The sequence below is a fragment of the Nothobranchius furzeri genome, chromosome 14, assembly GCF_043380555.1.
Source record: "Nothobranchius furzeri strain GRZ-AD chromosome 14, NfurGRZ-RIMD1, whole genome shotgun sequence".
Taxonomy (NCBI): Eukaryota; Metazoa; Chordata; class Actinopteri; order Cyprinodontiformes; family Nothobranchiidae; genus Nothobranchius; species Nothobranchius furzeri.
Genome location: NC_091754.1, coordinates 40223595 through 40366427, shown reverse-complemented (window position 1 = coordinate 40366427; position 142833 = coordinate 40223595). Strand labels below are relative to the sequence as shown.

The window sequence follows — 142833 nt, the reverse complement described above, 5'->3', positions numbered from 1 at the left end:
AGAAGCCAAAAAGGCCCTTAATGCTAAGCTGAGCATAAAGGAACTCAGAGAAGCACTGGGTCTTATGAACAGCGGCAAAGCCCCAGGTCCGGACAGACTCCCAATTGAAATATATTAAAAACAAATCTGACAAATTATTGCCACACCTGCTTGAAATGTTTAACGAGTCCTCTGAAAGAGGCATTTTGCCACCATCTCTGAGAGAGGCATCTATTTCAGTCATTTTAAAACCTGGTAAGGCCCCAACAGACATGAGCGCATACCGCCCCATATCACTAATGTCCTGTGATACTAAAATATTGTGTAAGGCCCTAGCTTGTAGGATTAATTCATATATTCCAAAATTAATTTCTGATGATCAAAATGGATTTGTTATGGGCCGCCAGGCCTTTTATAATACTCGTCGGCTTCTGAATATACTGTGGGATAAGCAATTTGCTACTGACCATACCTTTTTATCATTAGACGCTGAAAAGGCGTTTGATAGAATAGAGTGGAGATACCTTTTTGAAACCCTTAAGAGATTCGATTTGGGAGGAGAATTTCTGAAATGGGTCCAATTGTTATATACGGAACCGATAGCCAAAATCGTTACAAACAATCAGATATCAAGGCCTATACAACTTGGTAGGTCTACTCGACAGGGCTGCCCACTCAGTCCGTTATTGTTTCTTTTGGCCATTGAACCACTTGCTATGGCGATACGCAATTCCTCTGAATTAACTGGAATAAGAATAGGTCAGGCCGAACATCGGGTATCATTATTTGCAGATGACATCATTCTGTTTTTAACTAACTTAGAGAAGTCGGTTCCGGCAGTGGGCGATATTCTTCAGAATTTTGGGTACTTCTCTGGGTACAAGATTAATCAGAAGAAAAGCTCCCTGTTATTTCTAAATAAAAACAATCCTCATATCCAGACACAATTCACCAGTACCTGTGAAGGCTTTACCTACTTGGGAATACAGATTGTCCCTGACATAAAGAAAATTGTTCCCATTAATTATGACCCCTTGATACAAAAAGTTTCAGAGCTATTGGTGAGGTGGGATGGGATGTGGATTTCTATGATAGGTCGCATTAATACGTTCAAAATGTCAATTCTACCAAGATTTCTCTACTTATTTCAGTCCATCCCCCTATATACCCCAGACTCTGTGTTTTCATCACTGAATAAACTTTTCTCCAGATTCATTTGGAACAACAAACGACCCAGGCTACGCCTCTCCCTGCTATACTTACCTTATGAGCGTGGAGGGCTTGGAGTGCCCAATATGAAGATGTACTATTGGGCAGCCCAGTTAGGTGCAGCTACTTGCTATTTTCCAACTAGAGAAACTCCTTCCTGGGTTAAAATTGAGAATAACAATATAGGACTGCCATTACAATCTTATGTTTACTCAGATACAGCTAAAAGAATACTGAAAAATACAAAAAACCCTATGGTAAGAAATACGATTTCAATCTGGCACCAAGCACATATAGCTTTTAATGAGGAGTCGCAACTGTAAGCTTTGTCGCTGATTTGGGGTAATGTTAGGTTTAAACCTGCACGTGCTGATAGAGGCTTTAAAATCTGGGAAAACAAGGGCATAGGCCAAATAAAAGATCTGTACGAGGATGGAATTCTAATGTCCTTTGAACAATTAGCAAATAAATATGATCTGCCTAGGAGACATTTTTTTTTCCAAATTAGAAGTTTCGTTACTAATATACTGGGATCGACTGTACAACCCACATTATCTACTATAGAGAATTTAGCAGCCAACTATGACCAACGTAGGGGCCTTCTCTCCAAAATTTACAGTACTCTAATCTCTGCTATGAACGAAAATAGCAACTCATATTTACAGGCCTGGATATCTGATCTGGAAACAGACATTTCAGCAGAAGAGTGGAACGACTGTTGTGAACGTGCGCAAAAACAAACACAAGATTTAGATTACAATACAAGTGGCTGTTTAGAACCTATATCATACCAGTGAAGCTCAACTTTTTCCACCCTAATATCCCTGACTATCGTAATAAATGTGGAAAAGGGACACTTTACCATTGTATGTGGCAATGTGAAGAACTTCAAATCTTTTGGAAGCAAATCTGTACAATTATTTCAGATTTAATTAAATGCAAGACGCCCTTTGACTGTAAACATTGTATACTGCACATCTATCCAGACAGCTTTGTATGTAACAAAAAGAAATTGAATTCTCCTTGTTACAAGCTAAATACGCTATTGCCTTGAAATGGAAGGGCACAGAAAGGCCAGGAGTGAAACAATGGATCAATTCTATGTCCAGTAATCTGGCGCTTGAGAAACCAACGTATATGGCCAGAGGAAAACTCGAGGACTTCAAGGACATCTGGATGCCGTTTTTGCATCTTCTAGATGCCTTTGACTTTGAAGCGGAGTGAAGTGGGAGGTGGGAGGGAGGGGATTTTTGGGGTGGGTAGGTGTTGGGGGGGGGGGGAATGGGGTTGATGTATCTTGTTCTGTTTTAATCTGAAAATCATAACATATTTGGAAAAAAAAATTGACCAGTCATAATGAATGGAGACATAAATGCAGCTGACATGTTTATTCAGGTAATCAGAACAGGAAGCAGAATCAGGCCCACAATAAAGAATCTGCTCTTTAGAACATCCAACACAACATCTTCAGACAGCTGAGAGGGTCAGTGATGTTAGAAATGTGGAGTGGATCAACAGATGGAACATAAAACCTGTCAGTTATTTTCACTTCTACACCTCTTTAGCTCTTGCTCTCCAGGGTGTGCTTGTCAAACAGGTACTCTGCCATTTTGCTGGTGTTGGCATCCATTTTGGTCAGGTTGGTGATGTGATCACCAAGCTTCTTGATGGCCTCCACCTGCTCGTTCAGGTAGTGGCTTTCCAGGAAGTCACACAGCTGGAGAGAAAATGTAATTAACTTTAGAAAGTTGTGTCAAAAAGTCACGTTCTAGGTTTAACACTGGAAGTAAAACTTACATGAGGGTCTTGGCGATCAGAAGCCATCTTGTGCAGATCCAGTAGAGCCTGGTTGACGTTCTTCTCCAGCTGCAAAGCACACTGCATAGCCTCCAGGCCACTTCCCCACTCATTACGCTCTGGTTTCTGCAAGAACCAATGCATTCAGAAATGTTGTTCCCCAAGTCCACATGAAGCAGCAGGAGGTTAACCACCTTCCATCAGTAAGTAGTAAAGAGTAGACTGGATGTGTTTGGGTTCACCTTTACATCCTGGAGGACGATGCGTCCTCCCCTCTTGTTCTGAAAGGACAGCAGCTTCTCAGCATGTTCCCTCTCCTCGTCGCTGTTCTCCTTGAAAAAATGAGCAAAACCTGCAAGGGCCACATCGTCACGGGAGAAGTAGAAGGCCTGTTGGGGGAGGGGAGAGCAGAGAAAAGCTCTTATTAGGACACTTTACCATGGCTATCAGGATCACACTACAAAGTGATCATTGAGCAGTCATTCTGATAGCAAAGTCCTCTGCTGACACCCAGAGGAACATTGCAGCAGCTGCACACATGAAAGCTGATTGCAGATTCAGTCTGCAAGACAAAGATCATTCTGTAACCTTGTTACTTTCACTTGGTCAGCAGGTGTTGAGCATAAAACTATAGTTTACTGAGCTAAAGTGTTGCACTTCTGGACACTGATGTAGATTCTTTATTTCCAATGAGACAAATGTTCCTGGAATGTTTTCAAATGGTCTTGATCAATATTTCTCGAGGCTTTGTGAAGGTCCATCAAAGGTTTTCCTTGGACGTGGGCTGCTTCCTCTCTAAATGTGTAAATGTATGTAAGTTAGTAGCAATAGTGTGAGACGAAACATGTCAGAATCGTAATAAAGGACATTACATTACATCAGTGTCTGATGCAACGGCAGGAGTTTGTTCCTGTTATCTGGAAATGTTCTAGAGCAGGAAGTGGTCCTTATCCAGGAGTTATTTACTACGTGTTAGTCACATGAACAGGTTGTCAACATGATCTAACCAAAGTCTGATTTGTGAGAGAGTACAAGAGCAAAAACAGCTCCAGTAAGCCGTAATGATGAATAGATGTAGTTTCTTACCATGGAGGTGTAGGTGTAAGAGGCAAACAGCTCCAGGTTGACCATCTTGTTGATGGCGGCCTCGCAGTCACGGTGGTAGTTCTGACGCACCTGACACTCCATTTTAGCTGGTGGTTTTTAGGCTCTCTCTTTAGAAACAAGGTACAGAATAAAGCTGAGTGTCTGCTTTAGTAGCAGGTCGGCTGAAAACACGAGACAACAAAGTTCCGTTCAAACACTGTTGAAGCAAGAACTCCTTGAGGCTTTGTTCCCCGTGTGAGATGGTAGCCAAGGGTTCCTGTATTTATACACCACTGCAGGTCCCCCAACAGGTGTGATTCCACTCTGTATGTTTCAGCCAATCAGCAAGAGAGGATCTGATTAGGGAGTAAAAGCTGCAACATAAGCTGATGAAGTTGTTAAATTTACATGACCCTCCTCATCCCAGTTCTTGGAAATTAGTGTAGAAACTTTTCAGGACTGCAATCGGACCTGCTGACAGTCAGGATGACATCATATTTATAGCCTTTACAAAGGGATCAACTCAAATGTATTTCATTCTAATTCATTTCTAGTTGTAAACTGGTCTCAGATGACACGTGCTGGTCCTTCAACACCACAGAAGTCATGCTGAACTAGAGCAGTTTCTGTTCCAGAGAGCCAATCCTACAGCTGAGACACCAAACACCTTCTAAAGGCCTCGTCACTCAACCCCATGGTAAGCTGCTGCAGCTGCAGAATGCTGAGTCATAACAACGACACAGCACAGTTGATGTTTCCATACAACAACTAAACCATGTGACATGACTCAGCACAAACTAAACATCGATGTGCTTTCTAAAGTGATGAGTCATTGTGTGAATCTTGAGTGTGACTGAGCATTTTCAAGGTTTGATGATTATAGCAACATTTTAGCTTTGATGCCACAAACTAACATCAGAAACCCAGAAAGTCATTGGTTGGACCAAGGAAACTTCTTATTTGATACAAAGTGAAGATTCAAAAGGACTCTCTTTATTTTAATGGCATATTCCTTCAATTTCATCAGTTTCATCAATTTCCAAATAAATAACATACACATTCTTTTTCTGTTATCCTTACAAACTCGCTATAAAAATTCACCAGTAAATCAGTTAAATTCAAGTCCTGGTTCAGGTCTGGAGGTTCTGAGGTCTGAAATGTCTGAAGTCAATAATCCTCTCATTGGTTAGGTTTTCTGAACTTGTCTGCTTTTCTCATGGAAAGAGGACTATGACCAATCCCAAAGGCTTGTACTGAAGATGGATTATTATTATGGTGATCTAAGTGTCTGACCAAAGGACAATTACCATCACCTGTACAGATTACAGCATATTTCTATCTTCTGGTTCTGCTGGTATAGAAACATTTAGTAATGGACTTTCTAGCCTGTAGACCCTGGCCCTTCCTGTTTGTAGACAAACAGGAATAATATTGAAAACATACAAGTAACTCAGATCATCCAGATGGTGTCAAATTTGCATCATTCGGGCTTTGATGTGAAATATTTGGCTGTAGAAGAAATTCTCGGGTAGCTGGTGTTTCACTCCAGCAGTCATGGGGCAATAAATGGTGGACATGCTGGACAGGTCCAGTCCTTCACAGGGCCAGACAGAGAAAGAACCAAACTCACACACAGCAGAGAAGAACGTTTCTGATATGTGAGAGGAAACCCCTTCATGCATGTGGAGAACATGCTACTGCAGTTAGTTGAATGGAGTTACGATTTGTTTTGTGGAACATAAACTGGTTTTGTTTAGCATCAGCAACATATTTCACAAAAGGTCAGCTAGAGTAGAAGTGTAGAAGGGGTAAATATGTTGCTTTTAAGCTTAATATATTACCTTTACTTATGACCAATAAGATGTGATATTCTATATAAATATAAGATATCAACCTTATTGGTCTTTGAATGTTTAATCAGAAGATTCTCGGGTTCTTTACTTTTTCAGGGATCAAACACACTTCGTATTAATTCAGACAGAGTCAGGTTTATAAAAAGTAAGAAATTTATTTTCTAAACAATTAAAAACAAGACAAGTTAGAAATAAGATGAATGTGATGGATGAATATAAGTGGATGAAAGGAGATGTATGTTGATTGAATGGTGTGTGTTTATCAGAACCTTGTATCTAGAAGAAACTGAGTTCTGGGTGTGAAAAGAATTTATTCTGCATTAAACTAACAAAGTTGGTTCTTATCAAAACCACATCAGACGTAATAATGCTTTGTCTACCTCACCCTTTTGGAGACCCTCTTCATGGATCCGGATGTCAGGAAGGTCGGATGACCTCTGGGCACCGAGGTTCAGTAGATTAACCGCAGCACCGATGCTCCGTTCCAGAGATGTCACCAGGCACAACAGGCTGGAACTAGTTTGCGTCTAGAAGGACTCCTATGGAGTCGGAACTGTATCAGCTTTGTTCTGCAGGAACCGTTTGCTGTGTCAGCTTCAGCGTGCAACGGGTTTTGACAGCTTGTCAAGAGATGCGGTGGTTAGAGAGTTTCGTCCGGTGGCCAGTGTTGGGTAAAAACAGTATTGGATATAAACGGTATGGAAATTATTTTGTCTGGGTACCATCTGGTTGTCTAAGGAGCTTTGAAAGAAAAGCGTCTGGACTTCTTTGAGTTGCTTGAAGACGTTTCACCTCTCATCCGAGAGGCTTCTTCAGTTCTAAGGTCAAATGGTGGAGAGTCCCAGATTCAAACCCAGTGGGAGTTTCCCCCCTAAGAGGGAACAAAAGACCCCCTGATGATCTTCTACATAAGCACATGAGCCAAGGTGTGGGGGTGGGTGTGGGTCCTATTCAGCCAGAGTTTCGGGTGAGCTCATAGTGAAGCCTGGCCCCACCCTATCATGTGAATTCCTGAGGTCAGATGGCCCAGGCTATGCATGGGCGTTGAGGCATCTGGGAAGGGATCTCAAAACTGGATTATAGATAGCAGACAGCTGGTGTCGCAAACCACCGCCTCTGTTCAAAGATGGTTGCTCACAGTGGACATAAATGGCTTCCTTTACTCCTCTTTCAAACCATCTGTCCTCTCTGTCCAAAATGTGAACGTTAGCATCCTCGAAAGAGTGACCTTTGTCCTTTAGATGCAAATGAACTGCTGAGTCCTGTCCCGTGGAGGTGGCTCTTCTATGTTGTGCCATGCACTTGTGAAGTGGCTGTTTGGTTTCTCCGATGCAGAGGTCTGGGCATTCCTCGCTGCACTGTACAGCATACACCACATTGTTCAGTTTGTGTTTAGAAGTTTTGTCTTTCGGGTGAACCAGTTTCTGTCTGAGTGCGTTGCTGGGTCTGAAGTACACTGGTATGTTGTGTTTGGAGAAAACCCTCCTGAGTTTCTCTGATACACCGGCTACATAGGGGATGACAAGGTTGTTGCGTTTGTCTTTCTTATCCTCCCTCGCTGGTGTCTGGTCTTCTTTTCTGTGCATCTTTGCTGACTTCATAAACGCCCAATTAGGATAGCCACATGTTTTAAGTGATTCCTTTAAATATGTGTGTTCCTTCTTTTTCCCTTCCGGCTTAGAGGGAACATGTTCTGCCCGGTGGTGTAAGGTCGTGATTACTCCAAGTTTGTGTTCCAGAGGGTGATGTGAGTCGAAGAGGAGGTACTGGTGTAAAACAAATAATAGTTTTTTTGGTTCTGAAAAAGGTTGTTCTAAAGGTTGTTGAAAGGCCTGGTTTAATCTCCCAAGAGGTGTTAATTTTAGCAAGTGAGGCAGGAACTGAATTACAAAGGAAGTGACTCTTCTTGTGACTTGCAGGCACACATGAACAGGAGAAGAAAAGCAGCCTTGTTATGAAAGATCCCCAGAAGTCATTAACGGGAGGTTTTTGGTTTGGAAAGCACAGCTTCTCAGGCAAAGTGGAGACAGCAGGACTGTGTACTGCCTGATGACCTCTGACATTACACTGCCTTTCCTACGCTACACATGCATAGGGAGAATATGCTGACTCCAAACAGTGGGTTACATGATGGTGTGGTGGTTTTCACTGTCATCTTGCAGCAACAGTGTTCTGCACCTTTCTGCATTAAGTTGGACTCTCTTTGGTCACGTCTGCTGAAACCCGACTCTCACCCAAACTCCCTCAGACCCTGAGCAGGATCAAGCAGGTATAGACAAACATCATGCTGGTTGTAAACTATGTGTCAGCAAGTTTTAGCAGTGCTGTCCAGAACCACATCAGGTTCTATGGTTCTCAACTGGTCCAGAATCAGGATCTTTTATTTTGTAGAGACACCAGCTCCATAAGAGCTCTAGTTTGGACCTGCAAGAAGAACCCACTCAGGCTGATTAGTAGAAAGACACGTGCCATTATTGTTGCTGCACACACGCACAGTGAGACTGAAACAAAAACACCTTTTCCATCTTAATGACTTCTGTGGTGTTGAAGGACCAGCACGTGTCATCTGAGACCAGTTTACAACTAGAAATGAATTAGAATGAAATACATTTGAGTTGATCCCTTTGTAAAGGCTATAAATATGATGTCATCCTGACTGTCAGCAGGTCCGATTGCAGTCCTGAAAAGTTTCTACACTAATTTCCAAGAACTGGGATGAGGAGGGTCATGTAAATTTAACAACATCATCAGCTTATGTTGCAGCTTTTACTCCCTAATCAGATCCTCGCTTGCTGATTGGCTGAAGCATACAGAGTGACATCACACGTGCTGGGGCACCTGCAGTGGTGTATAAATACAGGAACCCTTGGCTACCATCTCACACGGGGAACAAAGCCTCAAGGAGTTCTTGCTTCAACAGTGTTTGAACGGAACTTTGTTGTCTCGTGTTTTCAGCCGACCTGCTACTAAAGCACTCAGCTTTATTCTGTACCTTGTTTCTAAAGAGAGAGCCTAAAAACCACCAGCTAAAATGGAGTCTCAGCTGCGTCAGAACTACCACCGTGACTGTGAGGCCGCCATCAACAAGATGGTCAACCTGGAGCTGTTTGCCTCTTACACCTACACCTCCATGGTAAGAAACTACATCTATTCATCATTACGGCTTACTGGAGCTGTTTTTGCTCTTGTACTCTCTCACAAATCAGACTTTGGTTAGACCATTTTGACAACCTGTTCATGTGACTTAACACGTAGTAAATAACTCCTGGATAAGGACCACTTCCTGCTCTGGAACATTTCCAGATATCAGGAACAAACTCCTGCCATTGCATCAGACACTGATGTAATGTAATGTCCTTTATTACAATTCTGACATGTTTTGTCTCACACTATTGCTACTAACTTACATACATTTACATATTTAGAGAGGAAGCAGCCCACGTCCAAGGAAAACCTTTGATAGACCTTCACAAATCCTCGAGAAATATTGATCAAGACCATTTGAAAACATTCCAGGAACATTTGTCTCATTGGAAATAAAGAATCTACATCAGTGTCCAGAAGTGCAACACTTTAGCTCAGTAAACTATAGTTTTATGCTCAACACCTGCTGACCAAGTGAAAGTAACAAGGTTACAGAATGATCTTTGTCTTGCAGACTGAATCTGCAGATCAGCTTTCATGTGTGCAGCTGCTGCAATGTTCCTCTGGGTGTCAGCAGAGGACTTTGCTATCAGAATGACTGCTCAATGATCACTTTGTAGTGTGATCCTGATAGTGATGGTAAAGTGTCCTAATAAGAGCTTTTCTCTGCTCTCCCCTCCCACAACAGGCCTTCTACTTCTCCCGTGACGATGTGGCCCTTGCAGGTTTTGCTCATTTCTTCAAGGAGAACAGCGACGAGGAGAGGGAACATGCTGAGAAGCTGCTGTCCTTTCAGAACAAGAGGGGAGGACGCATCATCCTCCAGGATGTAAAGGTGAGCCCAAACACATCCAGTCTAGTCTTTACTACTTACTGATGGAAGGTGGTTAACCTCCTGCTGCTTCATGTGGACTTGGGGAACAACATTTTTTGAATGCATTGGTTCTTGCAGAAACCAGAGCGTAATGAGTGGGGAAGTGGCCTGGAGGCTATGCAGTGTGCTTTGCAGCTGGAGAAGAACGTCAACCAGGCTCTACTGGATCTGCACAAGATGGCGTCTGATCGCCAAGACCCTCATGTAAGTTTTACTTCCAGTGTTAAACCTAGAACATGACTTTTTGACACAACTTTCTAAAGTTAATTACATTTTCTCTCCAGCTGTGTGACTTCCTGGAAAGCCACTACCTGAACGAGCAGGTGGAGGCCATCAAGAAGCTTGGTGATCACATCACCAACCTGACCAAAATGGATGCCAACACCAGCAAAATGGCAGAGTACCTGTTTGACAAGCACACCCTGGAGAGCAAGAGCTAAAGAGGTGTAGAAGTGAAAATAACTGACAGGTTTTATGTTCCATCTGTTGATCCACTTCACATTTCTAACATCACTGACCCTCTTAGCTGTCTGAAGATGTTGTGTTGGATGTTCTAAAGAGCAGATTCTTTATTGTGGGCCTAATTCTGCTTCCTGTTCTGATTACCTGAATAAACATGTCAGCTGCATTTATGTCTCCATTCATTATGACTGGTCAATATGTAATTGTGCCATTCAGTGCGTTTTTGTAGATGGGATGTATGGGTTTTCGGCGGTGTCATATCAGTCATATCAGAAATAATTTATCTGAAAATTCACAGAATATCCAGATTTGAGAACCAAGACCAGACCCGCTTCGGAGGAGAGGACCAAATTGAAGCTGAGATGGGAGGAAAATGCGTGAATGAGGCCAAAAATGGCTTTGGCGTATTTTCTTATGAGGAAACGACAAATTAACATGACAAAAGTTCTAAACGTTAGATTTTTAATTATATGGAACCGTTACAAAAACGGTTCAATTAACCTCTCAATTCAAGTCCTCAATCTTGCATTTTAGATGATAACACCCTCTTTGTTTCCAGAATGCTATTAAGTCTGACAACTGGAAGGAATTGGACTGACTCTGATGGAATGGGCAGGGCTGACTCTGGTGCAGCTCCACCTTTGTGGTTCTGCAGGAGCACCACTTGTTGGGATCTGCAGTCAGAAAAGGGAAAAAACTTTTCGCACATAAGTGATGAAAAGGGGCACTTTTGGAATCAGGGGTCTGACACAGAGGGTGGCTGACCAAGCATTTGTTTTTGACACCCTTAGAGTGAGAATGTGATGCATTTTTTTAAAATCACCAAATTGTTGCACATGCTAAAAAAACACCACTCACCTGGGCTTAGACCCATGTCATGTTCTGGGGGAGGTGTCTAACCCAAGACATGCAGAATCAACCCAATGACACAGAATGATGGGGAAAAAATAAGATTTTATTTTGGAAAACGACAACTAAAATGTGTCCTATGTGCTCTTGGCACCAGGATACCTCAGGCCGCAACTCGATGATCGACTTTGTTGTTGTTTCATCTGATCTGCGGCTGCATGTCTTGGACACTCGGAAGAAGAGATGGGCGGAGCTGTCAACTGACCACTACCTGGTGGTGAGTTGGCTCAGATGGTGGGGGAGGACGTCGGTCAGACCAGGCAGGCCCAAACGTATCGCAAGGGTCTGCTGGGAACGTCTGGCAGAGTCTCCTGTCAGAAGGAGCTTCAATTGCCACCTCCGTCAGAACTTCCAAAATATTGCGGGGGAGGGGGGGTCTGAATGGACCCTGTTCCGTCTTTCCATTGTTGAGGCGGCCGACCGGAGCTGTGGTCGCAGGATCGTCGGTGCCTGTCGTGGTGGCAACCCCTGAACCCAGTGGTGGACACCGGCGGTTAGGGATGCTGTCAAGCTAAAGAAAGAGTCCCATCAGGTATTTTGGGCCTGTGGGAATCCAGAGGCAGCTGACGGGTACCGGCGGTCCAAGCGGAACGTGGCTCGGGTGGTCACCGAGGCAAAAACCCGGGCGTGGGAGGAGTTCGGTGAGACCATGGAGCAAGACTTCCATTCGGCTTCGGGGAGATTCTGGTCCACCATCCGGCGCCTCAGGGGGGAAAGCAGTGCGCTACCAACACTATCTATAGTGGGGACGGTGTGCTGCTAACCTCTACTCAAGACGTTGTGGATCGGTGGGCAGAATACTTCAAAGACCTCCTCAATCCCACCGACACATCTTCCAGTGAGGAAGCAGAGTCTGGGGACTTTGGGTTGGCCTCTCAAATCTCTGGTGCTGAGGTCACTGAGGTGGTTAAAAAGCTCCTCTGTGGCAAGGCTCCAGGGGTGGATGAGATCCGCCCGGAGTTCCTTAAGGCTCTGGATGTTGTGGGGCTGTGTTGGCTGACGCGGCTCTGCAATATCACGTGGACATCGGGGGCAGTCCCACTGGACTGGCAGACCGGGGTGGTGGTCCCCTTATTTAAAAAGGGGGACCGCAGGGTGTGTTCCAACTACAGGGGGATCACACTCCTGAACCTTCCTGGTAAGGTCTATTCAGGGGTTCTGGAGAGGAGGGTCCGTTGGATTGTTGAACCTCAGATTCAGGAGGAGCAATGTGGTTTTCGTCCTGGCCTTAAAGCACTGGACCAGCTCTATACCCTTAGGGGGAGCCTGGAGGGTGCATGGGAGTTTGCCCAACCAGTCTACATGTGTTTTGTGGATTTGGAGAAGGCGTTTGACCGCGTCCCTCGGGGGGGCCCTGTGGGGGGTACTCTGGGAGTATGGGGTACCAGGCCCTCTGATACGGGCTGTTAGGTCCCTGTATGACCGGTGTCAGAGCTTGGTCCGAATTGCCGGCAGTAAGTCGGGCTCGTTCCCAGTGAGAGTTGGACTCTGCCATAGCTGCCCTTTGTCACCGGTTCTGTTCATAACCTTTATGGACAGGATTTCTAGGCGCAGCCAAGGTGTTGAGCGGATCCTTTTTGGTGGCCTGAGGATCAGGTCTCTGCTTTTTGCAGATGATGTGGTCCTGTTGGCTTCATCAGAACGTGATCTTCAGCTTTCGCTGGAGCGGTTCGCAGCTGAGTGTGAAGCAGCTGGGATGAGAATCAGCTCCTCTAAATCTGAGACCATGGTCTTGATTCGGAAAAGGGTAGAATGCCTTCTCCGGGTCAGGGATTCGGTCCTGCCCCAAGTGGAGGAGTTTAAGTATCTCGGGGTCTTGTTCACGAGTGAGGGAAAACTGGAGCGTGAGATCGATAGGCGGATTGGTACTGCATCTGCAGTGATGTGGGCGTTGTACCGGTCTGTCGTGGTGAAGAGAGAGCTGAGTCAGAAGGCGAAGCTCTTGATTTACCGGTCGATCTACGTTCCTACCCTCACCTATGGTCAAGAGCTTTGGGTAGTGACCGAAAGAACGAGATCGCGGATACAAGCGGCCGAAATGAGTTTTCTCTGCAGAGTGGTAGGGCTCTCCCTTAGAGATAGGGTGAGAAGCTCAGTCATCTGGGAGGGGCTCAGAGAAGACCCGCTGCTCCTCCACATCGAGAGGAGCCAGTTGAGGTGGCTCGGGCATCTGGTCAGGATGCCTCCTGGATGCCTCCCTGGAGAGGTTTTCCGGGCACGTCCAACCGGGAGGAGACCTAAAAGTAGACCCAGGACACGTTGGAGGGACTATGTCTCTCCCCTGGCCAGGGAACACCTTGGGATTTCCCCAGAGGAGCTGGCCCAAGTGGCTGGGGAGAGGGAAGTCTGGGCCTCTCGACTTAGGCTACTGCCCCCGCGACCCGACTCCGGATAGGCAGATGAAAATAGATGGATGGAAATGGACAACTAAAAGCGCATTGGGAATTCCAGCAGACAGGAAACGGGAATGCAGCTTCTGGAGTGGGAAAGCAGAATGAGGTGAGTCCTGAGGAGTAAGTCACTACGGTGTAGAGTATGGACGTTCTGGTGTAAGGGGTTAATTTACATCTATTAAAGGAACCGTAAGACAAAAGATTCCATAGTAAATATGAAATCAATCTTACGGATCGTTGGGTACTTTTAACCAGAAAATTGGAACTTTTTATTACAGGGATTATGTAACACTTCGTATTAACTTAGAGACAAGAGAAGAGAGAGTCACCTTTAAAAAGTTTAAGAAGATTTATTTCTAAACAATTTAAACAATTTTAAACAAGACTAACTCTAAACTCTAAGTGATGAATGGATCTGGTGTGAATGAGACATGAGATGAATGATGTATGTGTGAGTGATGTTATCATCAGAACTCTCGTATCCGGAGAAGCAAGTCTGAATGATGTTGTGATGTTTTGTTCTTAAGCTATGATCGGAGTTTCATAAACACATTTGATGCCATTTTGTCGTTTGTCGTCACACATACCCTTAGGATGAGACCTCCGTACAGATCCAGACTGCCAGGTCCTTGAACCCCCCTTTCGGTACCGGAGCCGATGAAACAGCGTCAGCAGTACGACAGACTATTCTTTGGATTGTCTCCAGGTAAAAAGCGACAGTTGGTTCACAGCATCAGATGGACCCGGAGGGTCAGTGAGTTCAGCTTTTATTCTGAAAGGAACCGTTGCTTGGTTGGTATAGTGCAACAGATTTTATCCAGCTTGTTGGTTCTTTGCTTGAAAAGGAAGTCCGGGTGGCTGGTCCGATACTCCTCTTAGCATGTGGTGAACTGCAGTGAACTCCAGTAAACTGTTGAGAACTGACCTAAGATGGCGTGGGACTGGTCTTATTAATGTGGATGTTTTGATTTCTGGTCGAATAAAAGTTGGCAGATTTATACACACCACAGAGACTATGCCACACTTCAGAAAGGAAGGTTCTGATTGGATGAGTAAAAGCAAGTGTCGTGCATTTACCTTACGTGTCATCAGCATGTCTAGTGCAGCTAGATTAAAGTCATATTACTTATTAAAGCATACTAATCATAACATTGTCATTTCACAGATTGGTCAACATTATATTATTGACTAACACTTTGTTTGATTAGCTTTATTAAAAATAGAGTTCTTTGATTTATTAAAAGGAAAGAGTCTTTTGTCTTCATTCTTCTCTTGGGCTGGAAAAGAAGCAGTTTAGAAGCAAATGCATGACCTTGAGGCAGTCTCATGCAGATTAGTTCTGTGTCAGAGGCATCTGTAGAGAGGGTAAATAACCTTCGGTGGAGTAGCACCTCCATCACGTTACACTGGGTGGTGTGGGATTGGGGCAGAGGGGAAGGTAATGAGCCGGGGTGTATCCAGGAAGTGTGTGTGTGTGTGTGGGGGGGGGGGGGGGGGGGGTAGGGAGATAGCGGGTCAGTCAGGATGGATGGATGAACGTGGCAGAGTGATACCGGAGTCCTATGGAGTGGTGGTGTTGAATCCTGATGTGTCGAGACCTGAGGCAGGTGAGCAAATGCACAAAATCACACGAGTCCAAAAACATACGAGTTACCAAAAATCCTGACATCGAGACGAGGGCTGGAAACTACCAAACAGTGGCAATCATCCGGCGTTGAGCTGTGTTCTCCATCCACCTTAAGTAGTAGACCCGCTGATTGCTAACCAGGTGCAGCTGTAGCCCCCTCTCCTGCAAACACACCCTCAAAGATGGCTTAGTGCGAGGAGTACTCACCCCGGCTCATGCCAACCCAATCCTAAGTCTGCCCCTGTTAGATAGCACCTACTATAAGCCACAGTTATGTTTTAAAATCAAACATTATTAACTGTTTAGAACCAAAGTTAGATTTACTAAGTGAACAATTTAATATTAAACAATTTAAATCCAAACATTAGAAAATCTCAGTACATTTTTGGCCTTATGTTTTGTGTGATACTACTAATCCGCCACCAGGTGGTAGATGTCAATTAATCAATCAGATTTTATTTATAAAGCACTTTTCAAGCAAAGTGCTGCTCAAAGTGCTTTACAGAATTAAAATGACCCCAAATTCCCATAACAGTTTAAAAACATTAACAGACATACAGTATGCACACACACACACACACACACACACACACACACACACACACACACACCAGTAAAAATTTATATTCGGCTGAGTCCAGATGAGCCAAGTAAGGTAAGGCAAGGAAATGCCATCAGAGGAGCCATCTGCCCCGGCAGCATCAGGTCTTCCACAGCAACTAAGTCAGGGCGCTCAGAGGAGGGGGAGCATAGACCCCCACCTCCACTTAAACACTACCTATAGAGCGCCCAGGAAGCAACAGTTGCCCACCGCCCCCGGGGCAGAGGGCCCCTACAGAGAAAAGAACTTGATTAAAATGAGTAAAAATATGAAAATAAAGAGCTAATATCAATGACAAAAGTAAGAAAATAAGTAATAAATAAATTCATATGGACAGTAAAATTATATTATTAAACAATGAAACTGTGCTAAAATATAATCATATAAAACATGCTAAGCCAGTAATTTCATATAATCACGTAAAACGAGAAATAAAACTGTAGCAAGGTGGATAAACGAGGGCCCAGGCAGGATTCAATCCCCAGGCTCCCGGGCAAGAGTCATACGCTCTAACCAGTCAGCCAAAGGGACATCCCCTTGGCCAAGTAGCCAGGGCGCATGATCCTCACGTGCTTGTGGATATCATATATTCGATATGAAAACATGACTGTAATAATAAGTAAAGGTTATCAGCTGTAGGTTTAGTGTGCTCATAGGAAACGTGACAAAATAACACAAAACACATTTCTCTTTATGGCCTATATAGTTGTCATCATCAACGTATCATGATTTACAGAATACATGATGTGACCAACTAACATTTTTTTTTCTCCTGGAATACGCTTTGTTGACAAAGCACATAACACAACTACAAAGAAATAGCAAGCACAATGTCAGGGGGTTTCTATGGGAAAACAAAACAGTCTAACAGAGAATCACATGAAATTGAACAGGGAACATAAGTTTATGGTTTTGACAGCTTTCGAATTTTGAGAATGTTGCATGGTTTGAATTTTATTTGATTAATTTATTGATATTATTAGCTAAATTTCATATACATAAGTCGACATTTTCTAATGCAAAACCTTCCTTTCAGTGCTTTTTAAATGAAACCAGACAATATATAAAAACCATGTGACCAACTAACATTTCATGTTCACCACCGGATGTTTGGATCAAAATATGAACCAATCAGATCTTAGATCAGGTGAGAGCCAGGTGTTTCCCGTCATCCTCTAGGTTTTGCAGCCGGTGGAGAGCAACTGCAGCGCCTGGCTCCAAAGTCTGCGGCCGCCTTGATCTCACGAGGTTATCGTTGCCTACGTATGCATGACGTCAGAGCAAGTCGGCGTCAAGTCGGACACAAATCTAACCGGCATGCACTGCGTGCCGATCACCGGTGATTGAATCTGTGCAGAACTGGCTCATCTCGAACACGGCTATTGTCTCAGTGCCGCTCTCACAGTTCTCCAGGCAACACCTTTTTTCCAGGTATTTTTCTAACAGGAGGTCTGGTGGAACTAAGTCTCCACCCATGCCTTGACTCCCACTTTAAGTCCAATCTAAACTATTAGTCTTTTTCTTAGTTTTGTGTTGCTTCTATTTAATTTCCTGGTAAACAGGACCAAAAGGTTTCACTGCCTATGTGAACAGGCAGACAGACCACCACTCATAAGATCTGATTAACTACAGCAAACAATACTGAAAAGGGTTGTGCTTGTTTCTATACTGCTGTAACCTACTACACAGTCACTAGTCAGTAAAAGGAGGTAAAACAGTAGAATTAAATGTAAACTACAAACACAGTCATGGATAAAACAAGATAATGAACAAACACAAAGAGATAGGGGTAAAAACTAATGAGAGGCTAAATTTAACCTGCATTCAAATCCATGCATCTTCAGTAAGGATCTGAAGTGCTCCCAACTAGTGATCCTCACACGTAAGGAACCTCTATCTCAGACCAACCACTGAAAATCCTACATCCTTGCAGTTCCTTTTAACAAGGGATTGTTAAAGTAGTGGATTACTCATTCAATCAATACATTTGCAGTGGTCTCTAGAAGGGATGAATGCCTTCCAGACGGACCTCAGGGCACAAAAAGCCACAAACCTCCGTCTCAGCAGACCAAGTCTGTGATGTCACAGCTGAGCTTCAAACAACATAATCTGGAGTCTTATTTCCTGTTATTTGGACATCTCGCCCTGGATTGGATAACAGCGATGCCTCTCTACTACTGACTTGAAACATGATGGTTGCATCTCCACAAATAACACAAGCCTGCAGCAGTTTCTGTCATGAAGTGAATAATGGTTAGCTTAAACTAAGAGATGTCCGCTGCTTATTCCTGGAAATTAAAACAGCCTTCCCCGTTGTGAGTCCATGAATGCTAAGTGACGTAGATCTGTCAGGCTTTTCTAATCCTAGAGTTTCACCGTCTGTTTTCTATCAGAAGCTAATGCAGGAGATAGGTGTAGGAGACTATCTTCATGTTCAGCCTGCATGAAAACTCAGAGTGGCTGTTTATAATCAGGAATAATCATTAAAAAAGGTTTCAGTCAAACATACCTTGACTCAAATTTGACCAGTAAACTAGAATGCATCAGATCGCAGCTCTCACCTCAACCACTAGGGGCAGGATCCAAACAGAGCAAGTTCCTTTTGACTCCCATGGTAAAAATGCCAACTTCACAGCAGGAATAAGCACGTTTACAGCCTGGTCAGAATAGCATTACAGGTTTAATAGGTCAGGTTTACAATCGTGGGGGTGGGGGATACAGTCATTGGTTGAGACAAACATAGGAGACCCATTTAGAGCCGTTCATTTAAAAAACGTAACTTTAGTCTTTCAGTAAAAATGTTGCATTAAAGTCTATTCAGAGGACATTTTTGCACTGTATGTCATCCCAGCAGGACTTGAACTTTGACCCTGCGCAGGTGTAGGAGCCTAGAAGCTCAAGTGATGCAGAATTTATTCATTAAATGTAATGTTCAGCTTTGAAGTGTCTTCAGTTCTCTGTGCTCTGCAGCCACAGCTGGGGCAACATAAAACCATCATTTTAACCACTTCACTTGTAAACGTTTGATTTAATTTTAAACTGAATCTTTGTTGAGAACTTTTACACCTAAACGTTTCCTTTTAAGACATCCCTGTTCTGGTCTGATTGTTGCAGTTAGTTTTATTTTAAAGCTCTTTGTGGCAAACACAGCTGTGAATGAAAAGTGCTCAACAGATAACATTTGGTTAGATGTTTCCTCTCACGCGGGCCATAACTGAAATGAGACCATCAGTCAGAATGAAACCATGTTTTTATGTTTTATTAGCTGGTGGACCTCTGCATTCAGGAACTCAAGCAGATATGGAGGACCGGAGGAGAGCAAACTCTCCAGATCCAGGCCAGGCTGATGGATTAAACTCCATCCTCCTGGAGCTTCACTTCTACTCCTTCTTGTGCTTGTAGTCCTCCAGGTGGGCCAATATCCAGCCAGAAGGACCCAGGATGGTCACAAACAGGGTAGTCATGGCTATGACCTGCTCCTGGGGAAGAGAGAGGGTCAATAGAAACACAGGATTGTGTTCACCAGTTCACATTCATTCATTCATCAGGCTGAGCTGAACTAAACCAGGCTGAGAGAAGTCAGCACCATAAAAATAAAACCAAACTACTGGTTTCAACGTCTGAAGGTCACCGCTGGTTCCGAAAAGTTCTGGGTGAACGTTTCCGGTGCCATAAAAACAGGTGCAGCTTAACCAGCAGAAGTGTGTACGTGATGCGTTCGCGCGGAAGAATGGCGCAAAACTGACACAAGTGCGACCTATCTAAAGGTCATATTAACTAGGCGCGTGCCAACACACGCGCTTTCACTGCATATGAATTTGTAATAAAATAAGGCGACAATGCAGGAAAGAAAATAAACTGACGAAGTTTAGTAAAGCAGTTTCCTACAGGATGAGTTGGACCTGAGGCGCAGCAGCTTAAACTATTCTGCAGGAATGAGAAAAATCCTCGCGCTGATTAAATCAGACAGGTGCCCGTACGCTTACCCCTGCAGAGAGGACCTCTTTGGCCGGTTTGAACGTCACATTGGCCACCGGAACCAGTCGGGTCTTCAGGGCGCTCTTGAACAGACGTGAGGCGGTGGGCAGCAGAGACATGAGGACAGGGACAGTCGGACAGGCCTACTCTCAGCTTCAGCCGCAGGAGCTCTGAGTGACGCTGTCGACCACTTTCACTTTTCCAGCGCCTGTGAGCGCGCGCGTACAGGCTCGTGCGGTTCTGCCCCCCCGGACTTAATTGGCTCGTTGAGCACGGCACGCGTCCTCGGTTCACCCCTGTCAAAGTGTCACATTTCTGGAGCAGGAGGTCATGACTGTGGCTGCTGGTGACTTTAACGCTCTGATCTGGGTGGGATCTGCCAATCAACAAGATTCCCAGATAGCAAATTGTTGTTGGCACTAGTTTGGCAAGCCAGTCTTGGTACTCTTTTGGATGGAATGATGGGCCAAATATGGCCCAAATTAGGCACGCCAAAATAGAATTATGGATTGTCAAAAGGTTGCCAGAATTTTTCCAAAATAAACTGTGGAATTCCAAAGCACAACCCTAACTATACCAAAATAACCCCAAAACACCCCAAAATGGCCAAAGCATATTAAAGAGTAACCATAAGTTTGCCAAAAGATTACCCAAAATAAAATGTGGCTTTCCAACGCATAGCCATAACCATCCCAAAATCCCATAATAAAGCCAAATATGAGCCATAACTTATCCATAATTAGCCAAACGTTTACCAAAAGATTGTATTTTATTCTGAACCTTATGCTAAATTTAATTTAACATTTTAATAGACTATAAAATGTCCTACAGAAGATTCAGATTTTGTGCCTCAGTTATAGCCTTGTGAAATAGCCTAGGTTACTGTGTGTACGAGGTGCATAAACATAAAACCAAACAAGAGTAAAATTTTAATTAATTTTTTTTAAGTCAGTCCTGGACTGAGTCCTGGGCTGGTTGAGGGGTTGGTTGGGCGGGCAATCTCCTTTTGCGCCCTCCGTCCCTATTCCCGGCCCAGTAGAACCATTTTTTAATTGTATTTATAATTTCTGCCTCCGTAGACGCCACACGGACCGGATTCCTTCTCACTGCAGCTGAAAATAAAGGCATACACATGGAGTAAGACTTAAAAAAGGACGACGCAACAGTCCATGCAAAAGAGACCTGTGGTGGGCTACGTAACTGGCTAGTTAAAAAGTCAGTTTTGCATTAGTTAATGGATGTATCTCGTCATCTGGGGTTGAAAGTGACTGTGGCTGCCGTCAGCCACAGTCATGCAGTTTTGAGATAATTTATGGTTCAAGTTACGATAAATAAGCTAAGAATACTTTATTTTTAATATAATGTATACGTTATGGGGTTTAAAAGCACACATTTAAATGGTTTACAGAATATTTCCAGGGTGGAACCAATGTTTAGTTTGTTGTTTCGGGGTTGACAATATTTTCAGTTGCACGCCACACTTAATAGGCGGCAGCATGCTAACCGCTATCATTCGTTGGTAGAGCTATGCAGACGCATGCAACGATGTTTTCCAGCTGTGGAAAGGAGTGACACTGCAAGATGTGTTTTTTTATTAACCCCTGCCAATGAGGTATGCAATGTGTGTGTTTATGTCGTGATGGGAAAATAAGATGTTTGTTTGTGACAGAACTGTCGAGTCTATGGTGGTCACGGGTAATTTGTAAATGTAAATTGTGAGTGTTTTATCTTGTGTATTAGTGTTTCATTGTTTATTCTCTATGAGAACGATTTATTGTGGAAATTGATTATTCTATGTCATTTGTACAGTTCTCACGGCACCGTTGGTGGCACCTGTGTGCAATAAATGCCAGTCAAAATTCAAGAACGCCTTGTGTCCGTTTTCAACTTGGAGGGAGTTACAGTGACAGCCAAAGTTACAACATTAAATCATCATAGTCACTTAGTACTTACACTGCCACAGTTTACTTTACCAAACACAAACCAGCAGTTCTTTCCTGACACTAAAACCAAACAAGAATTTCACGAGCGAGAGTTGACCCTGAAGAACGCGTCACATTGTGGGCAAAGTGGCAATAGCTGTCTTGAAGCCAGTGATTGCGTGGCGTTACAATTTCGAGGCTTGTGACATTCACAGGCGCACTGCGTGCCATTTTGCAAACAAGTTGTTAAGACTATAAGTATTTTGACTTTGAAAAGAAATGTGATAGTCATGGGTGGCTAATAATTTTATCCTAAACTATGATTTTATCAGCTGTGTGATAGAACAGTCGTGTTACTGTTGTGATTAAGCTTACCAGTTACAATGCCTTTTAGGTGGAGCCTCTCAAAGGCCACCTTCCCATTTTGCCCTCGCCAAGTAATTCCCTTGGTGAGGGCATCAGTCGTGGCTAGGGCTGTCACGGTAACCGCAAAAATGAAATATTGCAATATGAAGAAACCCACCGCACTGCATCATGGGCCACCGCGATTACTGAACGTGATTCAACTCAATGATGCATGTTGAGAAGGATGGCTGCACTGGTATCAAAACGAAACGTTACTTCGCTCCTTTGGGAGCACTTTGGTTTTCAGTACGTCAGCTGCTGCGCAGCCAGAGTCCTTGGCCGAGACAGAGCTGCCACCAGCGGCAAATAAATAAATAAATAAACGCTCGGAGACCTGCTGAAGTCCCGGACAAGCACTGCTTCTGCAACCGTCCCGAAGAGAGTTTGAGCTGAGCTGGAGCTCACTCGCTACCTGCAGGAGGAATGCATCCACCCTAAAGAAACCCCCCTGACATGGTGGAGCAACAACCCGGAGAGATTCCCTTTGCTCGCCAGTCGCACGCAAGTACGTGTGTGTTAGTGCAACGAGCGCACCATCCGAGAGGGGTTTCAGTGTTGCTGGAAATGTTGCCACCCCTCTCAGATCCTCTTTCAAACCGTATATGGTTAACATGCTGGTTTTCCTTGTGGGTAACAAGAACGTGACCGAGCTATAAATCACCGTCATTCGTGTGTGTGAAAGTGAAAGTGAAATGATAGTGCCCCGCGCCCGGGCGGTACATGTAATTTTTTATGCTTGATTTTAAACAACTGAACAAAATGGGGACTTGTTTCTTATTTGTTAGATGCTGCAGCCAAATTTGCATTTAAAAGTTTGACCTTCTCCTGAATTTTGTTGTTTTTAAGTTCAGTCGGACTCTGACTGTCGGAGAAACAAACGTTACTGCGATCTGTGTTGTTACTGCCCTTTGATCTGCATTCAGTAAAGTGTTATAAAAGAAGGCACGGCAATTTTTAACCTTTTTTAAATGTGTAAGCATTATGTTTAGATAGTAATGCAATAAAAAAAATGCTGCAATAATATCGCACACCGCAATATTAAGCCACCCTGAATCACCGCGACAGCCCTAGTCATGGCCCCTTTGAGGACCCGCCACACCGTGTCCTTTACTGTGGACCCCCCCGCAAGGCCAAGTGTTGAAACCTAAAATTAGAAAAATTGATCTTCATTAATTTTTCAAACAAACAAAGATTGATTTTCATTGAATTTTCAAATAAATATTATACAAACTTAAAGAAAAGCCTGGATAGCCATTGTGCTCCACTATTTATTTATTTGGCGTTTCGTGGTTGCCTGATGAAGGACAGAGACCTGAAACGTGGGGGGCGCAAATAATTGGGTGGAGCTCGTTGGCTGCACAAGCAGTCCTTTAACTCCTTTGGCATATCTACCACTTTAAGATATTGAACAACACATAAATTGGATGTGCATGCCAAAATGCATTGTCCAAAACTTTGTTGTAAAGAACAGAAAAAAGCTCACCAATTCATGGGCCAATGTTGGACTGATTCCAAGCTCCCTCTCCAGGGCCATCAGGGCCTGAACATCTGCCAATTGGAAGATGCTGTGCTGCCTGGTCTCCACACTTCCCCCTGTGGTCAGGCCCTGAAGAGCAGCAACAGCAACAAAAAGGTCCTGCACCATTTTGGTGAGGCCGCGCTGCTGCTGAAGGATTATTTCCTGTTTCACCAGGACTTCATGCAGGAGAGCTGAAAAGCATTTCAGACACAAAGAAACAACATAGTTTAAGCATTTTTTTTGCATTTACGTGTGTGTGTGTGTGTGTGCGTGTGAGTGTGTTTGTGTGTGTTTAACTTTATAAACCATCTTATATTAGTATGTATGTGTGGATCATGTGTGTTCGTATACTGTAACTGGCATGTGAGGACTGGGTGAGTGTAAACCATAATAACCTTTCATGTCGTGTCATCCCTCTACTGCCACTGCCCTGGAGAGGAGTTAGGGCAAACTCTAGGCACCTGGAGAGCCGGTTCCTCCTTCATCATCCCACCAGATGAAGAGGGAGTTGGAACTGGAACCCCCTGGGTTCACTGGTGACCCTGCAGGTCAATGGCCTGCCGCAATGATGTCCCCAGGGTCATGACATGCTGGAAGAGTTTGTAGAAGAGGGAGAGGAAGAAGAACAACAGTTTACAAAATGCAATTATTGACCTCAACAGTGATGTAATGGCTCCGGAAGTGTTTTTCTTCATGTAACTGCCTCATTAACCTTTGTAAATTTCCTAACGTCACATTTGAAACACCACACTTACATGATCAGCTACACTCAAACCCAACATGTTACTGTGGTATTTGTTGAGATTTCCATTACCTGGTAATTGGTCAGGTCAGGCAGAGGTACAGGTTATTGGGGAGGATGAACCTTCTCCTCACCGGGGGGATGGCTGGAGGTGGGGGAAGCCCTCTTCTAGAGGTCTGGGCTTCATCCTCTGATGAGGCCTGGTCCTGGACATATCTACTTGGCCTTTGGAAATGAACACACAATACAAAATGTATTCTGAATTAAACATTTATTTTAAGTTAGTGAGTGCAAATTCAACACAGGCCCAAGAGGTGGAGGAATGGAAAGTTCACAAAATTCTTACTTAATTCTTCTTTGAGGCCGTTCAATGACTTCCGCCTCAGACTGGAGGTCTGTCTGCTCCTCAGCAAGAGGGAGCTTCCTCCTCGCCTCATTAAGTCATCTGTGTTCACAACAGAGTACATTTTCATGTTGTGTCACTTTCTTATCTTTATTAAATATCCCGCTCCTGCCCGCTCCCGCTGAATTTCTGACCATTACCGCCCGCAACCGCAAAACTCTGAGAAATTATTACCTCACAATAAAAGAGATGTATTGAGTTTGTGTCCTCTCTGGTCCTGGAGAAAACATGCCATTTTATAGGCTATACCAGGGGTCGGCAACCCGCGGCTCTCTGTGCTTGTAAAATAATGAATGGATATTTAAATAAAATGCTTTATATTTTACTGAATTAATTTTATATATGTATGCCAATTCTAAATGTAAAGATTGTCTGCGTCAACCTGAACAGTTCCAACCCAGTCTTACTGTGAGACTGGGTTGATGGGTCACGCTTGTGCGTAATCATATAGGCGCTTTCTGAGCTGAAGAGGATGTGAGATTCTGGGCTTCTCCTCAGACGGCTCCTGGATGCGTCGCCACATTGGAGACAGGAACAAGCACTATTCAGCCCAAGTTTCATAATCACAGAACATTTTCTAAGAGACAAGTCTCTCTGAGAGACAGGGTTTGGAAAACACTCGCTTCAGTAGGAGGAACCTTCCTGCATGGTTCTCAGTAGCAGTTTTAGGCACGGGCAGACAGGGCACTTGCCCAGGGTGGCATTTTTTCATGACACAAAGGGGTGCACAAGCGCTGAGTAAAAATAAAAAAAGAAATCTGCGCCGCACCGAGGTTTTCTATTATCTGTCATATGACAGTGTCTGGATTGAAAACAGCAAGTTGGCGCCCCCTGCAGCTGCAGGCGCCCTTGCTGACTGAGAGGGTTCAAGTGCTCCATGCATGTATGAAGAAGAGGAAGGGGAGGGGCGCGGCAGGGGAATTCACCTCTGGGTCTTTCCCAAATGAAATGAGAGGGTAGGGGCTGAATCAACTGTATTAACATGGCTAAAGTCAATCACATCTTGATGTTCTTCCATTTAACGCACATTTGAATAAAGCCCACTCCTTTCTAAAAAACTCTATAAAATCTTAGTCTTTAAGCAGTGATGTATTAAACCTCCAGTTTTTGCTTGGTGGGATTGCCTTCTTGTTTACCAGAGTTAAAGAAACTGGAGCATGGTCGCTGACAGCTGGATGAAGAGATCGCCATGCATCACAAAGCCCATAATCACTCATGTATTATTTAACTATGTTAGTGGATTGCCAATTGCACTGAGTCCCAGCTGTACTGAGCCTGTCTGTTAAAGAGTTCATCCAAAAATTAAAATCGCCTCCAAGTATATGGACAGTCCAAGAGTTCAGAGAGTACAGAGAAAAAAATTATGAAAGAATGAAGGGTCGTCAATATTTGGACAGTATATGCTGACAATACATAAGCTTTGGTTCTGTACAGATATTTTTAACATTATAAATCTACCGTCTGGATCAGAGACTGTGTCCAGTACTGTGAAATTGATGTTTTTGTGTATTAAAATAGCTACACCTCTTTGCCTAGAGTTATAGCAGGCAGAGAACATGCTGGGAAACTCAGGTGTTTTAAGTTCATCTGCAGATGTGGCAGATCTATGAGTCTCTTGTAATAATATTACGTCTGCTTGCACTTTAATCTTTTCTCTCTAGAGCCAGCTCCATGTACGTTCCATGAGACAAACCTTAGTGCACCCATAGATGTGTGTGTGAGTAGTGTGTGAGTAGCTAGAATATGACACCTTCATGTGAATAAGATGGAATAAGTAACTAAATGTATAAAATGGTACATTAATAAATAACAGAAAAGTAAGTAATAATAATAAAGATCCAACAGTGTTTGTGGTTGTATTATTTGATGCATAAATTATGATATTGTGCTGTGAATTATATATACATTATATATATATATATATATATATATATATATATATATATATATATATATATATATATATATATATAGTACACCTGCGATGGACTGGCTCTCTGTCCAGGGTGTACCCCGCCTACTTGCGTGTATATAATGAAAAGTAACTCTTCAAAATAACTTCCCAATCTCGGAAAGCGGCGTCTTTGGATGAAAAAGAATTTGGTTTGCTCTAACTAGAAGGTTGTCTTCAGAAGCACATTCTGACGCAATGTCCTGTGTTCTACCTCACCCCTTTGATGACCCTCGTCACGGATCTGGAGATCACAGAGGTCGGATGACCATGGGGCACCCAGGTCCGGTAGATTGACCACAAGCAGCACAGACTTCTCCGGTCCAAAAGATATCACCAGGCAGCACAGGTTGGAATCAGCTTGCGTCTCAGGAGTAACTCTTAAGGAGTTGAACAATATCAGCTTTGTTCTGCTGGAACTGTTTGCTCATCAGCTTTGCAGGTGTCACGAAAAGAACTCAGAAGACCTGTGAAGACACCAAACACAGTAAAAGTAGATAAAAAGTCTTTTATTTTTTTGTGGAGTTACCAGAGGTGGGTGGGGCTGGAGACAAAGTAGAGGACAGGCGAATGTCGTGGTGGCAGGCAGAGTTCAAGGCAGGAGTCAGGAGCGAAAACGAGGTCCGGAGGCTGAGATCAGGCAGGGTGAATGGCTGGAAGATTTACTTGCGTGAGCTTTCAATAATCTGGCACTGGATGACTGGATGGCTGGTTCTTTTGTAGCAGGGGAAGCAGGTGTGAGTGATGAGCTGAGGAGTCAGGAGCAGGTGAAGTGGATGAAGCTGGTTGTGGTTGCCCGGGAAACAGGGCTTGTAAGGAGCTTGGTGAGGGAACAAGGTGTGCTGCATAAAGGCTGAATGAAGAGGCAGAGGAGCTCGGTGAAGGATAGGGAGTCATGACAGAACCCCCCCCCCCCCCCCCCCCCCCCCCCCCAAGGGCGGATACAAGACGCCCACAGGAAACCAGAGCAGGGCGGGAGGAGGGGGACAAGGAAGGAGGGCCAGAAGTGTCTGGGGGGCCAGTGACGGGGAACCAGGAGCTGGGACTGCGGGAGTCTGGGGATAGGAGACGCTGGAGGACGAAGACTAAGAGGGGACTCTGGAAACTCTGGAGACTAAGGGGATGAAGACTCTGCAGGCTGGACCGGAACCTCATGGATGGGCTGGACCGGAGCCTCTTGGACAGGCTGGACCGGATGCGGTGCGATCTCCGGGACCACCGTGGGAGCAGGATGCGCCACGACCTCCGGGACCACCGCGGGAGAAGGATGCGGCGCGTCCTCCGGGACCACCGCGGGAGCAGGATGCGGCACGTCCTCCGGGACCAGGATGCGGTGCAACCTCCAAGGCCACCGCCGGGACAGTATGTGGAGCGTCCTCTGGGACTACCGACGGAACTGGATGATGGGCGAGTGGGTGGTGCTTAGACGGAGGTTGTTGGCGACGGTTCCAGCGTCGTCGTCGGGTGGAGGTTGAGACGACGTCTACAGGAACAGGGGGAGAGGAGAGGAAACCGGATCTGATGGGAGCAGGGGAGTAATGATGACTCAGGACAGACAGAGTAGATATGGATGAGGCGACTTGATGTCCTGGGGATGTGGAGTCGGAGGCATGAACAGGAGATGAGCAACGGCCAAAGGTCTCCTGCAGATGGCTGGCAAACTCCCAGAAGGACACAGATCCGGACTGACGCACAGAGATATAGTCCATAGCCCACACCAGGGCGTTATCACCCAGATTCGATATCATGAAAGAGACTTTTTCATGATCCCAGGAAGCCAGGTACAAGTAACGAGTGCAGGCTTCAATATAAGTCCGGCAAGTCTCTGGGTCTCCACAGTATCTGTAGAGGAGAGTTGTTGTGTAGTCCAGGATTCTGCTGGATCCATAACAGGTTAGATAAAAAGAAAGAGAGGAAAAAAACCTCCCAAGGACTGTGTCGACGTCGGGTCAGACTTTTGGCCAGATTATTCTGTCACGAACAGAACTCAGAAGACCCGTGAAGACGCCAAACACAGTAAAAGTAGATAAAAAGTCTTTTATTTTTTGTGGAGTTACCAGAGGTGGGCGAGGCTGGAGACAAAGTACAGGACAGGCGAAGGTCGTGGTGGCAGGCAGAGTTCAAGGCAGGAGTCAGGAGCGAAAACGAGGTCCGGAGGCTGAGATCAGGCAGGGTGAATAGCTGGAACATTTACTTGCGTGAGCTTTCAATAATCTGGCACTGGATGACTGGATAGCTGGTTCTTTTGTAAGAGGGGACGCAGGTGTGAGTGATGAGCTGATGAGTCAGGAGCAGGTGAAGTGGATGAAGCTGATTGTGGTTGCCCGGGAAACAGAGCTTGTAAGGAGCTTGGTGAGGGAACAAGGTGTGCTGCATAAAGGCTGAATGAAGAGGCAGAGGAGGGTGAAGGACAGGGAGTCATGAGAGCAGGTGCAAAAAGGTTTTGATGGCGTGTCAAAATCTTTGATAGTTAAAGAGATATGCTAAAGATGGCCGGTCTGAAGTTTTCTCTAGAACTCGCAAATTACTCAAAGCGATTTGGTTTTAAAGAATTGATGTTATTATTTTCACAGCCAATCAGAGGCTGACAGGTTTTAGAGATGTTACCAAGACAACTCAGAAACAAACCCTCTTTGATATGGAGGCTCTGATCTGGGTAAAAGGTTAGCAATGTGTACTGTATTTAACTTAGCTGTACTTGTTATTATGTGGAGCAGGTGTGAGGACCTTGTCGTCAAAACATGGTGAACACATTGCAGGTTCTATTAGACAAACATACTGTAACATCCATTCAGTGAGCACAGATTAATGAAGCATTTCATTATACTATAATTATTATAAGTAGTAATCAACAAATATTTATTTAATGATTATCTAGATTATAAGTCATAGAAGAAGTTATTAAATCGTTCTTGAATTTAGCAATTAATTCGAGCTGGATCTTCTTTCTTCTGGAGGCAAACAGATGAGACCTTGGGAAAGAAAGTAATTGTTTATGATTCAGACTTGCAGAGTCTAAATCCCAGCTGTTGTGATGGCTCATTTAAAGGGAACACATATATTGTGTCTCCTCTCTGACCAGATGTTGAATAGATGGTAAAAGGTCAGACTGTACCCAAACTGACCATTGCTGGACGCTACGCAGCCTAGCTTGATAGTCTTTTCTCTGTCAAAGCAGAGTGCAAATAGGTCTTTATGAGCCCGAGGGTTGAAAAACATGGATTTTTCTTGAATTTATAGCTGCCAGCTGGGGTGGCAGCAGGGGTAGCAATGCCAGTAGATCCTTCCCTGACTGTACGTACTGTAGAAAGGGGTCATGCTTGTGAGAAAAACATTTCCTCAAAATGTAACTTGCTTGAAGGTTTTTTCCCCCTAACAAACACTGTTAATAAATGCATTTGGGGGAAAAAGAACCAAAACGAGAATTCCAAAGTATTAACCAGGATTTGGTGACATTTTCAAAATGTTATGACCCAAAATAAAACATTGCAGAGACTCAAATTTTCACCACACACCAAAACAAAAAGCTAGCTATGCTAATGGGGCTAAACCTGGAAGTTTGTCATTAAATGTCTTCATTTTCCTTATTTTGTGGTTTTTGACAGTTGTCATTCAACTTAAATGTACATTTCCACCAGCCATAAGATTGCAGTCTCAAAAAGTAAAAAGTATTTGACTAATAAACTCCACATAACTTAATAACTTCTCTAGTCACTTATTTGAAGTAAATAAAGACTATTTAATGGGTTAAAAATTATTTCTAAGGCCTTGAAATACAGACTAAAGACACATTTCTAAGTCTGACCAAACAGGTTTGACCAATAACTTAATTTAAAAATGTTTTCAGGGGAAGACAAAAGCTTTCTGAAATGATTATTGTGTATAGTTCTATTTATGTTTTCTCTAAGCAGCCCTGAGGACCAAACAATACGTTTTGAACGGTGCCATTTTTATTGTTACATGTAAGGCCTGAGTGGGCCACCAGAGGACGATGCTCTTTAACTTTTCCACTTACTGACCTTTGATAAGCAAAATAAAAATGTAACAATTTTTTCGGCCACCAGAGAGCAATGCTTCATGAAACCCTGTAATAGATCTTACTTCTACATCTTAGAAAGAACATGAATATTTAAAAAGGTAATTAAATAAATACTATTATATAACTGGGGAAGTTATCACGCATTATGTTTGATTTTTTATTAAACTAGAACCGCCCAAAAGCCACAATGTCTAAAAGGTAGCTACATTAATATTTTTTTGTATTGCACTTTTAGTACCCTCTTTTGTTTTTATTGTATTTTATTATTAAACATTGTACTTCGTTTTGTTTATATGCTACATCTTTACGTTATCGTGTCATGTTATTAAAGAAAAAGTGCCTTTGTTAAAATTAAAGTTATCAAAAAAGTAACTACAGACACCTCATAGCACTCACCAAGATGGCGGCACGATGACACTGAACGACACGGAACCAATCAAATCAATCAAATGAAAAAATGATGATGAATCAATCAAAAAAATGTGTCCATAGAACACCAAATTAAATATAAGTATTAAAATAAGCAAAGCCGACAAAAAAGTATAGAATTTGTAAAAACAAATAGAACATATATCAACAAAAACCAGTGTGTTTTTATGTATGGACTTTGATATCAATATAGATGTCTGACGCACAGTCTGACGGACATGGGGACGCATTTTAAGAGTGCACCAGCTGTTTCCGGCTGCTCCAGCAGGAGTTCTCTTTTGGGAGTTCTGGGTGTGTTAGCATGTCGCTGGTAAGTCCACTTGTCATTCCTTATATTATTGACACGAGCAAATAACTCACTATTATTAGTAACAGGGAGCATGTTCGCTGATACCCAGACGTGAAAGTTAGCTCATTCACCGATATTTATTTTATTATTATGGCCGTGGGGCGGATTTTAGCTGTGTTTATGCCTACGCGCCAACAGGAGGTACGCACAAGCTGTTGTTTAGCTAAGTCTAGCCTAGCTTGTTTTCTTGTGTGAGCTGTCGGAACAAAGGTTTGACTGTTTTATGGGTGGACTCTGGCTTGTCGAGGCACAGTTTACTTTGTGGGTGGGTCGCTGACAGATCCACATCAGTCCCTACAGACTGGTTCCTGTTCGTCTGATTCCTCTGGATAAAGAACCACGATGAGCTTTGAAGGCTATCACAAAAACAGTCTGTGTTTTAAAGCTGTTTGCTGCGTGTGAGCCTCGTTTTTCTGTCCCCCTCACAGGCCACCATGGTCCTGTGTTTTTCAGAGCTCCGGCTGAAAGACTCGGGTCTTGCTCACCTCTTCTGCCTCCTGCTGCTCATCGTCAGCATCCCACTTCTTATTTCTACTGGGGAATCGGCACCTGTGAGCACCCGGGTCCATTTCATCACCGCACAAGAGAACTGCACCTCTGGATGTAAGTGTGAGCTACAATATAGTGTAAAAACTCATTGATCGCCCAACAGCATCATTCTGATGATGAAATGACGATAAGCATTATGGGGCTCCCAGGGGCAGATAAGAGTTGGTCTCTCTCTGAGAATAATTATGAATTTAACAATGATTACTGCCTGATGACATTTTCCCACATCTGCAAATCTCACTGGAAGGACACAAACCGAGGACAATATTTTCCTGATATAGGGTTTATTACTCAAGTAAGGGTAAAAAAAGTATCTGATTAGAAGGCTACTTGAGTACTGAGTATCATCTGATCTAATATTTTTAAATGATGACATCAAACAGACAAAAAATACGGGTTATGGGCAAATATTGGTATTTTAAAGACTAAAGGGAAAAAAATGTAAACAAATAAACAACATAATTACAAAATAACACATTTTAGGCAAAATTTAGACACAAACTGAGGACAATATTTCCTGACATACAGGGTTTATTTAATTGTGTGAAAATGTAGCACGTTTAAAAAAAATACCGTGATAATACCGAAAACCGTGGTAATTTTGGTCACAATAACCGTGAGGTTACATTTTCACACCGTGACAACCCAATCACACTGCAGTGTTTTATCATGACTAATCCACTAACAGAAGAAGTTTGTGATTTTGTTGAATATAGTCATCATTAATTACAGGCCTAGTTTATACTGAAGTAGCTGAACAGCTCAGCCAACGTTGGGACTAAATAACTAAAATATAACCAAATGTTGCACGTGCCAGAGCGTAACAATGTATTAAACATTTAGTAAACAAATTAACAAGTTTAATCACCTCTGAAGCATGCAATCCTGGAAAAACCTCATTCAACTGTTGTGCATGTCCAGTTCTCAATGACTGGATCTTATCCCACCCCTCAAACCTCCCCACTAAACCCTCTGTGTACATGAATCGTGCGTTCTCAGCTATGAGCCTTTAGATTGTGTATTTTTAAAAGTAGCCTGAACATATTTTTTCCGTAAAGCTGAGCCAACCTTTAACTGAAAGTATTGTTGCTGCTTTGCAGGTAATAACTCTGCCGGACGGATTTCAACAGCGGAGGAGCCCCCTGAGACCATTTCCAGTGATGTCACAAGCACACAACACCAAAGCTCTTCTCCAGGCTTTAATGCTGCACCTACTAACCATTCCTCAGTCCTTCCAGAAGCTAACAAAAATGAAGGAGAACTTCTAGTAGATTCAAACACCACTTCAGACCTGAACCACACAACAGGGACGACATCTTCCCTCAGCCCAACTGAAGGGATGTTTACAACATCATCAGCTCTTCAGCAGCAGCTACCAACCGGCCACCAGCCTCCGTCAGCTGCTGCTCTGCCTCGTCCTACCACCATGGCTTTGCCCACTGCTTTAACTCATAGTGGACTCAGTATGAGCCCTTCTCAGTCAGCCACTGTACCACCTGTCACCAGCACACACACATTCACCACAGCTGGGATTTCTATGGTCACAAACTCCCCCCAGTCTGCCAACCCAACAGAAACTGCATCCACTCACACCACGACAACAGAAGAGCTCCCACACCCGCCAACAACTTTAAAAGCTACCGCTAACACAAAAACGTCCCCGTCTCTGGGTGTCACGTCAGCGCCGAGTACTCCAGCCATGCAGACCACACCGCTGAACACAGCAACAGTTTTTCTAAGGAACTCTTCCTCTACCAGTCACAAGACGCCTTCGTCTTCAGCAACAAGGGTTTCTATGGTGGAGGCGGCAGGGGGTGCTCTAACCAGGCAGCTAGTGGACACAGCATCTTTAGTGGCCGTCCTGCTGTTTGGACTGCTGTTCTTCTTGGTTACGGTGGCTGTGTTTGTCACACAGGCGTACGAGAGCTACAGGAGAAAGGACTACACCCAGGTCGACTACCTGATCAACGGCATGTACGTTGACTCTGGGGTGTGAGTCGGACGGGGGCGTGGAGCTTGTTGAACCTGGTACCAGAGACTGTAGAGTGGACGAGAGGGACACACGGGAGGGATGCACCTGAGGACTCGGATCACTAATCTGACCTGTCTCAGTGAACCGTAAGCTGGAACAACACCGGCCTGCTCTATCAAACCACGGAACTTTCTCCGTCTTTTTTTTTTTTTGGTAGCAATAACGACATGCTTCCAAAGCACAAGTCATTACCTCAGTATTGTTGTTGTTTGTTTTTACATCAGGATGATGCACATAGGAGCTGACGTGGTTAGGGTTATAAAGCTGATTAGCTGAATTGGACCGATGTCTCAGTATTTAGTAGAGACGACGATCACCTTGACGACCGTGTCCCTGACTGGTGAAGCAGTATGCCCCTCTTCAAGTGTACTTACTAATAAGGAAACTGTCCCCATGGCAACAAGCCCCACCCAGAGCACTGTGAAAAGAGCAACATGGCCACCAACGTCTCTCTGCGTCAGCGGCCATGTCTCCCTCTGCTGTTCCAACCATTAGCCGTGACTTCAGACCGCTAAACATTCCTCCACATCAGTGGTCCGTTATTAAACCCTGTCCTTCTGGGTTTAGTCTGGTGAAATGGTCCATAATCTCAGATTATGAGGAACTAGGTCTGGTTGCTCATGTTATAAAGTTAATCTGGAGCAGGAGGATGCGGTCCAGGCTGAAGCGTACCAAAAAGCTTTGAACATGTGTTATTAAGGTCATCTACTGACCTTTTCTACCTTTGTTATTACGGGTTCAGGCTCCTCCTGATCCGTGGTTCTGCAGGCGGAACGCTGCTGCTCTGCTCGACACCAGAACAACCTTTCATTTCCACCAAAATAATTGGAACCCACCAGTCTTTCAGAAGTCTTCATGACAAAAACTTTTCATTCTGCGTTTCCGAACTGGAAATCTAAACTTCGTTGTTGGAGAATTGGCTGGTGGAGTTTGTGTACAAGTCCGGTTTTGCTAAACGAGAAACCATCCAGATGTTTTCGATCTCAGCTGAAACATGACAACCAGGGTCGGTGTTAGCTTAAACGTCTTCCAGAGTGCAGCGCTAGCTTTTGTTTGGGTGAGACCGACTCCAGTGGGATAAAGTCAGGTTATTCCCAGGATGCGAATGTTTCCGAGTCCAACATTTCACTGGAATTCTGCCGTCTTCCACAAACATTCCATTTTGCTGATGACGTTGCAGCAGTGTTCCTGTTTCCTTTTCCACGAGGAAACAAATTCATTTCCATGTTCATGAACTTAAGTGGAGATTCCCTGTTTTTACGTTAATTTTTAGTTTGTGATGTATTTTATGGCGTTTGTGTAAAACACTACGCATTTCCTGAGTTTTCTCTTATTTTCCATATTTGAATGAGTTTCCACAAAGACCAAGGATTGTTTTTGTTTTTAGAACAGAGTCCAGGAGCGTTGGGCGTCCTGATGCCACAGAGCTCCCAGCGGTGGTGCTCGCCTCATTCACACTTACGTTTGCTTTCTCGTGATGTTCCTCCGTTGAGTTCTCGTTGGTTTGAACTCACCCAGCCTTCTGCTGAAGCACATTCTGTTCTGATGAAGCCAAAAGGAAACATAAAGCCAGTATGAGTGTGGTGGGTGGACTGAATGCTCAGAGGGTACAAAGTCTTAACTTGTTCTGTTTTTGTGTTTCAGATTAATAACGTATGCAAAAATATTGTTTTCATGTGAAACTGGAAGCAATGCCTTTCTTAAGCCTTGATGTCTGTTGTGACTAAATGTAAACGTCTGGGATGATGTGAGCTTGTAGTCACTGGAGCAGTCCACACCTGTTTTCATGATTGTGAAAAAACACCGATGGACTTTATAGAAGATGGATCGGTGTTTACAGGATGTCAAGGGGACACCTGTCATGTGCCAACTCAATATTGTACTAATGCACTTTCAAAGTATTTTTACTTTGCAAAGAAAATAATAAAGACCAAGAATGAACTGAGCTTTGCTCGTTGGCCCTGAAGGTCAGCTGCTCTGCAGAAGGAGAGGAGGAAGGGAACACCTGTAGAAACGGTTCAAACACCTCAGCTGATCACCAATTACATGATAAATGATCCGGCCAGCAAACCAACATACACCAGTTATAAGCTGCCGGGGTTTCTGGGTTTTTATTTCAAGACGTTGCTTTTCTCTCCCATATGCACTTCCCTGTTAACCATCAAAACACACAACACAGCTAACAAAAGCCTGTTGACACAAACTATAATATCCAGTCAGTGTTGGTGTGTACTTAAGCTGTAGGATTCATTAAATGGAGACTAGGCAGTTGTTGCTTGCTTTTAGGCCCCCCCCCCCCCCCCCCCAAAAATTAAAATCTAACTCCTCACTCTGCGTCCTTTTAAATAAGGATGGACAATATATCTGCTTCACTATCGGTATCGGCCGATGTTAGGAATTTTTTTACGTATCGGTACCGTTCGATAAATAAAACCGGGCCGATATTAACAACCAATATTTTTTCCATCTCTACTCCATTTGTTTGCCTGTTTCAGAAGGTGAGGGGGTGATGTGTAATTGTTTAGTCATGTGAACAGTAAATGAAATCATCTCAGAACCATAAATGTGTGTGTACATAACGTAAATTCAGCTTTAACAATTTTTATTCAGTACAAAATCTGCTGATTTTAGAAGTATTAATGTCAGTTTATCGATATTGGAAAATATTATCAGCCATAACAGTGATCTTAGTATCGGATATCAGTATCGGCTCTAATATTTCATATCAGTGCATCACTATTTCTAGCCCCTTAATCTAACAGCCCGAAACGTCTACTCAGACTTGGTTAGTGTCTACAGGAGTGATAATTAAACACATCAGCTGCGTTCATGATCTAAAACATGCAGGAAATGTGCTGGAACCAGCATCAGGTATTAGCTCATTTTTTCCAAGTCCCAACAGAACTCAACTCAGAAGTTGCAAGTGGGATATTCTGGGCACAGGGAGTGATTGGGGCTGGTGGTCTTTCTTCAACCCGCAACAGGTCGTTTTAGTACAAATGATTTAAAAATCACACACATTATATCGTGTGTGTGTGTGTGTGTGTGTGTGTGTGTGTGTGTGTGTGTGTGAGAGAGAGAGAGAGAGAGAGAGAGAGAGAGAGAGAGAGAACGTAAAGTATTTTAGTTCGTAGTGACGTCGTCAACCCACCGCGGCCTGCTTGCTGTCTGTGCGCGCTCCCGAAAGTCCAAAGTATAAAGAAGCGCGCGCGCTGAATCGGGGGAATAAAGAAAACATAGAGTCGGAGTCACAGCGCGGAACCAGCCACGGTACCTGAGCAGTAGAACCTATGTTTGCAGGGAAGAGTGACCTGTTTCCGACCTAAGGAGGAACGGCCGAACATGGACTGGGAGTTATGGGAGCTCTGGATTTAAAACGTAGAGGACTGGGAATGGGTGGTCTGCTGGCGGAGCTGCTGCTGCTGTGGACTGGTCTCCTAGGAGCGGCCGGTGGTATGTGGAGTTTTTATCTCAGCATGAAACCTTAACATCAACTTTCTACTCAGACGGTGAGCGTTTCCCTGCTCCTCGGTCCGGCGGCAGATGAGCTTTTCTTGTCCCAAGGGTACAACTGTAGTTTCAATGACAATCCCCAAACTTCTTCACGCGGCGATTATATCACACGAACACACACATCTGTGTGTTAGTGTGTGTTTATTGTAGGTAACGTGCGCCCAGGCCTGCTGCGGTGCAGCAGTTGGAGCTGATCTGGAGTTTGAACCCACTCTGGATGTTTTCACGGGCCTCCACAGCTCCAGCCATTTTTACACGGTGTCGGGTGTCACGTATAGCTGTTCTGTTTTAAAGATGTTTCAAGTGAAAACCAGGCTGCTGTGTCAGACAGCAGCAGAAAAGTACTTGAAGCTCACGATGTTTCCTGTTGATGAGCGTCTTAATCATGAAGTTTGATCTGATTTGCGCTCTCAGACGTCTGAAACTGCTCAGGAGGAGGCGGAGTTCCATTATTCAGATGGATCCAAGAACAGGTTTGCGCGTTCATGTGCGCGCAGCGCAACAATAAAGCGTTCAAACCATCGTCGGAGTTTATAACCGCAGATGCAGATATGCTGCAGCGCCTCTTTAAAGTCGTCTCAGCTGGACTGCGTGCTGGTGCTCAAGATCACAGGAATGCACATTTCTCCTTCGTGCCGTTTTCAGAGCTGCACCCCTGAGCACCTGGAACGGGTTTAACCCAAAAACAAAGCGCACAAGGACGCGCCTGAAACTGGCTGGGATTTGTTTTCAGTTCAACGCATTTACTTATGAGGTTTGAACAATTCCTCCCAGGTGATGAGAATGTTTGACACAGACAGGAATGTCTGGATGTGCAGGAGTGATGTTGCAGTATTTTCCAGCTGCAGCTTTACCCAAAGGCTGTTTCTGACGTTTGTTGTAAATAAAGTAGTAAAAATATAAAACATACATATTCATTTAACTCACTAAATGTAGTAATATGAGTAACTATAGTAACTAACTAGCTGTTGTGCTGAGAGAAAGGATCCAAGGCCAAACTAACACTCACTTCCTCGCAATGCTGGGTTTCGAATCCTCTTAAAGTTTTCTGAACAAGTTGGCAAAAAAGTTTCCCCTGCAGATGTTGGACCGCACACGGTGCTGCATAAAACACAAGACGTTAACCTCTTGGCGTTTTCTCAGCTGAGTAGAACTGCTCTGTTGGGTAAAGCTTTGTCTTCCTACAGCACAGCTAGGCGTTAAAGGTTATGTATCGGTGGGCTAAGGATCAAGTCTCTGCCTTTTGCAGAAGATGTGGTCCGGTGGGCTTCATCAGACTGATCCTCGGCTTTCACTGGAGCTGTCTGCAGCCCTGATGAAAACCAACTGCTTCAAAGCTGAGACCATGGTCTTGAGTCAGAAAAGGGTACAATGCCTTCTCCAGGTCAAGAATACGGTCCTGCCTCCAGCGGAGGAGTTCAGGTATCTCGGGGTCATGTTCATGAGTGAGGGAAAGATGGAGTGCAAGATCGACAGGCGGGTTGTTGCTGCGTCTGCGGTGAGGCGGCCATTGTACTGGTCTGTCGTGCTGAAGAGAGAGCTGAGCTGGAAGGCTCACTGGCCAATCTACGTTCCAACTCACTTATGGTGACGAGCTTTGGGTCGTGACTGAAATAAGGAGACTGCAGATACAAATGATTGAAATGAGTTTTCTCTGCAGGGTGTCTGGGCTCTCCTTTAGATAGGGTGTGAAGCTTGGTCATCCAGGAGGGGCTTGGAGTAGATCCGCTGCTCCTCCACATTGAGAAGGGCCAGTCAAGGTGGCTCGGGCGTGTGGTTAAGACAACTCACTGTTGAGGTTTTCTGTGCATGTTCAACCCAAATTCCATGAAATCAGGAATCCTTGAGTTGCAGATTCTGAACCTTGAGCCTCCTTGTGCAAGAACGATCTGGTTCCACCTGGAGCGGAAGCGTCACCCAAGCCGAGATGTAGCCCGGATGATGCGGACATGTTTAAGCCGATGCTTCACACGCTGAAGTACATCTTCCTGGTGGTGTTCAGATTAGAATGGAAGGAAGCCCTAGTTGAGGAATTTGCTTTTATTAAAGGGGCATTATGGAAGTTTGACAGCCAAAACATGTATAGAAATAATAAATGTCTTCTTCATACATTCTTCTGCAATGCCCTGGTCCTGTAGAATGAGCCCTAGCATTTTTACTGTGATTGCCTGTTTTTCTGTAAAATCACAGAAAAAGAGAGCTGCTCGGGTCGAGCAGGCTGCTTCATGCGCGTTCACGCTCAGGCATAGCCTGTAGAATTTGCTATCAGTGGCTTTAGCAGCAGAGAGAGAGGTAGTGCCAACTCAGCGACTTTGTCGCTGTTCCTAACGCCTAGTGATGAACCTAGCTACATTTCTGAGGACCCTTAGCTACTTTCTTCTAGATATTTCCCGCAAATTAGCAACAAAATTGCCATTTTCGCTCCGAACCGTTCTTTGAACGTTGTTTCAGCTGTCATCAACGATATAAAAGTTACAGATACAAAAGACATCACTGGCGATTTAGCTCACCTTGTAAGACATCGGACTCTCGTGCAGCAGACCTGGGTTTGATTCTGGATGTGATTTTAATTTATTTATAGTTTCTTCTTTACATTAATGGTATATTTTTTTACAGTAAGATGCCCAAATTTTTATTTAAGGCTCGCCGAACGGCATTGAATTCACAGATAAAAAAAGATGTGGGTTCAACTTTCATTTTGGAACAATTTTTCAAGCAAGGGAAGGGAATGATCTGAGCATGCAGGAGGACTGACCCATCTTAAACCTTTGCCGGCTGTGCTGAAGAGAAAGGTACAGAACCAAATTATTTAATTAATTAGCTGCGCGTTCTCCTGTCCTCTCTCCTCCGGGCCACACACACACACACACACACACACACACACACACACACACACACACACACACACACACACACACACACACACACACACACACACACACACACACACACACACACACACAAGGGAATGCCTCAGCTGTTATTTTCATTAAGGAGTGTGCACGTACAGCATGCGCGCCTCGTGCATGAGCCTACTATTGAAGCTGCCATTACGCTTTTGGCCTGAGGGTGCAATGGCGAGCATAAAAATTCAAAACTCTGTAAAGTCCCCTTAAAGTCTCCTTCTTGAGTATTTCTCTTATCCGATGGCACCATTTAGTGGCTGACAAGCATATCACACCAATAGTCTCTGGAACCATTTTTTTTAATATGGTGACTTCATGTTTTTTGTTTATAAATGTGCTTCTGTAGCCGACAAACGCAGCTAAAACACGCTGTTTTACACATATTCTCATGCCATGTTGTGTTCTCATATATTTATATTTTAAAGACTTACTTGTCCGTGAAAAGTTCATCAACTCTGCATCAGCCGAGGTATTCCTTAAATTTGAAGCATCTAAGCGTTAGTCTAACGCCATTGGTTAGTTCTGGTCGGCGCTCAGTTTCCTATTGCACGGAGCTCTGCGGGGCAGGGGCGTGGTTAGCAAAAAAAAAAAAAAGACTTATTGTACGTATCACAGTACATGATGAGATAATCACTTTTATGGATTTCTGACAAATCATACATTGTTTCTGAAAGGGGAAAATTCAGAAAAGATACTTTAAAGGGGAGCTGAGGGCAATGAAGGTCAAACTACAGAGCACTGCAGTGGTGCTCCGCTCTGATGTCAAGTGGGTTGGAACGAGATTTACGGAGATGGAGAACGAGTTGTCTACCCTGTCTGACGAGGCTGTGTCTCCTCGGAGCCTGGTGGAAGAGCTGATGAAGGAACTCTCCAAGCTACAGGAAAAATGTGAAGATTTGGAAAGCCGCTTGAGGATATGTAACGTTCAGATTATTGGAATATCCTACAGGGCTGTACGTTAACATTTTTAGCTTACAGCACTACAAAGGTTGCAGGTTTTGTAGCACAGAACAAAAGGTAGCAGTGCTTATAATTACTTAAACACACTGACAAACACTAGTAGCGCGTATAATTAAAACACAATAAGAACCACCAAAGCAGATGCTTGAGACTCACTCAAGGACCATACTTGACAATAAAGCTGATTTTGAAATATCTTCAGACACTTTTCTCAGTGTCATTTTGAAAAAAACATTTTCTTTTATTCAAATTCGTGTAGGTTTGTTCGTTACAGAGGTCCGTCCTCAACGGCATAGACATAGAAGAGTGTATGCCACGCCGATTGCTGCTGTGTATGGTAGGCGCCTTTGTGGTCTACTTATTATAAACTGGTTACCAGCGCCTTCAAGTCAGCCTCACCGTGCGCAGAAAGCTCACGCCGCACTCAAGCTGGTGGCATACATATAACGCCACAGTCATGACTGGTAGGGTCAGTGGCAGACAAACACATGAGTGCCCACTTGCATGTGCGAGCTGGAATGTTAAATCCCTAATAATTCTTTAAAATTTAGGAAAGGTTTGGCTCATTTAAAACATCTTAAATCAGATGAGGCCTTTTTGCAGGAGATGCATTTGTGCACAAGCGGCATGCTGAGGAGGGGCTCGGAGAGCGCCTGTGACACCCTAGACATTGTTCCAATACGTGGTCAATATGCCTCTGTGAATATAAGACAGAATTTTCATCTAATAGACACTTTAGATACGATATACTGTAGGTGGATTTTTTTAGTCGGAAAAGGGTAGAATGCCTTCTCTGGGTAAGGGAAGAGGTCTACACCAATGTATTTATAAAGCACCATTTCAACACAGCATGGCAGCTAACCAAAGTGCTGTACATTAAAGAGCCAGATGCTCGAACATATTAGCAAAACACAATGAAAGCATGAAAATCAGGTAAAATACATAAAAACTGCATAAATAATCAAGGATAAAAACTACTAAAAACAATAGAATAAGAGAACAGCACTATCAAAATAAAATCATGCGACGAATGATAAAAACCATTAGAAATGGCACAAATACAACCAAAAAAGCTACAAGATGGTGCGAGGTGTTAAAAGTGAATCATAAAATACTGAATCATAAAAACTAAATGAAGAAAAATAACCCCGGTGCTGGATTTTCATGTGAAGTGTCACGGGGGGAAGGCACACGTTCCACTGCTGTTTCTCACCGGTATCAGCTGATGGAGGGCTCTAGTTTCGTTGTGCCTTTCGTGTCAGCGGACACGGTGGGGGCGGGGAGGGGGGCGGGGCATGGCGTGTGATTTTTATGTTCGTGAGCTCATCTCCTCACACATTCTTACAGATCACAGAATTACGGTTTTCATAGTTTAGCTGATGGTCCAAAAAAGGTAGTTTAATTATTTTAGTATAACTCCGGTTTAACTTGGGCTATTAACAGAAATAAAAACTGGTGTGTAGTTTATAATCCGCATTTTAAACATAAATAGAAACCGAAGCTCAGAGAGGAGGAGTCTTGCTGCTGCGGCGTCCTAAAGGTGTGTTTTCATTGGTCGGTTGCAGACAGGAGTCGTAGGTTTTGAAGCATGCTTGTAGACTGTCGGAGGCTGATTTGGGTCGTGGGACAGCTCACAAAGCTGTCGCAGAGCCGGTCAGACTGGACGACCAAAGATTTGCAAATCACCCTCAATGTTTATGGTTTTTTTACATGATTATGCTCCTGATGAGGGATCAGGCTAAGACGGCCGCAAATCGCACAGTGTGATCGGGGCTTTAGAGATAGGGTAAGAAGCTTGGTCATTCGGGAGGGGCTCAGAGTAGATGTGCTGCTCCTCCACATCAAGAGGAGCCAGTGTAGGCGGCTCAGGCAGCTGGTCAGGACGCCTCCCTGGTGAGTTTTTCCGGGCACGTCCAACCAAGAGGAGACCCCAGGACACGGTGGACGGACTATGTCTCTCGCCTGGCCAGGGAACTTCTTGGGATTCCCCCGGAGGAGCCGGCCCAAGTGGCTGGGGAGAGGGAAGTCTGGGCCTCTCGACGTAGGCTGCTGCCCTCGCGACCCGACTCCGAATAAGTGGAAGAAAATGGGTGGATTTCTTAACTCGCAGAAGGTTTCGGCTTCTCTTGAAGCCTTTATCATGGCCATTGTTCCAACAGATGACAGCCCATGAATAAGGCATCGAGAGAGAAGCCGAAACTGTCGGCAGGTAAAGCTTTCCACCTACATTTCACCTACAGTGCCAATCAGACAAAAACTCTTTATTATTGTTTCGTCACTCAGCTGATAAGATGTTGCTACAGGTTAAGATCTTGAGTGAGTTCATTGGGAAAAGAGGTGTGGGGATTGAGTTTAATCTTTAAAATGTTCTCACATTCATTATTTCTGTCTTTCAGCCTCACCCCTCCTTCTTTTTGCCAACCGACGTGACGTACGATTAGCAGATGCAGGTGGTGTGCGTGGTGAGTCAGCCATTGTCGTTGGTGATCTAGAAGACGCAGCAGCAGTGGACTTCCTGTACGCAGAGGGCCTGATATTTTGGACTGATGTCAGCGAGGAGGCTATCAAACAAACACGCTGGAATCATTCATCCAACTGTAAGTGTGCACGCTACTAGCTCAGTGTCTGTTCCCTGGCTTAAGGAAAGGATCTTTCTCTAACTGATTATCGTGTGCAGCTTCACAAGCTTGAATAAAAAATGCGTCCTCTTTTGTTACTATTTCATTTATGTATGTTTATGTTTACAGCCCTTAAAGAGGCTCTGGGAACCGGCCAGACTGTGGTAGTGTCGGGCCTGAATAGTCCTGATGGGCTAGCCTGTGACTGGTTGGGTAAAAAGCTCTACTGGACAGACTCTGACACTAATCGAATCGAAGTGGCTAACCTCGATGGGACCTTCAGAAAGGTCCTGTTTTGGATGGACTTGGACCAACCCAGGGCTATTGCTCTTAACCCTGGCCAACGGTAACACACACACACACACACACACACACACACACACACACACACACACACACACACACACACACACACACACACACACACACACACACACACACACACACACACACACACACACATCTATCAGTACTTAAAAACCAAGCAGCTGTTCTGCAAGGATGCCGTTTATTAGCTGTAGACGTTAGAAAACATTCTTTTATATAGCGCCTCTCAAGACAAAATCACTTCACAAAAAATATTTAAATAAAAAAAGATTTCAAACATTTATTTTAAAATATGTTTTAAAAAACTGTGAGAAAAGGGAGAGGGAAAGAGGACAATCAGTGGGTCGCAGGGAAAGGCGGAATAAGAACAGAATAAGGAGGGTGATGAAGGTCCCACCAAAGCCTGAACAGGTGAGTTTAAAGGAGACCACTGAGTCCACTGATCTCAGGCTCAGGGGGAGAGAGTTCCAGAGTCTGGGGGCCACAGCAGCAAATGATCTGTTTGGACTATTTACTATTCTGTTCAGACTATTTTAAAGCACCCTTTTGAAGATTTGCCCACCTTTTAGACTTCAAGGTTGTCTAACTCGTTAAAGGAAACACACAGCAGCTCCACACATTCAGCAGCATGAGCTGAGGAAGCACTACCACAGTAAGGATAACCCTTCTGCACAGTTTTAAGAGCTGTCAACCCCTTAGAACTTCCAGGACTTCATCCTACCACTTCTGAAAATAAACATTATTTACAGGAAACTGAAGTCTGATGTAATGTCATAGTGTTACTGTTCCTTATGTCCTTTCAGATACTTATACTGGACTGACTGGGGAGAGGAGCCCAGGATAGAGCGTGCTGGCATGGATGGCAGTAGCAGGTACTCTGTAGAAGCCCTCAGCTTACAGCAATAAGTGTGGAGCTAGTGCAAATGTTGTTAGTCATGGCCAGTCTTTGTCCTGATACAAAAGCTCTCTGTAGAGGGGACAGCTTTGCTTTGAGTGGTGCACGTCAGGACTTAGATATCTATAAATATCATTATTTGGTTTAGGGCTTTACATCCATATCTTAATATTCAATCATTTTTTCTCTGGGCCAGAGTGGCTTTGATACTTGACACGTTGTCCCTGCTGCTGCCAGCTTTGGATACAAGTGTAAACCTGTGTAAATTTTAATGTAGTTTTAGTCTTAAGCTTGTTACTAACATTCTTTTTATTTTAGTCACTATTTAGTCATCCAATTTGTTTTAGTTTTAGTCTTATTATGCTTTTTGTCTTCTGATGCAATCGTTTTGAACTTGTGTAAAGGAAACGTTAACGACACCTACGTGAAACTGTAAAGAAATATGAAAAATTCACATTTTAGATCAATAAAACTCTGTTTATATTTGTTTTATTAACAACAATTACTGGAAAATACCAAAACGAACACTGACAGTTTGTAATTGTGCCTCTCAATATTAATAAAATAAAAAATCTGTATAATGGGCAGTAATATCTGTAAACATGACAGGAAATTACATCAAAACATAAACATGTAATACTCTAATGATGCGAAGGTGAAATAAAGGTAAGAAATGTTTTCAGATGCGTTTATTAGAGTTGTTATTAGACACTACTACTACTGTTACTGATCATGTCAGCCGCAGTAGCGCCACAAAAATAAAAACGATCATGCAACAAGGCGCGCCGCTCCGTGAGCTCGGTTGGGTTTACTGAGCTCCAGCACTCCCTCTCCCACCCCCGCTCGCTGTTAACAGCACCATAACACTTTTAGAACCAGGGGAAACCCTGGATGTGTTCTTACCAAGCAAATACTTCTCAGTTCGTCACATCTACTGCTTTTACTCCCAGCTGCAGGCATTTTCTCTCTTTAGACATAACTTTTACCAGAATAAACAAATATGTAATGTCTGGTTAGCGGTAGCTTGTTCAAACTGCGGCCAGCTCCGGACTCTGATTGGTTCTTTTCTTGTCTAGTCCCAGCATTTCCATTTGCTGATTGTTTTTCATTTTTGGTCACCCGTCCTTTCTGTTTTCTGATTGGATTTTTGTTGTCTCATAATCATGCTCAGATATGAGTCTTGGTCATACCACTGCTCTTCAATCTCTACATGCTTCCCCTGGGTCAGGTCATATACAATAACAATATTATATCATAGTTATGCAGATGACACCCTGATCTCCCTAGCTTTTTCAGCTACTGACGGTGGTCCCCCAAACTCACTCTGTTTGGAGCAAGTTAAGGATTGGTCCAGTCCAACATCCTCCGGTTAAACAAAGACAAGACTGAAGTTATTGTCCTTGGAAATCAGAAGGATAGGGTGGAGGTTGCTGCTCAACTTGGCTCCAGAGGAGTAAAGACAAAGACCAAAGTTAGAAATCTTGGTGTCATAATTGATTCAGACCTGAGCTTCACTGGTCACATTCATGTGTTCATCTCCAGCAGGCGGGACTATTACAATGATCTTTTGACTGGTCTTCTCTAAATAGCCATGAAGCAACTGCAGCTTGTTCAGAATGCTGCTGCTAGAGTCCTAACAAGAACCAAGAGAACAGAGCATATCACTCCTGTTCTTAGATCCCTACACTGGTTACCAGTAAACTACAGAATCAGCTTCTAAGTGCTCCTACTAGTGTATAAATCACTCAGAGGCAGGGGGCCAGAATACATGTCAGATCTCCTTCAGGTATCTACTCCCAGCAGGGCTCTGAGATCCTTAGGAAACAGTCAGCTGGTAGAACCTCGGGTCAGAACCTGCTTTTAGCTACTATGCTGCTCACAGATGGAACAAATTGTCTCACGACCTCAATCTGCCCCAACTGTAGACACTTTTAAATCTAAATTGAAAGCCTTCATGTTTTCGTCATCCTTTGAATAAATGTTCCGATACTGCACCTTCTCACCCTTTAACTTTAACTTTGTTTCTTTTTTATTTGAAATTGTATTTTCTGTCACATTGATTTTTATGTTCTTGATTGCTAAAGGAATGCACATTGAACTGCCTCTGTATGAAACGGGCCTTATACGTAAAGATGCCTTGCATTATTCTGTCAATATTCATCATAATTTAGTCATTAATGGTGTGTAGGTTTTTGTTTTAGTCCATCAAACTTCATTCATCACAACAAAAAAGTATATATTTAGTCCATGAAATTAACAAATAAATCTACATAAATGGGAAGCAACATCTGTATGAAAATAACAAAAGCATTAAACCAAAGACATGTGCTTCTGGTGTGTGTGTGCACTGACTTTGTGTCTGTCTCCTAACAGGAAGGTGATAGTGAATAAGGACATACACTGGCCTAACGGACTCACCATAGACCTAGTGGAACAGAAGTTGTACTGGGCTGATGCCAAACTCAGCTTCATTCACAGAGCCAACCTGGATGGATCGGCACGGTAAAGACTTGTCATGCACACCTAAAGCTGGACGTGTTGTAACTCTCAGAGGGAGACCATGAAACTCCACAGTCAAACTGCAATGATGACGTAACTTACAAGTAATTTTTCCTCAGTTTATTTTTGCAGCAGCAGTTCATTACAAACATCACATCAGAATACTGTACAAGAGCAGCAATCCCAATTACAATCTCAAATGTGTGTGTGAGAGAGAGAGAGAGAGAGAGAGAGAGAGAGAGAGAGAGAGAGAGAGAGAGAGAGAGAGAGAGAGAGAGAGAGAGAGAGAGAGAGAGAGAGAGAGAGAGAGAGAGAGAGAGAGAGAGAGAGAGAGAGAGAGAGAGAGAGAGAGAGAGAGAGAGAGAGAGAGAGAGAGAGAGAGAGAGAGAGAGAGAGAGAGAGAGAGAGAGAGAGAGAGAGAGAGAGAGAGAGAGAGAGATGTTGGTAGGACCCAAAATGCAGTACCCAGGGTGACACGAGGCAGATATGAAGAAGTAAATTAGAGTGTTAATTCATTAAGGTTCACTCACTTGGGTCTTGGGCAGGGATTCTTTTAGTTCTGGTACAGTAAAGCCTCTAGTACAGGTTAGTGATGAGATGATGAAGCAAAGTGTCTCCTAGTTAAAGCCTTTTCTTTCATTTCAGATTGGGCCATCTTGTAACTGCTTGGCTACACAGACATTTACTGCAGTCCTATGAAAAGTTGCTAATTCTGCATAGCATCATCGTTACTTCTGACTTCTACTGCTCATCTTATTGAAATGAAACAAAGGTCCATCACACTTTCACCCAGTTGAAACAGATAGGGAAAAGTATTAATCCAAGTACCAAAACCTGAGGAACTCCTTGGCTAATGTTGGTTTTCCAACAGCCCTACTCAGAATAACTAAATCATTTCATCAGTAACGGATCCGTGTTTGCGTCGACATTTCAGTAACTTAGGGACAGCTGTAGCTCAGGAGGTAGGGCAGGTTGTCCAATAATAGGAAGGTTGCAGGTTCAATCCCGGATCCCACAAGAGATTGCTGCTGTTGTGTCCTTGGGCAAGACACCTAACCGGCCTTGCCTGCTGGTGGTGGTCGGAGTGACCAGTGACACCAGTGCATGGCCTGTCTCGCCTCTGTCAGCTGTGGCTACATTGTAGCTCATCCCCACCAGAGTGTGAATGGGTGGATGACTGATTGTGTTGTGAGGCGCCTTGGGGGGTTGTAGAACCTTAAGAAGACACTATACAATTATGGGCCATTTACCATTTATTGCTTTGATGTGGTTCCAAGTCTACCGAACTGAGCCAATGACAGAACCGCCAATGACAGCCTTTCAACAATCGGCCTGGGAGGTTGAGTCACGTGGTGTTCCAGAGTCCTGCCTTCGCACTGCCTGCAGTCTTTTCCAGGTTTAAAGCCATCGAGTTACTGATTACCTTGTGCTTGTGAGTGCCTTGCTATGACGAGGGCACCCAACAGTCTCTCAGTTGTCACACAAAAACCCACACCATGGAGATTGACTCAAGTTGAGTTGCGTTCAGTAAGGAAAGGCAGCGATACTCTGGAGGGATAGAAGTGTTCATTAGTAACCAGAACAAACTGGAACTGGTTTGTGCAGCTTGTGTTTGTGGTGAATTAGTGTTTTTTTTTTTTTTTTTTTTTTTTTTTCTGTTTTCTAAGAGCCACGTTCCTTATCCTGGCTGTTTTCCTGATGCCAGTTTATTTTATTCAAGCATAATCCCAATTACATGCAGGGTGTAATTGCACAATGAACAATTGGATCAATTTACAATAGAAAATCTTTGATGACAAGAAGGTGTTTGTTTTTATATCTCTAGTTTTTTTATCTAACTGAAAGGAATCCAGCCATTTCCTTACTTTGGTTTTCACCTTGCAGAGAAGCGGTGGTGGAGGGCACCCTGACTCATCCCTTTGCGCTAACGCTGTCTGAGGAGACGTTGTACTGGACCGACTGGCAGACCCGCTCCATCCATGCCTGTAACAAACACAGCGGAGACAAAAGCAGAGAGATTCTCGGTGGGATTTACTCTCCCATGGACATCCAGGTTCTGGAGCTCTACCGACAGCCTTACAGTATGTGGAATATTTACCTGCATGTATGCACACTTAAGCTAGCTCTGCAACCCTTAAAGCATTTGTATAAATATAAGATAAAAACATTATCTCTGTTATAACAATGAGTCTTGGAACCGAAGTAAGAAAATTAAATCTTTAATGCCTAAAATTCTTGAACTGTCCCTCTTAGGAGTTGAGTCTGTGTTGTGCTTAGAATAAGTCATGCAGTACAAGTAGTTAAAGGGACTTTACGGAGTTTTGAATTTTTATGCTCGCTATTGCCCCCTCAGGCCAAAAGCGTAACGGCAGCTTCAATAGTAGGCTCGTGCACGAGGCGCGCATGCTGTACGTGCACACTCCTTAACAAAAATAACAGCTGAGACAGTCCCTTGTGTGTGTGTGTGTGTGTGTGTGTGTGTGTGTGTGTGTGTGTGTGTGTGTGTGTGTGTGTGTGTGTGTGTGTGTGTGTGTGTGTGTGTGTGTGTGTGTGGCTCGGAGGACAGAGGACAGGAGAACGTGCAGCTAATTAATTAAATAATTTGGTTCTGTACCTTTCTCTTCAGCACAGCCGACAAAGGTTTAAGATGGGTCAGTCCTCCTGCATGCTCAGATCATTCCCTTCCCTTGCTTGAAAAGTTGTTCCAAAATGGAAGTTGAACCCACATCTTTTTTATCTGTGAATTCAATGCCGTTCGGCGAGTCTCAAATAAATTTTGGGCATCTTACTGTAAAAAAATATACCATTAATGTAAAAAAGAAATTCTAAAGCAACTGTATTCACATCCAGAATCGAACCCGGGTCTTTTGCATGAAAGCTCAAAGTTTTGATAGGCGAGCTAAAGCGCCAGTGGTGTCTCTTATCTCTGTAACATTTATAACCTTAATGATAGTTGAAACAACGTTCAAAGAACGGTTCGGAGGGCTATGCCTGAGCGTGAACGCGCATATAGCAGCCTGCTCGACCCGAGCAGCTCTCTTTTTCTGTGATTTTACAGAAAAACAGACAATCACAGTAAAAATGCCAGGGCTCATTCTACAGGACCAGGTCATTGCAGGAGAATGTATGAAGAAGAAATTTATTATTTCTATACATGTTTTGGCTGTCAAACTTCCATAATGCCCCTTTAATGTTATTTTTGCACTTTTCCTTCTCTGAGTGGTCGTTTTGTTTGTCATGACAGTCCAGACGCCCTGCAGTGAAAATAACGGAGGCTGCAGTCACCTGTGTCTCCTCTCACCTGTTCAGCCCTTCTACAGCTGTGCCTGTCCCACAGGAGTCCAACTCAAAGCAGACAGAAAGACCTGCAAACCAGGTATGAGTCCTGTTGAATAACTGATCTGGTGTTTCTATCTCAACTCTCAATTTCAGAGTTCAGTACTTCAGTTATTCATTATTTAGGGAGGATATTATTGGACATTTTACCAGGTAAAAGCAGCAGATTAAACATGACATAAAGGCAAATAAAAAAAATAATATTTTTAATTCAACAGATTTAGTTGTGTTGGTAGTTTTTTTTCTTTATAAACATCATTCACCAGTTTTTCTAAGATTGCACCTGTCTGTGGACTGTTGGTGAGAAAATGTTTACAGGAAGTTGTTAGTTTCTAAGTCCAAGGTGGGAAGGACAGTCAGCATGTGTGCTTTTTGTTCTTTGATAAGTGTTGAGATGAGTTTCCAGCTGTGAAACCAGTAAAACCATGTTTGTAGAGGAAGAGTGGAACACCAAATGACCACCTGCCATGTTGATTCCCACGATACTGAGACAATAGAGCTCCAGTCTGTGCAAACACAGCGCTGTTGAGGTTTGTGTGTATCTAAGGCTGTGCAATATGCACATATTAAACTGAGAGAAACATGCCAACCAATGGCATGGCTAGTGCTGACAATAAAACAACAATGCTCCATTGTGTCTCCCTGCAGTTTGTGAGGCTCTTAATTTGTTTTGCTTGGCTGGTTAAATAGAATAGTTAACTTGCTGCTGGCAGTAGAACGTACGTGTTTGTGTGTGCCCATGTGTGTTTGATTATCTGTTATTGGTCTTCAAGTGTCTAAATGAAATTAAGTACAGCTGCTTGCCATCTTCTCTGTGTTATCTGCCCATGATGTGTCTGACAGTGCCTCAATCATTCAAGTGTTAAAGACGGCAGGTCCTTCATGGCTCTGTGAAAGTTCAGCTTCAACAACAAGTCTTGTGCACCACTGATCATAGCATGTACTTAACCTAGTATACCATAGAAACAGATGCAAATGCATCATTAAAATGTTATTAACCTGTTAAAGCCTGATACATGAAACTACATTACAAATTAAAGTTTTGAAACTGGACTGTTTATTGGATAATGTTTTTAAAACAAACAGCTGTTCATTATTGTAATTTTATAACAGTAGAAAAATAAATCTGGCCCTCACCACCTCTCTAAAACCAGACTGAAATTCCTCAAACAGAGCATTAGTGTTTAAATGCTGACATACTTGGATGGCCACTATTTTCTCCAGGACTTTGGATAAAAATGGAAGGTTAGATATTGGTCTATAATTCATTGGGTCATCTGGATCCAGAGAAGGCTTCTTAAGTGAACGTTTGATTACAGCAACCTTAAAATCCTGTGGTACATACCCATTTACTAAGGATAGATTGATTATATCTAGAATGGGGGCAGTAACCAAAGGAAATGCTTCTTTAAATAATTTGGTTGGGATTGGATCCAAAATGCAAGTTGAAGGTTTAGATGAAGCTAATATTTTTGATAACTCTGAAAGCTCAACTGGATCAAAACGGTTCAAGCACAGATGAGGTTCTACAGTCACCTCTGATGCTGCCTCACTTACTGAGGAAGAAGAAATCGCATTGGGGAGGATGCTAAAGATTTTGTTTCTAATAGAATTAATTTTACTTGTAAAAAGTCCCATGGAGTCATTGCTGCTGAGGGCTAAGGGAATAGATGGCTCAGAGCTATGATTCTGTGTAAGTTTAGCAACTGCACTGAAAAGAAATTTAGGATTATGCTTATTCTCCTCAATTAATGCTGAGAAATAAGCAGTTCTAGTTTGTCGAAGCTTATTTTTATAAAGCACAAGACTATTTTTCCAGGATCAGTAGGACTCCTCATGGTGCATAGAGCGCCATGTTCTTTCCAATTTCCTAGAGTTTTGTTTTAAGGCTCGTAAATGAGAATTAAACCAGGGAGCCAACTTCCTGTCCCTAATTACCTTCTTTTTTAAAGGGGCGACATCATCTAATGCCACACGTAAAGAGGAATTAACATGATGAACTATGGCGTCAATTTGTGAGGGGCTAGAACTGAAAATATTGCCCTCTGCTACATGCCTCTGAGATGCTGAGGACAGTAAAGATGGAACAGTTGATTTAAAAGATGCAACTGCGTTGTCAGATAGAGACCGACTATAATGAAATTTACTTTCATGTCTCGAGAACTCAGTTATAAAAAACTCAAAGGTTATCAGAAAGTGGTCCGAGAGGACTGGATTATGCGGAAAGATTGTTATTTCCTCACACTCTATGCCATAAGTCAGCACAAGGTCTAATGTATGATGGCAGGAGTGGGTGGAGCTATGTTCTCTTTGAATAAAATCAAATGAGTCTAAGATATTACTTAAGGCTACATTGAGGCAATCATTTTCAATGTCCACATGAATGTTGAAATCCCTCACTACAATGACCTTATCAGTATTTAGCACCAAATCAGATAAAAAATAGAGATCTGATCCAAAAACTCAGAGTAAGGGCTGGTGGACGATATAAAACTACAAACAAGAGTGGTTTTACAGTTTTGCAATCTGGATTAGGAAATCTAAGAATAAGATGTTCGAACAAACTGTAGCTATTAATCTGTAAGGGACTGATTAATAAGTCCGAATGAAAAATGGTTGCTACTCCTCCTCCTCGCCCTGTACTTCAAGCAATATGATGATTTAAATAATTTGAAGGAGTCGACTCGTTTAAGCTAACATTGCTGCAGCCAGGATTCTGTGAGAGAGAGCAAAGAGATCTGTTTATCACAAATCAAGTCATTAACTAACAAAGTCTTAGAAAAAATGGATCTAATGTTCAACAACCCACATTTAATTTTTCTAGTTTTCTGCTCAGTTGAATTTGTTCTAATATTTATGAGATTTCCATGATTTGCTTTATTAAGCCTGATATTTAATCTGTGTGATTTTGGTCGTGGGCAGGACACCGTCTCTATGGGGTAGTGGGTGGGTAACAGTACAGAAGCTGCAGAGGGGTGTGTTAAACTACGACTCTGCTTCCTGGTCTGGACCCTGGGTAGTCATGGAGGACTAATAAAACTGGCCATGTTCCTAGAAAGAAGAGCTGCACCATTCAAAGAGGGATGGATGCCGTCTCTCCGCATCAGACCAGGTTTTCCCCAAAAAGTTTTCCAATTATCAATGTAGCCCACGTTGTTTTCAGGACACCACCTAGACAACCAGCGGTTGAAGGACAGCATGCGGCTAAACATGTTGTCACTGGTCCGATCAGGCAGGGGGCCAGAGAAAATTACGGAGTCCAACATTGTTTTGGCAAACTTGCACACCGAAGCAACATTAATTTTAGTGACCTCCGATTGGCGTAACCGGGTGTCGTTACCGCCAGCGTGAATAACAATCTTACTGTATTTACACTTATCCTTAGCCAGCAGTTTCAGATAAGATTTAATGTCGCCCGCTCTGGCCCCAGGTAAACATTTAACTATGGTTGCTGGAGCCTCTAATGCCACGTTTCTGACTATGGAGCTGCCAATGATCAGAGTCGGCTTGTCAGTGGGTGCGTCACTGAGCGGGGAAAATCTATTAGAAACGTGGACGGGTTGGTGGTGGCCCACGGGCTGGGTTCTATGCTTCCTGCATACCGTCACCCAGCCGGCCTGAGGTCCCGGCTGTTCGGGTTCTGCTGGAGGATCGCTACGGGGTGGTTCTGAGCTAGTCAGCCCCGCGCTAGCGAAGTAGCTACTGCTGTTTACGGGTTTTTCAACAGCGCGGAGCCGGGACTCCAATTCCGACACCCTTGCCTCCAAAGCTACAAAAATGCTACAGTTATTACACTTACCATTATCGCTAAAGGAGGCAGAGGAGTAACTAATCATCTGACACAGAGAGCAAGAGATAGGAGACGGAGAAGCAGAGACAGAAGTAGCCATAGCCGTGCTGAGGCTAAGCTAACTGGACGAGCAAACTGTTCAACACCAAATAAACTGCATGCAAACTCAAATGGTTCCCTAAAAGCTAGGTGGAACAACAGAAAATGTGTGTTTTAACGTGCTTATGTGCTACAATAACTCAGAGATATCCTAGTACAGAGAAATTAAATCAGTTTTAGCGAGCCCCAAACACCAAACAGCTACACGTAGTGCAACACTGAAAACAGGAAACGCCTTACCGCCAGGTGCAGCCAATCAGCCCATTTTAAATCTTGAAGTGTCCTTCATCTCGACTTAGCTGGGGAAGTTTGACCTTTGGGTCACAAATGAGGCCATTCATGTCGCTACACAAGTTACAAATCAAGAGTTACACACACACACACAAATCTAGAGAGACACACACACATCTTTTGAGACTTTTTTCTCACCATAGATCGGCCACCACAGGGACCAGACCTTAACTCTATTGAGAATCTTTGGGATGTGCTAGAGAAGTCTTTGCAAGATGTTGGTGAAACATTAATGCAACGCTGGGTGGAAATAAATCTGGTGACATTGCAGAAGCTTATTGAAACAACTCTACAGAGTATGTGTGTCGCAATCAAAGATAACATGTTAGTGTGTGTGACCTTTTTTGGGTGGCAACTGTTTTGGCCAGGCAGTGTGTTTTATTAAAACAGAAAACTGAAAAGTGAGATGCTCCACTGTGCAGAGCAACCCTTCTGTAGGGAGCGTCGGGTCAGCAGAGGATCAGTTTAGCACTCCTCTTCAGTCTGTGTGAATGAGTCCTCACTGCAGATGTCACAAACACTGAAATACCCTCAAAACACACAAGTTCCAAAAAGTCCAAAATCCAAAGCTGTGATCTATATTCAACCTGGGTCATAAACAGGAATTCCATAGGGGAGGTATAAATCAGGAGCTGGGAAAGCAGAGCAAAGGCCGAAGTCCACAGATCAGATGGGCAGAAAAGATACATCAAGGGCCTAGCAGAGCAGGAAAACCCGGGGCTTAAATGTGGTAGTAGACTGGAATCAAATCAGTAAAAGAATGTTGCAGGGAGGCGGCAACTGAAGCTATAAATAGTGCGGTGTGCAGGTGATGCAGATGCAGGCATGACACAGGTGTGTGTGCGTGTGTGTGTGTGTGCGTGTGTGTGTGTGTGTGTGCGTTTGGGGGTGGGGGTGGGGCGTTACTGATAAAGCAGGGAGAACCATGACACAAATAAAATAACAACAGAGGTGGGCAAAAAAGGCAGGAATGATTTACTGGATTTGTTGGGAGCAGGGGTGGTTGTGGTTTCTGAAAGGACCTAGGATAACGCTCCTTCATGCACTCAGGATGCTGCAGTCAGCCTCTCAAGGAGCTCTCCGGCTCTACATCAGCTTCGTACATGGGGTGGGAGACATCTAACAATGATGCTGTTTTTACTATCCCAGGGATGTTGATGGTTCATCCTAAAGATCCACACAAGTGTTATCACTGGTAAAATGTCTGTGTGTGCTTTAGGGGCAGAGGAGGTTTTGTTGCTGGCTCGCCGGACAGACCTGAGGAGAATCTCACTTGATTTGCCAGATTTCACTGACATACTATTGGAGGTAAACACACACACACACACACACACATACGCGCGCACACACACGCACACACTCACACACATGCGTACACACACTCACACACACACATGCACCGACACACACACACACACACACACACACACACACACACACACACACACACACACACACACGCTTACACTCACACACACACACACACACACACACACACACACACACACACACACACACACACACACACACACACACAATATTTTTATTCCTGTCTAAACTTGACCTAGTCTGTTCCTTTACTCATACAGGTTAATGACATCCGCCATGCCATTGCAATTGACTACGACCCAGTTGAAGGTCTTGTGTACTGGACAGATGATGAAGTTCAGGCTATCCGGCGTTCCCACATTGATGGAAGGAATGCCGTGGTGCTGGTCTCCACAGAACTCAAACACCCAGATGGGATTGCTGTTGACTGGGTGGCCAGAAACCTGTACTGGACAGACACTGGCACTGATCGGATTGAGGTACAGACTGTCATGTCAGTAACTGAACAGAGAAAAGAGCCACTGTTCATTAGAATAGTATAAAAAAGTGTTTGTCTGAACTCTAAAAGCACTGACTTTCACCATAATGATGTCACCTTATGTAATAGGTCACCAGGCTAAATGGAACGTCTCGTAAGATTCTGATTTCTGAGAACCTGGATGAGCCCAGAGCTATAGTGCTGGATCCTGTGAATGGGTATGGTTTCTGTGTCTTTGAACACATACAATGCCACAGCTGTCACTCTGACATGTTTCTGAGAATGTGTTTTTTATCCTGCTTGGTTGAGTTTCCAAACTCAAAAACACTTATTACAGTTCAGACTCGAGCGACCTTCAGGGATGAGCTTTAGTGTCTTGTTGCTAGGTGCAGGCGTTACCTTTTGTAGAAATGGAATTAATGGTTTCATAATTAAAAAATGCTCACTTGCATCACTAATAGATAGTTGTGGTTAACAGAATCTCTAAAATTGAGAATTCTACTTTCTTTTTGATTCATCATCCACACAGTTACATGTACTGGACCGACTGGGGTGAGCATCCCAAGATCGAGCGTGCAAACCTGGATGGAACCGACAGGGTGGTCCTTCTCAACACCTCACTGGGCTGGCCCAATGGGCTAGCTCTGGACAACGCTGCAGGGAAACTTTACTGGGGTGACGCTAAAACCGACAAGATAGAGGTACGCCTTTCGCCATTCTGTGTAAAGTCAGAGTTTGGCTTCTTTGAGCTGCTTCATTTCTATTTTGTTCATCAACTGCAGGTGGCTGACGTAAAAGCAAAGGTTACTGGGAGTTGGTTCAACTCAGTGCAGAACAGATGGGGGGATAGGCTGTTTGGTTCAGTCTGAACCGATAAACCTGTTTCAGAAGTTGTTTAGTCTCTGCATGTCAGGTAGATTGTGTATTTAATGTACAAAAGCATGTATTTAGACCAGGCAATTTTGTCTCCTTCACTGGACAAAAGCATCTTTTTATTTCTGTCTGTGCACCTAAGCCCTGTGTGGGACAGTTTCTTTCCTAATCCCTCTCCAGCCTGCTCCAGCTGAATTTCTGACCATTATCACCCACTGTCTATCCCTTTCAGTGCTTCCCACTCCTGCAGTTTCTGAACCCAGTCTCACCCTTCCTGCCACCCAACATCATTTATTAGGCCCGAGCAGCGAAGCGCTGCGAAGGCCTATTGTATCTGCTCCGTTTCTTTTTCTTTTTTTTTCTTTTTTTTTCTTCCGCGTCTTTGGATGGCCTTTAGGGGGTCTTAGCATATCCAAAAACTCACCAAATTCTGGCCCAATATAGAAAGTGCGTGAAATTTACATATTTCACTGGCAACGTGAAAGTTGGTAAAAAAATGTTTCGACAGCGCCCCCTGGAAAATTTAAAATACCCCTCCGCTTTGACCTTTTTTCATAGTAGAGTGATGAAATTTGGTACACTTGTAGAACTCAACAATACGCACAGAAAAGCCTCTCGCACCCATGGTCAAAATCAAACAGGAAGTCAGCCATTTTGGACTAAAGTGGCCATTTTGACCCCGTTTTGGCCATTTCTAGGGTCTATATTTGGTTGAACAGTTTGGTCATTTTTCGCACGGTGGTCTCAAAAATAGTGTGCGATCGAACAGAAGCGATGGACGATTAAAATGAGACAATAAAATTGACTTTTCGTAAATACTGAAGGGGCGGGACCAGGCCTCAAAGTTCGAGCACTCGCCAAAAAAATTCAAATTGCTATAATTTCATAAATGAAAGAATTACAGTTAAAGAAATGTTCTTTGGACAATCGTCATCGCCCTACGAAGACAAATGAATGGTCGATTGATGATGTCACATAAGCCCCGCCCCCTCAGGACTTAAAAGGTCAAGTTTTACTGGGAAATTTTCCAAAATTCGCCCTTTCAAATAATCAACCCAAATTTGTAGCAGGTAACTGAAGACAAGTTGGGGTTGCTTGGCGTCACTTTATGGGGGTTTTCTCCAGAAGGCGGGGCTGTGGCGGCGCGGCGAAGTCAGGTGTACCGACGTGGCCTTACGTTTGCCTCCCATTTTGTCATTTCTAGAGATATCGCCACAAAACTTCTTGGGAGTGATCCAAGTCCAGCCCCCCAAAAAATGTGATGTGAACATCCGGTGGGCGTGGCCTATTTTCTGAAATAGCGCCCCCTAGGACCATTAAAACTGCCAGCCCCAAGCCATGCTTTGACTGAGGAGTACAAAATTTGGTACACTAATGTGGTGTCTCAGGACCTACAAAAAAGTCTCTTGTGGCCAAGTGCAAAGTCGCACAGGAAGTCGGCCATTTTGGTCCAAGTACTCGATTTAGTGGTTTTCGCACACGTTGTTTGGAGAGTGATGCTCCGTCGCCCTTTTCACCAATTGTCTTCAAGCTTCTGCTATATACTCTTAAGACATAGATGAAAAAATTCAACCGTCGGATTTTAAATAAGTATAAAGGATTGGGCGTGGCTAAGCCTCAAACTTTGACCTGTCGCCACACCACTCTTTTTTTCACAGCTCCCTATTGGACTCCTTTTACCCAATCACCAGCAATCTCTGGCAAATAGCAGCTGACAAGTTGAGGTCACTTGGTCTCCAGTACTGGCAGGTTTCGAAAAAAGGCAGGGCTTTGGGAGCATGGCGAAATTCGCCATCACGCCATGGCTATACGTTTGCCTCTCATTTCTTCAATTATCGTGACATCGCCACAAAATGTCTGGTGAGTGATCCGAGTCTGACCCCCAATAGAACTGGACAGCTGAAGTTTGTGGGCGTGGCCTATTTTCTGAAATAGTGCCCCCTAGGACCATTAAAACTGTCAGCCCCAAGCCATGCTTTGACTGAGGATCACGAAATTTGGTACACTAATGTAGTGTCTCAGGACCTACAAAGAAGTCTCTTGGAGCCAAGCGCAAAGTCGCACAGGAGGTCGGCCATTTTGGTCCAAGTACTTGATTTAGTGGTTTTCGCACATGTTGTTTGGACCTTGATGCCCCGTCGCCCTTTTCACCGATCACCTTCAAACATCTGCTATGTACTCTTAAGACAAAGGGGAAAAAATTCAACCGTCGGATTTTAAATAAGTATAAAGGTGTGGGCGTGGCTAAGCCTCAAATTTTGACCTTTCGCCATTACATTACTTGACTTAACTCCCATGTGCATGATCAGATCGTATATCAAACGTTGTCTGTGTGATCACTGACCACATCTGAAGACAATGATAATGTGGACAGCTGACATCACCTAAGCCCCGCCCCCTGACTATTGGAAGTCCATTGATTTTTGGTGAAATGCCCATATTTGTCCCCTTTAATTTAGTCAACATGACACTAAGGTCATGCACTGTCTTCATGATGTTGTAATGACCATTCAGATCTGATAGCTTTCCAGATAGGGAGGGACTTTGATGCCATGGCGAATTCTGGCGTGACGCCATGACCTTACGTTTGACTGTAACTTCCACAAACAGCCTCCAATCTGCCCGAGACTGAACATTGCAATGAACAATCATGCCCTTTAGCCAACGAGGCACAAACGGTTGGAGAATGTTGTGTAATATCACCACAGCGCCCCCTACATACCTTTAAAACTGTAACAACTCCTACAGAAGAGGTCGTAATTGCATCAAACTTGCCATATGTTATCACACAAAGGAACCCAACACAATCATGTGGTAATTGGTAGATATAGCTTTAGCTCCGCCCCTTGACAGATATTAGGCCCTGAATAACACATGCATGATGCAATTCACACCAAACTGCACACAAATGACTCTTATCAACCTAGAAACTTCTTCATGGAATATTTCCTAAATTTGGAACAGCACCCCCTAGATACAATAAAACCTTTGTTACTTCTGCAAAAAAGCTCCAAACTATATTAAACTTGATGGGAGTCATCACACAACTGCAATCAACACATGTATGTGCTCACTTTTTCAAATCACTTTAACTCTGCCCACTTGCAGCCTTTTGTCTCTAGATGACACATGCAACAATTGATTGGTACCAAATTAACAGGAAACCATCTTTGATGACCAAATATACCTCTATGGGATTTAGTTGTAAATGGTCACAGCACCCCTAGATAGGTTCAAACTTTATTAACTTCTAAAGACAAAGTCAGAATGGCAATATACTTGGCTTGTGACATCACATGACTGCACCAAACACATTGATGTGGTTGTTGGTTTTAATCCCTGTAGCTCTGCCCCTTTCAGCTCACTGGTTCTAGAAAGAACACACAGTGTCTGATTGATGTCAAAATAACAGAAAACCATCTTTGTCAACCAAAGCTGACCTCAATGGGTCACAACGCACTCTAGATAAATTTGACCTACGATAACTTAAAAAAACGTGGTCAGAAAAGCATTAAAGTTTGTCTCTGTTATCACACCACCAGTGTGGTAAATATAGAGTATGCCCTAGTGGTGAGACGTGTAATATAATGGTGGGCTCAAAGGGGATGCTGAGTCAGGGTGAGGTGCGGATGAGGTGACCGTTAGCAGTTTCTGGTGTCGGGGTGGTTGACGTTTCTGTTTCGCAGACGTAGCCTGGTGCCCCGGGCTGCCGGCCAGGCCGGAGCGGCGCGGAGCTGCGAGGGCCGAACGACGCTGCTTGCAGCTTTAATTTGACTTACTGCTGCTCCTACTATGATATCACAAGTACATTTCTTGGCTCCTCTACCCTTTTCTGTTGCTGGTGTGTGTCCTATCTGACATTCCAGCACTAGTGTCACTCTTCTTCCCAAAAGCCAAAGGCACAGGTCAAAACAATGTATGTGTCTCTTTCATGTGTCAGCCTCCTGTTAGCTCAGTTTTTACTGGTGAATTTTCTTGTCAGTGGCGATTCAAAATGCTGTGAGAAGTCGAAGGCTCAGGAAAAAGGAGGTCTCCAGGATGGGAAAACCTCCTCCTGCGCTCCACATTTGCTTGAATCGCAGGTGTTTTTTAACTTCTCATAGTTTCTCCAACTGCTCCTTTGCCTTTTCTCTCCATCTCAGCAGATCCTAATAGATAACATTACATTCATCCTACGTAGCTCTATACTCCGGAGTAGAGTCAGGTGAACTGCTGACCTACGTGATTCTACTGGACCACGGTGGTTAAGAAAAAAAACTCATTGTGCTAATGCGGACTTAACTTTGAATGTTATTTTTGCTAAATGCAGGTAGAACCAATGTAAATGAGTTGTATTCAGCTCGACACAGTGTTGAATCAGGCCACTGATATAGATTACGAGTTTTATGGGATGGCCAGAACATTTTGTGAATTTAAGAAAAATTGTTGGAACACGGGTCCTGACTGTTGTTTGTGTTTATGTACCAAATAGCAGTTTAGAGTACCCACCCTTTTGGAGTCCCTGGGACGAGTACTAGATGGTGCTCGTACTGGGGACTCCATAGTCCTGCTGGGGGACTTCAATGCTCACGTTGGCAATGGTAGCGTGACCTGGAGTAGCGTGATTGAGAGGAACGGCCCACCCAATCTAAACTTGAGTGGTGTTCTGGTGTTATTGGACTTCTGCACAAGTCGCAGTTTGGCCGTAACAAACGCCATGTTCAAACACAGGTAGGCCCATCGGTATACCTGGTACCAGGGCAGCCTAGATTACAGGTCAGTGATTGACTTTGTAGTTGTATCGTCGGACCTGAGACCGTATGTTTTGGACACTCGAGTAAAGAAAGGAGCAGAGCTGTCAACTGATCACCACCTGGTGGTGAGTTGTATCAGATGGCAGAAGAAGATGCTGCACAGAGCTGGTAGACCCAATCATATTGTGAGGGTCTGCTGGGAATGCTTGGCAGATGAACCTGTCCAGATGATCTTCAACTCCCACCTCCGGCAGAGCTTTGACCACGTCCTGAGAGCAGTGGGGGACACTGAGTTTGAATGGGCCTTGTTCCGCTCTGCAATTGTTGAGGCAGCTGTTGCTAGCTGTGGCCGCAAGTTGGTGGTGCCATTAGTGGCAGTAACCCCAGAACCCACTTGTGGACACCAGAGGTTAGGGGAGCTGTCAGGCTGAAGAATGAGGCCTACAGGGCGTGGCTCGTCTGTGGGTCTCCAGAGGCAGCAGACAGGTACTGGAGGGCCAAGCGAAGTGCAGCAGTGGCTTTGCCGAGGCAAAATCTCAGGCGTAGGAGGAATTGACGAGACCAAGGAGAAAGACTATCGATCGGTTCCAAAAAGGTTCTGGCAAACCATCTGGTGCCTTAGAAGAGGAAGGCAGCTACTTGCTCAGACCGTTTACAGTGGGGATGGGGAGCTGTTGACGTCAACTGGGGCTATAGTTGGGTGGTGGAAGGAATACTTGGAGGAGCTCCTCAATCCCACTGATATGCATTCCAAGGAGGAACCAGAGCTGGGAGACCTGGGAATGGACTGTCAAATCTCTGGGGCAGAAGTCGCTGAGGTAGTCAAACAACTACGCAGCTACAGAGCCCCTGGGGTGGATGAGATCTGACCTGGGTATCTCAAGGCTTTGGATGTTGTAGGACTGTCTTGGTGTATATGTTTCTGCAACATTGCGTGGTCATCAGGGGAAGTTCCTGTGGAGTAGCAGACAGGGGTGGTCGTCTCAATTTTTAAAAAGGGGGACCAGAGGGTGTTCCAACTATAGGGGGATCACACTCCTCAGCAACCTGGGAAAGGTCTACTCCAGGGTACTGGAGAGGAGGGTCCGATCGATAGATCAGATAGAGGAGGAGCAATGTGGTTTTCGTCCTGGCCGTGAAACTGTGGACTAACTCTTTACCTTTGCTAGGTTGATTGAGTTTTCCCAACCGATCCACATGTGTTTTGTGGATTTGGAGAAGGCTTATGACCGTGTCCCCAGAGGCACCTTGTGGGGGGCACTCCAGGAGTATGGGTTGGATGGTTTTTTGCTAAGGGCCATTCAGTCCCTGTGCCAGATTAATTTGAGTTTGGTCAGCATAGCCGGCAGTAAGTCAGACCTGTTCCCAGTGAGGGCTGGACTCCACCAGGGCTGGCCTTTGCCACCGGTCCTGTTCATAACGTTTATGGACAGGATTTCTAGGTGCAGCTGTGGTGTTGAGGGTGTGGAGTTTGGTGGCAGGAGAATCTCATCTCTGCTTTACGTGGATGATGTGGTCCTCCTAGCATCATCAGGCTTACCTACAGCTCTAGCTGGGAAGGTTCGCAGTCGAGTGTGAAGTGGCTGGGATCAGGATCATCACTTCCAAGTCTGAGACCATGGTTCGGCATGCCAACTCCGGGTCGGGAGAGAGGTCCTGCCTCAAGTGGAGGAGTTCAAGTATCTTCGAAATCTGGGTGTTGTGATTGATGAACACCTGATCTGTAAAGATCATGTTGCCTCTGTTGCTCATTAATGCCGCTTTGCGCTATACGAAAGATCAGACCATACCTAACACAACATGCCACCCAGCTCCTGGTGCAATCTACTGTAATCTCCAGCCTCGATTACTGCAATGCCCTTCTAACTGGTCTTCCAGCCTGTACTGTGAGACCTCTTCAAATGGTCCAGAACGCAGCAGCGCGTCTGGTCTTCAATCGGCCAAAAAGAGCACACGTCACCCCTCTGTTCATTGAGCTCCACTGGCTACCGCTAGCAGCACGCATCAAATTCAAATTGCTAACACTAGCATACAAAGTCCGAGATGGTACGGCTCCCATCTACCTGAATCCTCTTGCAAAGGCTTACGTCTCGGCCCGGCCGCTTCGGTCATCACAGGATCGTCGGCTAGCAGTGCCTACACAACACTCAGGACAATCCAGACTCTTCTCATGCATCGTTCCACAAATGTGGAATGACCTACCAAGCACTAACAGAACTGTGGCTTCCTTTTCAATTTTCAAGAAACTCCTGAAGACCCTGCTCTTCAGAGAGCATCTTCTAAACTAGCACCTTCCCTGCACCCATCCCCCCACCTCTGTCAACTCCTTGTTCCCTCCTCTCCATGACTGATGTCAAGTTGTTGTTGTTATTGTTGTTGTTAGCCACAATATATATATATATATATATATATATATATATATATATATATATATATATATATATATATATATATATGTGTGTGTGTGTGTGTGTGTGTATGTATATTAGGGATGCTCCGATCAGGTTTTAATCTGCCGATCACCGATACCGATCAGCCAAGAGGCCGATCAAGAGGTAAGCGCCAGTGCCAGATCGGAAATGAAAGGCAGTGATCGGCGATCACAGATCACACACTTTTGCAGGAAAATCGGCCGATAATTATCTGTGGCCGATCAATCGGAGCACCCCTAATATATATATATATATATATATATATATATATATATTGTTTTAGTTTTTGTGAAGCGCCTCATGATTTTTATCTTGAGAGGCGCTATAGAAAAGATCGTTTTATTTTTTACTCTGTTAGTGGACATAATTCTTGATACCCTTTGGTCAATGAAAGAAAAACCCACAACGGTCACAGAAAAGCTTGAATCTGACAAAAATAATAATAAATACAAATTCTATGAAGTGTAACGAGTGAAAGTCAGACATTGCTTTTCAACCGTGCTTCAACAGAACTATTTAAAACAATAAAGTCATGGAACAGGCCTGGACAAAATGACAGTACCCCTAGAAAAGACTGAAAATATTGTGACCAAAGGACATGTTAATTCAAGATGTGTCCACTAATCAGCATCGCAGGTGTCTACAATCTTGTAATCAGTCAGTGGGCCCATATCTAGGGCTCCAGGTAGTCACTGGGTTGTTTGGTGACATGGTGTGTACCACACTCAGCATGGACCAGGGGAAGTGAAGGAAAGAGTTGTCTCAGGAGATTAGAAGTAAAATTATAGACACGCATGTTAAAGGTAAAGACTAGAAGACCATCTCCTAGCAGCTAGATGTTCCTGTGACTACAGTTCCACATATTCATCAGCAATTTCAGACCCATGGGACCGTAGCCAACGTCCCTGGACATTGCCGCAGGACGGAAATTGATGACAAATCAACATGACAAATACAGTGAAACATGGAGGAGGCCCTGTTACTTTCTGTGGCTGCTTTGCTGCATCTGACACAGGGTGTCTTAAATTTGTGCCGGCTATCTCAACACTATCAAGGGATTCTAGAGAGAAATGTGCTGGCCAGTGTCGGAAAGCTTTGTCTCAGTTGCAGGTCATGGGTCTTGGAACAGGACAACGACCCAAAACACACAGCTAGAAACACCCAAGAATGGCTAAGAGGAAAGCATTAGACTATTGTAAAGTGGCCTCCTGTGAGCCGTGACCTCAATCATATTGAGCTTCTTTGGAAGAAACTGAAGCATTGTTGTCTGAAAAAAGCGTGCCCCTCAAACCTGTGACAACTTGGACCAAAGTCAAGGTGAGAAGAGAGGTGCAGAAGCCTCACTGACAGTTACAGGAATTGTTTGATTGCAGTGATTGTCGCAAAAGGTTGTCCAACAAAATATGAAGTTAGGGGTACCATCATCTTTGTCCAGGTCTGTCCATGAGTTTTATTTTTAAATAATTTTGTTGAAGCACGGTTTATTCAGTTCTCTTCTCGGCTAGCTGCTATAGCAGGAGATGTCCCCAACTGAAAGGGGTGTCAGGGCGAGCATAACGGGCACAAGTCAATCACGTTCACTCCTTTATTGACGTTTGACAAGTCAACATGCAACATTTGCTCCGTCATAGAGGCTACAGGTCTCTCTGCCTTTGTTAGCACACCTGTTGCGTCATCTATTCACGTCTCAAAAGAGCAAATAACTTGTGAGTTAATAGCGAATATTGGTAGTGAGTACTGGTTAGGTTGTAAACCTATAATGGAACACACACACACACACACACACACACACACACACACACACACACACACACACACACACACACACACACACACACACACACATACACACACAGGCACTTGCATTAACAAAATAAATCACTAACATTACAAACTATTTATAAACATTTATTGTACGACTCACCGTTGCTGCATCTCAAACCTGACCATCAGGCGACTAGAGCAAAGCCTCTGTGCATTAAATATAGGCAAGCCAGTATGAGCAGTAAGTTTCTACATCATGAACAGCTTGCCATATGTTTCCCGTTCATAATTAACCTAAACTTGAATGAAAAAATAATTTCTCATAACAAATTGCAGCATAGCACACAAAAATGCTATGAAAGGCACAATATTTGTAACACACTCATATAATCATGATGCTTTCACGGGAATGCTCTACATGGTTAAAAAAGCAATCGCTGACTTTCATTGGTTAAATTTCATGGAATGTTTAGTTTAGTCAAGTTCAAGTTATTTCTGACCTCTGTGGGTTTTTCTGTCATTGACTGAAGGGTACCAACAGGTTTGTCCACATTTGTAAGTGGACACAGGGCCTTAAGAGGTGAAAACACCCTTTTACTAAGTTTTTGTGGTTTTTGTTATGTGGGTTATGTGGGAAAACTGATTGTTCTCTGGAGCTTTGGAGCCTTTTGATCTCTGAACGATTCATAGATCAGATCCAGCTGTCTTCACATGAAAAAACCCAACATTCCTGTGCAAATGGTCAGATAGGAGAAGCAAGCAGCCAGAGTCTGTGTCTGATCGGAGCGAGTTTTCTTTCTCTTTTCCAGGGTTCCTCTCAGTCCTCGTGTTTTATTGTGTTTTTTTGTTGATTCATGTGTGAGCGCATGTGAACCATTCTCTCTGCACTGAAGGCGCCTTTGAGTAACAGAACATTCACTTTCTGTGGGTTTTTTGTGTCTTTTGAGAAGTGATACATTCCTACTAACAAAAATAGTCAGGGGGAAAGAAAGTCCCAGTCTGTGTTTGAGCCCTCCAGAATAAAAGCTGTCAGAGAAAGAGAATGAGTGTGTGAGCATGAGGAAACCGAAAAGGGGCCATCTTTTCACTGAAGTGGCCATGTCTAATTTCTCCACATTGATGAATGAAAAGGTTTTTCAGAAGGGTCAGGAACTCTTGGGATCAGAGGCCCGTCAAAGTGAAAGTTGTTTTTATTTCTGTTTGCTCCCTCCTACCCAGTCAATAGATATTTAAATGAGCTTTCACCTCAGAGAAAGTTGAGCACGCAGCTGCCTACTCCACACCACAACTAGTCTTTTTATAGAAAATGGTTGTCAGTGTCTCAGTTAGAACCTGGAGACTTAAAGCTTCTTACCGGAGTATTTCTCTTATCCGATGGCACCATCTAGTGGCTGACTAGCATATCACACAAAATGTCTATTCCTCCGTTTGTTTAAGATGGCGACTTTATGTTTCTGTTCATAAATGTGCTTCTGTAGCCGACAAACAGAGCTAAAACACGCTGTTTTACACGTATTATTCTCATGTCATGTTGTGTTCTCATATATTTATATTTTAGAGACTTACTAGTCCGTGAAAAGTTCATCAACTCTGCATCAGCCGAGGTATTCCTTAAAAATGAAGCATCTAAGCGGTAGTCTAACGCTAGTGGTTAGTTCTGGTCGGTGCTCAGTTTCCTATAGCACGGACCTCTGCGGGGCAGGGGGCGTGGTTAGCAAAAAAAAAGGTATTGCTTACATTATATGACAGCACATGATGAGATAATCACTTTTACGGATTTCAGAAAAATCATACATAATTTCTGAAAGGGGAAAACTCCGGAAATCAGCTTTAATTCAAATCGCTTGTTGCTTTTATTTTGTTTCATCTTTTCTGTTGTTGGCTCCACCCTCTATGTTGGGTTTAATGAGCAGACCGCTCACATGAAAACCAGCCTGCCCACGTTATTTCTCTTCCTGTCCCAGGTGATCAGTGTCAACGGCAGCAACAGACAGACTCTGCTTGAAGACAAGCTGCATCATATCTTTGGCTTTACTCTGCTGGGTGATTATATCTATTGGACCGACTGGCAGAGACGCAGCATTGAGCGAGTCCACAAAACCACTGCTGTACGAGAAATCATCATCGATCAGCTGCCAGATTTAATGGGGTTAAAGGCCACTAAAGTGGCGGTGACTCACGGTGAGTCTTGCAGATTTCAAATATATATTTTAAAAATCATTAGTGAGGCAAAAATGTAAAAGAAACATTAAAATGTGGTCCACAGGTACCAACGGGTGTGCAGTGGATAATGGAGGGTGCAGCCACCTGTGTTTCTGGTGTCAGCGGGCCGTCCGCTGTGCCTGCCCCATGGGTCTGGAGCTCCTCTCGGACCTCCACACCTGTGTGGTTCCTGAGGCCTTCCTGCTCTTCACCAACAGGTACAACCTCCTACTGTCCTCATGAATGTGGCGGGACTTATTCACTAATAAACAGGAGTTCCATTGAACTGGCTTTATTTGGGTTGATGAACAGACTGACTTGAGCTTGTTTATTGAACTGATGTCTCATTCGTCGGTCTCCTCAGGGACAGCATCCGCAGCATCTCTTTGGGCACAAACAGCAATGATGTGGCCATTCCTCTGACAGGAGTTAAAGAGGCGTCGGTCCTTGGGTTTGATGTTTCTGAAAAGAGGATTTACTGGACAGATATCCAGGCCAAGGTGGGCCAGGCTTTGGAAATGAAGTCATATTCATATTTATGTGGTTTGGAGCGAGCTCATTACAATCTCTCTTTTCATTCCTCCTGCTGTCTTTCAGAAAATTAGCCGAGCTTTTATGAACGGCAGCTCTGTGGAACATGTCGTAGAGTTTGGACTGGATTACCCAGAAGGCATGGCGGTTGACTGGATGGGTCGTAACATCTATTGGGCAGACACAGGGACGAACCGCATTGAGGTGGCCCAGTTGGATGGCCAGTACCGACAAGTTCTAGTCTATAAGGACCTCGACAACCCGCGCTCACTGGACAACCCACGATCCCTAGCACTGGACCCAGCTAACGGGTACGATCCATTAATGTTAGCTGACCTTTACTGCTTATCTCTGCCTCCAAAGGTCTCACTGGTGTTGTTTTTAGGAACAAAGGGAAGAGAAAACCAAATACTAGTTAAGTAGCACGTATAACGCAAGCTGAGTCTATTTACCATCAACGTTTTCTGTTTAATCCTCCAAATATTTATTGTTTCATTTAAAAGCTGAATGCTGGATGCTGATAAACACCAAACCTAAAGAAACTAAAGAGTGTCTGCCACAGAAACAGCAGCCTGTTATCCTCATCTACTTATTTTATTCTTATTTATTTGGAACTGTACTGTAGGCTAATTTAAAACCCGGTCTGAGCTGCAGGCCAACATAAGTCAGTGTTTCTAGAAAAATAAAAACGTGAACTTTTCTAGTTTTGCAGTTTTTTGGTGATAAAATATAAAATGTCAGTGCAGAAAAGTAACCAAACAACAGGTATGCAGGAAAATAATTCACACTGAAAGCATCAACATTCCTGCTTCCCTAACCCAATCCAGTCTATGGAGTGTTTCAAACCAGCTGCCCTAAGGAAAGGATCGGGCTGTATATCTTCGCGAACCGCTTCTCACCGTAAATTTCCAGTTAACATGGGACTAGACAGGAAGTCACACAGTTTCAGAGTAAAATTCCCAATAATTTTCTAAACTAAAGTACTGCAGCAATGCAGTTTCATATACGTGAAGCTTACGTGAGACCCAAGGGTTTATTTACTCCCAGCATCGTTCCAGAAGTGCAGCGGTGATTTTCATGGCTTTAATCCTGGCAGTGGAGAGCAACAACATCATGTATGACAGCAAACAGCGATGACTTCCTTCTTTTGGGTTTAATGGTGTATTGCCTAAACAAACCGTGACCTTTGAAGTCTCGGGGGATCGTGTGATCTCGTGAGTCCAGCGAAGAGCACAGCGAGGAACCCGTTCTGCTGCTGTATCGCACTGCTGATGTTTCCAGTGTGAAACCGGGGTCAGTCTTTATTGTTGGTACTGGACGGAGTGGGCATGAGAGTTGTGTGGTTCTAGTTTCAAGAAAAGCTTTTCAGTCGTGAGTCCTACAACAACTCAGATCAACTTAGTGATGAGTGGCCTTTTGGTGCTTGAAGCGTTTTCTTAATCTGCCGATGTCAGGCAGGAACACACCGAGTAGAACTTCCTTTTGATAACTTCAGTTCTTCTGACTGCTCTCATTTCAAATAATGCTGTCAGGTTTCTCACCAAAAACTAAATTATAGGAGCAAAAGCGCACAAACACCAAGATCAGGCACCTACTTGGGTCTGAATTCACAGATTGCTGGCAGATGATGACTTTTCATCGGTCATTCTGGCGTGATGTTGCATTTACTTACAGACACCTTCCATCATTGTAAGCGCTGCAGTTTGTCCTGTTTAAAAAATAACCAACGTCTCTAAATTTGACCCTACTTCAGCACACCTGCACACTTAAAACGTGTTTACAATAAGTCACAACAAGTGTGATGTTTTAACTAAGTATGTTCAAAGTAGATTTTAACTGTACAGAAATTTAAAAAAGTACTATTTTACCTGCATGAACCTTAAAGTTGCCCACTTCTCTAATGTTAAAAGCAGAATTGCTATCGTAAACAATGCTGCCGTAGCCTAACTACAGGCTAAACACGAAAGTTGTCCCGCTTACAACAAGTTCTAAAGTGTGCAGCTAGAATACCCACCCGTGCTAACATGACCCCGTTCTAAAAGTTCTTCATTGGCTCCCAAATTCTTCTCGCATCAGTTTTAAATTCTTGTGCTGACTTTCAGAGCGCTGCATGGTCAGGCTCCACTGTACGCTGGAGACGTGCTCTGTCCTTACATGCCTTCTCGAAGGTTGAGGTCGTTGAATCAGAATCTTTTTATAGTCCCCGTTCTCGAGTCAAGACACGAGGAGGTCGCTGGTTCCAGGTCGTCGCGCCAAGGCTCTGGAATCAGTTACCTCTGTTCTTACGTTCACTCGACTCAGCTGATGCTTTTAAGAGCAATCTGAAAACGCGTTTTTTTCTACGGGCATTCTAAACCTGTTTTGTATGCGGACTGGCTGTGTACGACTTTTATGTATACTGCGACTGTGTTTTATAGTAGCCTTGTTATGTGTCATTTTAACTTGTGAAGCACTTTGTGACCTTTTTGTCTGTGAAAGGTGTTATACAAATAAAGCTCACTTACTTACTTACTAATGTCAACACCAGCCAACTGATACTAAATAAGCCAGGAGGTAAAAAGATCCACGCCGATGGACATAGTATAGTTTTACTGACACGTCCAGTATACAACGTCTTCTTCTTCTTCGTATTCTTCTCTTTTTATTGATAGTCGGTAGACAGAAACATCTAACTGCTAGCCTTTAGCTGCTGGCACATTAAACAGCTGTTGCCCTAGGTGCCACTAGTGTTCCTGCCTAAACCACGACACTGTTAGATGCTGTCTCTGGCCAGCAGACGGCGACAGAGTGCTGTTTGTGGCTCAAGAACCTCTGAATCCAGTCAATAGCTTTAAGTGTAAACTCTTTCTAGGTTCATGCAAATCTATGTGCTCATTTATATATTTCCAACATATTCGTGGCACTCTTGGGACATGCTTTGATTCTTTTGAACTTAGTAAAGACAAACATTTGTTAAAGTAAAATTCAAAGAGTACATGTAGGACTTTAGCACCATCTCCTCTGACCATTTTAAGGTGGTCTGCTGCGTTTTTGTCCACTTGGTGTTTTTATTTTATTTTTTCAAGTCAAGATTGGGAATGCCTGGAATTACCAACAAACAGTAACTGGAAGTTTGGGAAAGACAACAAAAGCTGCAGTGTACGTTATGGTAAAAGCTCCTGCATTTCCGCGACCCTTCTCCGAACAGGAAAGTCATCTCCGGGATTACAAAACGAATCTAAGAGATGAGTTGGTGAAATAAAAGATCTTGTATCAAACCCGTCTTTACCTGCGTAGAATAATAAATTACTCAGGTGTTTCCTCCGTCTGAAGCAGGCTTTTTTGTCCCCTGTAGTTATATGTACTGGACAGAATGGGGGGGTCGTCCACGTATAGCCAGAGCTTACATGGATGGTAACACCATCATTACCCTGGTGGATAAAGTGGGCCGTGCCAACGGACTGACCATTGACTACGTAGAACATCGACTCTACTGGACGGATCTGGATACGTGTATGATTGAAAGCTCCAACATGCAGGGTACGTTTTCACAGACAGAACAAGCCCATGCCACAGAACTCTGGCTCAGTTCTCTACAGTCCTGTCCTCCTTATGTGGTCTCTCACAGGTCTGCAGAGGGAGATCATAGTGGATGACCTCCCTCATCCCTTCGGCCTGACTCAGTACAGGGATTTCATCTACTGGACAGATTTTAACCTGCGCAGCATCGAGCGGGCCGACAAGCGCGGTGGCTTCAACCGCACTGTGGTACTTCAGGTATGAGACCCGCTTCAGCTTCTGTCTCAGTTTAAAGGTGTGGTTAATTGAAAAACTTGCGTCTGATAATAATGGGCCACTCTGAGTATTTCATTCAGCCTGAACATGAAAATAGTCTCCTACACCTCTCCTGCATTAGCCTCTGATAGAAAAATGACCATGATCCAAAGGGTATGGAATGAAGGCAACTGGACTTCTTTGGCTTCTCATCTAAGGAGCTTTATCGGTTCTGAAGATGGGAGGGACACCCAAACAGAAGCTTGGTGGTGTCGTTTCTGCAGTCCAGTGCAGTGAGGACTGTCCAGACCTTTACAAAGGGGACACTAGACAACAACACAGGAGAGCCACCTCTTCAGGTCAACACTCTGTCGTCCCCCTACACCTGAAGCACAAGGGACTCAACAGACACAAGGCCTTCTGTGTTTACTGGCTTTTGTTTACATGTTTGTGTCATCAAACATGCCACGAGAATCAGATGTCATAACACAAATGCCCTTGTGGAGAACAAACATTTAGATGTGAGAGGATGAGCATCCTGTCCCTGGATCCCGATTGATCATGCACCCTGGCTACTCGCCACGGGGATGTCCCTTTGGCTGACTGGTTAGCGCGCTTGCCTCCCACCCAGGAGTCTGGGGATCGAATCCCACTCGGGTCCTCCATCTTGCCACATAAGAATATAAAAAGACCTTAATAACTCCAACATTTGACTTCTGCAGGTTGTTTTTACATAAATAATTATGTTCAGCACTTCTGTGCCTTGCAGGTATAGTAACATACAGAAACCCTCGCACCTCATTGGCCACATCACTTCATTTGTTTCTTCACACACTTCCTTGGTTTCTCTGTCATACCGAAGCCTGTGAAAATCCACTAATCACTGTTCAAGCCGAACCGTTGAAAGTGTGCGGAAAAAGTAGCATCATATAATCCGGCAGTAGCTCACAGGGCTCTCTGCTGATAGAGGTGTGATGGAACTGACCTCAGCAACACAAACAACACTGGTTCCACCTTTAAAGCGTCGTACTCGTAACAAGCTGTCTCTGATGCTGATGCTGAGCCCGTCTCCATCACATGTCTGTTTCAGGGCCAGCTGGAGCTGATGCTGGACATCCTGGTGTTCCACTCTTCCCGTCAGGATGGCACCAACGAATGCTCACATAATAACGGCAACTGTGCCCACCTCTGCCTGGCCACTCCTGCCGGTCCCAAGTGCCACTGTGCCTCCCACTACAACCTGAGCCCTGATGGGACAAACTGTAGCTGTAAGTACAGAGCAGATGCTAGTGATGGACACCTGTAAGCCTAGAAAACCACAGCTGGTGTAGCCAGAGACCACTGATGCATGATTTCATAGAGATGTTTATGTAAATGTGCAATTTAGAAGATACACGGCAGGATCTGGTATTCAGAAGTCCCTTCAGGCTCCTTCTCAGACCTTTTTCATTGTGTGTACTTAGTGTGTGTGTGAGGAGCCTGCTGAGATATTTGTAGGTGACGTGTCCTTAGCCCATAGCTGGTCTGGGCCTATGTGTTTAGGCTGGCCTGGGCTTAGACCATGATTTCCTTTCTTTGGATTACTCAGGTGACCTCAAGTAAAGTCCTGCCTTATGTATGACACACAATGACGCTGTCTCCACCCCACCCCCTCCCTCTTGTCCACCATGCTGCTGCAGCTCCGTCTAGTTTCCTGCTCTTCAGCCAGAAGGCCAGCATCAGCAGGACGGTTTTAGGGGAGCAGAGTCCTGACATTGTTCTACCAATTCACATCACAAGAAACGTCCGGACGATAAAATACGATCCCCTGGACCACCTTGTCTACTGGCTAGACGGACGACAGAACATAAGGAGGGCCAGAGACGATGGGACCATGGTAACGTTTCCTCTGATGGACTCTTTCTTATGACTGAGTTTAGTTGTGACTGTCCTTGCTGTTGCCTCCAGGCTTCAACTGTAGTAAGCAGCACGGCTCAGCAAGTGGACAACCAGATCCATGACCTCAGCCTGGACCCTTACAGTCGCCATATCTACTGGACCTGTGAGACGACCAACGCCATCAACGTTCAGAGGATGGACGGCCACATTGTAGGAGTGGTAGTGAAAGATGACACGGATAAGCCCAGGGCCATCGTGGTCAACGCTGAGAAAGGGTAAATCCAGTTTTACCGAATCAGAATTATTCCTCCACTAGTGTCACCAGACTCTGCTGACACCTACGCCCCACTCCACAGGTACATGTACTTCACCACCACGCAAGAGCGCTCAGCTAAAATCGAAAGAGCGAGTCTGGATGGAACTGAGAGGGAGTCTTTATTCACCACGGGGCTGATCAGACCAGTCGCGCTGGCCCTGGACAACACGTTAGGAAAGCTGTTCTGGGTCGATGCCGACCTGAAACGCATCGAGAGCAGCGACCTGACAGGTGACCTATCACAACCATGAGTTAGGCTATCACAGACCATTTTTAGGCTTCTGCTCCTAGCTGTGTCACATACACCTATGTACCAGCCCAGCTGAAGGTTAAGCCCTAATCGCAGCAGAACAGGTGCTGTTTTAATGCTGTTTACACACAATTCAAACTTGTTCTGTTTTTACGGGTTTCGTTTCAGACTGGATCAGTAGATGAGGCGTGGGTTCACTCGCTTTAATCCCGGATCACACTGTGCGACTTGCGGCTGTCTTAGCCAAATCCCTCGTCAGGAGCATCATCGTGTAAAAACGGTGAACAAGAGGGTGATTTGCAAATCCTCCGACAGCATGCTTGAAAACCTACGACTCCTGTCTGCAACCGACCAATAAAAACACACCTTTGGGATGCAGCAGCAGCTAGACTTCGCCTCTCTGAGCTTCGGTTTCAATTTATATTTAAACTGCAGATTATAAACTACACACCAGCTTTTAGTTTTGTTAAAAGTCCGAGTTAAACCGGAGTTATACTTAAAGGAAGTAAACACCTTTTTTACATCATCAGATAACGGGAAAAGCATGATTCTGTGATCTGCAAGAGCTGAGAGGAGATGAGCTCGCCAACATAAAAACTAAAACACAAAAACATGAGATCCACTTGCTGTTGGTGGAAACTTCACATATTCAGCCAATGTGGATGGTTTAGTAGCGTTTTGCTGCAGAGGAACAGACACGGGTGTGAGCGGTCACACGGAGCGTGGAGCTGTGGAGCAGTCAGACAGAATTCACGGCTAAAGTTTAGATGTTGCAGCGATCTGTGACAGATTCTTACTTCTCTCTAGTTTAGTGGGTTTTAGAGGAGGATGAAAAAGATGGATGATGCTGACAGCTCAGCTAAGGAAACCTGCAGCCGGTGTCTGAAGCCAAAGCGAGGGTTTTAAAATGGAGCTTCATCTTTGAGTTGGGTCATGAGCGATTGTAACTTGTCAGCCGTGTTAGCGGTCTGCTGTGTTAGCGGTCTGCTGTGTTAGCGGTCTGCCGTGTTTGCGGTCTGCTTTCTTAGCGGTCTGCTGTGTTAGCGGTCAGCTGTGTCAGCGGTCTGCTGTGTTTGCGGTCTGCTTTGTTAGCAGTCTGCTGTGTTAGTCTGCTGTGTTAGCGGTCTGCTGTGTTAGCGGTCAGCCGTGTCAGCGGTCTGCTGTGTTAGCGGTCTGCTTTGTTAGCGGTCTGCTGTGTTTGTGGTCTGCTTTGTTAGCGGTCTGCCGTGTTAGCGGTCTGCCGTGTTTGCGGTCTGCTTTGTTAGTGGTCTGCTGTGTTAGCGGTCTGCTGTGTTAGCGGTCAGCTGTTTTAGCGGTCTGCTGTGTTAGCGGTCTGCTGTGTTTGCGGTCTGCTTTGTTAGCGGTCTGCCGTGTTTGCGGTCTGCTTTGTTAGCGGTCTGCTGTGTTAGCGGTCTGCTGTGTTAGCGGTCTGCTGTGTTAGCGGTCAGCCGTGTCAGCGGTCTGCTGTGTTAGCGGTCTGCTTTGTTAGCGGTCTGCCGTATTTGCGGTCTGCTTTGTTAGCGGTCTGCTGTGTTAGCGGTCTGCTGTGTTAGCGGTCAGCCGTGTCAGCGGTCTGCTGTGTTAGCGGTCTGCTTTGTTAGCGGTCTGCTGTGTTTGCGGTCTGCTTTGTTAGCGGTCTGCCGTGTTAGCGGTCTGCTGTGTTAGCGGTCTGCTTTGTTAGCGGTCTGCTGTGTTAGCGGTCAGCTGTGTTAGCGGTCTGCTTTGTTAGCGGTCTGCTGTGTTTGCGGTCTGCTTTGTTAGCGGTCTGCCGTGTTAGCGGTCTGCTGTGTTAGCGGTCTGCTTTGTTAGCGGTCTGCTGTGTTAGCGGTCAGCTGTGTTAGCGGTCTGCTGTGTTAGCGGTCTGCTTTGTTAGCGGTCTGCTGTGTTAGCGGTCAGCTGTGTTTGCGGTCTGCTTTGTTAGCGGTCTGCTGTGTTAGCGGTCTGCTTTGTGACGTATGCTTTTGGGAAGTGTGCTCATGGCGTAGCGTGTCCTGCAGGAGCGAGACGTTGGGCAGTCTGTCTCACTGAAACTTTGTGTCATAAAGTGTTCCACCTTTCTGGCAGAGGTGTGGGCTCGAGTCATGAGTCAGACTCGAGTCATTATTTTAATGACTTCTGACTTGACTTGATAAAATCTATAAAGACTTGCGACGTGACTTGGACTTGAAAGCCAATGACTTTCGACTTGAATCGACTTGCATCTGCTGATTGGATGATGACGTGAGTCATATTTTAGCACAAAATAGTTGCTCGACATGGACACCAATCATAAATCATTCTTCATTCTGGGTTTGATTTACTGCTAGCAGCACGTTGTTTATAACCAGTTGCACTTCCTGCTTGTTTGAGCAAATAAAAGAAGCTTTAAGAAGCTTTTATTCTGGAATTTATTTAATATCATCGTCATTAAGTTGAAGTTGGACAGATGATTTGATTATGACTTGAAAATTCAAAGTTAAGGACTTGGACTTGACTTGGACTTCCAGGTCATTGACTTTAGACTCGACTTGGGCTTGGTTGTCTTTGACTTGGACTTGACTCGAGACTTGACTGGAAAGACTTGTGACCTACTTGTAACTTGTAAAGCAGTGGCTTGGTCAAACCTCTGCTTTCTGAAGTTCTCACGGTGTGACATGAACTATCCTCTACATCGATGAAACATCACACAGCTTAAGGTCTGCATGCTGCAGGACTTCAACATTTCACACTGCAAATGGGAATAACTACATATAAAACACGTAGAGCTGTAACATTCTGGCCAATGGGAACGTTTTCCCTGCAGGACCAATAATTGCACGTGTTTCACCATTTTCTTTTAGAAACCCTGAAGTGGTTGGGTTAGGGTTAGGGGTTAGGGTTAATAGTCTGATCAGCTGTGAGCCACAGTCACCACAACTAAAACAAATAAAGGCTAAAATATCTGGCTGTGACTGAGTCAAGCCTTTTAATTACTGACAAATGAACTTTTGCACAACTGTCTCATTTTTCCTGTTCCTGCTCAACACATTCATACCTGAACACTATTTCTCTAAACACTTATAGTTCCACCACCAAAAGCACCTTGGACCGGAGGGACGATATAATACACGTGCTTTTCTCTTTGCTAAATGTTAACTGGGATAGTTTTGTCCATTCATACTGGACTGGGGATCATTGTTAATGGGTGCTCACACAACCTGTTTCCACATTGTAATTCTTTCAAAATCAAACTACAATGGCAGAAAACATGTGATCACATCAAGTTTTATGCCAGCAGGTCAAACATGAAAACTAATTAGTTTATATTAGAAACTATTTAAACCCCAGTGATGTTTGTGAGGTCTCTCTGTTAACTAGTAGATGAGTACCTCGTTACATCTTTGAAATCTGCTCCCCTATCCCGAAGCTATCTAACAGTGACATCATTCTGCCGTCCCAGGGGCCAATCGCATCGTCCTGCAGGATTCCAACATTCTTCAGCCAATAGGAATCACAGTTCTGGGAGATCACCTGTACTGGATTGACCGGCAGCAGCAGATGATTGAAAGAGTCAATAAAGTGACTGGAGACGGACGCACACGCATCCAGGGACGGATACTATATCTGACAGCGATCCATGCTGTGGAGGAAATGGACCCCCAGGAGTTTGGTATAGATCTTTCATCTGTTGTAAAGATGCAGTGCTGAAGAGGATTCATATTATCAGCATCCCTTAGTCATAATCACCCTCTCCTCTTTCTAGCATCCCACCCTTGTTCCCGTGACAACGGAGGCTGTTCTCACATCTGCATTGCAAAGGGTGATGGAACACCTAGCTGTTCTTGTCCCATGCACCTGGTGCTGCTGCAGGATCTACTGCACTGTGGAGGTGAACACCAGACCACAGCCACAGCAGATACAGTCTTAGTGTAGTCTCCTACTGTCGTTTAAGTTAACAAGCTTCTGTCTTGTCCTCCTTCCCTTCTTACCTCTCCCAGAGCCTCCTACCTGCTCCACGGAGCAATTCACGTGCTCCACAGGAGAAATTGACTGCATACCCATGGCTTGGCGCTGCGACGGTCTCGCCGAATGCGAGGACAGCAGCGATGAAGAAAACTGCCCCATCTGTTCTGCCTTTCATTTCCAGTGTGACGGAGGAAGCTGCATCGATGCTCAGAGACGCTGTGATGGGGAACCCGACTGTGCTGACAAGTCTGATGAGCAGGACTGTGAAAGTGTGTTTACAGCGTGGCTCGGCTTAGCTTCTGTGTCCATGGCAGCAATCAGGACCCGGCTCTGGTTTTTATGTCAGGGTTCCTAACTCTGTCCCTAACCCCCCACTGTCTCTTGTCTTGCAGCGATCTGCCCTCCCACCCAGTTCCGCTGTGGGGACAACCAGTGCATCACTAGGAAACAACAGTGTGATAATTACTCAGACTGCCTTGATGGATCAGATGAGCTTGCTTGTGGTACTTAAAGGAAACTGTCATCAAATGCAAATGTGTCCCATTTTTGTGCTTTCCTCCTCCTAATCACCTGCCTCTGACTTTTGTAGACTATACTTCTACTTCCTCCAGCATCGTCCCTAGTTACGAACCCACCAATCCCATTGGTGCGGTCATCGCTATCATCCTGCTGGTGTTTGTGATGGGTGGAGCCTGTTTTGCCTGCCAGCGTGTGGTGTGTCGACGTTACAAAGGCCCTAATGGGACTTTCCCTCATGAGTACATCAGTGGAACGCCCCATGTTCCTCTCAACTTCATCACCCCTAGCAGCTCTCAGCATGGCACCTACCAAGGTGAGGTCTGACTCGCACACAAGCCTTTCAGAGTAAATACCGCTCGTGTGTAGCTCTAATGAAGCAAAAACATCTGCAGGTATCTCTTGTGGGAAGTCCATCATGAGCTCGGTTAGCTTGATGGGCAGCAGCAGCAGCAGAGCTCCTCTTTACGACAGGAACCACGTGACTGGAGCTTCGTCCAGCAGCTCCTCATCTACCAAAGGAGTCTTTTACCCTCAGGTTCATGCAGAACACACAGGCACCATGCATGCACGCTCATGACTTCCGGTCAAATAACACTCATACTTCCTGTTTGTAGATCCTGAACCCTCCTCCTTCTCCTGCCACTGATCGCTCTTTCTACAACACGGAGATCTTCTACTCATCCAACAGTCCGTCCACCATCAGATCCTACAGGTCACACACACTCAGTCAATGTTGGGCTCAGATTCACACTCGTCCACCACAGCAGTGCTCTTCATCCACTGACAGAAGTTAGGGTTACAGCTGATCTCAGCCTGTCACCATGTCTGCTACGGGTCACCTGACCGACTTTAGAAGGGTTAGGGTTAGGGTACATGCATCATTCAAGGATGTTTCTGTTCAAAATGGACCAATCGATTCAACAAGTCTCAGCTTCCCTCACAACCGTGATCAAGTCTGTTCTTTCTCCCACAGGCCCTACCACCTGATCCGGGGTGCTGCCCCACCAACCACCCCCTGCAGCACCGACGTCTGTGACAGCGACTACACCCCCCATCACCCCCCAACAGCGCTGCCATCTTCAGCGGGGTGCTGGAAGGCCTCAGGCCACGGAAAACCCAACAAGTACTACATGGACCTCAACTCGGACTCCGACCCATACCCTCCACCTCCGACCCCCCGCTCCCAATACCTGTCGGCTGAAGAAAGCTGCCCCCCGTCACCTTCCACTGAACGCTCCTACTTCCACCTGTGCCCCCCTCCTCCCTCTCCCTGCACCGACTCATCATGACCTCACAAAAACCTGGTGGCCCAGTAAGGAACAAAGGATGAAGGGGACTTGCCTGCTTGCTTTGGCCCGATTCACCAGGAGAAACGTCTACGTGCCAACTCACCGTGTTGGCTGCCTCATGTGCAACCTTAGCAAGGCACTTGGTCCATCTAGCTCATGTGAAGGTCGTCCATCCTAAATACGTTCTTTCGTCATTCCAGTCATTCCTAAGCTCTCATAAGACGCGCCTGCTGGAACACCCTGAGACTTACGGAGGCGTTCCAGGACCTGTCTGCTTTGCGTCAAGGTTCAGACAGGATTTACGTTCAACCAGCAGCTTATTGCATCACGCTCATTCCATCCGATGAGGAAAAGCTCTTTTACTTTCTCAACACAACAGGATTCTGAATTCTCACCGTGCTTGCTTCACGCAGCCGGAGGTGTGGCAGCAGCAGGAGCCTTTAGTTCATTCCAGCCCACATGAATCAGTGTGGTGGTGTGATTCTGTAACCGTCCGTTAGCTAACAAACGTGTGTGTGTGTGTGTGTGTGTGTGTGTGTGTGTGTGTGTGTGTGTGTGTGTGTGTGTGTGTGCGTGTGTGTGCGTGTGAAAAATGAACGAATGGACAGAAGTAAATGGCCTGTATTTGATATAGCTTCTCCTAGAGTCCCCCTAGGTGCTTTATAACACAACCGGTGTTACCCACACACATTCACACCCTGGTGGTGATGAGCTACAATGTAGCCACAGCTGCCCACAGGTAGCACCGGTCTTTCCGACCACCACCAGCAAGTACCGTAAGGACAAAGCATCAAACTGAGCGGGGATCAAACCTGCAACCATCCGATAACGGGGGGAACAGTCCTCTGCCACCGTTGCCAAGGACAACAGTGCAGCTTGTCTCCACAGCTGATCCAAAACCAACACCCAGTAGGTCCATCCCATAATCCTCTCCTGAAACCAGCTGATATATGTTCTGTTGTACGTTAGTGAAGTCTGACTGGAGGGTGGGAAGTGAACCTCTTCCATCACGTCTGACTCGTGTCATGTTTGCTGCTATCAAGTAAATGATGAGTCAGGTTTAGACCGCGGCCCAAATCATCATGCTGACAGCATGTCAGGAAGCTATTCTACTCTTAGTAACACATGCCTTCTATAGCTACGTGTTTATTAGTATTATCCTCGTCGTTTAATGGTGTTGTGTTTAAAGTGTGAGGCCACATGTGGCTTGAAGGAGTCATCTGCCGAATCGTTGGTTTCAGAATCAAGTGAAGGTCCCAGTATCCATCTTCATCCTCCAATCCACTGTCTCTCAGGTTTTTGCATTTTGGACACAAAAATGTCGCCGACCATCGTTGAGTGGATAAGCTAAGGAGGTGTTAGTAGTGCACCTGCAGCAGGTGAGACGTCTGCTGTGGAGGAAACTCTCAGACACACAAACCCAGAAGCATTTTAACCATTCAGTTCTTACGACGACAGGTAGGAGGCGCTCAATCATTGGCGTTGGCAGCCATCTTTGCTGGTTACTTCCCGTACTCCTTTTTTTAATTAGGAATATGCTAAATCAACACAAGCATCTCGTAGAGGTACACAAATGTGCAGCAAAGAAACGGCACAAAAAAGGGACATCCAGCTGAACACACACACAGGAAGGCTACCTAAAAAAGAGAAGGGGAGCATTAACTCAATATACAGGAGATATATTTTCATCACGCTCTGATTTAAGGTCTCAAGGAGGAGTGATAAAGTCTAAATTCACTCAAAAAATGATGACCTCCTGTACTCCTGAGTGGTGACTTTATCCTGGTTAGCTGCAGCAGTCTGCATGGACACTGGGCAGTAAACCTGCTCTCATTACAGCCGTGGAAATGACACTCATCACTTTTTATATCAAAACATTTTATATAATAAAGCTTTTATTTTAAGAAATGTTGTCTGGTTGATTTGAATTCAGACTGAGCCATCAGAACTCATCCAGCTGTGTGTTTAGGGACGGTCGAGTCGTGTTCGAGGACCGCGACACGGTTCTAACTATTAAACACACCAAGTCAAATAAAAACAAAATGCAGATTTACTTGGTTTTGTCAAACGTTTGCTGTTACATCGTTGCGTACTACATGCCTTTAACAAAACAACATGGATGGAGTTTCATCACCACCGCGCCTGCAGTAATGGGAGTGCTGGGACCAGTTCACGTGGGGCTGTGACGACATCAGAGGAGCTCCAACTTTACAGCGATACCAAAGAATGATACAAAATCAGCCATAATTATATCATAGAGCATTATTAATAATATTGACACGGTCTAAAACTACATTATTTATATAGTGGAACTGATTTATTTTTTTCTATTTATCTTACTTATCAGGTAACTTAAATATTTACAGAGATTACGTTACAGCCACTGGTCCAACCCGTCTGTCGCGTTTCCCTCATGTTGCTGAGTGGACGCTCGGTCCCGGCCCCAGGTGTTCAGGACTCGGGCTCCCGCAGAACGGACCACTAGAGACTGATGAAAGCCACGACCCAGCGCCACCTCTCTGTCTCTGGGACTCTGTAACCCCCCCACCCCCTTACACCAGTAGTAACTGCCCCAGGACCATCCTGAACTGTTGTGTGAACCCCGCCAGCTCCTTCACCCTCTCCGTCATCTCTCTGGCTGCTCCGGGGGAAGGATACTGCAGCGCCGCCGTCTTCGTACTGATTACAATGTCTTTGAGTTTCTCACACAGGCTGTTGCTGCTCTGAGACACCCGGGCTCTCACCTCTGGAGACTTGGCCTGGCGTGATAGCGTGTCACCTATGAACACCAGCTTGTGCGCGCTCAGAATCACAAATTTGCTGTGAGCCACAAATATCTTTGGCGGCTGGTTGGAGTTGACAGCGGTGAAGAAGGCATCGATGGCGTTGGTCACCGTGGTGATGTTCTGCTCGCATTGCTCCTGGTAGAACAACAGGAGCTGGCGGTCCCCGTGGCACAGCTTGGAGGACGAGGGGTCTCCGGTGCTGCTTTTGGAAAGCGGGCTGGCCAGAGGGTGGTGCGGAGATGGGACCCAGCCCGTTATGTCGTTGTTAATTGGCCTGCTGACTTCCTGCTCCAGCCGCTCAAACTGTTTAATCTGACGAAGCAAAAACACACAGTTACCTTCATCTTCATCATGCATGAATGAGAACAGCCACGAGATAACTGGAGACCTTCTACTGAACTAAAATGTCTCATCTTAATCCTGATGGGGGGACCATACAATCCTGATTCTTTATTGTTCACACACACACACACACACACACACACACATACACACACACACACACACACACACACACACACACACACACACACACACACACACACACACACACACACACACAGTGCTGTAGTCACCTGCTGCTGTTCCAGGTGTGTTTTGTTGTGTCTGATGATATTGCCTTTCTCCAGCAGCTCTCTCTGGTTCTTCTCAAACTCATCCTTCCCCTGAGAAATCAGAGTTACACCATGATCAGGATCTGCTGTGTGTGTGTGTGTGTGTGTGTGTGTGTGTGTGTGTGTTTTTGTGTGTGTGTGTGTTTGTGTGTGTTTTGTGTGTGTGTCTGTGTGTTTGTGTGTGTGAGTGAGTGTGTGTGTGTGTGTGTGTGCGCACGTGAGTGTGTGTGTGTGCATGTGTGTGTTTTTGTGCATGTGTGTGTGTGACAGAGTTGTTTGACTGAAGGGTTTTTTAGGTCACAACAAGATCTTTTCCAGGTAAAAACATTGGTCCTATCTGGAGAACCGCTACACGGCCCAGACCCTCGGTCCGTGGCTGTACCTGCAGATGAACGTAGTCGTAGTCCTCCATCCAGCCTTGCTCGCTGGCTTCGTAGGGCCGCTCCACGTCTTCCTGCTCCTCTGTTGCTGTAAACCTGGGTGGAGAGGGTAGCGGCCGTGACTGAATGTGCACTCTCTCGCCTCCCTGGTAGGTTCCACTTCCTGATCCTGACATGTGACCACTGATCTCCCCTGGGACTGGAGGAAGGGGCAGCTGCTGCTGCCGAACTGTCCTTCTAAAAAGCAATGAGGCATTACCATGGAGAAAAGAGGCAAGCTGTTTGGTGTCATCAGGGATGCCTCTTGCTGTCATGATCAGCTGATCTAAGTCATCTCCTCCTGGTGGTGGAGAGGAGAGTGCTGTGTGTGACCAGGAAATGCTGTCTAAGCTCCGATTGTGCTGAATCAGACTCTGGAAGACCTGCTCCATCTTCCCCACCTGCCGGCCAAGTTTGGTCTGCAGTGAGCGGTCTGTGGCCTGGGCAGCATTAGCAACAGCTCCTCGTGCAAACTCCAGAAAGTCTCGTACAGTGGCGTGCACTCGGTCAGCCGCCAGATGAATGGCAGCAACGTTCTCTTCCAGGTGAGCAGGACTTCTCCAGTTGCCTGTGATGAATGACATCATGAGGGAAACGCTCGACTCAACAGCTTGCTGGAGGCCAGACAAACGCTCCATGGCCTGGTCAAGGTCCAAGATGAGGGGCTTCCCTGGAACAGAGTCAGGAACTGAGGAGGTGTCTCGAACAGGGACCATGTCTAAGGATGAAGACGAGTGGTTGCTCCGTATGCTTCCTGTGCTTGAAGCACGTTTAAAGGGAATGGACAGCTCCTTATCAGCTGACTGAGCATCACGAACAACCTGGAAAAACACAACAGATACAAATCACAGACTCACCAAAATACATGTAGCCATCATAATGTGTCCACTGTGACAGAAAACACTGATTATCTTATTTTAACAGGGAACCCATAATAGGTTCATGATGGACGGGCAACATCTATAACTGTAGGGTGAACTTTAACATCACTGCAAAGCTGTTTCCCTCTGATGTCTGATGATGTCAGCGGGACATTCCAGACGTCCTCAAACAACCTTTAGCTGTGTTACCTGTGGTGGGACATCATAGATGTACTGGTCTCCTCTCTCTCCTCTGTCCTCCCGTTCCCGTGGGAAGTCGTAGACATCTTGGTTAGTGTGACTTCCAGCACGCAGGATGGCTGGGATGTCATAAATCTCCTGGGGGGGCTGGCTGACTGTGCCCCTGTCTCCTGGATAGTGCTTTTCAGTCGGGATAGAGGGCGGGACATCATAAACATCCTCCGTTATGGGTGGGTCATCGTCATCTTCACCAACATTGTTATGGAGGTACTGGCTGGAAGGAAGAGTAACTTTGGCCTTCAGTTTAGCAAAGTGAGGTGGGACATCATACGTCTCCTCTCTGAACGGGGCGGCGTTGGGAACATCTTTGCTCACAGAGGGGGGGAAGTCGTAGACCTGAGGAGAGAGAGGGACACACGTAAGCTAACGTCTATTTCAGATCGGATGTTCCTTCCTAAGACAAAATCCTCTTCAGGCATGTTTTTGTGTAGTCCTGAAAACGAACAAAGGAACAAGCTGATGTGCCAGCCATGCAATGCGCAGCATGTTACCACGGCAACGCCTGGAAAATGCTGCACCTCTCAATAGTAGCTTAGGATGCAGGTGTCTGGGGCACGCTCGTCCCCGAGTTTGCGCACCATGAGAGCAAACTTCACAGCTCTAAAGTTGATTTTGTCCCATGTGTGTCACACGTCATGTGATCATGAATAAGTCAATCCCTGAATTAGGAAACTGTCAGCCTGGAGCCTCGGTGTTAGGGCCCTGAACGTCTGATCCTGGAGCCTCGGTGTTAGGGCCCTGAACGTCTGATCCAGTTTTATTTGTGGACGTATACGAATCATTTGTGATTTACAACAGCATTAGGAGATGATTACACATGAAAGTGCAGCAGCAAATGTTTGAATTACAATCAAATTCATCACTAAATGTGAAAAGACAACAAACACGATGGTCTGAAGCTGCTTCAGGAACTGAACGCCTTGTTGCAGCTGATAAAATCTCTGTAGCTCAAGAGCACACGGGTTAGCCAGCAGGACAGAGATCTAAAGCAACATCCATGTTTTAGTTGTTTTAATGTAAATTGTGTTTTTTTCCTGACAAAATAAAATGATCTAAAACCTAAAAATCTTCCTTGATTAAAAAATGTGTCAAATGACTCAGGATCTGTTGTTCCCCCAGACGTGCACAGCAAGCCTATCGGTGATTTAGTGAGAGACGATGGAAAACAGAACGTTTTGTTACTCCCAAGTCCAAAAGCCTTACAGTATGTTGGTTCTTGTCTGACGGTGCCGGGGTGTCATATATGTCTTGACCACTAGAGGGCCCCTTTGCCACCGTGGAAGGAGTGTCACACACCTAAACGTGAAGAAAAGAACAAAAACACACAATAAAATAAAACATTTAAATAGAGGAAGCTGGACCTTCACACTCACACACACACACACACACACACACACACACACACACACACACACACACACACACACACACACACACACGTACGTGTGCGTTAGCAACAGAGGCAGCACACGTGTGACGATCTCTCATGTTACACACATGTTTATCAGAGGCTACTGAGCATGACTGAATTTAATAACAACAACAATCCTGTATTGGCTCAGTTGTAAACATCAGATCGACACTGAGAAGTCTGACCTGGGAGGGGTGCTGCTGGCGGGTGGGGGGCACATCGTATATATCCTGCTGGACTGGAGGCTGGTGTCTGGGCAGGACGTCATACTCATCCTGGTCTGGTTTCACTGTGTCGTAGATATAAATCTGCCCAACACGAGTAGGAACCACCACCTTTACACACACACACACACACACACACACACACACACACACACACACACACACACACACACACACACACACACACACACACACACACACACACACACACACACACACACACACACACACACACACACAGGATGAGCAGGGTTATGTATGGGTTACATCCAGCTCATCACTAACGTTATGCGTGGTTGTAACCAGACTATAGCTGTTCAGTTTTTACCATCTCCTCGTATCAGACACAGGTTTACTCAGTCAGACCTGATCTGGCTCTGAAACACGAAGATAAAGTAACATCTGCTGTCAGATTTCTGCTCATCGGTCTGATTCTCCTCTCATCTCTGACACAGCTACCTCCAGCTGGGCGACCCGAGGACCTTCTGCAGCCTTGACCCGGGTCGGAGCTCTGTTCCGTGTTCTGCTAGCTAAATAGAGGCAACGCAAAAGTATTTGTCTGTTGAAACTCCGAGCCTGATTTCTCAACATCAGTTACTTATAAATCACTGAGCTTCAAATAGACTGGTCCACTTACGAGTCTTGAAAGTATCCTGATACATGAAACCCAGACATATAGCACACCCCTCCTGGATTTACCAGGTAGGGTCCTTATCTAAGCCCATTTACCAGGTTCAGAGCATTCCACAGCAGTTCCTCATCATCAGAGGATTTACTGACAGAAATTCTCATGTTTTGATTTTGTCACTTAAGAAATCCTTATTTTAATATTTGGTGTCTGAAATCCTATTGATTTGACACCTTGAGATGATCATACAGTCATGTTTTATATAAATATATTTAAATAGGACTCCTTTAACAGGAGGATTCCACCACAGCAGGCAGAAGTGCTGTGGAAACCATTGTGAGCTTGTTTAAACTCTGCATTGTGTGTTTGAGTGCAGAGTCAACCCGTCAGTCTGGGAAATCACAACACCCTTTCTGACTCCCCCGTCCTCCCTCCCTCCATCCATCCATGTGGTCTGACCAAACCTCACAAAAGCAAACTCCAACAGCAGAAAACAGCGGAGCTCCAGGATGAGTCTAGCATCCACTCGTTTCTAAGCTTTGGTTTTACTTTCAGTGGAACGTTTAAGGAAGTTCTGATGCAGACGAATGACGTGTGTGCTTAGTGGCAGATAAAAATACTGAGTAGTACTATGGGACAAAGTGAAACCATCCGAAATTGTTTCTGTTACAGCAGATCTTGTTTGGTTCAAACCCCAGGGCCCTTCATTTAAAGTCAACAGTTGGAGTTTCAAATATCTATAAATCAGGACATGTGGAGGTTTTAGGAGACATTTTTATGCTGATCACACAAACTAAACTAAACTACCGGTAACTCTCCTTTGCTTTTTTCATACTTTGACCCTCTTTCCTAATAAACTTGGCTTCTTTTTTATTAAAGCACATTTCTGGAGTATTTCTCTTATCCAATGACGCCACCTGGTGGCTGACAAACATATCACACAAATAGTCTCTGGGTCGTTTTTTTTTTTAGATGGAGACTTCACGGTTTTTATTTATAAATGTGCTTCTCATGTCATGCTGTGTTCTCATGTATTTATATTTTAGAGACTTTCTTGTCCGTGAAAAGTTCATCAGCTCTGCATCAGTCGAGGTATTCCTTAAATGTGACGCATCTAAGCGTTAGTCTAACGCTATTGGTTAGTTCTGGTCGGTGCTCAGTTTCCTATTGCACGGAGCTCTGCGGGGCAGGGGCGTGGTTAGCAAAAACATTTAAAAAGGCGTATTGCTTACATTTTATCACAGTACATGGTGAGATAATCACTTTTACTGATTTCTGACAAATCATACATAAGTTCTGAAGGAGAAAACTCAGGAAAGATACTTTAATTTCAGTCCAGTTCCTAACTGGACTGGGCTCTGATGGATTAACAGCAGGTTCAAGAGGAGTTATTTACAAAATAAAACAAATAGAACATGCAAACAGAAATCAGAAACCAATAATAAAATCCCCCAAATGTGAAAAAAACAACAACTGCATTTTGTAATTAGGCCGGTTCTCAAGTTTACGCTAAAATGATGCAATGGTGCAACAATAACAGTTAAAAGCAAATAACAGAGCTTTTGCTCAGTCTGATTTTCTGTTCCCTAAATGTGTGAAAGCTGTCCTACTCCAGAACTTCATACTAATATTTCTGCCACATTTTCACACCTGGGAATATTTATACCATTGGAAATAACCTCCAGTTACTGCTCTCTCTATCGTTATTCTTCAGATGAAATCAGGATACTTCTCAGAGCACTCGGTGATTCCTGTGCCTCAGAACAGCACTTCAGCATTTATCTATGGTCTAGGATTAACCGTTAAAACCATGGACATAATTTTTTGGGGGGACAGGGGGGGACATGTCCCCCCCCTTTTTTTTTTTCCAAAGTCAAGTTTTGACCCCTGCACTTTTTACCATCCAAAAACAATATTACGCTATATTTAATTGACACTGGTTGAGCTCTAGCACTAAGTGGAAAGCAACCGTTTGCGTTGAAGCCTGTTTCCCATTAGAGCATACTGTAAAGACCCCCCCCCCCCCCCCCCCCCGCCCGCCGTGTCCCCCTCACTTCTAAAGTGAAAATTACGTCCATGGTTAAAACCATACAGACCCCAGAACAAACCAGTGTTCTCATACGAGCAGCTGCTACTCTGGCTGATGAATGATATTCATACAAAGTTCTGAGTCATTAAGGACTCCATCAGAAGTGGTGACACACTGAGGCACATGTCTTTGTTCAGTTTCTGTGATTACGACAAGCACAAGTCACTGTTCAACCATTCTCAACACTCTCAGGCTCTAACCAGCTGTCTGACAGGAATAGTGAAGACACATCAAATATATCCTGTGTGATCCCGCATAACATCAATGTCAGACAGACTGACACTAATTTTAATGTAACTAACATCATTTTGATTTTCATTTTCCCTTACCTTACTGAGAGGCTTGCTGCTGCTCTCCCAAGTCCTCTTATCCAGTGAGGGGGGCACCTGGTAGATATCCTGGCCAGCTGCTGCACTCCCACCTGTCTGGCCTGGCCCAGGACCAACAGAAGGGGGCACCTGGTATATGTCCTGCAACTTTCTTTGGCCAACAGTTGACATCTTGCTAGGTGGTCCTGGTTGGGCTTGTACAGATGGTCCACTTTGACCAGAAGTAAGGTGATACAGATTTTGGGGACTCAGCTTGGGACCGTGGGAGGGGGGCATCATGTAAACAGAGTCAGAGCTGGGCTGCACCGAGCTGGGAATGGAGTAGGCTGGGTGCATGGATGTGTACTGAAGAGAGGACTTATTTATACACTCTCCTTTCCCAGGGATAGCAGGGCTTGGTTTAGCATAGGTGCTGTGAGCAGGGAGGGGTCGCTGCAACTGGGGGGTGGGACAGGAAACAGCTGCATCTGGTGAGGACTGTGTGCCTTGTTGCTGCTGCTTACTGTCATACATGCCAACAAGGATCTTCAGACGATTCCCTGGGACGATGCCCTGGCGGCCATGGAGCGAGCAGAGCCACCATCCATCCAAACCCTGGGTGTCACGCTCCAACACCGTCATGATGTCTCCTTTACGAAATGAAAGCTCATCTGGAGACTCTGCCAAGTTGTCATACAATGCCTTGGCCAAGACGTTCTGTAGAGGGAACAAAAGACAAACGCACAGCACCAGTTAAACACTTAGGTAAGTCCCCACTTGTCATTTTTTCAAACATCTATTTATTGCAGTTAGACTAATAACAGACGGGCAGATAAGCTGAAACCACATTGCTCCTCCTGAATCCAAGGTTCGACAATCTGACGGACCCTCCTCTCCAGAAGCCCTGAATAGACCTTACCAAGGAGGCTGAGGAGTGTGATCCCCTGTAGTTGGAACACACCCTGCGGTCCCCCTTGTTAACTAGGACCACCACCCCGGTCTGCCAGTCCAGTGGAACTGCCCCCGATGTTAACGCCCATGTGTAGCAATATTTTTGCAAGTCTTTGTTTTAACCCTTTCATATCATGCATAATGGCCTCTACAGTGGACAACTACTCAAAACAGTTTTTCTTTTTTTTTTTTTTTGCTATTGACTTTGTTGCATTTGAGCCTTCTCATTGGACGCTAGTGAGTGAAGCCAACATATTTCACATTCAGAACATATGCTGTCCACTGAGGTGGTCATGTAGTAAATTATTTGTTACTTAAATGTTTTAGTCTAAATTTCATTCATAATAACGAATTTAGGAATATTTCTACGAACGTTTGATGAATGAGGCCCCTGGAATATAACCCTTTCGAGCCTTCAAGCCACCACCTTGCTTCCAAGCTCACCACTTCCTCAGATCTGACTCACTCCCTCCCCCTTGAGCCCTCAGCCACCAACAATACCGTAACTCGTAACTTCTGATTCGCAGCAGCTACCAGATAGCAACCTTTCATTTTCCAGATCCTCCAGAGCCCAAGATCAACGCCACACGTGTGCATCCTCAGTTATCCTTAAATAAGCTTTGTTTGATTTGATTTCTTGTGTCTGAAACTGATTCTTCATGTCCTGGTTAAAAAAACTCAACCCCAACATGACAGCGTGCATGTCAGTCTGTCTGGAAGACATACAGATGCTGGTCATAAAATTAGAATAATTGATTTAAAGTATCTTTCCGGAGTTTTCTCCTTTCAGAAACTATGTATGATTTTTCAAAAATCCGTAAAACTGATTGTCTTATCATGTACTGTGATGTAATGCAAGCAATACGTTTTTTTTGCTAACCACGCCCCCTGCCCCGCAGAGCTCTGTGCAATAGGAAACTGAGCGCCGACCAGAACTAACCAATAGCGTTAGACTGCCGCTTAAATGCGTCATATTTAAGGAATACCTCGGCTGATGCAGAGTTGATGAACTTTTCACAGACAAGAAAGTCTCTAAAATATAAATACATGAAAACACAACATGACATGAGAATAATACTCATAAAACAACGTGTTTTAGCTCCGTTTGTCGGCTACAGAAGCACATTTATAAACAGAAACGTGAAGTCTCCATCTTAAACAAACAAAAGGAGAAATTCTTTGTGTAATATGCTTGTCAGCCACTAAATGGTGCCATCGGATAAGAGAAATACTTTGGAAAGAGCCTTTAATTCAGTAACTCCAAAAATGAAACTTGTATTTTAGATTAATTCTTTACGCAGACTTATATATTTCAAATGTTTAACCGACAACTAATGAAAATCCCAAATTCGGTGTCTCGGAATAATAGAATGCTGAAGACCCCTGGTGCCACACTCTAATCAACCAATTAACTCAAAACACCAGCAACAGCGTTTAAATGGTCTCAGTCTAGTTCTGTAGTCTACACAGTCATGGGGAAGACTGCTCCTTGACAGTTGTCCAAGAGACAACTATTGACACCTTGCACAAGGAGGGCAAGACACAAAAGGTTGCTTAAAAAAAAAAAAAAATAAGATGTAGAATAGTTCTGTGTCCAAGCACATCTATAGAGAGGCCAGCAAGTCAAATTCTGTTGTCTGCTTCCCTGAGACTGTGTCAGACGTTTAGCCTCTTTTACTGAGAATGGTTAATAAATAATAAATAAAACTAGGTTGTAGCTTTATAGGATTAATATTGTTCCATAATTTGGCCAAACCCCCCTTTGGGTAATACGGAGCTAGCTGGATCAGCGGCCCTGTGGCAGCTTGGGCCACAGGGTAACCGTTAGAAGGAAGAGTGGTCATCAGGCTATCGGAACACCAAGAATAAAAGTGGAAATCATTCTGGGGGCCAGAGCAAGCAACACCAAATCTTACCGGAATGCCACCGACTTTCATTACCCAACAGTCACATGACTCTGACACCAGCGCTCTATCCCAGAATGACCACACAGTCATTCTCCTAATCTGGTCTTTTTTTGAAGACACTTTGGAGCCAAGAGTCACAAAGTCAAGTGAGTTGTCCCTATCTGTTATAGCCAACATGTTTTCAGGGCCATGATGTGGAGCAGTTGGATTCCTTCTGACACCTCGGTACAGATTTAAACAGCTGTCTCCCTTTTTCTGAGCATGTGGACTCTGTAAACAAGAGTTTAGACCCATACCTGTTCAATAAGTAGGGCTGGACGATACAGAAAAAAAGCACATCGATAAAAAAAAATTCATATCGATTGATAGACAATAATTGAAAAATAGTTGTCGAAAATATATTTTAAGTGCTGCCTTGTTCATTTTATGCTCTTTCTAAATTAACTACATTCAATATTCATTCATGTCTGAATGCTGGTGACAAGCCTTACAGGTTTACTCTCAGGTGGAGCATCAAAGCGTCTGCTTATAATGTAATGTTACTGGTTTTGATGCTTTATCATTTCAACCAGACACGAAGACAGGTGAAAGAGAAGTCTGTTTCTAGACCTGCAGAAAGGGAAAAAATAAAATAAATAAATAAAAATTAAAGAGGGGACACACAACAATACAACAGGAGCAAGCTGTCACTGTGTCAACCTGATGAGGAAATATAAAATTAACATTGTTTAACTGAACAATCACACGATTATAAATCACAGTGCATTTAGTGCCCACCACAGCCTTAAGACATGTGTTGAATGTGCCCAAGTCCATACTTATGAGAGCACCATGAGAGCACCTGTGTGTGTACACACACTTGTAAGGTTTCTCTCTAGGAGAATCCAATAGAGAGTGTGAGGGGCCACAGATCTGCCCCCTAAAGATGTGTAGAATATGGAAGGAGCTCCAAGTCCCAGAGATCCAGGAGCTGCCCCAGAGTGCAGGGACCCCAGGAAGACTGTAACATGAAAAGCCCCCGCCCCCTTCTGGAGAGGCGCAGAGGATTGCCCCGGGGGGTCACAACCAGCAGCCGGCAGAGTCCCGGGAGAAATCAGCGGCAAGCCCACAGGCCCACATGCAGCCTCCCACCCCCAAGCCGGCAGAGACCGGGACCAGCGACCCGGGTACCAGGGGTGACCAGCCCCGCCGGGGACCCAACGGAGCCCAGGGACCCATGATGTAGAACAGGAATTACAGAGAGGTGTTGCTGATTAAATATTCAAATGGCTTGCCGTACAGGCTTGTTGTAGACAGATAAAGGGGAAGGTAGAACAACACAATATGAACCATCGTTCACTGGATTGTTCTAATATTACTGGTAAATTTGTTCAGTCACCAACATAAGCTGACTCAATTGGAGCTAATGTGCCTGCGTGATGATCTCAGAGATGATAACAAGTTGGGAGTGTCGCAACTTTTTTTCTGCCAGCTCTGCAGATGGACGAGACATCGTTCTGAATTTCTCTTTTAGCAGCTTTGGGAGTCTAAAATATCCCCTCACAGGAGACTTGAAGCACTTCCTAGGTGGAAATAAAGCAGTCCTGGTGGTTGTTGACGCTGGTTCTGCTGTGTGCGCCAATTACTTTCGCTTTGGTTCACTCGTTTTTTTTTTTTTTTTTTTTACAGTGTTGGAGACGTCTTTACTGTGGGTCAACCGCAGTGTTTCACGCCATGGTTAATAGTCAAACCAGTTAATTCTAGCAACCCTACAGTTTTGGGAGAACCCATGTGATTGAATAATCTCACCCAATGAGGTGGTGTATATAGCAGAGAAGAGGTCCTAGTACAGAGCTTTGGGGAACTCCTGTGTCAAAATGGTGAACAGCAGAAGATTGTCCGAGCCAGGATACATTGAATGATCGTCCTGTCAGGCAGGATTCAAACCAGGGTTGTCCTTCCCCTGTGATGCCCATGCTAGAGAGTGTGGACAAGAGGATGCCATGGTTGACAGTGGCAAATGCAATCGATAAGTCCAGCAGGATAAGCACTGAGGATTTGGCAGTCGCTCTAGCTTCTTTTAAGGCTTCTGTCACAACTAACAGAGCAGTTTCAGTGGAGTGGCCATTTTTGAACCCAGATTGGTAAGGGTCAAGCAGACAGTTTTGTGAGAGGTGTTCTGTGATCTGCTTGAATGCTGCCCTTTCAATGATTTTAGACAGAAACAGGAGGAGAGAGATGGGTCAGTAATTCTCCACATGATTTAAAGGTAGTGAAGGTTTTTTAGCAGTGGTTTAACCTGAGCATGCATGAGAGAGGAGGGAAATGTACCGGATGTCAGTGAAGCATTAACCACATGTGTGACTGCTGCGGCTACTGTAGGAGCAAGAGATTGGAGCAGCTTAGTCTGAGTGGGGTAGAGTGGGCATGTAGCTACACATGAGACATTTGGACACACAGTTCTCAGTGAGGGTAAATGAAGAAAATGATGTAGTAGGGCTTCTGATGGTCAGGCTAGAAAGGTTTTTTTTTGTAGCGAAGGCACAGGAGTGGCCAGTTTAGTAAACTGCTTATAACTGACACTTTGTCAGTGAAAAATGAGGCAAAGGTGTCTTTTGCTAGATTACTGGTAGGTGTTGGAGGCAGAGGGTTAAGCAGAGTTTTGAATGTCAAAAACAGTTTCTGAGTGTCAGAAGAGCTGAGGATTTTGTCAGTGTAGAAAGCTTTCTTTGCATCAGTGATGGTGGCAGAGAATGAGGACAATAATTCATGAAATTTCAATTGATCACCAGGATCTTTTGTTTTGCGGAGGTTGCAGTGGAATGAGACCATTGGGGAGGAAGCAGTGGACCTCCCTTGTAGAGTCGTGCTGAAATGGATGAAGTAATAATCGGAAAGATGCAGCGGTGTGACAGAGATTGTGTCTATGGCACAGTTTCTGGTGAAAATGAGGTCAAGTGCTTTTCCAGCTTTGTGAGTTGGAGGACTTTGTACTAGTTTTAGATCAAATGATGACATTAGTGACAGGAAGCCTGATGAGCTGGTATTGTCCAGGTGAATATTCATGTCTCCAAGGACCATTGTGGGACAGTCGTGCTCAGGAATGGAGGAGAGCAGGGTGTCGATATAACAACCATAAAGATTTTTTTGGTGCCGTTACCCGGATGGCATGGTATTCCAAAGAGGTGTACTTAGTAATGGGTAGCGACTGACTGAATTTTCATTTGTTGGAAATGAACATGCCCGTTCCACCACCTCGGCCAGATGCACGAGGTGTGGGAGAAAGTGTGGTTAACTGAGAGAGCAGCATTAGCAGGCAGCATGGTCACCAGGTTTGATCCAGGTCTTGTTCTTTTGGGAGAATTTCCTCCACCGCTCCTTGCTGCGACGTCTTTAACTCATCTGCTGTCTGTTTAGGTGAGAGAGAGGAGGGCTTGGTGATGGAGCATGTCAGAATATGTGTTTTTGATTGTAGTAGCTAGTATTAGCCTACCTGATAGGCTATAATGAAAAAAGAAAGGAAAGTTTTTATTGACCCATCTTTTTTCTATCGTCCATCAATAGATACAAATCATTTTTGTTCTGCCCGACCAAGGAGCGTGGATCTTTTAAAGTTTTCACTTTGGTTTATTACCACTTGTTGCATCCATCCTAACTTCAACATCTCTACTCTGCTGCATCATTATTCCAGTTAATTATCTCATTGGTTCACCTCAAATTTGACCTTTTTGACTCAGACTAGAAAAACCAACCAAATTTTGGTGGGCTCCTCTGCTTATCTTCCACACAAATGAAGACTGGTCGAACCCTTTTGTTTATCTCTGTCTTTTCCAATCCTCCCAGAGCCCAGCTGGCAGACTGCCACCCGTTCAGAACCTGGTTCTGGCTCTGTTCTACTTCATAATCAGTCAGGGTGAATAAAAACAGTTCTGTAGATACAAGTGGCTGACATTTGGTTGAGTCCACTTCTGCCTATAAGAACAACGTGTATGAGATAATCTAAGCTTTCACCCCACCCCACCACCACCCCCACCCACACGTTCAAACAGAAACTCCTTTAGCTTTTTGTAGACGTCAGTCACGTCTGACCTTCATCATCTCCACTCCCTCTGCATGAGTCCTACCCCAGTTATCACAAGCTGGTGCAGGCTCTACTGCAGGTGCATGCACACACACACACACACACACACACACACACACACACACACACACACACACACACACACACACACACACACACACACACACACACACACACACACACACACACACACAGTGCTCTGTGCTTATCTTTTTATAACAACGACGAATAAATACATTGCACCTTCCCCTTTGGTAGCGACTAAAGGTTACTTTTTTAATTGAGGCATCTAGAATCATTGATTTGCATTGATACACTGAAGGGATTCACTACTGCTGTCTAGCACAAGTTGTGCCTTTGTTCCCCCTGCTATCTGCGCCTCCTGAGCATCAGGTTCTGTTAATATGCCAGTGGAAAGGAGCCCATGAGGTTCTGCAGGTTGGAGCAATGAGCCCTTGTTAGTGTCCACCAGAGCTTGGCCCCTCTCTTACAGGAGCACACTTGCGGCTTCTAGAAGGACTGCCATTTACACCAACTGTGGATCGTGGGTCTCAGGACATCGCTGGTGAGTTCACGTGTGTGTAGAGAGGAGCTGGTATCCCTGACTGTCATTAATGACAACAAAGGAGCCAACAGAATGATGCAACACTGGTTTTAAAATGAGATGTACCGGATGCATTTCACCGGCACATATCGCACTTCCTGTCTGGCTTATGTCATTTCTTCATGATTATTCGCATGTAGAATCTGGAAAAGACAGAAACCATGTGGAAACTTTCCAAAGATCTACATCAGGATCAGCACCATCGCTGGTGTGAATGCTCTGTGCTCAATGATTTTCTATCCTTGCAGGAGCCATACCGTTCTGATCCACACTCGGTGTAAATGAGGGGTCATTGGGGCGTGAGATGGACACAGCAGGAACAGAAGTGACAGAAAAAGAGAAAACACGTTTCTCAGATTGAGCTGCAGGTCTTAATGAATGAAGAACAAAACCTACCAAAATCAGAAATCAGACTGATCAGTTTTCAGATTTATGTCACATCTCTCCTCCTCATGAGTAGGAATCACGTTCATCCCCTTAATCATTTAAAATCAATACAAGGATTTCTGATCAACAGGATATGCAAACACCACCGGCTCTCAGGAGGGTCGTCTCTACTCTAAAATCTGTTTCCTGTAAACTAGGCACAGCCATCCCTCACAGCGGACATCCCACTAGTAAAAGCATGTGTAGTCCCCAACAGCCAGATGTCTCCTTCCTGGACACAGGAACTCACGTGGCACTCAACCAGCTAAAGTAAAACTCATCTAGTAATAATTTCCTATAATAATTAACAGCTTCCTGCTCCTCATCAAAAATAAAACACCTACCTGAAATAATGAAACTGAAAGTAAAAAATAAGGAACTCAAGTTTTCGCTGGCTGTGTCTTTTAAATTAATCTCTGCAACACACATCACAAACCAAAGGAAGGTCACCAACTGTTTGGGATATGTTGTCATTTTTGGCGTTCAATAAGCTTTTCTGTCTCAGACTTACACAAAAGCAGGAGATCTCTTTAGACATTCATCCTTCATGCCTCATGATGTCAGAACCACTCTTACAGTCGGAGTCTGATGAATCCTCGTGCCGTCACTTGCTCAGATCGTGTAGAATGTTAAGCCTCATATATATATATATATATATATATATATATATATGTGTGTGTGTGTGTGTGTGTGTGTGTGTGTGTGTGTGTGTGTCTTGGTTAAGAACTTTCTACATAAATGTAGGTAAGTGAGTATAAGTACAGTCATGAAGCTTTACTGTACTCCTGGGCATGTCTTTGTTGTTTATTCTACCTACTGTACACCTCAGTTCTGTACTGATTCTGTTGTAATTCTTCATCGCTCACATGTTCCGCTCTGCTAAAGTCTTGTCACGCTTGGATCGCCTGAATGTTGTGATTAAAGAGACTCCTGAGCTACATTCAGATCAACATGGATCCTGAGTGGCCTGATCACGTTAGACTGCGTGTGTGAACCGTCTCAGGACAGTTTGATGATGCGTCAGGCACACCGATGCCTGGGTGCCTCCTGGGTTAAATAAGAGCCAACGCCCTGTAAAACGTAAACATCAGGGCTACTGATGTAAGGGACTCCAGACGAAACAGATCCAACCATTCTTTTATGAACTTTTATTGTTGCAGGAGGGAAACTGCTCTGACCACATCTTTAGATTGAAGATTAAACACGAGGAGCACACTTAGTAACTTAGTAAGTCAACATTAGCAGGAACAACTTTGTTCTGACGGAGTCTCCTAAAGGGAAACTAAGCTGGCACAAGCTGACACTTGCTGATGGGAGACAGGTCTGATTTGCAGCTGTCCGTCTGTCGCTCTCCTCTCTACTCTTTCCCGTCTCAGCATGCATCTTCTGGAGAAACATTTGTGAGAGTGTGTGTGATTTGCTCCTGCCTGTAGAGCGTTCACCTGGAGCTGTGATGGTCGAGCCAGAAGAGACAAACCCAAAGTGACATTTAACATGGAAGTCCACCAGCTGAACACTAACGGGCCTCACCTCTATCTCAGTGGAAGGAGCACAGGTGCTGGTTTATAGGTCCAACTATTTCATCTGGAAGTAAAACCTGTGCAGACGACTAAACAAGTAGAGCAACTGCACTAATCTACAGCGCCATGGAAAGGTATCTGTACCCCTCAACTTTTACACATCTTGACTCATAAACCACAAAGCCAGATGTTTTTATTGAGATTTCCTGTGATAGAAACGCACAAAGTAGCACGTAAACACTGAATGGAATGAAACTGACACATGGTGATGCTGCCCTGATGAGGCCAGCATCAGTGAGTTGCTGTGAAACACTTGATCCCTGAGAAGGGTCAAACCAGCAAGCCTTGAATATGAAACGTGTCTCCAAGATTTTTGCAACATGAATTATTTGATGAATCGTTTCAGCCTTTGAAAGCAAACGCCTGACTGCGGGAGTTTAACCGTTTATTCACAAATGTGTTTCTGAAGTTATCCATTCTACAGCCAGCTACACTCTTAAAGAAGCCCAACAGCAACAACACCAGTTTTGTTTTGGCGCAGCTGAAAATTCTGACCTTAGGCCATGACTAAGAGCAGAAACAACAGCAGAGATTCTGTAGCCTGGAGCTCAGACTCATAGGTGTGGCCTGATGTTGCCTAACCTGTTCACACACAACCCCGGTGGACGGCTCGGAGCAGACAGGAGCAAATTGAGCGTACACAGCAGCAAACACTGAGGCTGATCTTCAGAGGTGCGTTGATTGTAAACAAGTTCTAGGTCACTTTTTTTTCCCTGCCTACAGGTGAGCTGAGCTGGTGAGGACATCAGAGCAGCTAGAGCTCTATGTGCGGCTGACAGGAGAGGATCCACAGCAGCCTGAGCCTTAAGAGCTCTCCAAGCTGAGGCATGTCCGCACATGCTGGCTGATGACTGTACAGGCGTGTGAGAGAAATCTGTAGCCCGTTGCTCAAAAACCTCATCAGGCAGCAGACGTAGGGCTTTTATCTGTGGTTTGGAGCTATCCAAGAGGCACTACGGGACAAATATTTACCTCCAAAGGGTGATTTCTCTATGCATTCTGGGTAAATACTTCTTGGTCCTCGTGGCCTTTGTGGTGTCTAGTAATGATGCACACACTTGTAGATGAGTTTGGCGTGTCTGGAACATGAGCCCATGTGTTATTGTTCACAACAGCAACAGGTGAGATAACAACTGGTGTGTGGAGCACTCCTGCGTCAAATAAATCCAGGTTGAACATGACGTTTATTTTTGTCTCTTTCAGACTCACTTGGAGAGACAGTTATTGTTTATGGGCCAGACTATCATCAGTGTTACCCCCCAAAGTGTTGCTGGTAGAAATGGGTCAGACATGAACATGACAGCGAGATGAGGACGGGTAATGACAGGAACAACAGATCCGGAGCTACTCGCTCCTCCTCACAGGCCGGGTCAGGCCAGGGTCGTTGTGTTCTGATAAAGATTAATGTTGACACGTTTTGGTTCCTGGGCAGACACACGAGAGGTAAACTAACCCCAACCCTAACTGCTGTCAAATATAGAAACATGTCAGCCCAACATCAACATAAATGCACTTTCACTTGATTTTAAAGTTTTTAACCTATTTTTGTTGAAGTTTGCTTGTTACAAAACATCAGTGTGAGTGTGTGTGTGTGTGTGTGTGTGTGTGTGTGTGTGTGTGTGTGTGTTCTTGTACTTACTACCTATTGAGAACCACCATGAGGTTTAAACCAACAGTGTGAGGTCATTTTTCAAAGTGAGGACATTTATATTGTCCTCACTTTTTTTAAAGCTTACCAGTTACTTTTAGTGGTATGAGTTTAATGAAGTTTTTGTTGAGGTTAGGGTTAGGACTAGATCAGCACTTGTTATGTTAGGGCATGGGTTAGGCATAGTGGAGTCACTAAAAGGAATGGAAGTCAATGGAGGGTCCTCACTATGATAGTGCGTGCGTGCGTGTGTGTGTTCTGTAGAGTAAAGGGGAATTCCGGCCAGGCCTCCATTACTCAGACAGCAAACAGACATTCTGACACACACTGAGGATTCCTGATCTCGTGCAAAGACACCGGTAAACTAACAACAATCACCTGTTTGGTTCAATATGGTTTCTATAAAAACTGTGTTTATCTGTTATTTTTGGACAAAAGCTGCTGCCTAAAGAACACAAAGGTGTTAACCCCATTTCTAAAGAGAAAACAGTGCTCCAGGACCGCCAAACAAGATGGCAGCTGTGTGATTCACTGTTAGCCATTCCTGAGTTTAAATAAAGAAAATTAAGATGATAGCCCATTCAACAACTGCTAAATAACTTTGTAGAAAGCAAGGCACTGTGTTCAAGAAAACAAAAATACATACAAGCAGGCACCTAAAACCAAAAAAGCCTCAACATTTAATGTCATCCTTTCACCATGACTGTCAGAATGAGTCCAAGTGAGCACAACAGTGGCTGTTGTTCAGTTCTGTGTGTGTTTCTGACGGCTGAAGGTCCGTTTAAAGGGTAAAATGTAGAAGTTTAAAAAGGAATATGTTGATAAAACAAATCAGTAACAAAATAACAGTTCTGACAGTCAGAGTGGACACACACACACACAACATGGCTGCAGGATATGAACCAACAACAGAGACTGTCTCAAACCCTTGTCAGATTGACATTCTGGAATATGTGTGGACAATTCAGTCCGGTTTTTAACCAGAACTGTGTTTTCAGACACACCACTTTTGTAACAGAACTTGTCCTTTCGGCTGCCTTCACACAGCAGGGAAAAGTTCCAGATGTCTGAGGGGGAGGGGGCGGGAAGGCCGTACGCGGGCGTACATGCGTCATTTACCCAAACAAAGCTATTCAGTCAAACATGGCCGACAAAGAGCTAGAATTCCTCTCACTGATCAGACTTATGTTAAGCATAATTCTGCGCACATGAAGACGCATAAGAGACCTGGATGATGAAGCTCAATGGTTAATAAAGGAATCATGGAAGCGGTGTGAAGCGCTCCGACGCGCGTCTAGGAGACGGTACCGTAGGAGGCGAGCTGCCATGGTTCGCCGCATGCTACAGGAGCGAGCAATCCGGCGTATATGGAAACATTCACGACCAAGTGGCGAAGTTTTCTGGTCAAACGCGTTGAAAAACTTTGGAGATGAGGAGTGGTATCAACATTTTCGAATGTCTCGCAGGACCTTCGACTACCTGTTAAGTTTGGTTAGGCCTGCTTTGACATGGAAAACTACAAACTGGCGCAGGCATTACAAACCTTCCCTCAGGCTAGCCGTTGTTATCTGGTGGTATGCCACACCGTGCAAATACAGAACCATAAGCTGCCCGTTTGGTGTGGGTATGTCCACTGTCTGTGGATTTTTGCGAGAGGTGACAAGTGTTTGCTGGAACGTTTCATTTCATTACCAAAGCTGGACCAGCTACAGGTCACACTGGATGGATCTGCTTCACGCGGCTACCCAATGTGTGGTGGAGCTATAGATGGAAGCCACATTCCAATCATTTCTCCGAGGGACGATCCAGCTTCATATCACAACAGAAAAGGCTGGCATTCCATTGTTCTGCAGGCTGTTGTTGACCACCGTTTCTGCTTTTGTGAGAGCATGAATTTTTATGTTGCTGTCAAGAGCAAATATACATTTAATACGTCCCTCTGTTGTTTGGGGCTGTAATGTTGCAGCACTAACGAAATGCTTTGTTCAGTTTCACAGATGTTTATGTTGGTTGGCCTGGTCGAACACATGACGCCAGAGTACTCAGCAAGTCTACCATCTTCATCAAAGCCGAACAACAAAACGGCTACCTGTTCTGCTGTGAGGTATGCCTCAACCTATAAATCCACACACACACACCTCTAATCTTTGTTTTCTGTCCTTCTAGATGTCCAGAGACATCAATGGTGTAGAGGTACCAGTTCATCTGATCAGGGATGCGGCATATCCACTGAAGAAGTGGCTGATGAAGGGGTTCACACAACACCATTGTCTGACGCCTGAACAAAGCACCTTCAACTATCGTTTAAGCTCTGCTCGGATGGTTGTTGAAAATGCATTTGGGCGGCTTAGGGGGCGCTGGACGTGTCTGGCCAAGCGTTGTGATGTGGACATTCACATCATGCCGGACATTGTGATTGCTTGTTGTATTCTTCACCATGTCTGTGAGATCAACAAAGACAATTACCTTGCTGACTGGAACACTGATGCCACTGAACTACCTGAACCTAATGTAGAAGCTTTGTATGTACCTCCAGTTGGAGGGGCACAGCAAATTCGAGAGGCAATCATGTCTGTACTTTAACTGCATTTCAAAGTGATTGTGCTTCTTGTCCAAAACTGTGTTATACATTCTGGGACTGTAACTATGTCAGCTTCCCCTAACTAAAAAGCATCAAACTTTAACAGTGTTAACCATTCTTCACATAGATCAGAATGCATTCTTAATTTCACCAAAAAAGGTTTTTATTTGCTAAGCAAAAAAGTATAAATAGACACTGCAAACTGTTGCACATGAAACACTCCAAATAGCAGCAGCAGGAAACTGAGTCATTGTAGGTTCCACACAGTAACAGCATTATAAATGTTGTCGTGCAAAATCTGTCGCTTCTCAAGTAAAAGCAAAGATTAATTAAAATGTGCAAAGCCATGTCAAAAAATTAAAACTCAATATCTCCCCCAAAAAATACTTCTAAAGGTTTAATATTCAAGGCTTGTATATAAAAAAACTGCTAATTTCACTAGATTAAAGGCTCAGTATTCAAGCATTGTACAAATAGCAATAGTAAAAAAAAAAAGTGTAAAAAAAAAAACTAGAAATTGGTCTCCAGATGGAGTACGTGGGGTGCAGCAGTCTGCACTGATGGAGCTCTGCAGGTCAGCATGTTACTTCAGCCAGAGTCTGTCTCTCTCATTTGAACTGGATTAAGGGGGCACCCTAAAACACAGCAGACAATATGGAAGGTGAAGGGACAACTTCCCAGGCGATGGACTACAAATGGTGGTAGTTTAGGCCCGGCATCCATTCGTGCTGCGGCCGATTGAACCTGTTCACAAGTTCACGCATCAAAGAGGTCACATCTTGGAATGCAGCTGCTTCTTGCCGCCTCAATGCCAAGTTTTCACGCAGATAATGCTCTACAAACTCCCTCTGCTCCTGCATCAATTCCTGGTCACGCTGATGGCTTCTCTCGTCCATCCATTCTAAGACTTGTCTCTCTTCCTCTTTTTTTGCCTTGGATTGCTGCATGCCGGCTGCGTTGGGGCGCTGCATGCCGGCTGCGTTGGGGCGCTGCATGCTGGCTGCGTTGGGGCGCTGCATGCCGGCTGCGTTGGGGTGCTATATGCTGGCTGCGTTGGGGCGCTGCATGCCGGCTGTGTTGGGGCGCTATATGCTGGCTGCGTTGGGGCGCTGCATGCCGGCTGCGTTGGGGCGCTATATGCTGGCTGCGTTAGGGCGCTGCATGCCGGCTGCATTGGGGCGCTATATGCTGGCTGCGTTGGGGCGCTGCATGCCGGTTGCGTTGTGGCGCTGCATGCCGGCTGCGTTGGGACGCTATACGCTGGCTGCGTTGGGGTGTTATATGCTGGCTGCGTTGGGGCGCTGCATGCCGGTTGCGTTGTGGCGCTGCATGCCGGCTGCGTTGGGGCGCTATATGATGGCCCTATTGAAAAAGACAGACATTAGTGTTGCATATATGCTTTAGTGTTTCAAGGTATTTTGTGCAGTGGGGTGATTATCTGAATTTGGTGCAATACAGGTTTACCAAAAAGACGAACAATTAAACTCAACGCAGATATAGTAACAAAATATATGTTCAAAATGGGACACAATCTGTGTCCTCCTATAACTGAATTTTTGGTGAGATTTCCAATAACTCTAACCCCCAATGTGCACGTAATTCAAAAAAGTCACCCAGCGCTTTTCTCATCACGTGCTCAGTAGGAGCAGTTTAGATACCAGCTTTAGATACCAGAAGTTAAAAGCCTGCTGCTTAGGTCTTAGTTGTCCGCAATTAATGTTTTTATAGCTACAAACTGTACATCTGCACACCCAGTCTTACAACAGCATCTGCTAGCTAACGTGAATATTTACCTGCTTGGGGCCTGTGGTTCTCGCTGCCGTCCATGGCGTCTTCTTGGGCCCTCTCACGATAGCTGCAGCTGGCCTCGGGGAAGTCCTCTGGTCGGTTGGAAGCCGCCATGCTTCCACACACCACTGCAGGGTTTGTGGTTTCTTGAGCACCCCATACAGCTTCACACAACTCGAAGTAGCTCCATTCCATCCTGTCGTTGCCACTTTTCCTGTTGTGGTCACATACCTCGTGGTATCGACGCTTTAATGACGTAAGCTTCGATATGGCCTGCTGTTTGCTTCGGTGCGTTCCGAGTTCACGCAACTGTGTTGTGAGGCGGTCGTAGGTGACAGAGTCTCCCCTCACCGTGAGTAGGTCGCGAATCTCGGAATCTGTCCAGTTGTTAGACATGTTGGAGATGCTCTGCAGAAGATGTTCACCTTCTTTCTGTTGGGTTTTTGCGCTCAGGAGGGACATCACGTGATATAACTTTCCGGTCACATGATGTATACGTAATTTAGGTGCGCTCAGCGTCCCCCGGTCCCCTCCTCCCTGTCCGGAACTGGACCTCACCAGTCTGAAGCAGCCACCCTGTCCGTAACAAGTCCGGTCCTGTTACTAGGGGCTTCGTCCGGTTTAATTACAGAAAAGGTTATCTGGATGTTTGTATTCAGACACAAAGGTCATACGGACAGAGTCCTGAACATTCCCGTTTTTCATGGCCTGTCTGAAGGGGGCTTCAGACTTTTCAGTTTCAGAAACCGTCTCTGATCTCCTCCTTCTGTCCTTGACAAACATCGTTGCTCACCACCTTCCTGAGTCAACAGGAAGCTACCCTGTTATGGTTTTTCTTTATTCTCTCCGTCTCTAGAGCCTGGAGTCTTCCTGATACTCTAATGTCCCCGAGGATCAGGTTAGATGATCCGAACAAGCAGAAAGGAAAAAAACATACTAGATGACAACCACTGGCTGAGCTCTGAGGGAACTGTTCTAACAGATCCATATCTGTGGTTTCTGGATCATCTCTGTGTGTTGTAGCGGCACAGTTTCGTTTTCCGCTGCCCTCAAAGTCAGGCTGCAGAACATGACGAGTCTTTAACCCGCTCTAACTCTTCATTCCTTCACATTCCTTTACAGGAAGGCTAAATTTTCTCAGGCCGCACACACACACACACACACACACACACACTGTAGAGCACCAACAAAAGGTAGGAATCCAGCAGAAAAAATGTTAACACCAGTTTCTCTCCTCCCCCTTAGCAACCCCCCCAGGGAGGGTCTAACAGGTCCTGCTAAAACACTCAGAGGAAACAGAAGTAGCAACAGAGGAAGAGGAGCTGGTTGTCCTCCAACAAAGACAGTCCTACTCACCAGATAGTTCATCTTGTCCCCGCAGCGGTGAAGTGGACGCCGTGACACTGAGACAGGGTTAGCTTGGTTCCTGAAACTCCTGGGTCCTTCTGAAGGAAAATATCCCCCAATCTCCCTAATCGCTCCTCCTCACTCCGCTCTGTGTCCAGCTTCCTCTTTCCTGTATCTGCTTCTGCCTTATTGTCAGTTTTCAACCAGATCCTGACATATTCTCCCACTTCCTGATCAACAAGAAAGAGTCTGCTGCGTGGCCCATTTACCACCACCCTTCTGTCCCGTCTTTCTTCCCAGATCGCTCCCACCCTCTAGGAGGAAAAGAGGGAGGAGTGTGTGACTTGTGACGTCACCTCCTGCTGGATCCCTCTGCACTCTGGCCAGTCTCTCCCTCCCTCATTCATGATTCACTTCTTGTAAGTTGACAAAGTAGCGTTAGCTGCTGTCCGTGTGTGTTTCTGTTGCTTTAGTCTGGTTGTGTCTCTGTGTGCTGCAAAACACAGCTTCTCAGGATCGGTGCAGGGTCTGCACTATGCATAAAAATAAATGTTAAACACTAAAAACATGTTGGGATTTGTTTAGTAGAAGGAGGGCATTATTCTGTTCCCAATGTTGTTTAAAATTCCACAAAGTCCGGGCGTGCTTTCCTACTTCCCTTCTCTCACTATTGTTGTCTCCAAATCCTGGTTCAACTGAGATGACCTCGATCAGTGTTCTCAAACTCATCAGGATGATGAACCCAGGTTAAAAGTTCAGGAACAGCGGAGAAGATCTGGTTCATCCATCTATTGGATGTGTGCACTTTCCAAACATCACTGCCTCCGCCTGGTCTTAACAATAGGTCTATTGTGTCAAGTTCCACAGCCCTAATGCCAGCTATCCAAAAGAGTACGCGCACACACACACACACACACACACACACACACACACACACACACACACACACACACACACACACACACACACACACACACACACACACAGGAAAACCTTTATCCTCCATGACCTGGGCACTGAGTGGCCTCTCTGACAACAACTGCATCTGTCTGACTGACCTACAAGTGGCACAACACTGCCACACACAGACTGATGGAAATAACACACACACGAATGAGAAGTCCTTGCAGGTCGAGACCAATTGGAATGTTGGGCCTGGGTAGGAGCAGGGGCGCAGATAGGATTTTCAAACTGGGGGGTTCCAATGTACCCTCCCCCAAACACACACACACACACGCACGCACAAACACATACACAAACTATTGCAAGCGCCTTAACTAGAGCTCAGTCAGTTTGTGTAATTTCATCCAATGGTTTACGTAAAAACTAACTATTATATACGTGTTTGAAGCCATTATGCAACAAAGCTCTGCCTGATCAACACTATCCAAATCAGTCATTTGTTATTCTCCCAATCGATTACTAACCAAAACCTCATGCTTTATGCAAAACATTAAATGATTTTCAGCATACCAATCTTTACAGAAAACATAAAAGCCCTAAAAAACTGCACATAAAATATAATAAGAAACAAAATTCACTTATCACTTAGAGCAGTAGTTCCCAAACTTTTCAGCCTGACCAACATATGTTCCTTCGTATTTTTACGTTATTTAGAATTTTTCATTATATTTGGAAAGTTTTTATTTATATATAAATATATGTCTCTTTTTAAATTTTATATTTTACTTTATTTATGATTATGTGTTGCCATGCGATGTACTGGCTCTCTGTCCAGGGTGTACCCTGCCTGATTGCCCGTTGACCGCTGGTGATAGGCACCTTACTCTGAGAGGCGCTATACAAGTGCGGATCATTTATCATAACGAGTAAGTCCCAACACTGACAACAACGTACTGAAACTAGAACCAACATGCATAAACAGACAGATCGGTCCCGCCTTACACTGATGGTCTTTTTTAAATACGCAGTAATCGTTGCTTGTCTTTTTTGCTTCATCCTGCGTCCTAGCAGCAACCACTTGGCACCTCTGGAGTTGGTGTTTGTTTATGTCATGCTGCATTCAATGCAATTGGAAAAAGGAGCTTCAAGCGTGTAACCTCCGATTTTGTTTTCTTTCTGGCCTTAGTGCGGGGGACGGATCGGGGTCGATCTGAATCTGGGGGGGACAGATCCCCCCCTTCCCCCACCCTATCTGTGCAGCTGGGTAGGAGTGTCATTTCACTTGCTAGGATATTAAAGTCATAGTCTTTCCCTTTCTTGCCTTTTGTTTTTGCCCCAAAAACAATTTTGAGTTTTTAACAGACAATCAGCTGTAATCTCCTTAAATATGGAATTTCTTCTCCCTTCTCCACAGCAATAGTCAGAGACACTGGGCACTGACTTGAGTCTAGAGTCAAAGTCTTATTAATTACATCTTCATGGTGTTTGAGGCACATGACCATCTCTGATACAACATTGATGTTTTTAATCTGTAATAAAAATTATTATCTTAATTTCTTTTACAATATGTCGGCTGTAAACAGCCAAAAGAGGACAACCTTCAAACTCATTCCCTCAAATGCAGTATTTAAAAATGGCTACTAGAGAATCCAGATTCAGATTATTCGGGTCTGACTGAACTTTGCCCGAGTGGTCATTCCTACAGAATCCGATTAACTTTATTGATCCCTCGGGAAAGGTTCCCCTGGGAAATTCCCTTTTTCATCAGTAACAACACTGACTTGTCCAGCAGTGGTAACACATCTAACACTGATGAAAGGGACACAGGAAAAAATGCAGAAAAAAAGAGAACACCCTTCTTCCAGCCCTGGGGGTTCTGGTCGAGGTGGAGGCCTAGCGATTGTCTTTAGAGACCATCTTCCATGTAGCTCTATAACCTCTGGTCGCTTTGCTTCCTTAGAACTGCAGTTGATTAAAGTCGGGCATAAGGACTTGTTTTACTGTGCTGTGGTATATCGTCCACCTGGTCCAAACAGTTATTTCCTTCAGCAGTTTGGTGACTTTTTATCCTCCACTGTGAAGCTGTCCAGACTAGTAAAAGTTGGTGATTTCTACATTTACATTGATGATTCCTCAGACAGTGTTGCCATCTCTCTCTCCCCCTCTCTCTCTTATATATATATATATATATATATATATATATATATATATATATATATATATATATATATATATATATATATATATATATATATATAATACCTTTAAGCCTGCTCCCGGTGGGACGTGCCTGGAAAACCTCACCAGGGAGGCGTACAGGAGACATCCTGATCAGATGCCCGAGCCACCTCAACTGGCTCCTGTGGATGTGAAGGAGCAGTGAATCTACTCCGAGCCCCTCCCAGATGACCAAGCTTGTCACCCTATCTCTAAGGGAGAGCTCAGCCACTCTGCGGAGAAAACTCATTTCAGCGGCTTGTATACGCGATCTTGTTCTTTCAGTCACTACCCAAAGCTCATGACCATAGGTGAGGGTAGGAACGTAGATCAACCGGTAAATCGAGAGCTTCGCCTTCTGACTCAGCTCTCTCTTCACCACGACAGACCGGTACAATACCCAAATCACTGCAGATGCAGCACCAATCCGCTTATCGTTCTCACGCTCCAGTTTTCCCTCACTCATGAACAAGACCCCGAGATACTTAAACTCCTCCACTTGGGGCAGGACCTCATCCCTGACCCGGAGAAGGTATTCTACCCTTTTCCGAATCAAGACCATGATCTCAGATTTAGAGGAGCTGATACTCATCCCAGCTGCTTCACACTCGGCTGCGAACTGCTCCAGCGAAAGCTGAAGATCACGTTCTGATGAAGCCAACAGGACCACATCATCTGCAAAAAGCGGAGACCTGATCCTCAGGCCACCAAACGGATGCCCTCCACACCTTAACCTTCCATAAAGGTTATGAACAGAATCGGTGACAAAGGGCAACCTTGGTGGAGTCCAACTCTCTTTGGAAACGAGCCTGACTTACTGGCGACAATGCGGACCAAGCTCTGACACCGGTCATACAGGGACCTAACAGCCTGTATCAGAGGGCCTGGTACCCCATACTCCTGGAGTACCCCCACATCTCTGGTCTGCCGCCTCAACAATGAAGACACGTAACAGTCCATTCGGACTCAATATCCCCCGCCTCTCCCGGAACATTTTGGAAGTTCTGTCGGAGGTAGGAATTGAAGCTCCTTCTGACAGGAGACTCTGCTAGACATTCCCAGCAGACCCTCACGATATGTTTGGGCCTGCCTGGTCTGACCGGCATCCTCCCCCACCATCGGAGCCAACTCACAACCAGGTAGTCAGTTGACAGCTCCGCCCCTCTCTTCATCCGAGTGTCCAAGACATGCGGCCGCAGGTCAGATGAAAACAACAACAAAGTCGATCATCAAACTGCGGCCTAAGGTATGCTTGTGCCATGAGCACATATGGACAACTTTATGTATGTGTATTTATGTTGAGGGGAACATGAATGCCAATGTGGCATGATGACATAATTGATATGCAAATTAGCACGTAACATCATCTGGCGACGGCTGGGTGACTTTCTGGGTCAACTTCAGCTAATTTCTGTGAGGGGAGTTGGCAACAATGGCCTCAGACCACTTTGCCATGAGCTTCTCCAGCCTCATAGACTCCTTCAGCTTTAGTCAGCATGTTGGCAGTGGAGAGGAACAACATCAAACATGGCATCAAACAGCAATAACAATGTGATTTCCTTATGATTCCAGTGTTAAACCGGGATAAAAGTACCTGTAACATTTGTAGATAGAAAAAATATCCATAATTATTTGTATTTTTTTCTTCTTGATTAAAAAAAATTGTCATTTTATTTTTAATGATGACAAATCTCTTCTAGTAGATTTTTAGGGGAAAGAAAAAAACTTTAATCTCTGAAAAAATTCAGATCTCATCTACTAACAGAGATCCTTAAGAGTTATTTTTCCTCAAAATTTTGAGAAAATGTAATAAAGGCTTCAATTTCATTGTCTCATTATTTTTTATATGCTTCAAAGGGTTTAGCTTGTTCGTATCTGAAACAACAACCTCAGCACCTTGTCTAAACCTGCTTTTGACCAACATTTTCTGCAGCGTTTCATATCGGTCTCTGCACCATGACATGATAAAATGACTCTGAGAAACAACAAAGACGATCAGAGTCTCTCAGAACACTTTTAACCCAAGAGTCTTTATTCTGACAGCATTTTCTCCACCACGATCATCTGTCCTCTGCGCTCGCTGACAGTTTATGCAAGATTGAAACTTGGAAGACTGTCAATATTGTGGGACATGAGTCTCAATTTACAGGTGTAAAGACAAAAGTGACGTCTGGTCACTGAAGTCATGGCCAGACTAAGTATTCACGCATACAGGATGGCATGCCAGGATAATAAATAAGAGTTTCTCAGTGAACTTGCTCTTTAAGATGTTCACTGTCTGTATTATATGTATTCTAACTTTTAAACTGAGTTTATTTTTGTACTTTTCAGGCAAAGAGACAGGCACTGAATATTAGCCTCTAGCTAACGTGGGTACATTTACATTAGAATTGTTTAAATGTTAATAAAATAACAGATACTTCATGTATTAAGTGCATAAGAAATTATTACCAAACAAATTATTAATGCTATTTATAAAACCAGATAACCCATATAATTTCAGACTTAACTTTAGGCATGCATATTTTAGAACAATATTAAAGTCATTTTGTATTTCTGTTACGGGTGTAAGAGTTTGGAATAAGCTAAGTGAGGATCTAAAGCAAAGTCCCTCATTGCATAAGTTTAAAGAGAAGTATAAAAGAATTATACAAATTAATTACATGGGGGAGGAAAAGTTGTAAGGGTGTTGCATTTGTTTGTAATTGTCTATTGTTGGTGAACTGGGAGCTGTGAATATTGGAAAGGGGGTGCGGGGGGGGGGGGGGGGGGGGTAAACATTAAAAAATGTAAATTTTGTTTGTGTGATTGAGGATAAAACATGTTATAAGAAAATGGCTATGACACTCAGTGTAGGAAAAATATTTTTTTGTTTTGTTTTATCTTTCTTGAAATTTGATTGGGGGGATTATCTAAGCTGCCAGAGCTTCTTTCCCTTCCTATTGAACATGTTCCACATACATACATACATACATATATATATATATATATATATATATATATATATATATATATATATATATATATATATATATATATATATATATATATATATAGATATGCATATGTATGGGTTTCTTTTTGAATACTTTTGGAATACTTTAATTTGTCTATTGATTTACATGCTCAATAAAGAAGGAAGAAGAAGAAAAAAATAATAATAAAAAAAAAACACTGTCACTTTAAATTTTTAAATTGTAAATACACCAGGCTTAAACAGATGCTTAGTACCCATACTGGAACAGTGTGTCAAAAACTGTCAACATTTACACCATCGTCATGTGAACTCAGAGAAGCAGGAATCAGGATGTGTACAACCCAAATACAACTCTGAAGCGACACGAACTCTAAGAACAAAAGAAGAAACAAACAAATCATTGTGCTGCCGAGACGAAAACATGATTTAAAATTATTTTAAACTTTACTTCATTCCATCTGGTGATGAAGTGCTACAGCTAAGGAAGATAAAATGCCACAGTAATAACAGTCTGTGTGAAACATGTCAACCACAGAGCACTTCACAGATGTGTGGCTTAAACAAAGCATGGAATCAATAAGCTCCACACCAAGGACTCTTTTTAATCAATGTATTTGAGTTATTTGGAGATATGAACTGCAGACAGAACGATGAAAGCAAGAACCAAAACAGGAACGCCTTACAGGATAACGTGACAGAACAAAGTAAAACAACAAAGCAATGCTTTTACAAAAAGCAGCAGAGGCACATTGGATAAAATGCTTAACTATTTGAAAAGAAAACCACATCTCTACAAAGTAGGAAGAGTTACATAATGAGTGTTTCTCAATGTTAAGGAACCTTGATGCATTGGTCCCGCCCCGTCCACCTAGGAGATACGTCATCAGTAACTGCAAAGGCTTTCCAATGTTCATGTGTTACGAAGGCGTCTGTTCTTCGTTTGTTAGCCGCTTAGCTAGCTGACCAAGGATACATGCGAGATACTTTGTTGCCTTCTCTCAGTCAAAGATTTACCAGAATACAGCACAGTATTTTCAAAAAGGATGGCGGATCAACAGCTACTTTGCAGGCAAATTTCCAGTTTAAATATAGGTCAACTAACAGTAGCTATTGGGCTGATATCTAAAATTTTTTTTAGATCCAAAGCTGTTAGCTATGGTTGGTTAGTTGCTTAGTAGTTGGAGCTTGGTGGCTAGCAGGTAGTAACTCTATTACATATTGAATCCAACTGACATAATACACAATTTAAAAAGTAAAAGGCTCGATATACATCTATATTGAAAATATACTTATGAAATATAACTAGAGTGAGCAAACGTCCTCTTTCCCCCGAACATGTCCACTTTTCACTCTCTGCCCAGGCCGTCGGGGGGGGGGGGTTCCTACATGGATCAAAATGTCCGGTTTTTCATCCAGGAGCAGGGATCGAGTTATGGGACTAGATATCTTTCAGGGAAAGATCCAGTTTCTGCCTATATTACAATATTTATGGACTCTCAGCGTAGCAGGATTCTGTTGAGTGGAGATGACGCAGAGCGTTGATCGTTGGTGCGCCCGCTGCGTCCGGCGCATGATTAATTCTCAAGGTGGCGCAACAAAACATTATTATTAACACATGATCGTTCATATCTGTTCATATCCTCTGGTACTCTGTCTTTTAATCGTTCCTGATGAGCTCCGATCACCTGTGCTGCGGTGATTTCACCTCACTGACGCAGCATCGAAACGCGCTCTCCACTTTACGGCCAGGAGATTCCTTTGATCTGCTCAAAAGTAACTGATGAGGTGAAAAAGTAAGAATCCAGGCAGCAGTTTTTCTGGAGAGTTTAGAGGAGATGCAGGAAGATGAGAGACAGACAGGACAGGAAATAGTTCAATAAAAACAAGAAAACAAAGTAAAATGTAGGTAGATTTATCTCCACTACACGTTTTTACCTGTATAAAACAATAAGTTATACACATGTCATGTTTATACATCTGATACAATTCAGATCACCTTCAAAACTCAGTCACACACCCAGGGCCGTTTCAGGGCATTTTGGGGGGCCAAGGCAAAACAGAACCCCCCCCCCCCCCCCCCCCCCCCCAGAAGTGTAAAGGTTATAAATTGTAAGTCTTCGTCTTCGTCGTCTTCGTCTTCCTCCGCTTATCCGGGTCCGGGTCGCGGGGGCAGCATCCCAATTAGGGAGCTCCAGGCCGTCCTCTCCACGGCCTTGTCCACCAGCTCCTCCGGCAGGACCCCAAGGCGTTCCCGGACCAGATTGGAGATGTAACCTCTCCAACGTGTCCTGGGTCGACCCGGGGGCCTTCTGCCAGCAGGACATGCCCGAAACACCTCCCCGGGGAGGCGTCCAGGAGGCATCCTGACCAGATGCCCAAACCACCTCAACTGGCTCCTTTCGATCCGGAGGAGCAGCGGTTCTACTCCGAGTCCCTCCCGAATGTCCGAGCTCCTCACCCTATCTCTAAGGCTGAGCCCGGCCACCCTACGGAGGAAACTCATTTCGGCCGCTTGTATCCGCGATCTCGTTCTTTAGGTCATTACCCAAAGCTCATGACCATAGGTGAGGATTGGGACGTAGATCGACCGGTAAATCGAGAGCCTGGCTTTCTGGCTCAGCTCCCTCTTCCCCACGACAGATCGGCTCAGCGTCCGCATCACTGCAGACGCCGAACCAATCCGCCTGTCGATCTCCCGATCCCTCCTACCCTCACTCGTGAACAAGACCCCGAGATACTTAAACTCCTCCACTTGAGGTAGGACCTCTCCCCCGACCCGGAGGTGGCAAGCCACCCTTTTCCGGTCGAGAACCATGGTCTCAGATTTGGAGGTGCTGATCCTCATCCCAGCCGCTTCACATTCGGCCGCGAACCTACCCAGCAAGAGCTGAAGGTCAGAGCTGGATGAAGCTAGGAGGACCACATCATCCGCAAAAAGCAGAGACGAGATTCTCCTGCCACCAAACTCGACACACTCCACACCACGGCTGCGTCTAGAAATTCTGTCCATAAAAGTGATGAACAGAACCGGTGACAAAGGGCAGCCCTGGCGGAGTCCAACCCTCACTGGGAACAGGTCCGACTTACTACCGGCTATGCGGACCAAACTCACGCTCCTCTGGTAAAGGGACTGAATAGCCCTTAACAGAATGCCACCCACCCCATACTCCTGGAGCGTCCCCCACAGGGTGCCCCTGGGGACACGGTCATAAGCCTTCTCCAAATCCACAAAGCAAATGTGGATTGGTTGTGCAAACTCCCATGCCCCCTCCATCACCCTTGCAAGGGTATAGAGCTGGTCCACAGTTCCACGGCCAGGACGAAAACCACATTGCTCCTCCTCTATCTGAGATTCAACTATCGATCGGACCCTCCTCTCCATTACCTTGGCGTAGACCTTTCCAGGGAGGCTGAGGAGTGTGATCCCCCTATAGTTGGAACACACCCTCAGGTCACCCTTCTTAAAGATGGGGACCACCACCCCGGTCTGCCACTCCCTAGGAACTGCCCCCGATGACCACGCAATGTTGTAGAGACGTGTAAACCATGACAGCCCTACAACATCCATAGCCTTGAGATACCCAGGACGAACCTCATCCGCCCCCGGGGCTCCGCCGCTGTGTAGTTGTTTGACTACCTCAGCAACTTCTGCCCCCGAGATCGGACAGTCCATCCCCAGGCCTCCCAGCTCTGGTTCCTCCTCGGAATGCGCATTGGTGGGATTGAGGAGCTCCTCAAAGTATTCCTTCCACCGTCCGACTATAGCCTCAGTTGACGTCAGCAGCTCCCCATCCCCACTGTAAACAGTGTGAGCGAGTTGCTGCCTTCCTCTCCTGAGGCGCCGGACAGTTTGCCAGAACCTCTTTGGAGCCGATCGATAGTCTTTCTCCATGGCCTCACCAAACTCCTCCCACGTCCGAGATTTTGCCTTGGCAACTGCCACTGCTGCACCCCGCTTGGCTATCCGGTACCTGTCTGCTGCCTCCGGAGACCCACAGACCAGCCACTTCCTGTAGGCCTCCTTCTTCAGCCTGACGGCTCCCCGAACCTCTGGTGTCCACCAGCGGGTACGGGGGGTTTCCACCACGACTGGCACCGGCCACCTTACGACCACAGCTAGCAACAGCCGCCTCGACAATCGCAGAGTGGAACAAGGCCCACTTGGACTCAATGTCCCCCACTGCTCTCGGGACGTGGTCAAAGCTCTGCCGGAGGTGGGAGTTGAAGACCGTCTTGACAGGTTCTTCTGCCAGGCGTTCCCAGCAGACCCTCACTATGTGTTTGGGTCTGCCAGGTCTACGCGGCATGTCCCCTTGCCATCTGATCCAACTCACCACCAGGTGGTGATTAGTTGACAGCTCCGCCCCCTCTTCACTCGGGTGTCCAAAACATACGGCCGCAGGTCAGATGATATGACTACAAAATCTATCATCGACCTGTGACCTAGGCTGCCCTGGTACCAAGTGTACCGGTGGGCATCCTTATGTTCGAACATGGTGTTCGTTATGGCCAAACTGCGGCTTGCACAGAAGTCCAATAACAAAACACCGCTCGAGTTCAGATTAGGTGGGCCGTTCCTCCCAATCACACCCCTCCAGGTCAAGCTGTCATTGCCCATGTGAGCATTGAAGTCCCCCAGCAGGACAATGGAGTCCCCTGATGGAGCACTATCTAGCACTCGTCCCAGGGACTCCAAAAAGGGTGGGTACTCTGAACTGATATTTGGCCCATAAGCACAAACAACAGTCAGGACCCGTTCCCCGACCCGAAGGCGCAAGGAAGCTACCCTCTTGTCCCCCGGGGTAAACCCCAACACACAGGCAGAGAGTCTCGGGGCTAACAAAAAGCCAACCCCAGCCCTCCGCCTCTCACCCGGAGCAACTCCAGCAAAGTAGAGTGTCCAACCCCTCTCCAGGTCTCGGGTTCCAGAGCCAATGCAATGTGTCGAGGTGAGTCTGACTATATCTAGCCGGTACCGCTCAACCTCTGCCACAAGCTCCGGCTCCTTCCCCGCCAGCGAGGTGACGTTCCATGTCCCAAAAACTAGTTTTCTTGTCCGGGGATTGGACCGCCAAGGCTCCCGCCTTGGTCTGCCACCCGATTCGCATTGCACCGAACCCTTCATGTTCCTCCTGCGGGTGGTGGGTCCACAGTTGGACGAGCCCATGTATCCGGTTCGGGCTGGGCCCGGCCGGGCCCCATGGGCGAAAGCCCGGCCACCAGGCGCTCGCTCACGGGCCCCAACCCCAGGCCTGGCTCCAGGGTGGGACCCCGGTAACCCTCCGGGCCGGGTACTCCGACTCTTCGTTTTAACCGCCATGAAAGATCCTTCGAACCGTTCTTTGTCTCACCCTTCACCTAAGACCAATTTGTCATGGGAGACCCTACCAGGGGCACTAAGTGCCCCAGACAACATAGCTCCTAGGATCATTAGGGCACTCAAACTCCTCCACCACGATAAGGTGACGGTTCAAGGAGGAAATTGTAAGTCGCTTTGGATATAAGCATCCGCCAAATAAATAAACATAAACATAAGTGCATGTGAAGAGAGGGAGGGACGGTCAGAGGACAGATCAGGATCCAGTCATTAAGAACAGAAGGACTGCTGTTTCAGAAGTCAGTCCCATCATTCATTTGTTGACAAAACAATTAATTGGTTGCTTGCCAGATTGGAAAAAATGCAGTAAAAAATGTGTTTGAGAAAAATCTCTCCTACTGCCCGTTTAACAAATATAATCGTTACGAGAAAGACAAGACGAACCCTAAAGGCCATGATAAGTAGGTCGCATCAGATGCATCACTTTGTTATACTATATGGTTATCGGTGCTAACAAGACATTTATTGTAACAAACTGAGTTCTCTGTAGAACGTCTCACACCCTCGCTTTTATCTTTCTGCAGAATGTGCACGAGAACAGCGAGAGGCATGCTGGAGTAAAACGACACTACTGGAATAAATATAGTTCCTGAAACACTTCACCTACTTTGACCATCAGCTGTCGTACGTCTGCAACACCTGCTGCCCTTTTAGAATATAACAAGCACCCTAAAGGAACCTATGTGTGACGCGGAGTCGGTGTGCTTGAATATTAATATTTACAATCCCACACACAACATGGTGGAGTAGGTCCGGTGTCATTATTTATTTGCATTTGTTATGTTTTTAAAAGTGTAAATAAAAGGTGTTGTTAGTGATTAACTTTACTCACCATTCTACGAACAAGCCATGCACTGTGCTAGAGCTACACACTAAAACAACACGTACTACCTCGGAGATCAACAGACAGAACTCAGAAACTCCACTCCATGCAGCTCTGAATGGTGTTAAGCAGCAGCGAGAGTCTGACCAACATCCAGAATCCAGCTCTGTGCGGAAGAGCCTGTCATTTAAAAACCATATTCTGGTAACTCTGAGTTTTTGTCCCAAAGCAGATCAGAGAAACTCAAACGCGTTTCACCTGTGACTTTAAGACTAACATTCAGCAGATCTAAAAGGTCGCCACAGTCGTTCGTAGATTTAAAAATTACACAAATATCTGCTGCCTGCCAGATTCTGCTTGTCATTTCAAGATCTAACAAACGGTTAGAAAAGGAGCTGGTTGCACATGCTGGAACACCTACCTCGCCCTGTGCAGACCCGAGCAGGCAGTCAAACATTCTACAGAAAACCTGGAGAACAGAAAACCACACAACATACAACACACACATCACACAACATACAACACACACATCAGTTCAGAAAGAAGTCAAATCCGCTCAGGAATCCTTCCTTTCATACTCAAGTGAAAACTAAAACAGATCAAAAAATGAAAACGTGGTTTTTGTTGTTTGTTTTTGAATTGGCCAACAGTTTTCACACTCAGGAACGATAACAGTCACTCTTCTTCCAGTCAGAATTATCTTCTTTTAATCATCAGCACCACATCAGCACAGCGTGTCAACAATGCACCGTTATTCCAAGCAACAGTAAATGATGTGCTGCTATTTATAGCAGCTCCAAAGCAAGACTCCAAACACACAATGACACAATCAGAGAAGTAAAAATATCTTGGATCTGACTCGGATCCATGAAAAGAAACTGCTTCTGTCTGTGATGGAGACACGACCCTGCATGTCATTGCATAAGAAATTCACAAGTCACTAAAAACCCACTGATGGTGAACCATGCAGAGCTAATTAAAAACCATGACTTTCACCAAGGAGTGGCAGAAATGTGTGGAAATGAGGCAAATGCCTGCCCAGTTTGTTCCAACCCAGATGTAAACCTTATGTTGAAATACATGTAAAGTGCTTACCAACAACAGTTGGTGAAAATAGTTCTTTTACAGCCCAAAAACATTTATTAAAGTTAAATTTTCTCTGTTAGTTCGTTACGGAAGCTCGGACAGAGGGGTGTGGCCGCTGTGCTTTTCACACTACGGCGTCCCAATACTGAGAGTCTCTAGACTCGGCTGTCTTTTTTTAGACGCTAGGAAGTAAAGTAGGGTAATTAGCATTCCGTCCCTCTATGATGCAGAGCATAAGTCCATCACCTCGTGCACTTTTAGCGTCTACGAAAGGAATGCCATAGATCACACAGCAGAAGGGAGAACTCAATAAACAACAGCTTTCACTTCACTTTAGAGCTCAGGCCAGAAGGGTGATTAACATCGTTACAACACGGATCTCTAAAATGTCACCAGTTTGACTCAAGTTGATGAGATGCAAGAATTCACTGGAACATTGCTGATGTCATCAGATGCGTCAGCCCGTCACTGGGGTAAAGTCGGAGGGATCTAAGCAGTAGGCTACAGGAACAACAGTCTATTACTGCCACAAAGGTTCAAGCCAGCTGATGCCTTCCTCTTCATGAGGAGTGACCTGCTTTCACAGCCAAGTTGCTTCAGGGAGGTTAGCAATGCGTTTTTAAAGGTCTGGGGCCTCATTTATCAAGCTTGCTTACGCACAAAACGGGGTCGGAAAACTGCGTAAGCTACTTTCCACGCAAATTTTGGGATTTATGAAAGAAAACTTAGCGGAAAAATGTGCACAACTTTAAGTTGACTAAGGACCTGGCTTATGCACATGCTGGACATGGAGAGCACCTGCAGTGCTGCTGCTGAGAAGGATAAAACTATGAAATCCTGCAGCATTATCACTTGTACCGCTTTGTTTTAACACAGAACAAGACCCCCCACACGCACACACACGCGCGCGCACACACAAACTCAGCCTGAAGCGCAGAGTATCAGCAGGGGGACAGATTGAGACAGAATGTCATGCGTCTGTGACTGTGTGTCCTGTTTAAGACTGCAGGTTTACTGGTGGTTCACAGAATATCTAAAAATAGGATGGGAGGCAGATCTTTTAGCTATCAGGCTCCTCTCTTGTGGAACCAGCTCCCAGCTTTAGTCCGTGAGGCAGACACTTTGTCTACTTTTAAGAATAGGCTTAAAACATTTTTATTTGATAGGGCCTATGGTTACAATCTGATGTTAGCCTAGATCTGGACAAGTGGGGGAGTAGAGGGAGGTGGAGTGTACAGGCGGTAAAGACGGCTCTCTCTTGCCCTGACTCCAACATGCCTCCATCTAAAAGGCTAGGTTATCCAGAGTTATCTCTGTAGTTATGCTGCTATAGGCTTAGACTGCTGGAGGATACACTGACCACTTTTCACACTCTACTACTTTCTTCTACAATTTGCTCTTTAACTGTATTATTTCCTGCTATTTCAGCTGTTAACTTTATTTTTTCTCTAAGTGTTTTTCTCCCCAGAAGAAGCTACAATGATGTTCTGCTGAGCTGTGGTGGCCTCATGGAAAGAGCCATCATCTAGCACACTGCTGCTAACCACTTGAACATTCTCCCTCTCCTGATAATAACATTTTACTCTCTTTGACGTTGGATGTGCTACTACTAGTTTACCCGTTTAATTATAGATCCACTAGGATAAATACAATAAAGTTAATCTCTCACCAAATAGAATATTTACTAAGAAATGTAACCATAGACACACTACTTGGTGTGCGTGTGCGTGTGTGTGTGTGTCTGCTCTGTCTTCTCGATCCCCAGTGAGTCGTGGAGGATGGCTGCTTATACTGAGCCAGGATCCTCTGGAGGTTTCTTCCTGTTAAAAGGGAGTGTTCCTCTCCACTGTCGCTGCATGCTTGCTTAGAATGAGGATTGCTGTAAATTTGCTGGGTTCCTTCTATAGGAAATTTTTTTTTCTGATTGGCTTAATGAACTGACCTGTATTGGAATGTTTATTATGTGAAGTGCCTTGAGACGACTCTTGTCGTGATTTGGTGCTTTATAAATAAACTTGAATTGAAAAAGAACCTTAACATGAAACTGTTTAAGATATTTACTATTTATGTACCAGGACTCATCTTCTAAAGTATTCAATGAGACTTTTTGTGCTCTTCGTTTTATTCATTTATTTCTACACATTGATCTGACTTTACAGAGGGAAATGACCTTTGATACAAGTTTTCTGTTCTTGAGGAGAGAGTAGCGAGCGATCTGTGGCTGATGAGTAAAAACAAGACAAAAAACATTCAGGACTGAAGCTGCGTCTAAATCGGCTGGCGACACGGCTGCATTTCTAAATAAAAGCATGTCATTTTGGCGGCGTGCGCAGCCGCAGCTCACGCTGGTTCCGCGTGAGATATTGGCGGTGTGGCATGAGAGCGTGTGAAGAGGGTCAATGCTGAGAGTTGGCAGCCCTGCTTAATGGTTGACTATCGAACATAGACCATCTGGTTAACTCTGGTGGTCAGAGGTGGTTTTGCAACAACAGGACTAATTTTTCAGCTGCTGGGATGGGGCAGCAGTAGCTCAACAGGTTGAGCGGGTTGTCCAGTAATCAGAAGGTTGCAGATTCGATCCTGGCCCCGGATAGAGAATTCTGCTGTTGTGTCTTTGGGCAAGACATTTGTAGTCAGAGGGACCGGTGGCGCCTGTGCTCGGCAGCCTCGCCTCTGTCAGTGCGCCCCAGGGAAGCTGTGGCTACATCATAGCTCATCACCATCAGTGTGTGAATGTGTGTGTGAATGGATGAATGATACACTGTAGTGTTAAGCGCTTTGGAGTCCTTACTCTGAGAGGCGCTATACAAGTGCGGGTCATTTATCATTTATGTTGGTTCACTGCTGACACGTTCTAGCACCATGTTCAGAGTAAATGAGCAAAACCTCCCTGAACCGTCTACAGGTGAGAAACTATACTATACTTTTATTCTGAACATCTCTGAATGCCCCATGGAGTATTTTTTATATAAAATATTCCATATTCCAACTCTAAAGCTGTTATGGTGAATCTGCAAACAAGCTAGGTGTTGAATGCAGTCACAGAACGCTCGCCCCTCCCCTCGGATATTTTCACTGAGATGCTTCTCCTGGATCCGGAAACCCACATTGCCAGAGGACCAAGAGAGCACTAAACACCAGGTCCAAACGTCTTTAGTTCTCCGTGACTTCAAATAGTATTTTTCTTTTTGGGACTCTGGTAGTTTGTCGTGAAGTTGAAATGGTAGCAGCCGGCTGTTTCTCTTCTGCTATTATTGAGTGAAGAACCTCAAACACCAGTAGTTGTCACAGTCTGAGGTGAGTGGTTACCACCTAACCTCTACAGCCCTTTTTAAAAGACACACACTGCCGGAAAATCTGCATAATATTACCGCAACAGCGTGTCTTATGAACGCGCCATGCCAGCATAGCGTTGCACTAATGTTGCGGCATTCGTTCTGCCTTGCTTGGTAGTAATATTGCTGTAATTGTCTGTCTTATAAACGGTGATTGAGGTGTCAGAGGGAGGTGTCCCGATCACATGGGGAGTTATTGCCCAGCTCCGGCTGGAAAATAAATAGAAAATGAAAGTAAATACGAGCCGTGAATTCCCCTTCTGTAAACAGAACCAGCTGAGATGTTAAACTGAAGCAATGCAGCTCTCCAGGAGCTTCTTTCCATTAGAGCTGGAACTAAGATCACCAGAGACTGCACAGGGAGTGGTGATCAGACACCTTTAGGAGCTGCTTGTTAAAAGACTTAACGAGCACGACTTCAATCGTAATAAAAAAAAATCAAGTTATGTCCAAGATAAACGGAAGTCCGCGGCAGCGCAGAGATCGCCCCATACCCCCTTTATACCACCATTGCATAATGCTAGTAAAAAGGACATGATTGCACAACTGTACCGCCACAGTTATGGCCACTGACCACTTATAAACAACATAAAGCTCCCTGATGCCGCCACGGCGTTGCAGCAAATAATGGCATTGTTTTGTAAAAACGGCTTGGGAGTGCTTGATTGCAGGTGGGAGAGCGGGCCCAGCTGCCAGTTTGCCAATCACCGGGTCTGGCTATTTGAGGAACCAGAGTCTTAATAACAATACACAGGTCACCGGATGATAACTCGCTTTTGGTGCCACCAAGCTGAGAGTCACCTGCCACCTTTTTGAAATGACCTAAGAATCGTTCGACTTCCCTAACCTCTCTTTACTCTCCAGGTATTCCAACCATCACCAACAGATCAACGATAACCTCCCTGATCCACACTCAAACCCTGCAACCAGACCTTCCAGCGTTCCACCACTCATCCTGTCTGGAAATCTAGAACCAGCCTCGAGTGCCCCTTCCTGCACAAGCTCTACCTACAACCACTGCCTTGGACTGGACCTCTTCCCCTCTCGAGCTCAAGACCATCTACAGAACTGTAAGCCTTAGCAACATATTTCCTCAGCCCAGCGAGTCACTCTTCTGGAGCCAGAGCCTCAGCATTCCTCGCCCCAAGTCGGTGGCACTCCATAAGTTGTCCTTTAGTAAATGTTATTTGATTTATCTCGTGTTGTGACTGGTTCATCACGTCTTAGGTCAACAACCTTAAGCCCAACCTGACAGTGGTGTTCTGTTGCTGAATATGTGAGTGTTAGTTATGGCTTGAACTGGGGGGGGGGGGGGGGGGGGGGGACCAGAGAGAGAGAGACATAGAGACAGACAGACAGAGAGAGAGAGACAGACAGACAGACAGACAAAGAGAGACAGACAGAGAGAGAGAGAGAGAGAGAGAGAGAGAGAGAGAGAGAGAGAGGAGAGAGAGACTTTGACTTTTAAATTATTTAAATTTCTTTACAGATCAACAATCAGTGTTAATGACTGAAACTTGTTTTCCACTAATAAAACCAGGAAAACTGAGAAACCCAGTTTAGAAGTTGATCTTTAGGGAGCCCTGTCCATCCAGCAGACAGAGCACCTGCCCGATCCCCCACACCGCTCTAAAGGAGTCCAGGTTCCCAGTAAGTTCATAAAAAGCGTGTTCGATCTTCAAGCGAGCTTCCACCAGGCCCTTCAGGCTCCGCTCAGCATCAGTCCAGCTCTGTCCCAGCATCTGGTTTTTCCTGGTTTTCCAGATGGCTAGTTTTGCACATGCAAATAAAAAGTTAATTAACAATTTTGTCCGTTTTTTCTGACACTGTACTTGGGCCCGAAAACAAATAACGGAAGGGTAAAAGCCTCCCCCAGTGCACTAACCCACCGTTCTAAAACCCTGAACATCCCTGATAACCTAGAACATGCTACCACTAGATGCTCTAGGGTCTCTGTTTGGTTACAAAAAGGACATCCCTCCCCGGTGCTTGGATCAAAGTGGGCTCTGTGTCTGTTCGTAGCTAAAGCTCCATGTATGATCCTCCACTGGAGGTCTGCCATCCCTTTTTTCCACTGGAGACTTATACAAAGTCCTCCAGCTGCCCCCAGGGGCACGGTCCGCAGCAAACACCTGAGTCCACCTCAACTCCTTGACTCCTAACAAGGAGCGCCTATTGATAACCTTCACACAAGTGTGATAGATCTGTTTCTTCCCACAAGACTGGAAGGAGCCCAACACTGGAGAGTTCAGGTTCAGCAGTAATCCACTCTCCTCCTGCCATCCCTCACCAGCTGCTTTAACCTCCAGAGATGGAAAAACGTACTCACTGTCATCATCCCATTGGTCAGATAGAGTACAAGTCTCAACGAAGGCTCTCTGCGACACAGACAAGGACCTCCGTACCTCCTCCACCACTCTCTCCATCACTCTGGTGGACCTCACATCAACCCGCTCACCAAGGGTTCCAGCCGGGATCTTCAGTAAGTGGCCAAACTTTACAATCCCAGCATCGGTGAACTTCACTTTCAACGAAGACGAAGTTAAAATGCCAGCTTGAGAGAAGAAGTCATTGTCAAACAAGGGTTCTTGTAGCAACCATGTCCCTGGTCCCGTGTCAGGTGCTCGGGAAACCGCCAGCAGCTTAAAGGTGTCCAGCACTGATGAGTAGAACGGACTAATCCTTGTCAGATCCAACACCTTCCGATTCAACAGGAACAGGTGTTTGTTCAGCCCAAGCCCACCAACCTTCTGCAGCAGGAGATGAGCCAGGGGGAGCCAGCGGAGTCCGTCACCATAACAAAGCTTCTGAGCTGTCTGTAACCTGAAGGCTGCAGTTCTAGACACCACGTCTATTAGTCCTTGTCCTCCCTCTGACACGGGTAGGCAAAGAGCCGAAGCTCTGATCCAGTGGTGACCAGACCAGAAGAATTTCACCAACAGCTTCTGAACACCTTCCAGCAGACGGGGTGGTGGAACCAGTACAATCAGTCTCTGCCACAGAAACGAGGCGACGAGGTTGTTTGCTATCAGAACCCTGCCCCTGTAGGACAGCTGAGGGAGCAGCCATTTCCATTTAGACAACCGCGCCTCCACCTTCTCCAGCACCTTCTCCCAGTTCTGTTTCTGAAACCTTTCCCTACCCAAGTACATGCCTAGTGTTTTAATACCTCCCGTTCCCCACCTCAACCCTTCTGGCAGAGGCGGGACATCACCAAGGTCCCACCCCCCACTACACATGCCTCACTCTTGTCCCAGTTAACCTTAGCTGAGGATGCTTTCTCATGTAAACGTAAACTAGATCTGAGTTCTTGTACATCCTGCTGATCATGGATGAAAACATTCACATCATCTGCATAAGCAGACACAACTAAGGGAGGACTGGAGTCAGGTAAAGGTAGGTGTACACCTTTCAGCCTGTTCCTCAGCCGACACAGCAGCTGTTCAATGGCTAAAATATACAGTTGTCCTGAGATGGGACAACCTGTCTGATTCCTCTTAGAACTGGTGGGTTGGCTCAGGCCCCCCGCTACCTTCACCATACAGCTGACATGACATGACAGCATCTTAATCCCTTCCAGGAAGGACCCCCCAACACCAAAGGCCTGTAGCGTAGAGAACAGGATCTCATGATCAACCCTATCAAACGCCTTTTCCTGATCAATAGAAATGATACCTGCGTTTACATCATACATTTTACAAACATCAAACACATCTCTCATTAAAAATAAATTGTCCATTAATGACTTTCCTGGTATACAGAAGGACTGATCGTCTGGGATTAGACCTCTGATGAATCCCCGAAGTCTATTAGATAGGAACTTAGAAAAAATCTTATAGTCTGAACACAACAAGGAAACTGGTCCCCAGGTTTTTAGTTGGGTTAAGTCCCCTTTTTTCGGCAGCAGGGACAGAACGCCCCAACTACACGATGCAGGAAGTGCTCCTGTCTGAAGTGAGTCTCTAAAAACATCCATCAGGTCCTGTCCAATACTGCTCCAGAAGAATTTGTAGAAGTCAGCGGGTAAGCTGTTCATCCCCGCAGATTTACCTGCAGCCATCTGGGAGACTGCCGTTGTAAGTTCCTCCATGGTTATGTCTGCATTTAAGATTCCCTGGTCTACTGTGGTCAAGGAAGGAAGCCCCTGCAACAGCTCTCTGGCACAGTTCACATCACATGGGGCGGCCTTAAATAGGCTGGTATAGAATTCTACTGCATGCTTCCTCATCTCCACTGGGTCTGTGGATAACTGTCCATCTGACAGACGCAGGCCAGCCATTTGTTTTTTCTGGTTTGAAGTCTTTTCCAGGTTAAAAAAGAAGGATGTCAGAGCATCCATGTCCTGTATTGTGGTGAGACGAGCCCAGATCAAGGCGCCTTTGGCCCTCTCTTGCAGGAAATGCCCAAGCTGCTGTCTTTTTTTGGTCTAAGGTGTGCTGTTGTTGAGTAGTAGTCTAGCACCCTGATGTCCTTCTCTAGATCTGCCATAGTCTTTCTTATTTGGTTTGTAGACCCCCGCGTGTAATGTTGACAGAAAACTCTAATTTGTGCCTTCCCTTGTTCCCACCATTCACTGATGGTCTTAAAATCATTCTTTTGGACCGCAAAGCCTCCCAGAACAGCTTAAAAATGTTGCAAAAGGTAAGATCGTCTAATAACTTTATATTAAAGTGCCAGTAGGATTTTGTCGTCCCCAACAAAATGAAGCATCAGTTCAGTTAGAGAGGAGAGAGAGAGAGAGAGAGAGAGAGAGAGGGAGAGAGAGATCCTTAGGCAGTGTTTGTGAAACAGATCCTTTGGAATTTGATGGAAAATAACTCAACAAGCTCGAGCAAATGCCTTATTCCACACACACGCACACCTGCACACACACACAAACACACACACACGCACGCACACCTGCACACACACACACAGTGCTATCAGCTGCTCTGCTGAGCTGACTGGCCAGGTCTGCTGGAATGAAGCCACCAGACCCTGGCTGACATTGGCCTTCATGCAAACAGCCTCCCGGAAGGGGCGGGCTGCTCCTTTAAACCCGCTGGAGCTTCATGTAGGCCAAAGACAAAGAGTAACATGTCACCACCAGCACATATCACACACCGTGTTACAGTAATATGTGTGGGCTCACATGATAACATCTTAATTACTGTAGTGCTATGGAACCGGGCGGCCCGGGCCCAGGCTGTTACAACCATTAACATGGAACACCGGAGCAACGACTGGGAACACCAACATGCGTCTGACATACTTACAGGGATAGACATTTTGCTGCAGCTGTCCTATTGCGCCTTTTCCTGCCAGTTGCGTCTCTAGCGGGTTTTATGCACAGCTGCGCTGGCGTCAGCCGTTCGTGGATTCCATGGAAAAGACTCCTGGTAGGAAAGGAAAGCTCCCAGCGGGAGGAAGAGGTCGGGATTTGTCTCAGTCCAGCTGGACTGCTGCGTAAAAATGCGCCTCAGAGGCGCAGATCTGCAGCAGCGGTAATGCGATCGTCCGTATGACCCGCAGACTTGACGGTTCTCGGTCCTCCCTCAAGTCACTCTGCCTCGGACTCACCCCCCACGGACGCGCGGCTATAACAGCTGGAGCATGAAGCAGCTGCGGCTGGAGGCCGAGCGGAGCGGGTGGAGCACAGCTGGCTGCTACCGTCCGCCCACCACAGGCTGGATCCTGTCCGCTTAAAGGGCCCGAGCCCCCCTCCCATCCACCATCTTTGTGTGGTTTGGGGCTACTGAGAGACGGGAAGCTGATTAAGAAGTTCTGTCCTAGCATGTCCCCTTGACCCAGCTGGGGGTGGGAGAGAGGACTCTAGTGAAAATAACATCACTGTTGGACAGTGTCCTCCATCCCATGCATGAAGCTGGTGTGGAGCTGGAAGCTCCTTCAGTGCCAAACTGCTGCATCCTAGGTCCATCCTCCCAGCAGATGTTGGACTTTATAAACACCAGTGCTCCCAGCAAAACCAGTAAACAGTCTCTTGCATTCCTTCATTCCTGCTGCTTTTATGATTTCCTCCTTCCAATTATCCTCTGTCTGCTTCTTTTTCAGCACATCCTGAGCTCCTTCAAAGGAGTCTCCTACCATCTTTACGCAGATGACATCCAACTGTACATCTCCTTTAAGCCCCATGAGATGTCTAAGCTGCAGCTGTTACACACCTGCTTAGACTCTATCAAAACCTGGATGGCTGGGAGCTTTCTACAGCTGAATGAAGATAAGACTGAGATCCTCATCTGTGCCCCAAACAAGCTGGTTCCCAAAGTCAGAGACTCTCTTGGTCAGCTTGCTTCTCACACCAAACTCTCTGTCAGGAATCTTGGCATGACCTTTGACCCAGTTCTCACCCTGGATTCTCATGCCAGTTCTCTTTTTCGCTCTTCTTCTTCCATCTCAGGAACATTGCTAAGCTGAGTCCCATTCTGAACTTGAGACTTCTCCACACCTTCATCTCCTCACGCTTAGACTACTGTAACTCTCTTTTCACGTGTCTGAGCAGAACCTCCCTGAACCGTCTACAGGTGGTTCAGAATGCCTGTGCTCGGCTTCTGACCAAGTCCTCCAAACACACCCCCATCTCCCTGCTTCTCCTCCAGCTTCACTGGCTGCCAGTCAACTTCAGGGTTCATTTCAAGATCCTGGTTCTGGTCTATAGGGCCTTACATGGACAAGCACCATCTTACATTGGTGATCTTCTTAGTCCCTACACCCCCAGCAGGTCCCTGAGGTCCAGTGATCAAAGCCTACTGGTTGTGCAGCACCAGGCTAAAGACCAAAGGTGACAGATCATTTGCTGCTGCGGCCCCCAGACTCTGGACCTCTCTCCCCCTGAGATCAGTGGACTCAGTGGTCTCCTTTAAAAAGCAGCTGAAAACTCACCTGTCCAGGCTGGTTTTAATGTCACCTTCTGCTGAATCTTCACTAGTTTCTCTTCATGCTGGTGTTTGTCAGTTCTTTTTCATGTTCCTGTGATGACATTTTCTTTTTTATTCACATTTTTCTGAACTGTTTCCCATTTCTCCCATTTTTATTATATAACAATATATATTTAATTTTTTTTCATTTATTTTATTTTCTTGTGAAGTGCCTTGTAGTTTTTATCTAGAAAAGCTCGATACAAACTTTCTTCTTCCATCAAAGTTGGCTCCATCTTTAATCTCTCTGCTGGATTTCATTATTTTGAACGATGGTGTCAACAACGATGCCTCTTGTTGGGAGAAAAGACAAGTCCTTCCAACATCATTTGGTCGTCTTTCAACTGTAGAAAAGGGACCAAACACATTGATGGCGGTTACATCACTTACAGTTAGTATGATACATGCTATACAGCGAGAAAAACTTACCTGTGCTCTTCTCCCTGATGATGCTGCCCACAGACCATCTGCTCAGACTGGGATGACCTCTGTCCTGATGTCCCATGAACGACATAATGGAGAATCCTCCTCCCCTTCCTTCTAGGCCATCACCAATCACATGGACTCTTCCTCATCTGCCTCTCTGGACAGATGAGCCACTGGTGAACTCTGAACTTTAACCTACACAGTTGGTCTGACCACATCATTGGAAACACGTGTAACTGTGACCTGATAAAGTACGTCATTAAAAATGTATCGTTAAAGTTCTTGCCCACAAATCCACCTCCCGAATTTATTAAAGATGGTTTTGTATACGAAGAATGTATAAAGATCCCTTAAGTGAAATATCAATGTCTTTCATTACTTTATTGAACCTGTTGATGGAACACACCAAGTCATGTTTAAAGTGATTAGGTTTCCAGTCTTGATTCGGAAACGGGTAGAATGCCTTCTCCGGGTCAGGGATGAGGTCCTGCTCCAAGTGGAAGTTTAAGTATGTTTGGGTCTTGTTCACGAGTGAGGGAAAGCTGGAGCGTGAGATGGATAGGTGGATTGGTGCTGCATCTGCAGTGATGCAGGCGTTGTACCGGTCTGTCGTGGTGAAGAGAGAAGGCAAAGCTCTCGATTTACTGGTCCATCTACATTCCTACCCTCACCTGTGGTCACAAGCTTTGTGTGGCAGTGTGAGCGTCCTGTCAGTGTCCCAACTGATCATGCGCCCTGGCTACTTGGCCAAGGGGACATCCCTCTGGCTGACTGGTAAGTGCACGTGACTCTCACCCAGGAGTCTGGGGATCGAATCCCCCCCGTGACCCTCGTTTCTCCACCTTGTCACATTTGGGCAGTGACCGAAGAACGAGATCACGGATACGAGCGGCTGAAACGAGTTTTCTCTGCAGAATGGCTGGGATCTCCCTTAGAGATAGGGTGAGAAGCTCAGTCATCCGGGAGGGTGGAGAGGAGCCAGCTGCGATGGCTCAGGCATCTGGTCAGGATGCCTCCTGGACGCCTCCCTGGTGAGGTTTTCCAGGAACGTCCAACCGGGAGGAGACCTAAAGGTAGACCCAGGGCATGCTGGAGGGACTATGTCTCTCACCTGACCAGGGAACGCCTTGGGATTCCCCGGAAGAGCTGGCCCAAGTGGCTGGGGAGAGGGAAGTCTGGGCCTCTCGACGTAGGCTGCGGCCCCCGCGACTCGACTCCAGATAAGCGGAAGAAAAATGGATGGATGGAGTCTATCAGCATGTTTGAATCATTTAATAGAAACAAATAAGAGGCCAGGTTTTTTCTGAATCTGGAACATTCTGAAGGACGCAGCACATTTGTGACTCCATCATTATTCAATGAAGTAATTTAAGCATGTATTAAATTAAAAACACCAAAAGTAGCAAAAAGAGGCACCAGGGAACCAAAATCCACAGCCCGACCCTTTCTCACGCTTCCTGTGTCCACAGATGTGAGACGGTTTCAACTGCTGCTCTGCTGGGGATAGGGTTAGGGTTAGGATTTGGTGAGAAAATATCACAAAACACTTTCTAAATAAAACGTTCTAAACTCTATCCACACAAGGGAACCGTGTGACTGGCACAAGGGAACCTAGAACCCCGTAAACACTTAGGAAACTCCCTCGTTTAGAAGTTCTCACCAGCAGCTGCTGGGACTTCAGCGTAAGCTTCCCTGCATGATGACAGAATAAAAACAACCCAAACATGGACGAGTTTAACTGCACACGTACAACATGGTAACGGGGTGGAACAGTGGGACGAAGGCTGTGACCCTAACCCAGACACAGCAGCTGAATGGAACAGGTCACAAGGAGAGGGTGCTGAGTTATTCCAGTCGCTGGGTGCCAACTCATCTCACCGAACCGCTGAGCTCCGGATCAAAGCCCCAGGTCCAGCTGGAGTTCTGACGAACACCAACCGTACCGCTGCAGCCTCCAGCTGTACGTGAGTTTGTGAGTCCTTCTTTGATCAGCGTCATCGCTTCATGTTGCTCAGCCTCACTGCCTTTTCCCGCTCAAACTGACGATGGTCAACACGCTCCAGGAAGTTCTTCCGCTCCACGTACCTGACCCCCCAAACACACACACACACAGACCGTTAGTCACAAACAGTAACCAGTAACTAACCTGATAAGATTACACAAGCTGATCTGGGCATGTGGTTCAACAGAAGACCCTGGGGTCGACCCAGGACACACAGGGGAGGGTGGGGGAGCTGTACTGTTTTTGATGCTAACCAGGAGCAGACAGAACAGTATCTCACCCCTCTTTGCCTCTGTTGTGGATCGCCAGCTCATCTGTGATGCCCTCTTCATATTTAAAAGCATCCCAGTCCATCTTTGATTTTTCCAAAGTGCTCATTTTCTGCTTCTTTCCTCCAATACGACCCAGGATGCTCGACATGCCAGCAGAACGTTTAGCGCTGCAGCTGCAAGTGGAGATCAGAAGAACAGAATTGGACCTGACTGGTACTGCCCAGGTTTGTTTAAATCTACTCAACAGTAAAAGTCCCAATAAAGCCACCGAGCTCATCTGTTCACTCTAATTTCACTAACATCCATTTTGGGATTCATCACCACCGAGTCAGACATCTTTTACTTTTCTACACACCCGGGTTTTACCTGGGACCAGGAAGAGACGGGGGACAGAGGGACGAGTTCTCGCCATTCTTGGTCTCGTCCTGTTGACTGTTCTGGCTCTTCAGAAAACTCCTGGCTTCCTTGGAGTCTGCTGATACCTCTTTATGCACCCTCAAGAAGAGACACCAACACTGTTAAAATCCACATGTGTGTGTGTTCACACAATATAATACACATTCTAGTTGAAATGGGGGTGCATGTGCTGGTCCTGTCTGTGTCTCTGCCGGTTCTGACCCTGCTCACTGCAGGTGCAGCTGAACACGGCAAGTGTTCCGGCTACAAACTGTTCAGCCAATAAGAATAAAGCACTCCCCTTTGTGTCTCTCACAGGTTTATACTGAACTGAGATGAAAAAGCACTTAAACATTTAAAAAAACAACAACATAAAGATGGGGTTGAAAGCCTCTAAAGTGTTATCTTGGAGTTAGTGATGGTAAAGCAGACCTGACTTCTTCTCCAGCAAAGTCAAACACTTTAGTGATGGTGATTTTCTCTGGTCCTGCAGCTTTTGTGTCTGTATTCTTAGGAGGAGTCTGCAACACTGAAGAATGCATCTAAAAACACAGATAAAAGAACAGATCAGAGTTTTTATATGCTGGCACATGGCTGGTTGTCTTTAGCAGAGAAGCACCAGCCCTTTTTACTACCCAGACACATGGAAACACTGTTCTGTCTCGGGTTACCTCCTTGTTGGTTCCAGACTCAGCAGAAGGTGCCGAGTCTTTGGGTCTGGTTCCAACATCAGACAGGAAACTGGCCCAAAGGTCATCAGATTTTTTCTTCTGTGTTTCTTCATCACCACCGGCGTGTGGGGCTAGCCGCGCCTTTTCAGCCCCACTTCCGACCGTCTCCTCTTCGTTTAACCTCTGTGCTCTGTTCCTCCTACTTCTGTGAAGTTATGAGTTTTTTTTTTAATTATTTCATCACTTCCTGCAAATTCTGTGGATGACGTACACGTGGAGCCCCTTACTTTATGCCCTTTTTCTTGCCTTTCCTGTCAGGATATGGTACGCTTTCATCTTCATGCAGAGCTTCTTCTTTTTCACATTCGTTAATATCATCCTCGCTGAGGTTATCATCTAGAAAACGGCGCAGGAGGCAATAATGAAGCAAAGCCACGAGACACAGGCTTACAACACTTCGTCTGATGTGACCACGGATACCTGGGTCTCACTAAGGACACTCTGGAAGTCAAATCTGTGAATAAACTGCTTCCTTGTTGTTGTTATTACCAAGACAGTCATAATCCTGTCAGCATGCTAGTCTCCGATTTACCAAGCACTTCTTTAGCTTTTATCCCGAGCACAACACGAGCTCTCACCTGAAGGGATGTAGTCCGCATCTTCATTTGACACGTATCCGTCTGAGTCGTAGTCGGAGTAACTCATTGAACCGCAGGAACGTATCCGTGGAGAACAGAGAAGTAGCTTAGCACCGAGCGCTTAGCTTAACGCGGGAATGTGGCGAAAACAAACAGGAACAAATAAACCAGCACGCAGCTACCAGCTACTGATTAGTAGTTCCGGTTGCTCTGGAGCGAAAAGCAGGACACAAGAGCTAAAATATCCAGGTACAGACCACAGACATGAAATAGGTAGTTTTTAATGTTTGTAGCGCAGACGATGAAATTTGCGGAAGCACGTGACTATTACTCGCCGGAAGCCAGTCCGTTACATTTCAAAGTCCGTGGCAAAGGAGGTCAGATTTTAGACAGTTCCTAATTTCTCTTGAAATTTTTTTCAGAAAAAAAAAAAACAGTTCAAAGCTGCCAACTGACACGCACTGAGCGTGAGACACACGCATTTGACCCTCTTCACACGCTCTCACGCCACACCTCCAATCTCTCACGCTAACCAGCGCCTGTGCTCCCCAAACGCGCATCACGCACAGTGTGTAGGGAAAAAACGGTATCAATTATAGAAGGGCTGCCAACTTTTGAACATTTCAAAGAGTGAGACGGGGTCATGGGGTCGGGAGTGGACAATTCGCCGACTGTTTTAGAGTGCGGGGGGGGGGGGGGGGGGAGGATTATTAATATTGAGGCTTTTGTGCTCTACATTTAATTGATTTAATTCAACTCCGTACGGAAGATGATTGGAGCCACTGACAAGAAAAGCAAGAGAATTCTTACTTTTAAAAAAATCAGAATTCTGACTTTTAATCAGGGAATTCTGGGGAAAAAGTCAGAAATCTTTTTCTTTTTTTTTCTTTTCAGGGGCCCTAATCCTCTTCCGTACCTCTGACTTTACAGAGGGAACTGACCTTTGTTTAAAAAAAATATTTTCGTGAGGAAAATTTAACACCCAACTCTCCTGAACTTCTTCACCTATCATCTGTCTGTCCGTCCGTCCGTCTATCTATCTATCTATCTATCTATCTATCTATCTATCTATCTATCTATCTATCTATCTATCTATCTATCTATCTATCTATCTATCTATCTATCTATCTATCTATCTATCTATCTATCTATCTATCTATCTATCTATCTATCTATCTATCTATCTATCTATCTATCTATCTATCTATCTATCTATCCATCCATCCATCCATCCATCCATCCATCCATCCATCCATCCATCCATCCATCCATCCATCCATCCATCCATCCATCCATCCATCTATCTATCTATCTATCTATCTATCTATCTATCTATCTATCTATCTATCTATCTATCTATCTATCTATCTATCTATCTATCTATCTGCAGTAAAGCATTACAGCTACATGCCACACATGGAACTTTTAATTATAATTAATGTAAATGTATTAAAATTCCATCTAGGGGTGAGCAATATCATGCCATTCATAATATTACCAGTTATTATTTCCTGCCAAGAAAAAATATCATGTTAAGATAACTTCATGATGTAATTGCGTCCACTAAACAGAGGATTATGTTCATGTGTTCATTAGCATGAAGTTATCAAAGCAAACATGGCTGGAATCAGTTTTACTGTAATCTGTGTCTGTAAGTGTGTGTGCTGCTGTGTAATGTCCCCACTGTGTGACTAATACAATCTACTCTATTCTATTCTATTAATTCATATCAGCCAGGATGGGGAAAAAAATGTTTGAGGAATTTTGGCCTTTCCAGGCTTCCGTGCAAGTAACCTGGTTATAGAGGAGGGTTGTCTCACAAACAGGTGAAGCGGTGAATTAAAATACTAGGATTCCTAATGTTTTAATTCACCGCGTCACCAACTAATGTAGGAGAGGGAACATGTGAGTGAGTCACCACGGTAGGAAGCCCAGCTGCTGTGAGCGAGAGCAGCGATCTGTGGCTGATGAGTGAAAACAAACGAGAAACATTCGGAACTGCCGGTCGAATCACTAATCGCCCACTTTTTAACACGTAGGACATTTAACGGCGTCTTAATCGCCGTCTTTATACTTAAAACGCCGAAAAAAGCGGCGGAAAACCCGTCTGAACGCCATGTTGCACGCCGTCTTCAACTAGTCTTTCAGAGCGCAGTAAAAAAAAACGACGTTTTATTCTAATAATTGAACGCCGAACTGCAGGCACTTCTAGCGCGTGCTCAGGACAGGTGTACGGCGTTTTGCAGGCCACTCCCAAAGGTCTTCTCAGCCACTCATTTTAAACTTTGATCGCCCAATCCACGATGAGAAAATACAGACCATACTATGTAATCCTAGATGCTATTTCCTGGTTTCCTGAAGGGAGAGATGTTGCTATGCTTAAATTCACCAAAATGACCTCATATATTGTACTGATTGTTGCATTACCTCATGTTAAACATGATTTTATTACTGCTACTTGCATTGGTATTAATAAAATGAAGACACGATCCGTCCCTATTAAATAAACAATAATAAAACGCGGACTGATGTGATCAGACTTGTATCAGTTGCATGTATTCACCACTAGGGGGCACCCAGACCCAAGCCAAAAGCCACGGGGGGATTTTTCAAAGTGTGTTTTTTATTTGTTAGGAATGTAAAATGACTTACATCATATTTAAATTTTCTGATTATATGTAAAAGTAAATAAAAACGAATAAAATACCTAATGGAATGAACCTGTTATTTACATTTCTGATATTTTCAGAAATTCTAGATAAAAGATTGTTTCATTGCACAGGTGTACAACAAAGTTGTCTTTGTGCTCACTAAAGACAGCTCATAAGGATGTAGTTACATATAAGGACAATTTAAAACCAGACTGAGAGCCCTTGAGACAGATTCCCTGCGTTGTAACTGCCTTCTGTAATTTAGTAAATAACATGTCTGTGTAGCTAAAACTAATGTAACTGTCATGTTTTCAGCCTCTTGACCAGCACTCCCGTGAACATGAGGTTTTTAATCTCAATGGGACCTTCCTGGTTAAATAAAGACTAAATAAACAAGGCTAAAATTGATATCACACACACACACACACACACACACACACACACACACACACACACACACACACACACACACACACACACACACACACAGCCTGAAGCGCAGAATACAAAATGAGACAGAATGTCATGCGCCTGTGACAGTGTGAGCGTCCTATCACTTTGACCCGACTGATCATGCGCCCTGGCTACTTGGCCGAAGAAGATGTCCCTTTGGCTGACTGGTTAGCATGCATGACCCTCACCCGGGAGTTTGGGGATCGGATCCCGCCCAGGCCCTCGTCTCTCCGCCCTACCACATGTCATTTATAGAACCAACACAGAAGGCATGATTTTCATCTTTTATTTTCTTGTCAATTCTTTAAGTGTTCCTGAAATTTCAGTCAGGACATCACACATTCTGCGCAGTTCTTCTCGCACTTCGTTCACCACACTAATCATGTCCTTCTGTGCCTGCAGGACAGCATCAGTTAGCACCCGGCCACTTCCAGGTGCTCCATGCGTCCGAGGCGCACTGGTGAGACAGGCTGACCCTGCAGCCACATCTTTGGTCGCCGCCTGGGGATGCCTCGTTGGAAGCTTCATCCAGAGTCACTGGGGGTTAAACAACGAGATTTGACCAACAAGATGAGACCATTTTTTAAAATATCCACCACAGATCTCTCTGAAGAACCCAGCAATGACGGCTTCAGCAATGCTGTGCCACTTCGTAGATTTTCTCTTATTTGTTTTACAAAAGCACTTCCTTTCATTTCTCCGCCTCACCCACATGTACCTCAATTTCTGCTTAGGTGAAATAGCGCTTCCTTGATCTGCAGTCGCCATCGTTAATGGTGGTGCGCTGCAATGAGCTGGCTTATGTATATACATGAGATCCACAAGCCACTTTGCATTGACCATGTATGGCAGAAAGTGGGCGTGTTGAGGGCGGGGTGGGATTCAGAAACACCCGAGAACATTTCTAGGTAGTTTGTAATTCATAAAGCGGAGATTGCGTGAAGCTGTGCGTACTCCATGTTTTATAGGTCACAAACTTACTTGGCGTAAGAACATTTTTTTTGCTGAGCTTAAGGACGGGTTTAGTAAGGATTCTGCACCATGTTTGATAAATGAGACCCCTGAACTGTATTGGAATGTTTGCTTTGTGAAGTGCCTTGAAATGTCTCTTGTCGTTATTTGGCGTTATAAAAATAAACTGAATTGAACTCCACACCCAAGTGGCTGGCATCGTGTACAGGAACATGTGTGCGGAGTATGGACTGGAAGCTCCAAGGTCAAAGTGGGTAACACCCCCTAAGGTGGTTGAGAATGAGAAAGCCAAGCTCCTGTTGGACTTTCAAATCCAGACTGACAAAATAGTGATGGCGAACAAACCGGACATTGTGGTATGGGCCATTCCCATCTGTACCGGGTTGGCCCGGGCCGGGTAGCCCCAGTCGGCCCCAGCCTGGCCCGGTTGATTCCACACATCCTTGCCTTAAGCCCGTGTGGGCTGATTCTACCCACCAATCAGAGGCTTGCTCTAATGGAAGGTGTGAATTTGCTGTCACCAGTGGGTGTGTTGGGCCTGGTCGGCCTGAAGCAGACCCCCTCGAGAAGAGGGCTGAGAATGAGCCTTGGTTGGCCCGGAAAAATACCAGGCCACCCAGATATGTAAACAACCTACGCTACCCGGCCCGGGCCAACCTGGTACAGATGGGAATGGCCCAAAAGTGGACAAACAACGGAGGACAGCTATTGTGGTTGATGTGGTGATACCAAGTGATGCAACATCAGGAAAAAGAAACACGAGAAACTAGAGAAGTACTACAGCCTCAAAGAAGAACTTCAGAAAGCCTGGAGAGTGAAGACATCGGTGGTGCCCGTGGTCATCGGGGCAGTCGGAGGAGTGGCTGAAGCAGATCCCAGGAAAACCATCAGAGATCTCAGTCCAGGAAAGTACAGTTCTAGGAGCAGCTAAGATACTGCGCAGAACCCTCAAGCTCCCAGGCCTCTTAGTAGAGGACCCAAGCTTGGAAGTATGAGACCACCCGTGGATGGTGAGATGGGGATATTTTAATTTTTTTAGATATATACATACACGAGGAGGACATGCTAACTCTACAAGTTGCTTTGATGCATCAGACGAAGATGGACCCCAGTCATCTCTCTCTGGAGACTCATTCTTTTTGGTCTGAGAACACCTTCTCCCAGGAGGAGTTGAAATATTCCTGGAGAGAAAGATGTTTGATTTTCTAGTAGAAATGAGCAAGTGGATGATTTTCTTAAGTTTGCTTTCACAGGATAGCAACTGTGTGTCTTTTGGGTACGTCTAAAGTAAACCTACAAGATTTACTTCAGATGTCCCATGTAGATAAATAAAATGTCTGGCAAAAAGAAAGTTCTATAAATCACTTATTGTGGTTAAAAGAGCTAATAGAGCATTCCACAGAAAAGATCATAAGAAGCAAAGAGGCGTACTCCTATAAAGAGACAGTCATTACATCTCCTGACAAATAACACATAATCACCTTCTCACAATGTGATGCATTCAGCTGCAAGCACACAGCTCCTTTTGCAGAAGACCTAAATGATGAGTGATTAAGTGTGATTTTCTCATATTAATAATAGCAGGAGGTGACAGAAAGATTCTTGTCATTTGACAGGTGTGTTGCAGACAATCAATGAGCTGTTTGATCAAAAAACAAACTAACATGTCTTAATGCATCACTGCAGTGGCACCAAGCTGCAGAACAGTTGTTGCACTTTACTCACCAGGGACTTTTCTCAGTTGAAACAGTTACTGTAAAAGACTTTTATTCAAAAAAAAAAAGAAATTATTTAGACATTTTTTTCTGTTATTATTACACCACTGTAATAAATATGGAGCATGATAGGTTTTCATACAATGTATTGAAGGAAAAGTCTGGTATCTTCCACACCACGGTGTCTATCACCCAAGGAAAAAGACTTTGAGAGTGGTTTTTGACTGTGGAGCAAGCTACAAAGGCTCTTCTTTGAATGGCCAGCTTCAACAGGGGCCGGACCTTACCAACTCTCTCTTCGGTGTTCTAACCAGATTCAGGCAAGAAAACATTGCTCTGATGACACATGTCCAGGCCATGTTCCATCAAGTAAAAGTGTCAGAAAAGCATCTGGACTTTCTGCTCTTTCTGTGGTGGCCATTAGGAGACATGCCTGTCAGCCCAATGGAGTACCGGATGACAGTTCACCTCTTCGGAGCTGTATCATCGCCAAGTTGCGCCAATAATGCTCTGAGGCAAACTGCTACAGACAACATTGAATGTTATCATAAAGAAGTGACTGACGCTGTCTATGATAACTTTTATGTGGATGATTGTCTAGAATCTGTTGTCATGGAAGAAACTGCAGTAAAGCTGGCAGAAGATCTTACTGAATTGTGTTCTAAAGGAGGATTTGAGCTTTCAAAGTGGACAAGCACAAGTCGTGATGTGCTATCGTCCATTCCTGAACAGAAACCTTCCAATTCAACAAGACAA

General features: G+C 44.9%; 7 protein-coding genes across 11 annotated transcripts; 3 read left to right on the top strand and 4 right to left on the bottom strand.

Moving 5' to 3' along the window:
* Positions 1-2561: 2561 nt before the first annotated feature.
* LOC107389506 (ferritin, middle subunit) lies at positions 2562-4350 on the bottom strand. Its single transcript, XM_015965664.3, has 4 exons — positions 4072-4350; positions 3228-3374; positions 2986-3111; positions 2562-2905 (listed from the first exon to the last, which is right to left on the bottom strand). Exons 1-4 carry the CDS (start codon positions 4171-4173, stop codon positions 2750-2752), a joined length of 531 nt encoding a protein of 176 aa, XP_015821150.1. The 5' UTR covers positions 4174-4350; the 3' UTR covers positions 2562-2749.
* A 4445-nt stretch (positions 4351-8795) lies between these two features.
* Positions 8796-10570, top strand: LOC107389505 (ferritin, middle subunit). The gene is made up of 4 exons (XM_015965663.3): positions 8796-9057; positions 9757-9903; positions 10021-10146; positions 10227-10570. The coding sequence occupies exons 1-4, from the start codon at positions 8956-8958 to the stop codon at positions 10380-10382; spliced, it is 531 nt and encodes a 176-aa protein (XP_015821149.1). The 5' UTR covers positions 8796-8955; the 3' UTR covers positions 10383-10570.
* Positions 10571-19166: 8596 nt separating this feature from the next.
* On the bottom strand, positions 19167-20280 carry cox8b (cytochrome c oxidase subunit 8B). The gene is made up of 2 exons (XM_015965665.3): positions 19921-20280; positions 19167-19413 (listed from the first exon to the last, which is right to left on the bottom strand). Exons 1-2 carry the CDS (start codon positions 20029-20031, stop codon positions 19315-19317), a joined length of 210 nt encoding a protein of 69 aa, XP_015821151.1. The 5' UTR covers positions 20032-20280; the 3' UTR covers positions 19167-19314.
* Positions 20281-31522: 11242 nt separating this feature from the next.
* Positions 31523-36193, top strand: c14h11orf24 (chromosome 14 C11orf24 homolog). Its single transcript, XM_015965671.3, has 3 exons — positions 31523-31632; positions 32100-32274; positions 33321-36193. The coding sequence occupies exons 1-3, from the start codon at positions 31624-31626 to the stop codon at positions 34214-34216; spliced, it is 1080 nt and encodes a 359-aa protein (XP_015821157.1). The 5' UTR covers positions 31523-31623; the 3' UTR covers positions 34217-36193.
* Positions 36194-37378: 1185 nt separating this feature from the next.
* On the top strand, positions 37379-83665 carry lrp5 (low density lipoprotein receptor-related protein 5). Its single transcript, XM_015965666.3, has 29 exons — positions 37379-37705; positions 44028-44228; positions 44379-44595; positions 45380-45448; positions 47845-47973; positions 49855-50051; positions 51215-51346; positions 56706-56794; positions 57076-57294; positions 57423-57511; positions 57823-57994; positions 69060-69276; positions 69362-69515; positions 69662-69797; positions 69895-70139; positions 73163-73347; positions 73436-73584; positions 74672-74849; positions 75261-75457; positions 75529-75734; positions 75816-76006; positions 79444-79653; positions 79747-79872; positions 79982-80218; positions 80342-80452; positions 80539-80781; positions 80861-81003; positions 81083-81180; positions 81442-83665. Exons 1-29 carry the CDS (start codon positions 37609-37611, stop codon positions 81755-81757), a joined length of 4953 nt encoding a protein of 1650 aa, XP_015821152.1. The 5' UTR covers positions 37379-37608; the 3' UTR covers positions 81758-83665.
* A 124-nt stretch (positions 83666-83789) lies between these two features.
* Positions 83790-130836, bottom strand: bcar1 (BCAR1 scaffold protein, Cas family member). 5 transcript variants are annotated; one of them, XM_015965667.3, is made up of 9 exons: positions 130223-130836; positions 120968-121015; positions 91379-92074; positions 88294-88443; positions 87901-87993; positions 86647-87033; positions 85540-86397; positions 85119-85208; positions 83790-84855 (listed from the first exon to the last, which is right to left on the bottom strand). In XM_015965667.3, exons 1-9 carry the CDS (start codon positions 130232-130234, stop codon positions 84310-84312), a joined length of 2880 nt encoding a protein of 959 aa, XP_015821153.1. In that variant the 5' UTR covers positions 130235-130836; the 3' UTR covers positions 83790-84309. The 5 variants fall into 5 exon arrangements, with proteins under 5 accessions (XP_015821153.1, XP_070400217.1, XP_015821156.1 ...); XM_070544116.1 differs by lacking the exons at positions 120968-121015; positions 130223-130836 and adding exons at positions 106908-107780; positions 108259-109401; XM_015965670.3 differs by lacking the exon at positions 120968-121015 and having other exon boundaries at positions 130223-130826.
* Positions 130837-133563: 2727 nt separating this feature from the next.
* cfdp1 (craniofacial development protein 1) lies at positions 133564-136728 on the bottom strand. Its single transcript, XM_015965672.3, has 7 exons — positions 136287-136728; positions 135936-136044; positions 135649-135853; positions 135410-135519; positions 134948-135076; positions 134590-134754; positions 133564-134392 (listed from the first exon to the last, which is right to left on the bottom strand). Exons 1-7 carry the CDS (start codon positions 136351-136353, stop codon positions 134302-134304), a joined length of 876 nt encoding a protein of 291 aa, XP_015821158.1. The 5' UTR covers positions 136354-136728; the 3' UTR covers positions 133564-134301.
* Between the last annotated feature and the right edge of the window lie 6105 nt (positions 136729-142833).

Excerpts from the sequence above, each read along its gene's own strand:
- LOC107389506 (XM_015965664.3), bottom strand. The coding sequence starts at position 4,173 with ATGGAGTGTCAGGTGCGTCAGAACTACCACCGTGACTGCGAGGCCGCC. Across the intron at positions 3,375-4,071 it reads CTTACACCTACACCTCCATG|GCCTTCTACTTCTCCCGTGA; the intron begins GTAAGAAACTAC and ends CTCCCCCAACAG. Across the intron at positions 2,906-2,985 it reads CTGATCGCCAAGACCCTCAT|CTGTGTGACTTCCTGGAAAG; the intron begins GTAAGTTTTACT and ends TTTTCTCTCCAG.
- c14h11orf24 (XM_015965671.3), top strand. Across the intron at positions 32,275-33,320 it reads AGAGAACTGCACCTCTGGAT|GTAATAACTCTGCCGGACGG; the intron begins GTAAGTGTGAGC and ends GCTGCTTTGCAG.
- bcar1 (XM_015965667.3), bottom strand. Across the intron at positions 87,994-88,293 it reads GCCAGCAGCACCCCTCCCAG|GTGTGTGACACTCCTTCCAC; the intron begins GTCAGACTTCTC and ends CTTCACGTTTAG. Across the intron at positions 84,856-85,118 it reads CACACCTGGAACAGCAGCAG|ATTAAACAGTTTGAGCGGCT; the intron begins GTGACTACAGCA and ends TTGCTTCGTCAG.
- LOC107389505 (XM_015965663.3), top strand. The coding sequence starts at position 8,956 with ATGGAGTCTCAGCTGCGTCAGAACTACCACCGTGACTGTGAGGCCGCC. Across the intron at positions 9,904-10,020 it reads TCATCCTCCAGGATGTAAAG|AAACCAGAGCGTAATGAGTG; the intron begins GTGAGCCCAAAC and ends TGGTTCTTGCAG. Across the intron at positions 10,147-10,226 it reads CTGATCGCCAAGACCCTCAT|CTGTGTGACTTCCTGGAAAG; the intron begins GTAAGTTTTACT and ends TTTTCTCTCCAG.
- cox8b (XM_015965665.3), bottom strand. The coding sequence starts at position 20,031 with ATGTCTCTGCTGCCCACCGCCTCACGTCTGTTCAAGAGCGCCCTGAAG. Across the intron at positions 19,414-19,920 it reads AAGAGGTCCTCTCTGCAGGG|GAGCAGGTCATAGCCATGAC; the intron begins GTAAGCGTACGG and ends TCTCTTCCCCAG.
- lrp5 (XM_015965666.3), top strand. The coding sequence starts at position 37,609 with ATGGGAGCTCTGGATTTAAAACGTAGAGGACTGGGAATGGGTGGTCTG. Across the intron at positions 51,347-56,705 it reads CAGAAAGACCTGCAAACCAG|GGGCAGAGGAGGTTTTGTTG; the intron begins GTATGAGTCCTG and ends TGTGTGCTTTAG. Across the intron at positions 56,795-57,075 it reads TCACTGACATACTATTGGAG|GTTAATGACATCCGCCATGC; the intron begins GTAAACACACAC and ends TTACTCATACAG.
- cfdp1 (XM_015965672.3), bottom strand. The coding sequence starts at position 136,353 with ATGAGTTACTCCGACTACGACTCAGACGGATACGTGTCAAATGAAGAT. Across the intron at positions 135,854-135,935 it reads GGCAAGAAAAAGGGCATAAA|AAGTAGGAGGAACAGAGCAC; the intron begins GTAAGGGGCTCC and ends ATAACTTCACAG. Across the intron at positions 134,393-134,589 it reads CACAACAGAGGCAAAGAGGG|GTACGTGGAGCGGAAGAACT; the intron begins GTGAGATACTGT and ends TTGGGGGGTCAG.